Below are 114608 nucleotides of genomic sequence, written 5' to 3'. Positions count from 1 at the left end.
TAATGGAACAAAGATAAGAAATGATCCTGTAGGAGTAGAATGGTATTTCCTCAATAAATAGTTTATTGAACACGTGTTGCATATATGGCATTGTTCTGGACATTAGAAACACATGAAATTTAGAGAAAATGGGTTGCCCACTGTCCTCAATGGACTAATAATCTGAGAAGACAAAGTATTTTACATGCAGAGAGAGAGTCTTGCTGAATGTGCTTAAAACAAGGTGGAAGGTCATGATAGAGTGATATTCCTGATAGATGTAGATTAGGTGGCGTCTTGTGGTTATGCAAGGAAAAGTCCTGAGTGGCAAGTAGTAGCAGAAAGACTGAAGAATCTTGGAAAGGGAATTCACAAAAGTTATCTAGGGTATATTCTCAGCTTGTTCCCAGGCTTTTCCTTGAACCAGAGAGCTGTCCCAGAGACAGGTAGTAAAGAGAGAACTTTTCTGGTAAGGGGCCTGAGGTGACCTCTAAAAATGGTTCACTATTCACTTGACCCAGAAAACCCCACAAAATCATGCAAGTCAAGAGGTTCAAATCTTCATGTTCACTTTAAGAACACTCGTGAAACTGCCCAGGCCATTAAGGGTATGCATATCCGAAAAGTCACCAAGTATCTGAAGGATGCCACTTTAAAGAAGCAATGTGTGCCATTCTGTTGTTACAATGGTGGAGTTGGTAGGTGTGCCCAGGCCAAAGAGTGGGGCTGGACCCAGGGTCGATGGCCCAAAAAGAGTGCTGAATTTTTACTGCACATGCTCAAAAATGCAGAGAGTAATGCTGAACTTAAGGGCTTAGATGTAGATTCTCTGGTCACTGAGCAAATCCAGGCGAACAAAGCCCCAACGATGTGGTGGTGCAGGACTTACAGAGCTCATGGTTGGATCAACCATACATGAGCTCTCCCTGCCACATTGAGATGATCCTTACTGAAAAAGAACAGATTGTTCCTAAACCACAAGAGGAGGTTGCCCAGAAGAAAAATATATCCCAGAAGAAACTGAAGAAACAAAAACTTATGGCCCGGGAATAAATGCTGCAAATAATAAATGCAAATAAAAGTTAAAGAAAAAAAAAAAGAGAGAAAGGTACAGGCCACTCTTCTCCTTCTGTCAATTAGATTTTCAATTTAGTTCATCTTCATTGAAAGGATTCACAAAATTATTTCACAATCTAGTGTCAAAACTGTATTTAAGTCAAACACTTGCAGGTAACTGAAAATGATACAAAAATTAAATAAGACCCTCCCTGCTATCCAGAAGTTTATGGTGTACTAGGGGAGATTAGGCAAGTATGAAAATGACTAAAACAAAGTAGAATGAGAGAAGAATGAAGTCACAGGATGTGCAGTGATGATTATGGCAGATTGCATTTTCCAAAAGGCCAGAGCCGTATTTTGTGTCCCACAAGCTCTTCCAGAATCTTACCACATCCCCACCTGGAGGTGGAGTCTATTTCCCTTCCCTCTTGAAGTTGAGCAAGACTTTGTGGCTGCCTCTATAAATGCAATGCACTGAAAGTGATGCTGGGTCACTTCCAAGGACATGCCTTGGTAACCAGCTGCCATGTTGTGGGGAAGCCCAGGCCACATGGAGAAGCCACGTGGAGATGTTGGAGCTGACAGCTTCTGCTGAGGTCTTAGCTGACAGCCAGCATCAAATGCCAGACTTGTGAGTGAGAGCACCTTCTGATAATTCAAGTCCCCAGCCTTGGACCTGTTGCAGATGACCCCAAGTGGAGCAGAGACTCATGCAAGCCCAGCCTAAATTGCCATATATATATGCCATATATATATATGTATGTGCGTGTATGTGTATGTACATAACTTTGTTTAAAGACAAACACAGCTGGACACTAAAGTGCTAAGGACAGATTTTATTCAGTAATATACTATGTATTGTATTAGGGAAAGAATCCAGTGTGAATTAAACCCAAATTTGATTTGGACAAAAGTGACTGGCCTTTTAAGAGGAGAGTGAGAGGATAGGAAGAGGGCGGTGAGTGGAGGCTCAGTAGAGTCAGGAAAGTGAAAAATTAAGTGAAAAAAGCTGGAAGGTTTGGTCCATGTGAAACCCATCCAGGTTTGTTAACTGGTGCTAATGGAAGTTAAGCTCCTATCCTTCCACAGAGGCTGGGAGCCAGAGATCCTGCCTTCAAGTGTTGGCTGGAAGAAACGGTAAATTCTTTTGGCGGCCTTGAGCTTTCCCAGGCAGATATTTTAAGGGGGCTATGGACAGCCTAGGGTGGAACTGTGTGGTGCTTGTTCCACCTCTTTATAGGCCTAGTGGAGAAAGGCCTATAAAGGTAAGGTAAGGCCTAGTGGAGAAAGGGCTCAGAGGAGCCTGGCTAGAGTGTGGTCAAGGGGAGGCTGTGTGTGTGTGTGTGTGTGTGTGTGTGTGTGTGTGTACTTTGCTTCTTTTTTAGACATACATCTAAGCATTAGAACAGATCATTGGATTTGGTGATTATAAGTCATTAAGTGTCCTTTGAAATAGCTTGTTTCAGCAGTTGTTAGAGCAGAAGCTGTATTGCAGGGGTTTAAAATTTGAGTAAGGAAAATAAATTTGAGGGCCTTCCATGTGTCAATCTCTTCGTTCATTTAGTTTTCACACCTGTAGGCGGTGGCTATCATTATCCTTATTTTACTGATGTAGCTCAGAAAAATTAATTGCCCAAAGCCATTAAGAAGTAGGAGGGACTAAAATGTACGGCCTAATACATTAGGAATTAGGAATCTAAGGTACGGCCATTAGATTCCTAAGACTGCATGCGTTCCCTTACACTACGCCGTCCAAGAGGAGACAAAAGAGACTAGTCCAGAGGGACAAAATCCTGATGTATTTCGGAGAAGCTAAAGGAGCGTGAGTGGTAGACAGTGGAGGGAATTCCCCCGCGGTCCAGTGGTTAGGACTCCCCGCTTTCACTGCCGAGGGCGCGGGTTCAATCCCTGGTGGGGGAACTAAGATGCCGCAAGCTGCTCCGCGAGGCCAAAAAAAAAAAAAGTACTAGATAGTGGAGAGTTCAGAAGCTATTAACTATAGACAAAGAGTCACAAATTTCTGAAAACTTCCTAGTGGTTCCAATAAGATGGAAGCAAAATAAAAAGGTTGTTTGGGTCACGCCGGCTCTGGGGGCGTTCTCAGCGCCAGTCCTGGAGATCGAACCCCGGACCGCGCTCCTGGGGTGGCCGCTCTGGCTGGGTCCTGACCTGCCCCGCGGGGCGCCCGGGAGCCGCGGTCGAGGAGACGGCCCTTGCTGGACACTGAGCTCGGAGAGGTACTCAGAGCGGAAAGGCCCTGGCGGCCCTGGCCTCACAGAGGCTCCCAGCTCCCGGCACCCACGGGAGGACGCCCACGGGAGAGCCGGCGGTGGCCATGGCAACGCGGCGGACGTCAGCTGGGCCGGCGGCCAACGGCCAGGCTGTTGTCGGGGGGCGGGGCCTGGCAGGGCCTGGCGGGGTGGGCGTGCGGGTCACGTGGACGGGGGCGGAGCCTGCGCGGGGCGGGCCGGAGCGCGTCGGGAACGGGCGCTGAGGCCCGATCAGCGGGACCCGAGCGAAGGCCGCGCCGAGGTCGCAGGGCCCCGCTGGGCCGCTCTAGCCGCCGCCATGGGCAGTGAGTAGCGGCGGCGAGGCCCTCGCCGGGGGCGCGGGTGCCGACGGGCCGCGGGCGGTGGGGCAGGCGACCGCCCGGGGTCGCTTAGCCCGCGGGCCGGGGAGGCGCGGGGTGCGCCGGGCCGCTGAGGAGGGCGCGAGCCGGGGGCCTCCGCGGAGGCTTCTCCAGCCGTGCGAGGCCTCGCCCGGGCCGGCTGCGGGGCCGGGACCCGGCGGTCGGGGGTCTGCGCATCTCGGTGGGTGGCGAGGAGCGGCGCACGGCGCGGAGAGGCCATTGGTTTTGGGGGCGGGGAGTTAGGGAACCAGGGGAAACCTGGACCACTTTTAATTTTTCAGGAGCTTAGGAAACTCATATTTTTAGTCCCAAATCACCGTTCCTTAGCATGTTAGTTGTGATGAATGAAGGTCCCTGACTTGTTTCATTTTTTAAAAAGTGATGCATGGCGTGTAGTTTCGGGGAGGAAAGGAGGCGATTGGTGGCATAAAGTTTTCCTTAAAATTTTCATTTCAGTCATTCTGTAGCGTGTACTGAAAACTCAGCGTGTCTCAGGTTGTATAAGCCTTAGGGACAAGGCCTTGCATAATGGGGATCTTTTGAGGGCCCTCTCCCAAACCCTCAACACCAGGAACTTTCACAGATATACTTACATAGCTGTTGGGGTGACTGTTGTATGAATGGGTTCCCGCAAACCCAAGCTGTGCACCCACTGGCCAGCTAGCTAACTAGTGGACATTTGGGGGAAGCTGGAAAGGAAGTAGAGGAGACCCTTGGTCTTGAATTAGCAGTATAATGGGTTAAATTCTGCAGCACAAGAATAGACAAGTGGCAGACAAAAAAGTATTGCTTTTTATATGAATACTCCAACACAGATTATCGTAAGCCAAGAGATCAGGGAGGGTAGCTTGGGTGGAAGTGGGAAGGAGAAGGGGTAAAGGGATTCTAGGAAGTTTCCCGATGTGATTGACATTGGTTTTACATTAGAGATGAACACTTTCATAATTCAGATTTGCTTTCCAGATCGTCTGAAATGGTACTTGGGTAACAAACATCTGCCCATGAGAATTTCTGAATTCTGTCAAACATCAGTGGCTGCCATCATTTTGAGAGGTTTTATAAAAAGATAGTATAGTCAGATCAACTATACTTCAATAAAATAAATTTAAAAAAAAAAGAAAAAAAATACAGTGTGGTCAACTTTTGGCTAACTGCTGAAGTGTAATTACCCATGTCAGTTTAAAAATAATATCCTGATGTTCATATATACAGAATCCAGTGTTCGTAAGGGAAGATGATCATAACTAACACCTAGTTGTGGCTTTTTGTGTTTCTGTACATTATTGACGCTGACAGAGACTGAGAGATTATCATCTTCATCCTTCAATTCTTTGGCAGGACTTTGACTTAAGCCGTGCCAGAAGAGAGTGCCTATCCTTAAAGAACCTTGGTTTATCTTTTCAATATTACGAGTTGTCTGGGAAAACAGTACTTTCTAATGAAATGTAGTTGTCATTCTCTGGGCTGATGATTGTACATACACAAGTACTTTGAGATCCTTTTGTGGGAGAGCGACCAAGCAATGAATAGCGACTTAGTGAAATGAAGTAGAGATTGTATACAGTACTTTGAAAACCTACCTATAGAAGGTTGTTCCGTGATCTTTCTCATTTATTCATTTCAGCATTTTTCAGTCCCAAATTAAGTCAGTTCCTGCAGTTACAGCCCATTTCCTGTTGTACTTTCCTTCTCTGATATGTCCTATTTCCTTCTGTAATGCATGGTCTTGTGAGTAGACTGCATTTGCTCTTTTTGATGTAGTGGTGCTCACTGAATTATTCCTTTTCTGTATATGTAGAAGGGGTGGGATTCAAGCATGAGGGAGCAAAATTGTGGTACAAGGATACTTGTATTACTTTGCTTCTGCTGACCAGCCCTTAAACCTTTTGGGCTCCTTTGTCCCGTGAATTATTTCTCTTCCCTTATGTATTTGAAATGGAGAGCATTATGATTAATTCATTTTGGGGGGGTGTGGGTGGGATGGGTTGCCATTAAAAGAAAACATTTGTATTCGATTCTGTGAAAAGATACACCTCTTTTTAAAAACTTTGTAATAGGGACATTTATTCTTTTTTTATTTTTTAACAGTCAAATTTTTAGAAGTTATCAAACCTTTCTGTGCAGTTCTACCAGAAATTCAGAAACCTGAAAGGAAAGTAAGTATAATATTTTAGTAATATAGAGGGTAGCTAAATGACTTATTCTGTTAAACTATCTAGATTGATTTATTTTCCCCAACCTTTTTCTGGTTGTAATTGGAAAAATATTACCTGTTCCTTCTCCTTGCAAGAGGCACAAAGTGAATAAAACTAGTGTAGACCTTTTAAATCTAGTTTATCTCATGGTTTCAAAAATGACTGTTCTTTAAGTTGTAACGTTTCCAAACCAAGTGTTTCTTTGGTCTGTGTGTTATAAGATATAGTATTCTCCTGTCCATTGTGGTCTACCGCACTAGGAATGACCCAGTCTGTTGGGTCAGTTTTGATGAGTACAACTGTTTCACATAAATGGATTGCAACTGTGCAGGTATATACCTCCCATTTCTTGATTCGTTCAATGCAAAGAAAAAAATCACAGAAACGCATTCGGAAGATATTGACCACATCTAATTGTTCTTCCATCATTGTACGCTTTTGGAACTGAGGCATTTCAATTCCAGAAATATTGTTAATCCCAAACTGGTCAGTTCCCAGACATTCCTCTTTTACTGTATGTTCAATTTCGCATGGAACTAACCAGAATAGGGACTAAAAAGAGCTAAGTAAGACTTCTGTTAAACTCACTGTTTTATTTAGAAGTATATTTCTTTTTTTATTGCTTTGAGGTTATAAAAATAGTTGTTCCAGTTACATGTAAGGCATCCCAAGAAACTTTAGCTTTTCATATTCTATGAAACATTCACAGAATAATATTACAGGCAGTCCTAGCTTTGCACAATATACAGTGTTAACTGAAATGTGTGCATATTAGATCTGTGTCTTTTCGTCCTTTTCAGTCTCAATTAATGTGGTACAGTGCCTTGAGGCCAGCCTGTATTTAAGTTGTACTTAATTCTCGAAAAAGTAAAGAAAGATGTTTGAGAAGTTTAGCTGTTTGCTTTAGCTGCTACTAACTAGGGCGAGAGTATTTTAAGAGTAAATAATAGGAGCATGTCATGATGGGGAATGCTGGTTAAGCTTTAATACGGAGTTTTCTTTATGTTTGCTATTTCTTAGTTTTGACTGATCATTCTTTGTTTTCTTGCACAGATCCAGTTTAGAGAGAAGGTACTATGGACTGCTATAACTCTCTTCATCTTCTTAGTATGTTGTCAGGTATGTAACCAAACATTAAACAAATGTCTGTACTGTTATTCTAAGGTCTTGGTTGGTTAGAATTTGAGAAACTTATTTTAGTTCAAATAGTAAATATACTGAATTATTTTGAGCATCATCATTTTTTAAAAATTATTTTTTATTGAAGTGTAGTTGATTTACAATGTTATCTTAGTTACTGGTGTATGGCAAAGTGATTCATTATACATATACATATTTTTTTTTCATATTTTTTTCCAGTATGGTTTATTACAGGATACTGAATATAGTTCCCTGTGCTCTACAGTAGGACCTTGTTGTTTATCCATTATGTATATAATAGTTTGTATCTGCTAACCCCAACCTCCCAATCCATCCTCTCCCCCCGCCCTTGGCAGCCACAGGTCTGTTCTCTATATCTGTGAGTCTGTTTCTGTTCCATAAATAAGTTCATTTGTGTTATATTTTAGATTCCACATATAAGCGATATCATATGGTATTTGTCTTTCTCTTTCTGACTTACTTCACTTAGTATGATAATCTCTGTGTCCATCCATGTCACTGCAGATGGCATCATTTCATTCTTTTTTATGGCTGGGTAATATTCCATAGTATATATGTGTATGTATATGTTCATATATGTGTGTGTGTGTATATAGTATATACACACACACACACACCACATCTTCTTTATCCATTCATCTGTCAATGGACATTTAGATTGCTTTTGTAAATAGGAGCATCATCATTAATCAACTCATCATTAATCTGAGTTGATAGTGAAAATGGTTATCTTCTTCTACTGTGTATTTCTTTTGGTTTACTAGTGGGTTTGAACATATTTTCTTCTTTCCCCTTACTTTTCAGTTAATGATCTTTACCTATTTTTTTCTTGAGATTTTTTTTTTTTTTGAAATTGATTTATGACAGGTTTTTATATATAAAAGTGTTAAATCTTTGACACGTATAGGGCAAATTTTTTCCACTTTGTTTGCTTTTAATCATGTTGTAAATAGTATGTATTAATTAAAAAATCCCCAAAAGCCAAATTCTAGAATCCTAGGGATATTCTGTGTTTATAAATTAATAAAGTTCAATGATGCTTTTTAGTAAAATTTTACAGAGATTAAGTTCATAAAATGAGGATAAAATGTGACCTGCCCATGTCACAGGGTTATTGTATTGTGAGGATTAAATTAGATAATTTAAGTAAAGTTCTTTGAGGGTTTGAAAAGTACCAATATACATATAAGAAAGTTTAAAAAAATTACATGGGGAAGGAGTAGAACAAATAAAGTCCATAATCTGGGGAAAAGCCAAATATATTTTTTTGAAAAGTGAAACTATTTGATCATTAAAATATTTTACTGTTATACTTTGTTGAAAATTCTTTTGCTTGGTCAGGGAGAGTGAACTTTTGAAAAATACAGACAAGTAGAAAAAAAGAAGAATCATCCATATTCCTACCATCTTGTTTTAACATCTTGGAAATTCCCCTCCCCTCCATCAAAAAAAAAAAATCAACTTTTTAAAGGTATAATTTATGTACAGCAAAATATACTCATTTTTAAGTGTACATTTTAAAGAATTTTGACAAATGTATACATCTACATACCTACTACCTCAGTGGGTATAGAACATTTATTTCTGTTACTCCAGAATGTTTCTTGTACTCTTTCTTAGTCAATTCCCACCTCACCCCATTCTCAGGCAACCACTGATCTGCTATTTCTATAATTTGATTTGTCTTTTCTAGAATTTCATGTAAATGGAGTGATACAGTGTCTAACTTCTTCATCAGCTTTTTGAGATTCATCCATGGTGTTGATTGTATCCATGTTGATTGTATCACAGTTTGTTCATCTTGTCACCTGTTGTTGGACATTCGGGTTGTTTCCAGATTTTGGCTATAACAAAGTTGCTATGAACATTCCCGTACAAGACTTTCTGTGGATATTTGTTTTCATTTCTCTTGGGTGAATACCTATGAGTAGAATTGCTAAGGTTTATGGTAAATGTATGTTCAACTTTGTGAGAAACTAACTCTTTTCCAAGTGGTCCCATCAGCCGTGCCGTATAGGAGTTCTGGTTGCCCTGCATCGTTGTTTATTCTTGGCATTGTTCAGCATTTTAATATTAGCCATTCTAATGGATGAGGGTTTTTTGTTTTTATTTTAATTGAAGTATAGTTGATTTATAATATTGTGTTAGTTTCAGGTGTACAGCAAAGTGATTCAGTTATATATATATATATTTTTTCAGATTATTTTCTATTATAGGTTATTATAAGATATTGAATATAGCTTCCTGTGCTATACAGTAAATCCTTGTTGCTTATCTATTTTATGTATAGCAGTTTGTATCTGTTAACCCCGTACTTCTAATTTATCCCTCCCCCCTCTCTCTTTGGTAACCATGAAGTTTATTTTCTATGTCTGTTAGTCTGTTTCTGTTTTGTTTATAGATTCATTTATGTTATTTTTTAGATTCTACATATAAATGATATTTGTCTTTCTCTGACTGAATTCACTAAGTATAATATTGTCTAGGTCCATTCATGTTGCTGCAAATGCCAGTATTCCATTTTTTATGGCTGAGTAATATTCCATTGTACACACCCACACCCACACCCACACACACACACACACACACACCCACACCCACATCTTAAACCAATCGCCTGCTGATGGACACTTAGGTTGCTTCCATGTCTTGGCTGTTGTAAATCATGCTGCTGTCAACATTGGGGTGCATGTATCTTTTTGAATTAGAGTTTTCTCTGGTCATATACCTAGGAGTGAGATTGCTGGATTTTATGGTAGCTCTATTTTTCGTTTTTTAAGGACCCTCCTGTTTTCCATTTCCATCAAAGTGTAGGAAGGTTCTCTTTTCTCCATGGTGAGGTTTTAACTTGTATTTCCCTGGTAAATGATATTGAGCAGCTTTCTCATATGCTTATTGGGTATTTATCTTTTGTAAAGTGTTTTTTCCCCAAATATTTTGCCCATTAAAAAAAACTGCATTTTTGTCTGATTGGTGAATTATATGCATTTTAAAGTATTTTCTGGATACAAGTCCTTCATGAGATATATGTATTGTGAATATTTTCTCATAGTCTATGGCTTGCCTTTTCATTTTCTTAACAATATCTTTTGAAGAGCAGAAGTTTTTAATTTCGATGAAGTTCATTTTATCTTTCTCTTTGATTGCTCATGGTTTTTGTTTCCTATCTAAGAAATGTTTGCCTATTTTAAGGTTGTGAAGATTTTCTCCTGTATTCTTCTAAATATTTTACAGTTTTAGCTTGTATGTTTTGGTCTATGATCTATTCCAAGTTAATTTTTGTGTATGGCGTGAGGTAAGGTTAGGGTTCATTTTTTTCTATATGCATAACCAGTTGTTGAAAAGGCTCTCGTTTCTCCATTGAATTACTTTGGCATCTTTGTTGAAAATCAGTTAGCCATATAAGCATGGATCTATTTTTGTACTCTCAGTTCTGTTCCATTGATGATATTCCATCGTTATGGTAAACCATAACTCTTTTGATTAATGTAGCTTTAAACTGAGTCCTGTAATTAGGTTGTAAAAGTCATCCAACTTTGTTCTTTTCAAAATGATTTTGTCTATTCTAGGTCACTCATATTTCCATCTGAATTTTAGAATCAGCTTGTCATTTTCTTTAAGAAAGCCTCCTGGCATTATGATTTTTTTTTTTTTAATTTTTATTTATTATTTATTTATTATGTTTATTTTTGGCTGTGTTGGGTCTTCGTTTCTGTGTGAGGGCTTTTCCAGTTGCGGCGAGTGGGGGCCACTCTTCATCGCGGTGCGCGGGCCTGTCACTATCGCGGCCTCTCTTGTTGCAGAGCAGAGGCTCCAGACGCTCAGGCTCAGTAGTTGTGGCTCACGGGCCCAGCTGCTCCGCGGCATGTGGGATCTTCCCAGACCAGGGCTCGAACCCGTGTCCCCTGCATTGGCAGGCAGATTCTCAACCACTGCGCCACCAGGGAAGCCCACATTATGATTTTTATTGCTTTGAATATATAGGTCAATTTAGAGAGCATTACCATCTTAACAATATTGAATCTTCTAATCCAAGGGTCTGCAAACATTTTTTCTGTAAAGGGCCAGATAGTAAATATTTGCAGCTTTGCAGCTGGAACCCAAGAAAACCCAAGAAGAAGAAAACATAACTTGAGTTACATTTCTTAAAGTGTGACATTTCTCATGACTGTTTCATGCCATAAATTAATTTATGCATTTTATGTTACTTCATTATTTTTTTTTTCTGTAATGTGTTTACATGGTTGTCAAGCTGTACCTTTTTGTCTTTCTCACACTTAGGCAGTTTAGCCCAGGGCTGGTGATTTCTTGATTCTCCTTCCACTGAATCTCAAACAGAGAGAGCCACAGTTTTCCCCTCCCAGCCACAGTTGAAGGGTTTGGGGTCTCGTGTTCTCCATAGTGTTTTTTTAGCTTGAGGGAATGGTGGGAGGTGAGACCAGCTGAGAGAAGTGCCATAAATGCCACCTGGGCTCTGCTCTCTTGCTAGACTTTTGTTATGTGTCTTGTGAGGGTCCTCACCACCTGACTGAGGAGAGCTTTATTCCATTGCTGACCTCAGATCGCTCCCCAGTTCCTGATTCAGTGTAGCCCTGTAATTGTCAATTGCACCAGGGAAAGCCCCGTTCCTGGCTTCTCTCATCCATTTCCTCTCAGCTGCCAAAGGAGGCAGGAAAGATTAGGGTATCTGTGCAGCCCGCTCTTCTCCAGATTTGGAGTGTTGTGGGGATTCTGGGGGTTCTGTGGCCTTCCCTTTGTGGTGGTTGGAGCACTTTCATGCTGAGTCCCTATTCCTCAATCGTCTGTTGTTTTCTCCCCGCCCATGACCATCAAGTTTATGATTCTTTTTCTTGTTTGGCTGCTTTATAGATTTTTTTCCTTTAGATTTTTAAATTCTTTTACTATTTTACATGTTTTGAAAAATGTGTTTTCTTATGTATTGGGGAGGGAAATTCTGTAACTTGATCACGGCTTGCCATTTTAGCCCAGAAATATCTTGCTTGGTTTCAGTGCCCACTGCCTTTGGAGATCCCTACTACTAATGTTCTATTTGTCCATCTGATTGGTTCAGGGTTTCCATTCAAGCATGAAATGCTTGTTTCTCTGAAGTGTATACTGTATTTTGTGAAGTTGAAACTGATTATTTTATGTAATATAGGGCAAAGCCTGAACCTCTGCAACTTTGAGAGTCCTAGAAAATAGCTCCTGTTGCTGCGCTTGTTGGACGTGGTCCTGTAACTATGGAATTTACTAAGAGGAGTAAAGTTAGACACTGAGTTTAATCCTGTTGACTATGGGAACAGAGGGAATACCATTACTTAGGGATGGTTGGCTGACTTTCTTGTTTGTTACCCTGCAAAGCATCTAATCATGGAGGTAATGGCTATCTCTACAAGACTCAATTAAGGAAAGTAATTTGATTGATTGGTCTCTCCCCCACTTAGGGAATATTGTGATATGGACTATCCTGTAGTGTTAATTGGTTTTTATTCAATAACTTCCTTTCTCCCCATCTCTCACATTAGCTGAAGAGTGTTTGCATCTATAGGGTGCACACAAAATATTGTGCTTCTTTCTTTTGCTAACCCAGCTAATATATTCAGATGTCCAAAGAGGTTTAGGTTGACCAGATGACCTGTTTAAGATTGCTGGCAGCATCTTTTGGAACTTTTTTTTTTTTTTTTTTAAATCAACTTCATATAGGGAAGGTTTTTGAAATTGGAAGTGTATTTTTCTCCCACATGGTGAGGGAGGGGTTATGGCCAAGTGCTGTGTTCTAAACATGGGTCGTATAATAGGAAGCATTCTGAAGTTAAGGTTGTTTTTTTTTCTGATTAAAAAGTATTATGTGTTCATTATAGAAAATATGATAAATGCTGAAAAGAATAAAGGAGAAAAAAATCAACAATAATCCCATCACCTGTGAATAATCACTGTTCAAGATTTTAAAAAATATTTACACCTAGTTTTTTCTTCTATGCATATTTTTACAATGTTGATCTTTTACTTTATTTATACAATTTCATACCATTCTTTTTATACTAGGTTTTCTCAACAATGGCACTGAAGTTTAGGCTGGATAATTCTTTGCGGTGGGGGACTGTCCCATACATTGTAGGATGTTCAGCATCTCTGACCTCTACCCACTAATGCCAGTAGCACCCCCCTCAAGTTGGGACAACCAAAAGTGTCTTCCTATATTGCCAGATGTCCCCTGGGGGGGCAAAGTTGCCCCAGTTTGAGAACCATTGTTTTATACTTAATATTACAACATAAGCACATCCTCATACTGTTGCAAGCTTCATAGTGTAATTTTTAATGGCTGCATAGTATTCTACTGTATATCTCATCTTCAGTCTTACATTTGGAGTATGGCCGTGGCTGTCACTAGTACCCATAGCTTTCCAAGATTATTCTGTGATGTGGTAGATATATCCTGTACTGATAGGAGCATTTTCTTTCATTGCAAAAACATAAAATTTATCAACTTAACCATTTTTAAGTGTGCAGTTCAGTAGTGTTACATATATTCACATTGTTGTGCAACAAATCTCCATACTGATAGGAATATTTACTAGTGAAATGTTGTAGGTAATGATTCCCATTGTTTTTATTTTCATTAAAGAACTTTACTTTTAAGGTATGCTTGTTTTGTTATTGAACATGAGAAGTAGTGGTTTTTTTTAACTATTGCAAATATTAAGTGAATGCATTATAAATTAAGTTCAAACTTAATTTATATAATACATTTTTATAAAATATTTTATGTAATCTTATAGATACCACTATTTGGAATCATGTCATCAGATTCTGCAGATCCTTTCTACTGGATGAGAGTTATTCTTGCATCCAACAGAGGTATATGCTGCTTTTCTTTTGCCTCCATGTTAGTACTGACATCAAATAGATGTGAAAATGTGGAAACAACTATTTTTTGATGTCTATGGGGAGGGGCAGTATATGGTAAAAGAAACTCATTGCCTAGGAGAAGAGACAAACATGAAGATAATTACAAAACTGTGTATTTATTGTAATAATAGAAGTATGTACAGAGTATAGAGTTACGACAGAATGGAGTGATTAGCATTGTCTAGAGCTTTGGTTCTCCATCCTTTTGTCGGTCATGTTTCCTTTGAGAATCTAATTAAATTTATCTGTACTCTCCCTAGAAAAATGCACGTACATTCACACGTGCAGATTTTTCATAAAATCTCAGGAGATTTCCTGGACTCTCTGAAGTGTATTCTTGAGTTTCTCATGGGACTGAAAGACTGATCTGCAGTGCCAGGGAGGAGATGATGCTGGGAGAGCATTTGGGTTGGAATTCAGCCTGTGGACTGTCGGGAGAGGGAAGCCTGAGTCACAGCACACATGCATGAAGACACGGGGTGCAGGCCGGGGATTCGGGTGGGGGATGCTGGTCAGTGAGGCTGAGAGATAGGGAGGGCCTGGATCAGGAGGGGCTTTTGGGGTGGGTTTTTTCCTACATCAAAAAAGTAACATTTGTTTGTTATAAAAAAATGCACCAACATTTCAGATTTGTATAAAGCTGAAAATGAAGGTCTCGCTTCTCAGGGGTAACTCCTGGGAAGAAAACAGATTGGTGAATAACCATCTAGACCTTTTATCTGAATATATATTCATATATATGAATTTATATACTTTTTTTAAAAACTGAAAAATAAGATCTACTATATAACTATTCTGCTACTTGGTGTGTTTACTTAATATCTTGGATGACCTATTTCATTGAATGGCCATATACTATTCCATTATATGGATGTGCCATGATTTCTTTAATCATTCATTCAGGTATTTATTGAGTTCTTCCTATGAGTGGAGCTTTGTGCTAGGTGCTGAGATTAGAGCAGTGATCAAGACAGTGATGCTGTTGTTGTGGAGTTTATGTTACTCTATTTGGGGAGGTAGACTCTACATGAACTGTATCTTGGGAGGGGGAAGGGACATTTGAGCAGAGACCTGCAGGACAGGAGAGAAGGCCGTGTGAAGATCTGGGGGAGGAACCTTCTAGGGAATAGCAAGTGCAAAGGCCCTGAGGTGCGAGTATGCTTAATGTGTTCCAAGAACAATGAGGAGGATGGTGTGATTGGAAGAAAAAAGGGAAGGGGAAACGTGGTAGGACATGATGCTGCAGATGAATCCAAGAGCCAGATTATGAGGCTTGTAGACAGTAAGGAGTGTGTTTTAGGTATGACCCTAAGGCCTGTAGCATCTGCTGTCATACATGTAGTTTTTTTCCCAATTTTATATCATTATAATCAATGCTACCATGACTACTATCACATTCTTCTGTAAGTTTTTAATAGAATGAATTTCTAGAAGTTTAACTGTTTGTTTACAAGGAATGTACACTTAAATTTTTGATAGATACTGTTAAATTGTCTTCCAAAAGCTTTGAATTATTTTACACACTCTGCTATGGTGTATGAGAATGACCATTTCTCTTTCAACAGTGGATAATATTTGTCCTTTAGTCTTTGTGTTAGACAGGTAAAAATTGGTATCTGTTATTTAATTTGTTTTTCTTTATGTGTTGGTGAGCTTGAACATCATCTTATATTTTTATTGAATATTTGTATTTCTTCTATGAGTGGACTTGTTATAAGTCATAGGAAATTACTGACTGGTTTAAACACAAAAATGGAATTTACTGGAAGGATACTAGTCATTTTTTGGAACCCAAAGAGGAGGTAGAACAACTAAGCCTTGTGGAGAGAGAACCAGCTTTCAGACCTCAGCAGCAGGGACAGGGAACCTTGTCTTTGTGATCTAGCTTCAGCAACTCCTGGGTTCTTCAGTTCTCAGTTCAGAATTACAAATTACCAGGATTTCCACCAGACCCAGCCAGCTTTGGTTACAGTTTCAGGGTTACATAGTACAGATTTGGGTGCTGGGGTTTCCTCCTATGTTGTTGGTATTTTCCTGAGAAAAGAGCATTTTTGGGAGTGGCCATGCCATTTATCTTTTTTATTTTTCTATTTTTTTGGGGGGGGAGGCTATATTCCCTGTGTTGTACAACACACCCTTGAGGCTGTCTTATACCCATTAGTTTTAACCTCCCACTCCCCACCCTGTATTGCCCCCGCCCACCCCCACTGGTAACCTCTAGTTTGTTCTCTGTATCCGTGAGCCCGCTTCTTTTCTTGTTATATTCACTAGTTTGTTGTATTTTTTAGATTGCACTTATAAGTGATATCATATAGTATTTGTCTTTCTCTGACTTATTTCCCTGCTGTTTGTTCATTTTAAAATTCATTTGTAAGAATTCTTTGCCCTTTAGACATACGAGCTCTTTGTTACTTGTGTTCGAACATTTTTCTTTTAACTATTACCCTGTCTTTTGCCACGTGGAGGTTTCATAGTTGTATCTAATCATATCGTCCATCTTTTTGCTTGTGGCCTTTATGCATTTTGTTATAGAAAGGCTTAGAAAGGCTTTTTTTTTTCCAAGATTATAAACATACTCACTTCTGGTACTTTTGTATTTTGTCTTTTATGGTTATATTTTCTAAATCTGTGGCCTTTATTTTAATGTAAGTCATGAGATAAGGAATCTAGGCTTAATTTTCTATAAATGGCCAGTTATTTGCCAAGGTCCATTTATCCTTCTTTTCCCTACTGAGTGGAAGTGCCATATTTCCTAAATGAAAAAATGTTCATTAAAGCTTGACTGGATTAATTTTTGGACTAGATCCATTTGACAGTTTTAAATTTTGGTGATTTGATATAAAAAGAAATCTACCTACCTGCCTACTAGCTTTAACGATAAGACATATTTTTATCTTTTACCATTGAGGAAGTATCTGAGAAAACATGAAGAATCCATTTAAGATGCCATCTTTTTTTAAAATTTATTTTATTCAAGTATAGTTGATTTACAATGTTGTGTTAATTTCCGCTGTACAGCAAAGTGATTCAGTTATACATATATACATTCTTTTTCATATTCGTTTCCATTATGGTTTATCACAGGATATTGAATATAGTTCCCTGTGCTATACAGTAGGACCTTGTTGTTTATCCATTCTCTATATAATAGTTTGCATCTGCTAATCCCAAACTCCCAATCTGTCCCTTTCCCAACCCCCTCCCCCTTGGCAACCACAAGTCTGTTCTCTATGTCTGTGAGTCTGTTTCGTAGATAAGTTCATTAACAATAGAAACATCTTGATAACCAGACTAAAATAACAGGAAATGATTTTCCACTTAAATATTAAATGAAATCAAACTGTACACGCTATTTTTGAATATTTTTCCTATCCACTATGTCATTAACATTTTTCATGCCACTCAATATTCTACAACATTGATTTTGATGACTTTATATATAATTTTATATTTTGAATTAGGAGAGTCACAGATATTCTTAAATATCATCTTTTTATTAACTTGTTATTTAATTTTTGGGCTTTTAAAATCCTGCGTTAAAATGTTTAGTGTAAATTTTAAAAATAGTGATTTGGACAGAAATCTTGGACAATTTCTTTCAAAGGATTTCTTTAACAATTTAAGTTTAGAATTCACAGAAATTTACATTTTGGTAGTATTTATAGTAATTTTGATTCAATGCATTGTTGTGAGGTTGTGTTAATAAATGAGAGGGTTTTTTTAGCAGTTAATGTTTAGGAAATGAAAATTTGCTTGTTAACTTAACATGTATTTTATAGACATAATTAAGGACTGGGACTCTTCTAAATTAATCTGCATTGGATATCGTAAAGATTATTTACTTTTTTCCCCTTCCTTTACAGGAACGTTAATGGAATTGGGTATCTCCCCAATTGTAACATCTGGTTTGATTATGCAGTTGTTAGCTGGAGCCAAAATCATTGAAGTTGGAGATACACCCAAAGATAGAGCCCTATTCAATGGAGCCCAGAAACGTGAGCATCAATACAATTAATAAAGAGCCTTTTCCAAATTTGAGAATTTTGTGGCAAAGATGTTTTTCTAGTCTTTTTTGTCTTTGGTTATAAGCATGTACTCCTTTTCCCCCAATTTTTGTCAGTATTTGGTATGATCATTACCATTGGGCAAGCCATTGTGTATGTCATGACGGGCATGTATGGGGATCCCGCTGAAATGGGTGCTGGAATCTGTCTCCTTATCATCATTCAGGTAAGAAATCCAATTTTTCGTATGGATAACAAAAAAGTTTGTTCCTTTTTTTCTTTTGAAACAATTCTTTAGGTGGTTGACATACTCATTTTCTTACTTTATCGAAGTGACATGTATAAGTTGTGTTGATGTTAAAAATTAAAATTTATTGTAATAGCCCTGTAGATGTCTAATAAAGAATTATGGATCAATCAACTGTATTTCACTGATTCTAAGATGCACATTTTTCACATTTTGATGTCTCTGAAATCAGGATGTTTTCTTAGAGTTGATGCGGTCACAAGTGCGGTCAGCCAGGTGGCGGTCGTGATGGTAGGCATTGCCTGCATGTGTACGTCAACTTGGTCAAAGCTGTTTATATCGTCCTTATATCACTTGGTTATATGCATTGTTGATATAACATGTTGTTGAGTTTAACTGCTGTTTAAAATGTCTTCCAACAGTCTGCTGTGATTTGTTATTGAAATGAAGAGTTATTGTGTATAAACAGAGGCACAGAAAGAGCAAGTTAGATGATAAACATCTATGTCTAAGTCTAAACTTTTTTATAAGCAGAAAATAAAAAATTCTTTGTAATAGGTTATTGTGTCATAGTTTAATTGAATTATTTTTTTCTTTCTTAATGGCACACATAATAGCGTTACAAATAATAGTATCTTACAGTAAGTGAAATACCATATAAACACACATATATATATCCTATGGATTTTTTTTTTTTTTTTTAAATAGGTATTTTTTATAGTGGGTAATGTAGACTTCAGATGAAATAGATTGAGAAACTGATTGGAAATTGAATGCAAACTAAGACCACTTGACTGTTACTGAAATGAATAGCCCAGTTTGCTTTTTTTTTTTTTTTAAAGAAATTCACGTTCTTTTATTTATTTATTTATGACTGTGTTGAGTCTTCGTTTCTGTGTGAGGGCTTTCTCTAGTTGCGGCAAGTGGGGACCACTCTTCATCGTGGTGCGCGGGCCTCTCACCATCGTGGCCTCTCTTGTTGCGGAGCACAGGCTCCAGACGCGCAGGCTCAGCAATTGTGGCTCACGGGCCCAGTTGCTCCGTGGCATGTGGGATCTTCCCAGACCAGGGCTCGAACCCGTGTCCCCTGCATTGGCAGGCAGATTCCCAACCACTGTGCCACCAGGGAAGCCCCTATGGATTTTTTAAATGGATATTTTGGAATGGAATTTTTAAAGGCCAACATGATTTTCCCTCTACTAAGTATCTTAAAATGTGTAAAGTTTGGAAGATATTTCTCTAATGTAGTCCTTAAAAATCCTTTAGAGAAGTTACCCAGGAATGGACTGTACTTAAGTTATATACTAGTTATTTACTGGATTTTGAAAAGAAGCTTGCTTAAGTTAAACACTGAACGTCTAGAGTCCTGGTTATCTTGAGATGCCTCTTGTTCACTCTACGAAATTAGGATTAATTTAGGAAGAAAATTTTTTTAATGGTCAAAAGGATCAAAGTCAGAAAAATAGTTTAAAATAAAACTAAAACACCAGTTTATTAGTATATATATACATTGAGAAATACGACCATTTCGGATTGGCATGCTTGACCATCTTTTTTTTTTTATAGGAAATCTTATATAGGAAACAAATCATAGTAAGAAGATTGTTTAGTGAGTATGATTCAGAACAAGGAGAATGGGATTGTTGAGGTATTTATTGGGCATCACTAACACATATCACATATCACAGGGCTTTTCTAATGAAATGGAAATATTTCATCTTTTAACCAGGGGAGGAATCTTTAATGGACTATTAGGTAGTTTTCTGAGCCCCAGTGAGTTCCCATTTGGTATAAGGTACACTTCTTTAAAGGATAACTTTGTCATTATTTCTCCATTTAAAAAACACCTTGGGACTTCCCTGGCGGTCCAGTGGTTAAGACTCCGTGCTTCCACTGCAGGGTACACGGGTTTGATCCCTGGTCAGGGAAGTTTCACAGGCCGCGTAGTGTGGCCAAAAAGAAAAAGTAAGAAAATTATAAAAAAAATAAAAAACACCTTGACTGGCAAATTTATAACCCCGAGGAATTAGAGGAAGAAGAGTTGCAGTGGATGGGAAAGAAGATCCTCTGAAAACTGGTTTTAGTATCTTTCAGTTCTTTGGCGTGAGGATACTGATACACCAACTTTTGCCTTATTTTGTTTCTTTACAGCATTTGCTTTATGACCCATAGTTAGCATAACCCTGCTTTCTAAAAGACACTCAAAATTGGCATCTAGCTCTTAGAACATTATGCATCAGTAAAATTTTTCTAGTATTTTAGTAAGGGCGTATTTATATTCTTAAGGAACCTCAGCTGACCAGTTCTGGGTTAGTTAGTGAAAGTATTGACTTCTTATGAAGTCGGTTATGGATTTGAATTGATAAAAATTGGAGTTAAGCTATTTTAATTTTTTTTCAGTACCAGAAATCAAGGAATAGTTAAATTCCTGGAACGAAACAAGTGAAGTGGGTATATACTAAGTTGTTTACATAAATTCTGGTGCACAAATATTTGTCTTGTGGTTAATCCTTCTAGCGTTAATGTGTAGAGAAATTTTTCACATTTGATCATAGGTGGGTAGTGACCCATTGCGTCTTTTTAAGGCTTTGCTAACATTGAAAATGTGTAGATTTGCTAAAGAGATGTGATTAGATCAGTGTGTTTCCACCTAGAGATTTTGAAAACTGTTTGCATGCTGTTATGTAAGGTATTTCTCACCTTAATTATTCTTGTTTCATTCACATGGTCAGTGTTTTTTCACTAGTGAGTTTTGGAATCTAAATAGTGGGTCTTGATTAAAATTTTAAAAAAGAGTAGAGTATCAGTGTGCATGGCACATAGTAGAGGTAAGTATTATTTTGTCAAACTGAGTTGTGTGTGTGTGCGTGCACGCATGAGCAAGGTTGAAATGTTAAAGTGTTATTTTTATACATACTTTAGAGAGTCATATGTATTGAACATTCTAGAAGAGCATGCAATTAGTATTCAGTTTTTTTATCAACTGTTCTAGTCAATGAGATGCTGTCAGTTTCTGATTTCTCATTCTCCGCATAGGCATGCATGCTTTTTACCATCTTTTATTCCTTTAGTTATAGAAACCATTTCTCATTTAGGTTTCTCTGTAATTCCTTTGTCCAGTTAGAGAAGCACGAGTTTGATTTTCACCAGATATAAATGAATCACCCTCTAGTCTGATGGACATTGGTGTGAACAGGGGTTTGGAGAATTATCGTTGTTTCAGAGCTGCCTGTGTGACCTTGGACAGGTCATTTAATTAGAAGTCCATGATAACACTGTCTGGTTGGCTGATGGTTTGTGGACAGCTGTCATGCCCTGTAGAGGGTGGGCTTCTGTATTTCTGATGGGGAGTATGTACTTATTACATAACTGTGGTCAAAATAAAATCTCAGTAGCTAAGTCCTAACTTGTCTTTTATCTTGTCAAATTGGTAAACTTGGTTTTCAAACAGTAAAGAATTTGTGAGCTCTCTTAGAAGTTTTGAGAATTTTACCTTTTTTACAGTCCATTGAAATTCAAACTTAAAGATTGTAAACAGACAAGTTAGGCTCTGTACAGCCATTGAAATGACAGTTAAGGAAAAGAAAAAACACTGTAAGGTAAGCATGCTTCAAACGGTGTACTGTAGTTTTCTTTTTCTTAACAGGGATATTGGGTGAAATGAGTAAGGAACGAGGGTGGGAGGCTTCAGAGCTGGGAGGAGTGGAGGGGCATCTCCTCACGTCTGTAGGAGGGTGTCTTTGAAGTGGGGACAGGTGTGAGATTGGGGGCCTAGAAGCACATTTTCTTCCCCCCTTGGTTAGGTTACTGAAGTGTGGGGAAGGAGTCACATGACCAGAGAGGTCACTTGCAAAGCTATGGATTATTTCTAATTGATACATACTTTTACTGATGTGTTCTCCAACAGGAAAATTAAGAATTTTCAATTTCACATAAAGTTAGTATGCTTTCTTTTTTTAAAAAAAGAATCATAAACTTAAGAACCCGGTGAACCCTTAATTGTTTTCAGATTTACATTAAGTTTTTGTCACGTATGTATTGAATGCATTTTTACATTGTTATAATCTGTGTACATATTTGTGCTCTACTTTTTGACTTATTCTGTTGTATATTTTATATTATATATAATACACATATATAAAATCTGTAATACTTAAAAATGTATCAGCATAGTTCACATGCTTCTCCTTTAATGGCCTATAAAATTGCATCTTGTTACTGTATCGTAATTCATTTGGTCTTTTACTTACTTGAAGCTATTTGGAATGCTTTTCAGTTTCTTGCTGTCATAAATGCTACAACTACGAACATTTTTGTTTTAGGGTGCTTTTCAATAGGCCTTATTTAAACATTATAAGAGAAATATAAATATACTTTAAAAGTCAAAATGTCTGCTTTATAATGTAACAACATTTCCAATCCTCTCATTTGCAGAATTGGCTTCTGATGAAACTAAATCGGGTTAGATGCAGGGTGTCATAATAGTGATACTGCATCGACTAGGTTTTAGTGTTGAAAATGCCTGTACTTTGAAAGTAGTCAATGGTGTTCACTGCCCCTTTCTGAGTTTATTCTTGCTTCAGCTTACTTGCATTTCTTTCCCCACAGTTGTTTGTTGCTGGTTTGATTGTGCTGCTGTTAGATGAGCTGCTACAGAAGGGTTACGGCTTGGGGTCTGGGATTTCCCTCTTTATTGCCACCAACATCTGTGAAACCATTGTCTGGAAGGCCTTTAGTCCCACTACCATTAACACTGGCAGAGGTACAACGCACAGGGACGCAACTGCACGGGTTTGGCTGGGTGTGTGCGGAGAGGAGCACGAGGTGGTGGAGCAGGACGTGCCGACAGACGCCCTGGTTTGCTGTCCCAGGCGACAGCGGGTGTCAGGTGTTCCAAAGCTAATAAGCAGAGATTGGTGGAGTATGAACTATTGCTTCAGAACGAATAGTATCTAAAATTTAGCCTCTGCTCATTTAAAATTTCAGTGGTTGCAAACATTTAAAAAAATTTATTTGCCTAAGCCATTGTTGCAGAAGTCATTGATTTTGACTGATTTCAGCATTCCTAGAGGGATAAAAAGGTAGTGGATTTCAGATTAAAAAAAACATTATTTATTGCATCATCAGGGAGTACTAGTACTTTTGCTGCTGTTCTCCTTGGCTTTGTAATAGCACCTAAATTATGAAATATTTCATTGTGTTTCCCCTTACCCATCTCCACTTCTCTCAAATGCCATCCAAGATTTGTAATGGTTAACATCTAACCTGGTCCCAGCCTTAAGAAAATAGCGGTGATGGTTTATTAATATACTTAGTAAAATGAATTAAAGGCAAGCTTGGTAGAGTAATGTCTGTCTTTCAACTCTGACATCTTTATTCTGCTTTGCTGCTTCTTTTCCCCATCTCCCCCCACCCCACCTCCGAATGTTCTTTTCCCTTCCCTAAAGTAAAAGTGAGGCAAATCATTATGAACTAAATATTTGCTTTGGTTTATTCTACTTTATCTGTTTTCATCAAGAATACTCTCTTGAGAAAACTTCAGATTTATGAAAAAAAAAAAAAGACGTATTTGCCTCAATGATGTAAATATTTTTTAGAAGCTCCACACATGGCTGTATCATAAAGTAAACATAGATGAATTATTTTGACTCATATTTTCTGCCTTGTACTGGAGCTTCAAGGTTATTTGTTTTGACTTTGGGGACAACTTTGGGTAATGAAGCTACAGCCGATTTCTATCTTGATTTATCAGGTACCGAGTTTGAGGGTGCAGTCATAGCTCTCTTTCATTTACTGGCCACCAGGACAGACAAAGTTCGAGCTCTAAGGGAGGCTTTCTATCGTCAGAATTTACCCAATCTCATGAACCTCATTGCTACAGTTTTCGTGTTTGCTGTTGTTATATATTTTCAGGTAAGTATACTTTCTTCGCTGAAGTTAAGTGGAGTGTGGATTTTTATTTTGCTCTTAAAGAGGAGAATACCATTTGAAATGTTAGCAGCTAAGTCAGTGTTTCAAAATCTAGTTAGGCAAATAATTCCATCGTTTAGACTCTGAGGTGCAAAATATTAGCGATTATGAAATAGAAAAGAATTTCTATTTCTGTGTGTCTCTGTGGAAGGGAAAGTTTGTTAGCATTGTCTTTGCATAGTCCCTCCTGTGACTGTTTGCCTCGTCTGGAGTCGTGGTACGTGCAGCCCCTCCGCCTTACTCCTAAGCTTCCTTTTTCAGGGATTTCGTGTGGACCTGCCCATTAAGTCGGCCCGGTACCGAGGGCAGTACAGCAGCTACCCCATCAAGCTCTTCTACACCTCCAACATCCCCATCATCCTGCAGTCGGCCCTGGTGTCCAACCTGTATGTTATTTCCCAGATGCTGTCAGTTCGATTTAGTGGCAACTTTTTAGTAAATTTACTAGGACAGTGGGCTGTGAGTATTTCATTATTTATTCTAAGTATTCAAATTTATTGTAATTTGCATTTCATGCTTGTATTTTTAACTGAAAGAGATGAGCCATAATTGAAGCAGTTGCTATATATAACATTTCCAGATTCATTTACCTGTAGCACAGTTTATCATTTATTTGGAAGAGTTGTAAAACTGTAAGCATTGTAAAACTAAGATTGGCCGAGTACTTTGTACTATTTTACGTCTAGGAAGCATTTTCACATCTCGTTTGAGTGATCTTTTAGGTTAAAATCACAGTTGCTCTTATGAAAGTGATTCCCTGTTTTGTAATCTTATTCCACTATTGTCTGGAATAATGTTTTTTGCAAAGAAGCTATTTACTGATTATATAGGATACTGAAATCATCCTCTCCTGCCTCCCCTGCCATTTTTCATGGCCCAAATGGCAGTAAATAAGAAAGGCACGTAATAACTATATTGAAGAGAGAACAGTTGCTAGAAATGGAATCCAGAAAATTCTGCCTTCCTCTTTTAGATTTTCATCATAGCTCCTTCTAAAGCAATCCAGCCACATTGTGATTGAGGTGTGAGTTATTGTAGGATTGAATTTTTTTTTTTTTGGCTGCGTTGGGTCTTTGTTGCTGCGCGCGGGATGGGCTTTCTCTAGTTGTGGTGCGCGGGCTTCTTATTGCAGTGGCTTCTTTTGTTGCGGAGCCCGGGCTCTAGGTCCACCGGCTTCAGTAGTTGCAGCACGCGGCTCAGTAGTTGTGGCACGTGGGCCCTAGAGCGTGCGGGCTTCAGTAGTTGCAGCGCGTGAGCTCTAGAGTGTAGGCTCAGTAGTTGTGGCGCACGGGCTTAGTTGCTCCGCGGCATGTGGGATCTTCCCGGACCAGGGATCAAACTCGTGTCCCATGCATTGGCAGGCAGATTCTTAACCACTGGGCCACCAGGGAAGTCCAGAATTGAATTTTGATTGGTTTAAATTTTCACCTGACCAAGGAGTATTTTTTCCCCCTTAAAACTACAGAATTAGAGAAGAGTAAGAGCCTTTATTGTTTTCAGAATACGTAGTTCTAGAATTTGTATTCCCCCAAAGAATTATTTTTTTTACAGTCATTCCTGAAATACGGTGCTTATTCTATGCATTTGTCTTAACGTGCTACCTTTTGTATTGTAAGTTGTAGTGACGTATCTTTCTGCTTTTATGGAAGGCCATTTTTTAAAATGTAAAGTTTAATAGGATGAGACAGTAATTCTTGAAAGGCAGTTGAAGGAAATATGATTCCCTTTATCTGGAATAGTTGACCCTTGAACATGGGTTTGAGCTGTACGGGTTCATTTAGACGCAGGTTTTTTTCAGTAGTAAACACTTCAGTACTGCACGGTCTGCAGCGGGTTGAATCCTGCGATGCAGAACCGCGGATACGGAGGAGCCGTATACGCAGAAGGGTAACAATAACTTATATGTGGATTTCGACTTCATGGAGGGTCGGTGCCCTAACCCCCTCGTTGTTCAAGGGTCAGCTGGACTCCTTTTCCATTCATTTAACAGAAATTGGATTGCCTGTGGTGAGGGGAGGTACTGTCCCTCCCCTCATGAGCTAATAGTCTGGCAGTCATTATTACTATGATAATTTCACAGTAATAAATGCACTGAGTGGTTGTATAGATTGTGTTGTGATCTTAATGAGTTTTTTTTTTTAACGTGAGAGAGCTATTGGGAAGTTTAATTTGTCAGGGCTTTTGATTTGGAATCAGTGATTCTAGGGGCACAGTAAATGAATCATTTGGAAATTGTAAATTCAGGAACCAGACATTTTAATCATTGCATCCAAAAATTGCTTTCCCACCCTCTATGCCCAGAACTTTTATTTAATATGAGCAAATACATGCTATTCCCATTTCTTTTACTATAAAAATTCTTAAATGTTTGTGTGGATAAAAAAATCCCTTTATACTTATTAAAAGACTACTTTTTACAATATACAAATCATATAAAGTTTAGGCAGTGAGTCGTTAGTCTTCTGTTAATATTTCAGTTGATTGCATTCTTAATAGCATACCTTGAAGTGAAAGAATATGTATGTACTCTTACATAGTTCAGAAAATTTCTGACTATAAATGTTATCAGAGATCGATGTGATCTATTCCTGTCTTCAGGAAGAGAAGGAAGATTCTTCTTATAGAAGTACTATAATTTTTTTTAAAAATTGCTCTTGTTAATATATTCACAATGTCTTTTATGTAATAGACACTCACTATATAAATTTTTTTTTACTCACTATATAATTTTGTAAGAGTGAAGATATCAGACACAAAAGTAAATCCTTTAAGTTACATAGAATCATTAGCTGTAGGTGCTTTGAACTTAAAACATCGTCATAATTTTTGAGGAGTTTGAAAAGTCACAGAAATGTGACCATTTGTGCTTTTTATTCTTGTTCTATAGGACGTCAGTGGGGGAGGACCTGCTCGTTCTTACCCAGTGGGGGGCCTTTGTTACTACCTTTCTCCTCCTGAGTCCATGGGCGCCATATTTGAGGATCCTGTCCATGTGGTTGTTTATATCATCTTCATGTTGGGATCATGTGCATTCTTTTCTAAGACGTGGATAGAGGTGTCTGGTTCCTCAGCCAAAGATGTAAGTATTTGGTTTATTTGAAAATGAAAAAAAAAATTCATAATTTTTAGGTGTCAAATGGTAATTGATACACTTACTTTTGTAATTTAAACTCAAATTCATACATTCTTAATGAGGTAATGTCATCTCCAGGGAGTTAAAAACTACAGGTAGTTCCTGGAAAGTGAAAAATTCTTAGATTTTACAATGGTTTGTGACCATCCAAAGCTCAACCCTACCCGACAAAGTCTTATTCCTTAGTATTTAATTTCTCTTTAGGGAGGTGATAATTAAGGAAAGATTGAGAAACCCTGGCTTAAGGTATGGCTAATGTGGTTGTGCAGCATTGTAGCCTCAGGGAATATTATGATATGACAGTGTCTACTTCAGTCTTCCCGTATTTTACTTGTTAGTGTGTGGAGAGCACTTCACACAGAACCTAGTAGTAAACAGTGAAATAGTTAGAGTTTGATTTTAAAAGTTGTTTTTCTCTTCGCAGGTAGCTAAACAGCTTAAAGAACAGCAAATGGTAATGAGGGGCCACAGGGATACCTCTATGGTTCACGAGCTTAATAGGTAAGGAAGGCCATTAGACTCAGTCTTTGATAGGAGAGAGAATGTGTGTTACATACACACACGTGTTCTTGGTTTTTCAATCTATCATTTGTTCTCAGATGTTATTTAAATTCATATTTGAAGCATTTTTCTTCTACTTAACACAAAAGAACCAAAATTTAACACAAAAGTGAATTGTTCTCCACATCAGAATTGACACCTAAATTATTATTTTAATTGAAATTATGTTCCCTTCACTGCTCAGCCCAGTGTTAAAATGCTGTAGGTCAGAGGTCCTCGTCTGGCTGCACTTAAAATCACCTGGGAGCTTTTAAAAAATACTGATATCCTGCCTCTAGGAATTGTGATTTATTTGGTCTGCGGTGGGTCCCAGGCATCAGTTTTTTGTTTTTTTGATAACAGTTTATTGAGATATAATTCACATATCATGTAATTTACTCATTTGAAATATACAGTTTAGTGGGGTTTTGTTTTTCAGTTTTTTTTTAGTATATTCTGAGTGTGTAATCATTACAATATAATTTTTAAAACATTTTCATCACCTGGAAAGAAGCCTTGTACCTATTAGTTATTCTCCATTCCTACCCACCCTCCCACCTCCCAGCCCCAGGCTTTTTATCTATTGTCTGTAGATTTGCCTGTTCTGGACATTTCATATAAATGGAGTTATATGCGATCCTTTGTGAATATCTTTTTCACGTAGCATAATGTTTTTGGGGTTCATTCATTATTCGTGAATAATATTCCCTTGTATGGATGTACCACGTTTTGTCTGTCCATTCATCAGTTGATGGAAATTTTGGTTGTTTCCACTTTTTGGCTGTCATGAATAATGCTGTTGTGAATGTACCTGTTCAGGTCTTGTGTGGACGTATGTTTTCACTTCTCTCAGAGTGGAACTATTGGGTTGGGTAGTAACTGTTGAACGTGTTGAGGAACTGCCGGCCCTTCTCGGGAGCAGCCGCCCCGTTCTGCATCCAGGCGCGGTGTCTGGAGCTGCTGCATGTCCTCACCAGCACTAGTTCTTGTTTTGATTTTAGCCACCTAGTTGCTATGAAGTGGTATCTCATTGTGGTTTTTCCCTCTTCATTGTGGTTTTGATTTGCTTCTCCCTGATGAGTAATGATGTTAAGCATCTTTTCATGTGTTAATTAGCCATTCGAATATGTTCTTTGGAGAAATGTCTCTTTTGCTCATTTAAAATTTCTAATTGGGTTGTCTTTTTGTTACTGTTTATAAGGTTAAAAAAAATTTTTCGATGTATCTCGTCAGGTAAATGATTTGCAAATATTTTGTCCCATTCTGTGGGTTGTCTTTTCACTTTCTTGATGGTGTCCTTTGATGCACAAGTTTTTAATTTTGATGTTCAGTTTTTCTATTTCTCCTTTGGTTTCTTTGTGCTGCTTTTGGTGGTGTATCTAAGAAGCCAGGGTCACAAAGATTAATCCTCTTATGTTTAGGTCTGTGACCACTCTGAGCTCATTTTTGTTTCATGTGAGATAGGGGTCCAGATTCCTTCTTTTCCATGTGGATAGCCAAGTGTTCCAGAACGATTTGTTGAAAAGGCATTGGTATTTTAAAGTTTTTATTTACAACATGGAATAGATTGCAGAGTGGTATAATGAACCTCTGCGTCCAACTGTATCCAGCTTTAGTCGTTACCCTTCTCCCATTCTTGTTTCATCTACTGTCTTCCCCATCCATGGTCCCTCGCCCCCGTCTTTTTTCCCCCTCCGGAGTATTTTAAATACAATCCCATTATTTTTAACAGTTCTCCAGGTGATACTAACATGTGGCCAAGGTTGAATTACTGTTGAATAAGGTCATCCAAATCTTGTCACATAAATTTGATACTTAGAAAGCATTTTGATATTTACTCTTCATCTACAAGAGGGAGCTAAAGGTTACCCACTTACAAACAATATTAAACATTCCAATACTTAAATCACAGTTGAGGTATCTCCTCTTCTGCTGTAAAAATCATGTATTGCCTTTCTTGGCTATTAACTGGTTTCTTGAAATCAGGGAGTCAGATCACTCCTTTCATCATTTTCATCAACACATACCTGTGCACAGCCCTGGACGAACCGTCAGTACTGCGGACAGTTCCCTGGCACGTTAGTTTAATTTTCTTCCGCCTGTTACTGCTGCCCCCTGCTGCCCCTTCCCGTGGGCCTCCCCTGCCTGACTCGGGGTTTTGTCTTCCAGGTACATCCCCACGGCAGCTGCGTTTGGGGGCTTGTGCATCGGCGCCCTGTCGGTGTTGGCCGACTTCCTCGGGGCCATTGGCTCGGGCACTGGAATTCTGCTTGCAGTCACCATTATTTATCAGTATTTTGAAATATTTGTTAAGGAACAGGCTGAAGTTGGTGGGATGGGTGCTTTGTTTTTCTAAATGTTCCAGTATTTCTTTTTGTGTGTGTGAAAGGGAAAATATTTTGACTCATTGTTTTTGTCAGATAATGCTGGCTCCCCTTTCCTTCTCTCACAGTTTGTTTTCAAGTGTTGACCATCTCATTCCTGAAATGGGCACGGAGCTAAGCCTGTGTGCAGCATTAGTACCAGCTGCCTTAACACTAAAGTTTACATTATTCATTAAAAAACCTACATGCAGTGTTGCCTGTGATGCTGGAAACCAATGTACCCGCCTTGCCATGTTCGGTTGTGACGGTGACGTGGATCAGTCTTGCACACAACATTCAAGACACTCAGTATTCCCCCCACTTGTTTAAAAATAAATGTAGTTCAAATTGCCACTTTCCAGTATTTTTGAGCTTATTTAATGAGTTCTGGATCATTTATATCTAATCTATATTTTAGATATAATTACTTTTTATACTTTTTTATCTCATAGTATCCACATTCCCACCCTCCCCGTTTTATTTGTTCCTCCTCAAAGCAGCCACTTAGCCCAGATAAGCAGAATCAAGCTTTCAGAGTCAAATCTGGCACCAGAAACAACTGCTTATAATTACTCTGCCTGTTTGTTTTCCATTCCCCTTTCCTCCCAGGGACAGCACAGTCGGTGCTGTTTTACTGTATTGGCTATGCCTTCGAATTCCAACACGTCACTTGAGAATACTCTTCAAGATACTATGCCCCAATTTTTTTTTTTTAATCCCTAAAGCAAAGATCTAATTCTCAAGCAATGTCTGTAGTTCAGTGGGGGTGAACAATGAGTAATTCATGCTAGGAATCTGTGTATGTTGTTGTACTTTATAGCAGCAACATGAGTGTAAACAGTAGACAATAAAATTTTATTTAATAAAACTTTTGGTTGTGTTGGAAAAATAAAATCTGGTATTAAATGATTTCTAAGATTATATAGGTTCATTATATTCATACAAAATTCATCCTGAGATACCTATTGCAAATGTATTAGTTTAATCCTAAAAATATTGAGGGACAGTGGCCAACAAAAGGGTACTCAATTTTGTGACTAACATTTGGAAAGACCAGAAAAAAAAAATGGTCACAAACAATATCCCAGCCTCCTTTTGAAATAGCACAGTTCTTTATAAATAATTCTTTTGGGGGGGGGGGTGCTGTGCTGCGTGGCTTATGGGATCTTAGCTCCCCGACCAGGAATCCTCTGTAGTGAAAGCACAGAGTCCTAACCACTGGACCGCCAGGGAATTCCCTAATTCATTTTTCAAAGTATGTGCTTTATTGCCCAAAAAGATCAAACTTAATTTTTCAAAGAAGTCCTTCTCATTCATATGGTTTTCTATCATTGTTTACTTTCTTACTGCAGGAAGTGTATCTTATTTAGCTTAGGATCACAAAGCCAACTAATTTCAGGAGGAAGGCAGAGAGAATACAGGCAGGCAGGAGGGTAGCCATGTCCACTGGAGAGCATCTCCTGAGGGCCTCAGACCACTGTTACCATGGAAATACAACCCAGTGTTACAGCTATTTTTCCCCAAAGAAGGTGGAAATACAGCTTTTAATAATAAACCTTCAAAAAAATACTAATAAACCTTCAACGTTTAAATACTGATGATACACTAATAGGGCCAGCCAGTGAAAACACCCAGACTGCCAGTTCTCAAACTGACAGAATTTCCAAAGCATAGCCTTTGATATTTACAGAGAACATAAACTGCATTAGGGGATGTTCTAGGATTTAGGTGTCACTTCTGAACTGCACTCTTAGGAAAAGAAGAAGGCAGAAAGGACAGGCAGGGGTTACAAACCTCTGTCCTCCATCAGCATTTGAGTAGCTTTATCAGTTGGCATGGGGAGTGGTTTTGCAAGAGTTGGAGGCTGTTTGGAGACCAGTCTGTGTGCTTGAGCCTGTGCATTCTCTGCCTTGGCGTCTCTTGATTTTGATGAAGAGCAGTAACGAGGGCCTTGAGTGCTCAGGGAAGAGGATTACAGTCCCTGGAGAATCATGATGCCCATAACTAAAAATAAGGATTTAAGAGGCACAGGGGAAGGCTACTATTAGAGCAACTAGTTGGGGCTGAATTTTCATAGTATTCACAGGGAGAGTAGACTTCATCTATACAGTTCTCTAGTTGCATGATTCTTTCCATTCTTTTTAGGAAGTACAATATAAAGATCTATTTTTGCTCATAAAAATATCTCTAGGTAAGACAGTGAGCCTGCAGACAAGCAAACTGTACTGCAGCCCTTTTGGCATTAGTCCCCTGATCTTATCTGGATCTGAGGGGCCTGGCGAACCCCTGGTCCAGGGCTGGAAACATGACTTAGGGGTAGCCAATGAGAGCCATCCAGAGACTTCTACACCAAAGAAAGAAGCAGTAATCCTGGAGCCTCTGAGGCTACAGAAGTCCACACAACAGCCAAGCTCAAGAGGTAAGAAAATGGCCAATGACACCAGTGGACCTTGAGGATTGGGGGCAGGGGAGGTTTGGGCATGGCATGAGCCAGAAACAATCCATATTTTCCTTTAAAGAAGCTTGTATTGGGTTTCTGGTACTTGCTAACTGTGCTGGCTACACTCACAGTTTAACACCAAGACAATGCCCCAAACCATGTAAATCTTATTACTATGGGTTTGGTTTTTAGAAACTTCAAGTACTTTTTGAGGTAAGGATAGGAAATGAGATTCTGAAGTATATACACGTGCTTGAGGGAAGGGCCCTGTATTTTCATTAGCCTCTGAACCTTGGTACGTGAATGAATCGACCGTTTTTCATTACATAAGAGCTGGTCACCCTCCAGTAGTTAGATGGCTATAAGGACACTACCTAACTGGAAACATTTGCTTATTACGAATGTTATTCTCTTTTATATCCTCTGCTATGCAGATTAATTCCATATAGCAGATAATTAGGAGAGGCCAAGAAAGTCCCTATATAGGTCTGTCTTTTAAAAAAACTCTAATGCCGTAAACAGTTGTTTGCATACCTCGCCACATATTTTTTAGTGGGGGTTGGGAAGAGTTGACCTAATTGGAATTCAGGGCTATTTTCCTATGAAAATGCCGTATCTCCTGGATTAGAGTAGAAAAGTTAACAGCTGAGCTTTCTTTTTTGAAAGCTGTATTAAACATTATCTGCATTTATGTTGTTCTTCTTTAATATTAGCTGGAGTCTAGCATTTAAATGAAGGCTATAATCTACCTGTAATTACAATTCCATACCACCACATGCATTCTGTGCTTTTATTTTATGAAAAAACTAATTTCAAATTTCCATTGCAACTAAGCTGAATACAAAGTCTTAATGATGGAGGCCTGTGTCCTGGTTACAGAAACACGGCGACTGTCCTTTGGCCTTAAAACTTCAGGAAGGGCACTTCAAACGGCTTCGTGTTTGCATGTTTCAGCGCCAGAGCGTAGGAATAGACTCTGGCGTCCACTGTCAGATGTTCATCAGCTACCAGAGCTAGAGGAGGCGAAGAATACAAGTCAGATAATGAAGTTGATAACGGATAATAATACCCCTTATCAGCCAATCAGTGTTTACTGAGCGGCTACTATGTGCCAGTTCCTGTGCTAGATGCTGGTGGTATAGTGATGAACAAGACATTTCCTGCCTTCAAGGATCTTACTCTAGCAGAAGAATAAAGGATGTAAAAGCAGGACTACGTTTCCAGCATGATATAAGAACAAGAAAAAGTTAAAGACAGAAGAGCACATATACCAGGTGATGATTCTATGTTTTAAACAGCAAAGCTTTAAGTTTATAGATCCAACTGTTACTTCATAGATCGCTCACTACAGGGCTTTGTTGCGCTGAAACTACACAGTAATGATGATTCATGCATCCTCTCCACTGTCAGGGACACACACGTTCCATGTGCAAGTTAAGCTGTGTGCTCGGAGGGACTGGAATGAGGTCTCTGAATCTGACCACAAGGGCCTTTCATGAGAACTTCTGTTTTACTCAGGTGGAAGCCCCCAGATTTCCAATCCGCCTCTTGTTTCCCAGCCACTTGTTAAGGAACAAGCTCAGAGTCGGTTTGACCCTCAAAGGCAGGGTTCTGTCCTGCTCATCTGTGCCAGCAGGTGCTGGGCGAGTGCTGAAAGCTATTCTTCCTAGCAAACTGAACTCCACGTGCCTTCCTACTCACTTCTCAAATGGTACATGTGGAATAAATAATTTGATCACTATATTGTGATGCTAGTAAAGCCAGGAACACTGGTTCTTTGCTCCTCCCTCTTCCTATATATACAGATCCTTCTACCTCCCTCACTATTTTCCCCCTCTTTTAAGGCTGGAAGGGAAGTTACTGGAAAGGAGAAGGAAGGAATTATTTTTAAAAGGACATTTTTCTAATACAAAAAATAAAAACAATAGCACATAACCTTCAAGCATTTGTGTGTCACCATTATCCCATTTAATTTTACTCCTGCCTCCTCAGAGGTAGGGGCTGTCTTACTGTTTCCGTTTAATGAGAAGAGCTAGGAACCTGTTCTGAGCTGTAACTAACACACAGTTGGCTGAGCCTCAATCCAGCCAGGCCTGTCGGCCTCAGAGTTGTGCTGTGACGAGTGGCCACGGCTCTCCCCGAGTAAACACCTCATAAATCACTGCATCTCCTCACAACGAGCACTTCTAACTCTGACTCTGGGATCCTAAGGTGGTTTCTACCTTAGGTCTGGTCTATAAAAAGGTAACGTAGGGATGGAGGCTGTTTGGGAACCTGAAATCCCAGCAGTTTTTGAAAGATCCCCTTGACTTTTCAAACACAGACGTCAGAAATAAAACTGTACGCCACTGGTACTCACGGGAGGAAGGAAGAGACTGCTCCCAAAGCTTCAGGTCAAACAATGCTTCAAGTTAATTTTTGAAATAAAAACTTAACACTATTCAAATTAGGAGATCACCCACTTCTTTGTCGTGAGTGACTGGAGACGAACCCAGCTGGCAGAGGAGCCCCCAAAGGCCCTGCCACGTCTTTTGCAGTATCTCCTCATGTAGGGTTACCGGAGGACATCGGTCCATGGAACCTTACTAATTTTTACAAAGTCCTATGAGACGGGCTGACCAGGAACCACATGTAGCTGCATGACAAGTAGTTTACTAAGGGGCACGCTGCTAGTTAGTTCATTATATCAGCTTATCACACTGCGTATATGTTAGATGCCTAAATGTTTGTTAAAATCTCCTTTAACTTAGACCCCACACAAAGAACCGTCCAACATACTGGCATATTTGAGGATCAGTTAAGAGATTATTTACTATACCTTTGCATGGCAGGGGTTAAACATTTAAGGTATAGAATAGTTTTGACTAATCAGCAGGCCTATATCTTGACTGTTCTGTAGGATTAAAAAAGCCCCTAATGAAAGCTTTCACTTGACATGGAATGTTTTGCTCTTATTTTCAAACTCTATGCCACCTGGAAAGGAAACTTATTATGTAGGTCAACTGCAGTCTTATAACAGTTTCTAGGTATTTGAGTTTAATGAGGAAGAAGAGAAAGAAATAGAATTATATTTAGTACCCCGTTGGTGGGGATGGGGAAAACAGAGAAAGTGGGGTAATCAAGAATGCTTACCATCAAGTCTCTTCAGCAGGTCATTCTTTGGTAAGGAAATCACTTCCACAAATTCTAAACAAACAAAGTGCAAATGAAAATAAAGCCGGACACCAGGCGAGCCCACCTGAGCAATTCACAGTGCCACGGCCGCTCCCGCTGCACCACACGGCACTCAAGGCTAGCCCCCGAGCGGGACACGTACCTCCATCTCCTGAAGACAAACAGAAGGGGGACATCTCAGCAAGGCCCGGAATGGTCAAACACTGCAAGGCTTTTGTGCAAGACGTTATCAAAAAGGCTATAAGAGTTTAACAGAAACCTGGGTCTCTACTAATTTAATTTATACATGTGGTAAAATAATTCCAACAGTACAAAGTTATTGTTCTCCAAATCAAATGTTTTAATGGCCAAGTTTAAAGCATATTCTGTGATACGCATATATGTATTTTTAAACTTTGTTAAAATATACATAACATAAAATTTATCAATTCAACCATTTTTGAAGGTACAAATTCAGTGGCATTAAATACAGTCACATTGTTGTGCAATCATCAGCACTAAGCATCTCCGGAACTTTTTCATCATCCAAAACAGAAAGGTGGTACCCGCTGAACAAGAATTCCCTATCCTCAGTGACCTCTATTCTACCTTCTGTCTCTATGAATGTAGCGATTTTAGGTATCTCACATTTGTGGAATCACACAATATTTGCCCTCCTGTGTCTGGCTTAATTTCACTGAGCAAGATGTTTTCAAGCTTCGTGTATCAGCATGCCTCATTGCTTCATGGCTGAGTAATATTCCATTGTAAGAATAGGCCACATTTTGTTTATCCACCTGTTAATGGACACTTGGGTTGTTCCACCTTTTGGGTATTGTGAATGATGCTGAATGAACACTGGCGTCCAAGTATTTGTTTGAGGCCCTGCTTTCAATTCCGGGTATTTACCTAGGAGTGGAATTGCCGGGTCACCTGCTAATTCCATGTTTAGCTCTCTGAGGAACTGCCAAACTCTTCCTCAGCATGTTATATTCGCTAGTTTGAAAACTGGGCATTTAAAATTAGCTGCAGTGGGAAACTGGAACACTCAGGAACAACTAATAGGGATGGGAAATGGAAGACCTCCACTCTAACACATGATTTACGGTGGTGTCTGTGTCACCACCACCTTCTAGTGGGGCTGCGAGAGCACACGGAACCGACAGAGGCATTAAAGCCTCTGAATCCAAACTTGCTAAGAAATGTGGAGCAAAGAATTTCCCCAAAGCTTCACTAAATATGGAACTCAACAAAAACAGTTAATATGGCACTGTGCTGTAGCACTTCTGCCATTCTTACAATATTGATGGAGACAGAAATCAGAGTGATTTTGAAGATTTTCACTGTTTACGATTTAAGGCCTGTAGCTGATTACTAAGCGGGAATAAACTCCATATAGAAAGTATGGAAATTTGTAATTGCACATTTTTTATAAAGAAAGCATAAAAATCAATGAAGTGCTAAGAGAAAAATGCTGAAATACATAAGATTAGGAAAATAGCCAAGAGTACCAATGAAGCATCTCTGAAAGACCATTATTCTATTAACAAAAATCAAACTAGTAGCAAGTTAAAAGAAATTTAATGCAACGCAACCACTGTAAATGTAGCCAACACATGCTTACCTGGCTTTGGCTTAGGCCTTACGTTTTCAGCATCGTCTCCATTGATAGTTACGGTTACGATATGTGTGGTACAGTTTGACAAGCCTGGATCCATACAGACAGCTGGGGAGAGAAGCAGCAGATCACCTTTCCAGACACTAGTCAGGTGTCATTCGTTTCATCACTTAAATGTCTTTAGAGGAAGAGTGGGCTTGTAACTCATAGTTTATGTAGAAGTTATGCAGGGGAACTGGTTTCTCCTATTCCCTTAGTATATACGCTGTAGGCCTGCAGAGCACGTGTGTGGTTAGTACTCATATTTTCCCCAGAGTTCCTGAGCAAAGTTTGGTAAAATCTGAGGGGTTAGATGCGGTAAAATCCTTTCACCACATCAAGAAAGTCTTCTAGTGAGGAGCACAGCATACAGACGAGATGAGTAAGTAATAAAGCTTAGAATGTGGAAACCCTGAAAGGCACCCTGATTTCATAATTCTTCTCCAACTTCAGTCCTTTATGCTCAGCCGTGCTCTCATGGGGCAGGGAGGTTCATTCTCAGGTGACCAGCCCTCATCGAGGATTTCTCTTCAGTGAATTAGCTAATAAATAAATCCCTGACCATCAAGAACACCCAAAGAATCAGCCCTTTCACATCCAGAACAATCAACTGCTTGGCTAATTTTCAAGAGTTTGTCCCCAAGCACACACATGGGAAGCAGCACGAACCTGGGGAACATTCAGCAACATCGCCCTTGTAGCCAGTTTCTTCCTCGAGCTCCCGAAGAGCAGCTGCTTCTGGGCTTTCGTTCTCATCGATGAGACCTGCAAGTCCCAGTCATGTGAGAGGTGGGACAGGGAGCCCCCTTCTTCTAACACACAAGCTGCCGAGCTACGTGTGAATAATCAAGCAAGAGGTTTGGGAAAAGTGGGCGTGCAGATAAAACTGATTCAGGTTTTGATCTTTTATAGAAAAATTAAAGGCAAAAGAACACCCCTGGGCAGATTTAGTAGGTTGTGTTCCTCGTGTTTAGACCTAGATGTTTTTGTGAGCATCTCAGCATCAAGGTTGTTGTACAGCACGGACCTCCTGGGCGGGTAAGTGGCTTGGTGGTGGCCAACTGGCCCCAGTTTTGGACTAGTCATGTGACTACAGCACAGGAAGCCTGTGCTTTTTTTTGTTTCCTCACATGCGAGTTGGGGACAGTGTTTCCCATCTTGCCTTCCTCCCTCAGGGCCATATGGAGGGCCCTGTAATGCAATGCTAGGATAAATGTCACCTGGGAGGGAGAAGATCGGGAAGGAGGGAAGGAGGGAAGTAGGGGGGAGGGGACTGTGGGTAACACTAGTTCACTGTGAGGAAGGAGTAAACGGGCCGAGTGGGAGGAGGCCAGCAGCATCACAGATCCTTTCTCCTGAAAGGAATTTACAGGATGCAAAGAAAAAGTGAAAAGTGGGCTATTCAATCACTTTTGTTTTTTTGGGCCACACCACGCCGCCTGTGGGATCTTAGTTTCCCGACCAGGGATTGAACCGGCGCCCCCTGCAGTGGAAGCTCAGAGTCTTAACCATTGGACCACCAGGGAAGCCCTCAATTACTTTTAAAGTTATTAATTTCTTCAGTGAAATGGCAAGGAAATGAGAAAGAAAATAAAGCTGTTACTTATGTGTTACTATGGGATGGACTCTGAAAATACAGAACTTAAACCACTAATGATAACTGAGATCTAACCTCTTCAGATGGGAACAAGCCAATTAAGTCCTATAAGGATGCACTGCATTCAATTCTAGATACTTCCTGTACAACTGAAAAAATATTCTAGTTGAAATTAAGATGATTTCCTTGGCCTGTATACATACAGGAGGATCATGGTTCTTTCCCATTCACAGTTTCTGGAGTTAAGAGCCAGGCCTAGTTATTACTGTAAATTCACCAGAGGCAGGTCATTAGTGATGGAAAACGAATTACCTTGACAAATTAGGAAAAAGCAATGACTCACAAGAGGCTAGAAAGAACGCTGCAAAGAGGAGGGCAGGTGGCCTTGAAAGGTGAGCTGTGATACCGCTACGGGTTAGCGGATCACTGGAGTGTGGCCTGGAGTGCCTCACTGCAGAAGTGGTTTTGTTTTACTTAAAACTGCATGGACAGATGAACAGGTGTTCAATGTCTAAGCTCTGCCGTTCTCAGGCTCTGCCCTGGCTCAGTCCAATAGTCCCTGAGGGGCCATTCTACTCCCCAGTGTTCAGTTACTCACCGGCGGGGAATTCTAGGCAGTAGCCCCCCATCGGGGGTCGGAACTGCTTCACCAGAATGATGCATTCATAGTGAAGGGTTCTTTGCAGCAAGGGGATGACCGCCACACCTGCCAGCAGGAAATAAAACCAGGAAACGCCAGTGAAAGGTCAGGAACGCCAGGAATTTGTTTACAGCAATCTAACTATTGATAAAAGCCCACATTTTAAGAAATGCTGCAGCTGAAATCTGTCTTGTATTTGCCATTAGCAATAGGAAGTTAATTTAAGCTACAATACTGGCAGTTAACTTTGGAAGTTATCCTCATTAAAAAAAAGCAAGGAAAAAATAATCACACTTCCATGTTACTTAATTTGTCTTTTTATAAAAAGCTTGTTTTTATTGCCACAATTTCTTTAAAATAAAATTGAAACTAGAAGTAAACATTTAGCCCAGGGTCCAGGACAAATTTTGGTCTACACGAACCTCTACAGGCATCATTTCTTGCCCTGCTGCAGCCAGGCCGCTGCTGAAGCTACACTGATCTCTGTGCTCTTGGATTTCCTTTAAGCAATAAATCAAGTAAGTTCCAATGTTTGTCGTATATGCTAACTAGACTGAACTTCATTGTTTTAGGATAAAAGACCCTTTCTCCCAAGTTTACTTGGCCTTCAAACCAAACCCAAACCAAAAACCACTGGATTCTGGAAAACACAACTGCTCAGGAGGACCACTCGGCTCCTCTCGCTTTCCCGGTAGGAAAACACAGCAGCTGCGGCAGCTGCTCTACTTCCAGGAAAAACAGAACACAGAACAAAATGGAAAAATACAAGGGAAAAACAAGAAAGACCTATTGCCCAACTTCCCCTAGACCAGAGGTGGTTTTCAGGACTGTTTCTGGGATCTTTGCAGTCAAAGCATTCATGCCTGGAAGGGAAAGTGAACTGAATGAACAGTCTTTTCCTAAGTCGTTTCCTCATCAACTTATAAAAGCAAGCGGTCGGAAAGCGCCAAGTCATGCCAAATAAGTTTTCCAAACGAAAGGCTCTCACCCAGATCCTCTGACCAGAACGCAAAAGATTTCTAGAAGTCATAACACATCTAGATACAGTATGTGGCTTCAAATTACACTGACTTATGTTTGGCCTTAAGTATGATGACATCTTCCCCTCAAAAACACTGTTCTGAGCTTAGGTAACAGGAACCGGAAGTTATTTATAAAGAAAGCTTGATTTAGTTACATAGTGTTGCAAAATAGAACACCAGAGTTAAAGATAAAAGATCATACTTGAAGATAACCCTGCTCTGAGGTCTTGGTTACAGTAAAAAACCCTCCTACCCCCAGTCTCCTAGTCCTGTGTGGGACTTCCTTTCGGGAGAGTTCTAACAGGTTTGCACTCATACCATCAGCCGACTGGCCTTTCCTTGTTGTCCGCTTCACAGTTTCCCAAGTTCTGTTCAGGCAGACAAGAAAAAACAAAAGCATTAGTGCTGAAGAGGAGACTTCTTAGGTTTTGTGTGTATAACCAGCACCTTACAGGTGCAAAGCATGCAAATGAGCTAAAGATAGCGGCCAGGAACACCACGCAATAAAGATCTGTATCAAAAAAAGAGCCAACCGTGCTTTCCCACAGCTTCTAAAAATTATCAGAGAAAACCACTGCCTCCTACATCTAACTCTCTACATCTAAATAGAGGGCCTGCTCATCACTGGAGCTGCCTTTCAAATCAGCTTTCAAATCATTTACTCAAAACACTTCAGTTTGGATCATAAATTTGCGAGAGCAGCACAGCTGGCGATCACAGCTTTAAAGGTGATTAATCAGTCAGTGCAAATCCAGCCCCTGTGCAAATTCCAAAGGATATCCTGCATAATGTAAACCATTGAGACGGTTATTTATAGTTTAGATTTTAAAAGCTGTCACCTCAACTACACAATTTATGAAAGTAGGACCTTCCTATTTATTAATTGAGGAATTAATAAATTTAGATAAGTACTCTGCTTTGCATGTGTGAGATCCTGTCTAAAGGGAAAATGGTCCCTAGAAGAACAAGTGGGGTGAGCGGCTCCTGATCCCCCCTTACAGCCTTATTCCTGACTAGCTATTTGTTTCAGGGAACCCAGTACTGACGATCCAGTTACTGGAACACCATGTTGTTTAAAGGGGGAAGGGCGTATGAGGGAATTTCCTCCTCACTCTCTTAGCCCTTCAACAGAAAAAAGCAGCGGTTAGAGATGGGGGTAAAGAAGCAAACAATTTTGATTTAAAAGAAGGAAGACATCTGGGTGGCTCCGGAGAAAGAAAGAAAGGCATCCACATCCGACATCTGTCTCCCTACGGTAAGACTGAGTGTAAGAGGTACTCCTTGGAGGAAACCTCGTACTTTTTATCTGGTTGTCCTTGAGGCTTGGACCTTGCCACATTTCTATTAAAAAGTGTCAGAATTTAATCAAGTTAAAAAAAAAAAAAACTTTCTGTAAACTGTAGGTCTTTTAGTATTGCACCCAAATTCTAAAGGGCAAATATGTCAAAAATGAACCTATGAAAATCAACCAGACTACCAGGACGACTCACAGCTGCCCACATTCCTGTTAGTAGCAAGAAGCCAACCAACAAGCCATTCTGATCAGTCAATAACTCGCAAGTGACAAAACACCTTCTGGCCCAGTTCTCTCTGCTGCCTCCTACGGTTAGAGTCCTAAAGACTGAAGAAGACAGTGCTGGGAAAAGCACTGAAGGTCCCATCCCCAACACACTAGGAATAAAGGAAGCAAAAAGAGGAGCATCATTATAGTGCTTACGATGAAGTAAATAAGCAGTATGGAGCCATAAAATAGGTACATATTTATAAGAAACAGTAGAAGAAGAGCGCCCCCCGAGAGCTCCAGTCATCTCAGAGGGACTCAGAGAGGAGAGACGTCCATCTGATTGTTGTCTTAAAAGCCTCTTGTAGCTTTAGAATTCTGATTCTGGTTGAGTTACTCCATTTTTAGTCTTTGTTATAAGGAAAGCCTGTTTTACTTTCTTCCCTCTCGTCAACCAACTCCAAGAGGCAGGCAGGGCGACAGAGGGTGAGTTCAGCTCTCTCCTGAATGTCGATACAGGGGCACAGAGCCGGCACATCTTCACTCTCCCCAAATCAATTCCATACCCTCTTCCATGAATGAGACAATGGAACAAAGGATTTTCTAGCTGCAATTTAACTCTTCTATACATGCAATAGTTTATATATTTATAAGTCATAGCCTACTGTAAAGTACTGAGATTCATTCTTCGAAGCTTGGCATTCGGGTACGCAATGTTAGTGTTTCACACAGGCGCCCCCCGGAGGCCGCGGGGCAGCCCTACGTGTGGACGGATGCAGAAGACCGTGCTGTAAACAGGCCACACAGTGTGGAGTCTGGGAGACCTGAGGCCACTCCCGACTACTGAGGCAGACTCTCCGGAGGTGAGACCGAATCCTGAGTATTTGGAAACAAATCCCCAAGTGATTCCGAGGCACATCCCTGACGAAGAAGTGCTGGAAGGAAGAGAGGACAGGGGCAGGTGCACAGCCACATGGGCCCCAAACAACACATACTCTTCACACTAACCAGTGTTAAGGGCTCTATTTTGTGTTATAAACTTAACTCGACAGGAAGGAGAACCAAGCTGTATCATGGTAGGCTGGGCTCTAAGCTCTGACTACGTTTTCACAAGTGTTAAGTACGTGTGCACCTGTCGTGTTCCCCAAGTCTCGGGCCTCACCACACCCAGCTCACTGCACGTAACAGGTACCCCTCCCGCTCTGTGGATGGGGCGTAGTGTGCTTAGCTTTCTTACTCTGGGTTTACCAGTGCTATGAATATCTTAGTGTTCCCGATGGCTCTCCAACATTGAACCTTATTACTGTTTTTTGCTACTTTAGTAGATATAGTCAAAAGTTGTTTAAATCACTGGCAAGTTCATATACTTTCACACTGACGATAGATGTATTTATTTCCTTACGAAGAAACTTTATTCTTATTTAATCACTTAGCAAATAGAGTTTTTATGTTAATGAATTTATATCACATAACCTGGATACTAAATTTAGTTATATTTTCCTATTTTCTCATTCTGTTTTGCTCCTTTTTGTATTTCATAAGTAAACGTTTAGCACATTTTTTTCTGTTATTTACAATATACAAAATTACTAAACAGAAAAGTTGGAAAATAGAAGAAAAAGGCTAGTCACATAGCTGCCATTAATATTTTGCTACAGTTTTCCTTCTAGCCTTTTCTTACACATTATTTGGCAGAGTTTAAAAACCATATATCCGGGGGCTTCCCTGGTGGCGCAGTGGTTGAGAATCTGCCTGCCAATGCAGGGGACACGGGTTCGAGCCCTGGTCTGGGAAGATCCCACGTGCCATGGAGCAACTAGGCCCATGAGCCACAACTACTGAGCCTGCGCATCTGGAGCCTGTGCTCCGCAACAAGAGAGGCCACGATAGTGAGAGGCCCGCGCACCCGATAAAGAGTGGCCCCCGCTTGCCGCAACTGGAGAAAGCCCTTGCACAGAAACGAAGACCCAACACAGCCAAAAATAAATAAATAAATAAATAAGAAAGCAACTTAAAAAAAAAAAATCTCTGGTACTGTTTAAAAAAAAAAAAAAAAACAAAAAAACCCCATATATCCAATATCCTATTTTGTTATCAGCTTATTAACTTTTCTGATACCGCTAGGTTGTCTTCATGATCTGCTGTGGAGATGGCTGCGTAGATTTTGCCAAATGAATACACTAACAATTATTTCTCTGTTTTTAAGATGCTTAGGTTAATTTCAATTTATTTGTCTTTTAAATTTATGATGAACATTTTTCATGCATAAATCTGATTCCAAATAGTTTTCTTAGCATAGTCTTAGACACCGCAGGCGCCAGGCCCCAGGAACTCCCTCCTGGCCCTCACCCACATATGTCTTTACGGCGACTGGTACACAGTGTGAAATGCTTTACAAAACTTCTTTCCCCCCAATTTTCATTTCCATGAGCAAGGTGTAAGCCTGTAAGTTTTACCTCAAACCCAGTAGCATTTTCTCTTAAATTCTAATTCAGAGATAAAAACTGGTTTAATAGAAGGAAGTCACCTGTACTGTTAATTATTCTGCTGCTTTATCAGCTTAAATTAGGCTTGGCCCAAAAGTTTTAGGTTCACCCTAATATTCTTGGGAGAATGGTGTTAAAACAGCTTAACTAGATTCTTTACTTAAGACAGAGTTTACAGTGAGGAAAATATCAAAGTTTATGCCAAACACTAAATAGAGACCCTGAGAACCCAAATCCTCAGCATTTTACAAAAAGAAGAAAAAAATACTTTACCTTGTTTTACCAGTAGGATCTCTGTAAGTTGTTTTTTCAAGCTTGACCCATTTTCCTTCTGAAATTAACTAAAAGATCAGATAGTAAGTCGGGAAACTTTCAAGCTGAGCTGTTTTTTATTTAGTTCTTTTTCCTTTCAAACTTTTTGTGGCTCTCAATGATCATGCTTCCCTCCCCAAAATTTGTGTCCAAGTTTTCTTTGTGTCTAACGAATTGAAAGTTGTTTTTCTGATGGTGGGCCTGCTGCTATGTGGAGTTTTGGAGGTAGGACTGAAGAGGTGAAAAGAAATGAGAGTTGGCAAATTCTTGGGAGAGGGGAGGACGGGGGCACCTAGAAGGGAGCACGAGGGAGGGAGGGAGGGGTTTATTGGGATGCTCCTAACCTTCTCTCCTCTGATCTGGGTGCCAGTCACGTGCGTGCGTTTAGGATGTGAAAACTCAGTGGCATCTGACTGTCAATGACTACACAGCAAAGTTGAATATAGGGATACCACGGCCAATGACTACATTTCCCATAATGACACATGGGTTTACCACCCAGTCTGAGGGGCACCCAGCATCGTTTTGCCTGGATGCCGAGGTTAGGTTACCAGGACTAACTTACCTACAGACTATACTGACTGAGCACAAAGGTGCACTGTGTACATAAAGCAGTAAGTGGCCTTTTTCTTACTATTCTATCTGTCACTTGTCGCCAGCAGCAACCTAATAATTATCAGCAGATCTGTTCACAGATAACACAGAAAGATTTTTAAATCAAAAAGAATTCCAGAAAGGTGTCAAGCTCAGAGTTCCAAGGATGAAGGATTTAAAGTTTATCCACTGCAATGGTTCCTGTAGGAAGAGACTTTTTAAAAGGTAAACTGGATAACATACAAGACATACATTAGTTCCGGAATTTAGACCCCAACTAACAACTTAGGTTTTCATTCTTCTTAAACACACATATTGAGACCACAAATAGCTAACCAAGATGTGATACCTAGGGATGAAATGTCTAAGCCCTAAAACTCACATATGATTTATTTTCTTCTAACCAGAGAAACTTTTAATAAAAATTGAAACAATAAGGTCCTACTGTATAGCACAGGGAACTATATTCAATGTCCTGGGATAAACCATACTGGAAGAGAACATAAAAGAGAATGTATATATGTGTATAACTGAGTCACTTTGCTGTACAGCAGAAATTAACACGACACTGTAAATCAACTCTACTTCAATAAAAAATAAATTAAAAAAATAAATAAAAATTGAGAATTTTTAAAATCAACAGTCAAAACTCACTTCAAAAACAGCCTCAATTTCACTAATACATATAATTAAGAATGATACACCACTGCTCCCACACAAGAGCAAAATGCCCGAGTCCTAAAAAGGGAGCGGGAACAGTGTTTAAAACCTGTCTTAAAGAATGAAAAACAATCATTTGAAACAGCAAATAGTCTATACATTTCTTTCAAACTCAGCTTAATATGGCAAAGGAGAAGAGAAGTAAAAACAATGTATACCTCCTCTGAAATAATGGACTGCTTGGTATTTTGAGAAGACTCTGCTGGTTCTTGTTGTGCCATTTTCACTTTAAAGTCCCCAGGCTGTAAGAGAATGAGATGTGTTTAGGCTACATTAATTTTTCTGAATTACACATTTGTCCATAGGTCACTGGTCAAAGTACTTAAATGGCGGAAAAACTTGTATCATCAAAGCTTGAGTTTCTCACGTGAAGATTGGGGAGAGCTGCCTCAGGTGGAACAGGAAATGCAAGGCCTCGGGAACAGCCAGGAAAGAACGGGAAGCGTCCCGGTGAGACCGACCCACGTCCTGACGCGCACAGACCTGGCCCTTAGACACAGCCTGAGATGTTCTGACTCCATCTTTAAAACGCTTTCCAAGGGGAAACAGTACAAAGATTGTACACCATTCCCAACGCCCGCCCCTCAACTGCTGTCCCTTATCAACCCTTTCCAGCGAAACTTTGAGTTGCTGGCTGGCTGCTTCTCCCCCCCATTTATCTTTGTGTGTGTGTGTGTGTGTGGGTTAAATGGATATACCATTCTAATAATTTAAAACTGAACAGTTCAGTGGCCCATTCAAAGTTTTAACATGTGTCAACGTCACAGCTGCACATAATGAGTGAACTAGAAGCAAGATCTGTTAGGAAAGGGCAGGCCCCATCCCGGGGGCCATGGGCTACTACTTTCTCCTGGCATGTTCCCTCAATTCTGTACCCTGAATGTCTGAAAATCTTTCTTCTACCCTCGAAGTTGATTGATAATCTGGCTGTATATACAATTATGAGTTGAAAATCATTTTCTGTCAGCAGTTTGGAGACACTGTTCAGTGTCTTGCTTCTAAGAAGCAAACTGGGGCTTCCCTGGTGGTGCAGTGGTTAAGAATCCGCCTGCCAGTGCATGGGACACGGGTTCGAGCCCTGGTCCAGGAGGATCCCACATGCCGCGGAGCAACTAAGCCCGTGCGCCACAACTACTGAGCCTGCGCTCTAGAGTCCGCGAGCCACAACTACTGAAGCCCGCACACCTAGAGCCCGCGAGCCACAACTACTGAAGCCCGCACACCTAGAGCCCATGCTCTGCAACAAGAGAAGCCACCTCAACGAGAGGCCCACACACCGCAGCGAAGAGTAGCCCCTGTTCACCGCAACTAGAGAAAGCCCGCGCGCAGCAACGAAGACCCAACGCAGCCAAAAATAAATAATAAATAAAATAAATGAATTTATATAAATATATATATAAAAAAAGAAGCAAATTGGCTGCTACTAAGAGATTTGGAGTCACTCTGAGTCTAGATCCTTTCCAAGTGACCGGTGTGCTTTCTCTGGAAACCTGCAGTTATTTACGTCTTCACGGTGATGTTGGTGTTATTTTAGGGGATTCAAGTGGGTCCTTTCAATCTGGAAACTTCATTCTGTGCTTCCTCAACTATTTCACTGATAATTTCCTCCCCTCTGTTTTCTCTCTTCTCTCTTTCAGGAAATAATACTTAGCTGTTGGACTTCCTGAATCGATCCTCTGTCTTGTCTTTTTCATTCCTATTTTCTGTTTCCTTGTTATTTTATCTACATTTCTCAGTGGCTATTCCAACCCTTCACTACCCTGAAGTTCCACAGTTCCTAACCTACCCCACCTCCTAACTTTAGCTCCAGGGAAAATAGAAACCATCAAACATCAACTCTCTTACCAACCATCTTAGAAGGAAAAGTGTCTGCTCTGTTTCTTCTGGGACCTAAAGTGATAATTAAACAGCAAGTTTCCCTAAAACACAACCAACAAAACAAAACTTAAATAAACCTTCTCATAATCCTGTTCTCTGTTCCAACCTTGCGGGACTTCTTGAAAGACCAGATGACACTACTGTGTATCTTTATTCAGGCCATCACTATCTACTCCCACACATCATCCGCAAGCTGGAAATACAAGTATCTCCGATTCCTAAACTCCTTTACCAACCATAACTCATCGATCACAAGTCCTCGAAATTCTACCTCTAACACTTCCTGAAAGTGTCCTACCCCTACTATCCCTGCTCTGGTTAAAAACCTTAATGTCTCCCACTTGGGATGAAATGATGTCCAAAACTATCTCCCAGACACTAGATTTTTCTTTACATTGTCCAACTTTCAACATTGCTCACAGTTATGTTACTATAAAAACTCCCTAAAATCACTGATGAATAAATGAATGAAGGAAAAGAGTGCAACTGGCTGGCTAAGTCTAGAGAGCCAACCTGTTCCTAAGAATCAGGTCGGTGTGGGGCCTGCTTAGGCTTGTTCTGAAGAAGAGTTCCTCGTCTGCTGGTCTTTATCTAATTAAGTTAAACTCAATTTCAAAATTATCTTGGCACAAAGTTAAAAGATTCACACTTTCTGATTTCAAAACTTACTATAAAAGGCACAGTAATCAAGATGGTGTGGGTACTGGCACAAGCATAGGCTATATATAGATGGATAGAATTGAGAGTCCAGAATTAAACCCATAGATACACGGTGAATTGATTTTCAACAAGAGGGCCAAGAGAATTCAATGGAGGAAAAGAACAGTCTTTTTAACAAATTGTTCTGGGACTAGATATCCACATAGATAAGAATAAAAATGAACCTCTACCTAATACCATCTACAAAAATTAACTCAAAATGGATCAAAGCCCTAATTGTAAGAGCGAAAACTATAAAACTCTGAGAAGAAAACATAACTTTAAATCTTCATGATCTTGGATTAGTCTATTGTCTCTTAGATACAACACCTAAAGCTCAAGTAACCAAAGAAAAAACAGATAAACTGTATTTCATCAAAGTGTAAAACTTTTGTGCTTCAAAGGATACCATCAAGATAGTAGAAAGACAACCCACAGAATGGGAAAAAAGTTTGCAAATCTGATAGAAGACTTGTATGTGAAATATGTAAAAAACTCTTACAATAATTAAAAGACAAATAGTCTAATTAAAAATAGGCAAAGGATCTGAACACACATTTCTCCAAAGAAGTGTATACAAATGGCCAATAAGCACGTGAAAATATGCTCAACATCATTAGCCATCAGGGAAATGTAAATCAACACCACAATGAGATACCACTTCACTCCCGCTATGATGATTATAATAAAAGAGATAATAACAAGTGTTGGTGAGGATGTGAAGAAACTAGGACCCTCATACATTGCTGGTAGGAATGTAAAACAGTGTAGCTGCTTTGGAAAACAGTTCCTTAGAAGGTTAACCACAGAGTTCCCATATGACCCAATAATTTCACTCATAGGTATATAACCAAGAGAAGTGACACATAGGCTCACACAAAAACTTGTACACAAATGTTCACAGCAGTATTATTCATAATAGCTCCAAAGTGGAAACAACCTAAATATCTATCAATTGATGAATAAATAAAATGTAGTCTTTCCATACAACAGAATATTATTCAGCCATAAAAAGGAATGAAGTACTGATACATGCTACAACATGGATGAACCTTGGAAACATGCTAAATGAAAGAAGCCAGCCACAAACGGCCAAATATTGTATGATTCCATTTATATGAAATATCCAGAAGACAGAAATCCATAACACAGCAAGCAGATTAGTAGTTGCCAGGTGACTGGGGGAAGGAGGGACTAGGGTATGGGATTCCTTTTGATGAAAATGTTCTGGAACTAAATAGTGATGGTGGCACATCTTGTGAATATACAAAACCTTCTGAATTTTATAATCATGAAGGTGAATTTTATGGTCTGTGAATTACATCTCAATTAACAACCACCACCTTTGCAGTCTTAAAATCCCCAACGGGTAAGTGTGTAGGATAGTTGGGTTGTTGACTGGCACCTTGGGTCCAAAGGCTGACAAAGCCCAGAAGACTAGTTTGCAGAGTTCTGCTCTGGACTCACCAACACTGCACTGCTATACCACGCAAACATTTTACTGTCTGCTGGGTGCACATTTTGTCTGATGCTCAGTACATATTTATGCTATATTATTAAAACTTTATGAAAATTGTTGTTTGCACAGTATTTTGTGGGCCAACCTAGGAATTACTCTGGCAAAGAAGCGAAATTTGAGGCCTTAGGTAAGGAAAGATGACTATATGCTAAAGAAATAAAAATAACCACTTAATGAGGACGAGAGAAAGAAATGCCTATACATCTTCACACTCATTGAAGAAGAGTGAAGGGGGGGAAGGGTGCTAATCTATACAGAGTGATCAGGAAAGGCCTCTTTAATTTGGTGACAGTTGAACAGAGGCATGAAAGTAATAAAGTAGTAAGCTACATGTATGTTTAGATATTTAGAGACAGTCAGCATATGAATTATATGCATACAGCATAAGAAAACAGGCAGCTATTCCTCTGAAAGTACCCCAGATGGTAATTTATTAGGTAAACTTTTAACTGGCATTGGTTTACATCAGACAAACAGTTTACATTATTACAAGCAATTACAGTAGCGTGCTGCCCCAGATGAAAACGAACCATAGGTTAGTTACATCAACGGCTGGCTGCCCGTCTCCACCTGAGTGTTCTACACCCAGAGAAAAGAACTTTATCCACCTAGATTTTTATCTTCTAGATTTCCATTCCCTTCCATTAACAACATATACGTCAGAGAAGGAAAGTTTCCTCCACTTTTAGTTCTGACATTTCAGAGACAGTAACTCTCAGGCAACCAAGCAACCTCATTTAGTGCACAACATAGAATCTTTCTAGAATGGTACAAAACACTTGGATTAAGTAAAAATTTCTACCTCCTTTAAAGTGACGTTCTGACCCAAACTTCTTTTTTTTTTTTTTAAACATCTTTACTGGAGTATAATTGCTCTACAATGGTGTGTTAGCCTCTGCTCTACAACGAAGTGAATCAGCCATACATATACATATATCCCCGTATCCCCTCCCTCTTGCATCTCCCTCCCACTCTCCCTATCCCACCCCTCTAGGTAGACACTAAGCACCGAGCTGATCTCCCTGTCTGACCCAAACTTCTTAAAAGCAGAGAACTGCAGTCCTTAAAAGTACACGTGCCACCAGAAGAGCAGATAGGCGGAGCTACATAACCTTTATTTTCCTCTATGAAAAAATTCATAATCTGGATTCCCAGGAGACAAAATGTCAGTAACACCTAATTTAGAAGAAGAGGTCCTCCCCCGACCCCCACGTGAGTATCTTTAGGGGCAAAGGGGCATCTAGTTCCTTCAGATTTACGTGACACTTTAAGGCATTTATGTTATCTGTTGGGTCCCCTAATGTTTCTCTTTACAGCTGCCCCCAGATTTTCAAAGGGATTGTTGATGGGCTAAAAAAGGTAAAAAAGCCGTATTCTGAAGGATGGTTCCTCATCCACCCCTCTTCATCTAACTAAGTTAGCTAAACTCAAGTACAAAACAGTCCCAGTAATCAAAAATCGACCCTCAGTTGGCAAATGCTAAACTATTTATAAGCAGTTGTTTCAAACAGACTGTATTTTAAAATGTTTAAGCTAAAATGTTAGAGGTCTAGAAAAACAAAAAACAAGCTCCAGACATAAATTACAAAAAAAGAAAGAAAAAAGTGGCTAACAGGGCTGGACCTCTCGAGGGTAATTACTTGGAATGCAATCAGCCCCAAGGGGAACAGTATTCTCTGGCAATCTATTGACTGTGTTAAAAACAAAAATGGGATTAAAGAGTGATTTCAGAAGTCTATTCTTTACCACGCGATTCCCAAAATGTTCAGGATTGTGAAAGCAGGTCAAAGATATTACTGAAACAGAAAAAGAATATTATTCTTAGCGCCATTTCAGAAACAGAAGCTAAATAGTGCGGTGCAGGGCTGGTCACCAGCACAGCTCTTCAGAGACCAGAGCTCTCCATGCCCAGCTGCGTGCTTGCCTCCAACACCACTGTGATAGAGCTTTCCTAAGCCGACCCCATGCTATTTCGAGATTTAAAAGTAAAGTTTAATTTGAATTTTATCCACTTCATTAGCTAGAACTTAAGGTCATCTACATTTTGTTAATAGGTGTATGTTATACGTAAAAAAACCCACAAAAACCCCCATGTACATAACGCTGAGTGTTCTAATTCACATAATCTGTTTTAACCTACTTTGGTTTGAGCAGAGAAGGTCTATGATGTGTCAGATGTGTGATTTTTCCAGGGCACAAAAAACTCCAGTGAAGGAAAATGTCACAGGATTCTTTGAATTCCTGTACAGTGGCAGGCAGCAGTGTCTAACTAGCTTTGTGAGCGTGGGCAGTTCAAAAGTTCAAGTATACAGCAAGTGCAAAGTGACCACTATTCCTGCCCTGGGGACCTTATACGCAAATAACCAGAAGGGCAAATGCCAGCTAGAAAGATAATGCAATACCAAGGTGTTTTAAATGAGGCACAAATCACATCCACTTGGGAGGCAGGGAAAATAGAAAAGACTTTTAAAAAGCTACTATTAAAAGGCAGTTTGATACTAAGATATGATTTAGAGACCAAGAAGGCAGGGCAAATATTCTGAGTAGAAGGAACCCCAAGAACAAAAGCAGAGATACTAACTGGGGGAAGGGTTGAGAAATTACAGGAGAGTTTGGCAAGCCCTGGGGCTCTCAACCTTCCCCTCCCTACGCCCTCCAAAAAAAAAAAAAAAAAAAAAAAAACCCCAAACAAACCCCACAAATAATGGATGATGTTAACAATTAACAAACACATTTCCAAAGGCTTACACAGATTCGGCTGGATGCCCGCGCCTTTCCCCCAAATTTGCTGGCAAACAAAGCACTCAACAACCTTAACCGGCAGGCCACAAACTCCTGCTGCTAGGCACGTTCCTCTGGGTTTAGCACGTACAATTCTCCACTGAAGGGAGGAAGATAAACGATCACCTTTTCACAAACTTGTGTATTTGAGTATTAGGAACAACAGCTGGATTCAAGTTAAGTGGGAGTAAGATTCAAGAAGTTAAACTGAGAATTGCAGAAGTCAGGCTGCAGAGTTTGCGCCCAGGCTCCCATCATTCACTTATTACCATACCCGAGTCCCTGCAGCTTGCTGAGCTTGCAAAGTGAAGCAAAAATCAGAGCAAGAAATCACACACTGGTTAATCTCTCCCAGCTAATAGCTGAGTATTGTAAACACCATCTATACTCAACCAAAGATGTAGGAGCTCAAATCGTAAGCAAAAACTTCTGATTGACAAATGAAGGTCAGGCAGTTGGAACAGTTTAATAACTGAATAGAGAAATCAACAAGGCAACTTGAAAGAAATTAAGTGGGAGATCAATATTTGCAAAAAATAACGATTGTGTTAATAGGCATGTCTAAAATGCTATTCTAAATTCTTTCAGAAAAATTACACAGAAAAGCCACTTGATTTATAATGAACAAAGTATCAATTACTTTTGTTATATTTAATAATCTTGGTTAAAATCATAAAGCTTCAAACATTTTAGTTTTTTTAAAGATAATATTTTGATCAGTCTTCTTTTGTACCATCTATGGTAAAATTTTGGAATCCACATCAAATGGATTCACTTTAAGTGAGCTTTTCTTTGCTGACAATTATCCTCACATAACTTCCTGAAGTTACTTTGTTAATGATTTAAAGCCACTGAAAGCTTTCTTTTTTCTTTTCCTTTCTTGTAGGTGTAGGGGTTGTATGGGCAGGGAGGGACTGACATTTTACTGAAATTATACTTGGTGATTTATGATCATTAACCAAGTGATTTACATTAATTAAATCATTACCTTTAGTTCTGGTTGAGCAAGAGTGAACTGATTGTAATTACCCCTTGGAAAAGTTAATTGGTTACAGCCACAGAGTAATAAGACCAGTAAAGAACCTCTTGTAATTGCCCAGGAAAGAGATAACATAGGTTTGGACGAGGGTGGACCAGGAGCAAGCAGATTTAATTCCTTGCAGATGAGACTTTTTTACTTTTCCTAAAACAGTTTCTGGGGAAGGGGTTTCCAAAGCTAATTCCAAGGAGATGATCTTAAAGGAAACTGGGAGAAAGGGGTGGTGCAGTGTTCAAACTTGGAAACACTGAGTTTGAGATGTTGGTAAGATATCCCAAGTGGAGAAAACCAACAGGCAGTTGGAAACACTAATCTACAATATTAATTATGGATTCAGAGAAGGAAATGTTTTTTCATTATTTAGTTTGGAATTGCTCAATTACCCCCCTATCACTTTGGCTACAGATATTTTTTTCAGCCCTCACGAGAAAAAGCAACTATTTCCACTGTTGTAAAGGTTTCATTGAAGAAACTTGATGAATATAAACAGTTGATGGCTAAATGAAGAAAAGGTAAACATGGTGGCTAATAATGAAAGCGAATTTAGCTGTACCCATTCAAAATACTGGAGTGTCTGTTTGTAATGTCAATTTATTCTATTCTGGTTAAATGTGTAACAAGTTACTTAAAATCAGCTGTGAGTAATACTAAAATGTCAGCACTTCTAAAGTATATAGCCTGAATAAAAGACATCTGCATCAAATCCCTTCCCTGTAGTGTCTATATTTAAGTTCACAAACTTAGCTGCTTCTTTACAAATAACTGCAATTCTCACCTCAACCTCTACACGCAAGTTTCCTGGGCTTCCTCCCAGACTGACTACGTTCCCAGTTTCTACTTTCTCCTATACATCTATTAATTCCTATCTTCAACAGAAAATACCTTACCCAAATTAACCCCATCAGTGCTAACATTGCCTTCAGCTGCAACTTGTTTATTTCTAGGTCACATCAAAAACAAACATTTGAGTGACCACTCCATCCGGTATCAAGTCTCTCTTAGATCTGGCAGCCTGGCACCATTCTCCCAGCATCTATGGAATATTGCTTCTTTTCCCCCTCAAAACAGAAAGGATTGCGTAATCGTGGATCTCAGAAGTGCTACCGACCCACTACCGCCGCCCCTGCCCCAACATACTCTGCAACGGCACACTCCATTTACCTCCGCTTTGAAAATGTATGTTTAAAAGCACTGCTCCCAATTAAACCACTTAGGAACACTTTTGAGCAAAACAAAACAGGAAACAACGCATATTCCCGGTGGGGGGGGGGCGGGGTTCAAACGCCTAATGGGCAGAGAATCCTGTAATTATACGAATGAATACCTTTCTAAAGAGGCTTGTAATCGGTGGGGTTCTCACCTCTTTCTAATTTAAAACGACTTAAGATGAGCCAGTAAGAATGTGCAATTTTAAGGAGCTATCCGAAATGTGCGCCCTTAGGCAAAGGTGCCTGGGACAAGCCCAAGGCACGTAACTGTAAGAAGCAAGGCTAGGTTTAAAAGGCGTTTCTCAGCACCTAGTCATTTCTCTTTTCATTCATTTAAAGAAATAAATAAAAGTGAACTTTTTCGTTACTCTACTTTCTGACCGCCATCTGATAACGCCCTCACGAAAGGAGTAGGGAAAACAGACTATAGGGTGCTAGGGGACGGACGAAGAAGAGGGAAAAAGGATGGTATAACAAATTAGACTAGCATTCCTTACAGTCTTGTGAATCCAGCATGGCATGGGTACGGACACGATCTGGCTGTGTTTTTGCAAGCTGCTACTTTTGAAAGGCTAGAATAAATGAACTTGACGCTCAAAGGCGACACCTCTCCTTTCCTCTGTTCTCCCAAATCTACCTCCTCTACCACCTCCAAAGTCCAACTCCCCAGGACCGTACAGACGTGCTCGTTCCCTCTCTCTCACAACCCTCCCCCACCAGAGAAGCGGGGCCATGCCTCCCTTTGCAGATGCCTCCACCACTGCACTCACGCTAACATTTCACTCTGATGTTTCCTACTTTCTGTAGTACTCCGAGTAGCCCAGCTCTTCCTCCCCAGTTCCTGGTTTGCCCCTGAACCTGCCCTCCTTTCCGCGCCTCGCGGGACGCGAGCTGGGTTCGCAGCCGGGGAGACGCGCTCCGCTGCCGGCATGCTCCAGGTGTGCTCCCTCCCTCCCCCCCCCCCCCGCCAAAGAGACCCTGCACGTGATTGGCCCGCGCCGAGTTACCTACTCCCAGGCGTAGGGCGAAGGGATGGGTACTCCTTTAGGAAGGGGGAGGAAAGGAGAAAGCACGGGTCCAAGGTAGCAGTCTCAGGAGATGCGGGGCTACTGCGGGAGCCGCAGGCACGCCTCGCGGTGATGAGAGAGGGTGCGCGCTCGCCCCCTCGCGGCACCCGTAGCAGCCCCGCTGGTGACCTAGCCGCAGAGGATTACCTTCCGGGGCAGTGCGCGGCTAGGCGAGAAGAGGAGCCCTGCACTTACAATCCTCGTCGCAACAGTTCTGGAATTCCTCTCCCGTGGACAGAACTCTGTGTGTGCGCGCGTGTGTGTGTGTGTGTGAGTGTACACTAAAAAAGCACGCCCCAAGATTCTTTCTCTCCGTTCCTTCTTCGCTCCTTCCTCCTTGCTTAATAGATCGGAAGTGTCCTTTAACCAAACCTGGTCGGCGGGCACTTCCGGGACGGGAGACCAGGGTTCCGGGAGGGTGCTGGGAGGAGAGGGAGAGGCGGCGGCGGCGGCGGCGGCGGCGGCGGGGGTGGCTGGAGGATGAAGAAGGAGCATGTGCTGCACTGTCAGTTCTCCGCGTGGTATCCACTGTTCAGAAGCCTCACCATCAAGAGGTGAGACGAGAGGGGTTACGCCGGGGCAATGGGCAAAAGGGGATTGCGACATTTGGGGCGACTCCCAGGTCCATAAAAAAACTGCAGGCCTGAATGGGAGCGCCAGGGCCGAGATTTCGACTTCCTAGTGGTATTTCGGGTGGGGAGATGAATGAAGTCGATCCATGTTTGCTGTGCCCCGTGTTGTGCGTCAAGGAGGGCGCTGGGGAGGTAGAAGGGCAGTGTCGTGGCTCAGTGAAGGTCAGAGGCGGGCTGAGGAGCAGATGAAGCTAGTTTAGGCTTGGGAGTTCACCTTCACTGCCTTTAGAATTGCCAGTGGGGGTAGGTGATCAGCAGAACTGGGTAGTCTGGGCTTTGCCACTGACTAACCCGCTGGGGGACTTGATAGTTTTTGGTCACTATCAAATGAGAACAATGATACAGACCCAACCTCAAATTCCATTGTGAAGTTCCAACATGATAATGTAGATGGAAAGCGTTAGTAAAGTATACTTATGTGTTGCTAGGAATGGAAGCCATCTGGAAGAGAAGTGGAACAGGATTTGTTCTCTAGTTTTCTGGCCCACAACAAGGAATCTATGACCGGTTTGCAGGGCAAGCAGAGGATTAACTGTTTCATCCTTCACCGGGTCATTCGAGGTAATGTAGGCAAGGCAGCTAGGAGAATATCCCCAAATGTTCAAAAGCAGTCGTGACATCTGGAGCATGATGCAAGGGTAGGCTTTCCCACACTAAGGCGGATAGATCAAAGAGCTGTGTATCCACGGGTAGGATTTTCTGTCTTTTGGCGCTCCCCCTTTAGGCCTAGATTGCCACTTTTTTAGATATGCATCTTCCCTTTTCATTCTCGGTGCAGAGAGTGTGAATACAGAGAGGGAAACTTTTGAGATCCTGAGTGTTTGGACGAGCCCAAGGAGATTATTCAAAAGACAGTTCTTTTCCATCCTGTTATTCATACATAGAATCAGCTCCCAGTTATCCAGGGTGTAATGGAGTTTAGAGCAACTCGAAGGAGGATGAGCTTTGCATTTGAAGATGGTTGAAGTCACACCAAAACAGAAGGAAGAGCTTCAACAGCAGCAGTGGACTTTATCTTCTTATATGATGTGCCAGTCCTTCATTATCTTGCATAATTGAAAGAGGCTTAGGGTCTGAGATGATGCTAGAATTATTTATTTTGTATTGGTGTGATAGAAGGTATATTTGTGAACCTGTCAGACATTTTCACACGGAGTTCACTCGAAACTGCCATGTGCTTTGTGTGCAGGCACCTTTCATCACCTCTGGCGGAGTTTTTCTTTGCCTTCAGCAGTAAAGTATAATGGTTAAGAACTGGACTCCAGAGTCAGGGCCATCTGTCTAGCTTGGAATTTTGGTTCCACCAGCATCTTGTGCAAATCGCTTAATCTCTCTAAGCCCCATCTGGAAAATTGAGAAAATAGTAGGATTGTCATGAGAATGAAATAAGATAAAGCATTAAAAAGGCTTACCACTGTTTCTGGCATATAGCACAAAAAGCTGCTCATTGTTAATGTTTTTGATTTAATCAAAGCTCCATTGAAGCAAAATAATTTTAGTTCACTTAAAATGTGTACCATTCATGTGAAGCTGGGAGTGGAAAATAAACCAAAGGGTGGGATTTTTGTTTTTACCAGTCTACAACTAAGCTGTGTTGCCTGAAAGTATTCTTTCCTCTGTCTTTGAACTATAACTCTAGTTAGTTCTGTGGTGTCATCACTGGAACCCAACATATGGCAGGATGTCCCTCCACGACCCAGGTCATTCTGGTGGAGTTGTGTTAGGTTTGTCATTGTCATTGTCAGCTTTAATGCTGAGAAACCATATTCTGGTTATTGACTCAGCCTTATTATTTGGTGTTTATTAATCAAGGTTATTAATCAAGAGATGATTATGGAGGAAAGAATATAGAATCATTTTTTGACATGTTCTAGAACTTTGACTCAGGCTTATGAATAAGTAGCTAGATGACTTTGGGCCATCCACTCTCCTTTCTAAATGTTTCTTTCTTCAAATATGAAAGTTATAAATAATCTTTTAAAGGCCCCTTCAACCTCCATTCCATTAGATTAGCTTGTCTTTGTGTATAGAATTATATCGACTTGATGGGATAGGTACTTTGTCATTAAATCTTTTACATCTTTCGTTCGGGCCTCATGGAGTCTTGCCTGCATCGTGGATTTCAGTGACTGATTTAAGCTCTTTTCCGACAGCCTCAGTAGCTTTGGGTCAAGTACGCGTGGCCATGACTTGTTTATGGCCTCAGTCTCTCAGGCATGGTTCCCGTTGCTTCAGAATTTTGGTGGCCTTTGGTACATCTGCACTTGGTACAGCACTTATCATATTGTACTGTGATTTTTTTTTTCTTTTGTATTTTTTCCCACTCTTAGGCGTTCAGTTCTTAATGGAGTCATCTAGGATTCCTCCGTGACTTAGGTAACAATGCAAGGTCACGTCATTAGGGCGACTTTAGAACTGTGACAGCAGGACTCAGGGACTCATGAGAATTATGCAGAATCTAATTCGGTGAGGCTCATACATGAGAGAGTTGTAGACCCTCCAAATAGGAAAAATATGCAGAGAATTCACAATGGAATCAAACAGTAAATAGATGTTTCAAATCCAGTCAAGGGATGATGCAACCTGGAGGGAAAGTCAGGATTCACATCAGAGTTGAGAATTAGTGTAACTCAGAAACAAGGGATGTGGACTCGGAAATCATCGATTTGGGGACTCAGAGATGTTACTGACCTAGAAGAGTGCTCTCTCTGCTCTTATTGTGGTCAGGAAAATCACCCTAGACGTATAGGAACCAGCATCCCTGCCGATATTTCTCAGTCTCAGGCCCATGAGAAGGTAAACTTAAAATTCTCTTAGGAAGGTCATGTCTAATTCTCTTGGGATGACATTGTTGGGTAAGTATCTTTAACCCCAGGAAGAGCTAGAATTATATATATAGAGGTGATGAAATAATTCAAACTTGAGGGTCTTTTTCTCCTGTTAAGTTTATTTAATATCCTTAAGAATTTGCCTTTTTGTGAACAATTGGCGTATGTATAACAGGTTAGCCTTGTGTTTCCAATTTAAATTGTGTAATTGGTTTAGAATTCTGATAACGTTAAAAGGTATAAGAAAAATTTTTAAGTTTTTCAATTGGTTTAGAATTGTGATACGTTAAAATATATAAGAAAAATTTGTAAGTTTTTCAGTTTCAATTGGAATGTTTGCAAGAACCTTAGATTCACTGTACTTACAGTTTAATTCACTGGTTTTGTAAGAGTTAAATACTTGGAAAGGCTTACCTGTAATTAGACAATTGACATATTTAAAAAGAAAGTTGAATAGATTATTTTTACAAGAGTTAAAAAATTTAAAGCAACTTTTAAGTTTCAAAGACTCACTTGAAATTTCATTAAAATTTAGCAGATTTCCAAATAGAAGAATAAGATTTGGTAGTTGAACTTAAAAGCCTGAAGAAGAAGTAGACTTTTGAATGTGAAATTGTAATTTTGATAAATCAGATATTAATTTCTAAAACTGAAGTAGCTCATGAATAATCTTTCCTGTGCACAAAATCCATCTGTAATGTGCCAAAAAACTTATTCAATAAATAAATGAAGCATACTATTATAAGTCAATGATGGTCTCTCTGAAAGCAGGCCATAATAGTTTTCAGCTGTTAAAAAATATATGCCTCAAGATCAAAGTAATGGCATTTTAGGTATCTGTGGCAGGATTTTTGATGATTATTACAGAATAAAAAACCAAATTATCCCATACGTTTTTTCAAGTGATATCAAGTATGGCTTTGCCATCCCTTTTTTTTTTCCCCAAAGGAAAAAAAGTATTTAATAAACAGTAACACAAGTGAATGTTTATAACACGATCAGTGATTATTAAATAGACATCAAGATGATGGTAAATAAGGCTTGTATATCAAATATAAAGAGTAAAGGTTATTCATTTATTTATTTAGGCATTTGATGCCTTCCCATGCAGCTTTCTAGTTTTCTCACATAGGCTTTGCCATTCCTTAATTATGATTGTCTGAAACCAATTCAACTGAAGCATGCCCAGGTAAGCAGCTGTGTACTCTGGTGATCAGGTGAATAGAATGCACATCCAAACATACCGTGAATTCTTAGCCTTACACACTCATTGCCAACCAAAGAATGGTTTCCACATCTTAAGCCTGCTTCCTCCCCGTATCTTAGAAGGTGGTCAGATGCTGTTCATCTTCTGATTTGTTTGTTCATTTCCTGTGTTGCTGCAAATACCTGCAGGGCTCTAATTTCTTAAAGGCACATAACCCTTGTACTCAGAATTCTTCTGAGCTTGTTGCTTTCATGCTGTGATTTCAGTCCAGTTCTTTGGATTTGGCTGATTTTTGTCTCTTTATCACCGAGACAGTGGGGGTAATTATATGCACCTAATTTAGTTTACCACAGTATTTATTCATATTATCCTAACTTCCAGTCTACTGCTACCAAATGTCCATCATTAACATTTCCCACTTCATATTAAAATAAAGGGAACAAGTAAATCAGAAATTGAGTTTTGAACTTTTTTTCTTTACTTATGGTTGGTCTTTTAAATTGATGCCCTTTTTTTTTGGTATGTGCATTTTATTTTTTGTTTTTTGTTTTTTAGTGTAATTCTTCCACTTCCTCAGAATGTGAAGGATTATTTACTTGATGATGGAACTCTGGTGGTGTCAGGAAGGTAAGGCATATCAGAAAAAAGTTCTTTAACTTTTAGCATAAAGAAATTTGTAATGATTAAATCTCAGCGATTACCATGTAAAATAAGTACATTAACTTTGGCCCCATTCTCTCCCGTTTTTCCCTAGTTAAAATTATGTGCTGATCTGTGTCCTGTATTCCTTGTAATGCTCAATTGATAAGATTTTCAAAATTGAGTACTTCCTCTACTAATAATTACAAGTTGTGAAATTGAGTAATTCCTTTCATCTCTACTTTTAGAAAATGTGTATGATAACTATTCCTTTTGTTCAAGTAGTTCCTCTGTTTATAAAGGAAAGTACCATACTTCAGTGTTTTTAGGGCAAACTGGAAAAAGTTTAAGAATCATATACTTTAATGTCATTCCTATTTTTTCATTCAGGTCTCTGCTCAGAAGTCATGTTTTCTAAGTGTTCATCCTTCTCTTTCCTTTCTGAAGTAGCTTAATGGTAACCCTTGCTGATACGTCACTCTTTTTTTTTATAGAATTCTAGGTTGGAAATAATTTTCCCTTAGAATTATTAAAAAATATTTTTTTTATTGAGATAAAATACACATAACATAAAATTTACTATATTAACTATTTTTAAGTGTACAGTTTAGTGGTATTAAGTACAGTTATAATGTTGTGCAACCATCACCACCATTCATCTGCAGAACTCTTGCCATCTTGTAAAACTGAAACTCTGTACCAATTACACACTGACTCCCCATCGCCCCCTTCCACCAGCCCCTGGCAACCACCATTCTATTTCCCGTGCCTGTGAATTTGACTTCTCTGAATACCTCATATAAGAGGAATCACACAGCACCTGTCCTCCTGCGGCTGGCTTATTTCCCTCAGCATAATGTCCTAAGGTTCATCCATGTTACAGTATGTGTGAGAATTACCTTCCTTTTCAAGGCTAAATACTGCTCCATTGTATGGATTACCACATTTTGGTGCACCACTTTTTATCTCCTAGCCTCACTTTATTTTTCAGCATAATACTTCTTTCCATCTGACATCATTCCCTTAGTGGTTCTATTAGAATACAGTCTTCATGAGAACAGGGACTTGGACAGTTGTGTTCCCAGCTCTTGGAACAGTGCCTGATACACAAGAGGTGCTTGATGAACGTTTCTTCAGTAAATGAACTCAGAAATATAATTAGAATTGTGTGTGTTTTCAGTAACACTAATTTTACCATAAATATGTATGTGTGTGTGTGTATGTATATGTATATATATGTGTGTGTGTGTATATGTGTGTGTGTGTATATATATATACACATACACACATACATACATATATATTTTTTTGTCTGATGGATCTTCTGTGTAGATTTCTAGATTATAGTTCTGTTTTTGGTATTCTCAACCCCTTAATAACCTGAAAATTATTAATTTAGAGCCTCATTGACTTGGAATAATTGCAGGATAAGGAAACAGAATAGGTAGGTGAGTCTCAACCTTGGGATATTTACAGACATAACTTTATTATTTTTAAATATAGAACACTTAATAAGCTTACATAAATGGGAGTGTAAAGAAAATGCCTCCCGATGTTAGAAAGTCCTGGGTAGATTTCAGTACTCTGAGCTTGTGGAAGAGCTCCTGTGATATTTTTTGTTGGCCAGATGTGTGCGTGAGCTTCTGGCAGAGGCAAGCCTGTTAAACACTTAAACAGCGCGATACAGCACACAGCACTTCACTCTGCTCTCCAGTAACGCACAAATCAGGTAGAGACCCTGCCTTTTTGGAGTTGACAGTTCAGCTTTGTATTTTATGGGAGTCAAATAGCACAGTGCTGGTCTGTTAGTCACATTGCCTAGGGCCAAATCCTATCTTTGCTCATTTCTAGCTCTCTGTGCCTCAGTTTCCTCTTCTGTAAATAAGGTTGTTGCAGGGATAAAAGGAGATAATGCATAAAATGTTTAGCCATAAATATTTAATGTTTATAAATATAATAATGCCTAGTACATTGTATGCTCTTAAGAAATACTAACTGTTCTCACCATCGTCATTAATCTCAGTCCGAACATTAAACAAACACACCAGTAAATATGTAAGTGAAAATTGTGGTAAGGGCTGTGAAGGAAATGGGGTGGTCACTGACGTATTAAATTACTGGGAGTGGGCTGGGGCTGAGGATTTCAGGGAGGGTCAGGGAATACCCTGAAAAGGTAACTTACGAGCCTCTCAGATAGGAAGTTTGGGTGGAAAGCAGTCAGTTGAAGGGCAGAGGGAAGAATCTTCAAGGCTGAGGGAGCAGCATTAAGGAGGGCTTTGAGGCATGGAAGATCTTGACGTGCTTGGTTTGGTTATCACTGCCTGCCGTTGGTGTGGGAAAGGAGGCTGGTAACACGCATTTCTGGTGTAGACAGTGATTCGTTTTCATGGCACGTTATGGGGTGCCTACTGTGAGTTGGGTGCTGAGCATGCTACTGGGATAACAAGATGGGTGTCTGGTGTACTGAGCGAATAAACTTTCCATTTAAAACAAACAAACAAAGATGGGTGGGACATCCTGCCTTGGGGGTCCAGGCTTAGTTAGTCGCCAAGTCAAAGATGTAAATAAATAGGTGTCCGTTTTTGGAATAAAAGCACCCAGTGTTCTGTTAAGCCATGTTTTTGGAGTTGAAATAATCACTGTAAGCTGGGGTGATGCAGGGAGTTTGTACAGAAGAGGTAGTGCCTGACCTGGGCTCACAGGTTGGGTCGGATTCAGGTGGTTTGACTCAGTGCTCCCAAGTAAGTGCCAGTCCTCACTGTCCCCTTTTGGCCCGAGAGTTCTTTCTTTCCTGATGGTCTCCCTTAAGGAGAATGACAATAGATGCCAATTATAAAACACATGTTAGATTCATTGATGTTTCGAATTTTCACAACTCTGCAGAGTAGCTACTGTCATCCTGGTTTTATAGATGGGATTCTGGTGCCACGCTCAAGACTAACAGTGGCAGAACTGACATATTCTGACAATGTGTGTCTGCCTCCAAAGCCAGTGCTCTCGTGTTTCCCACGGCCTTTAGGTACCAGCTCAGTGCTAGCTGTGATATAGAAAACAGAGAATACTTCTAAATATTAACATCAACTCAGTCCTCAGTATTTAGAGGTTTACCTTGGAAAGCAAGTCTGGTGAACTTGCCAGTGTATACACTCCATCATCTTTTCCATTTCAGTGACACATCTCATGGTAGGAATTGCAATAAGTTTTTCTAAAGAACTGTATGAATACACCGATTACAAATATGTTTTTTTTAAATGTATTTTGTTATACTAACAAAAATCAAAAGTGGTGTTTTAGAGTGATAAATGCATATTTAAGTTCATTGAGTACCTTTTGTGTTGTTATTTCATGATAGTCATCTGTATTGCCTAAAGTTAGTGACTTAAAACGTAACCATTTTATGTGTCAATGTTTGCTCAGCTGGGTGTTGAGAGACACTTCTTCTTGGGTCTCTGCATGTCTTTTGAGCAGAGGCACTGACAGCTTTTGTTCCTGATTGTCTTTTCAAAGACGTTTATGCAGCAGATGGCCTTGGAAGATGGAGATAGTGTCTCTCCCTAGCAGAGAGCAGGCTTGTTACTGTCTAGTACAGATAAAGACAGTGTCTCCCCTTGGGTCAAAGACCGGCCAGTTTTACCTGCAGCTCATTGTAAAAGATGAGTTTCTCTAAGTTCAGGGTTCCTCAATTGTAACACAAACCTGGGTCACTCCTTGACCTCCCACAGGGCTTGAGGGGCCAGAGGGAACTGATTCGAAGATGGAAGCTCATGCTTTGTACTGTGAGTGAGAGTCCTTTGTTTCTGACCCAGGAGTCCCCTGTCTTCTGCCAGAGTCCATGAACTCTGGAAGGCTAACTTGTTAGCTTGCAGGTGGGGTAAAATCTCAGAGCCTCTGTAATGCTCAACACTGGGCAAGTCTGTTGGTCTTGCTGAGGTCGCTCTTGCGGCTGTAGTTGTCTGGTGGCTCGAGCTAACTGGATGGTTTTAAGATGCCTCACTCATGTCTGGCAGCGGATGCTGACTGTCACCTGGGCTTCTCTTTCCGTGTGATTTCTCAGCCTCAGACTCAGCTCCTTTACGTGGTGGTGGCAACATTCCAAAAACGGGGGCACGGAAGCTGTAAAGACTTGACACCTAGGCTCAGCATCACATGGTGTCCCTTGTGCTACATTTTGTTGGTCACGATGAGTCTTGAAGCCAGTTTGAATTAAAGGGGCGGGAAAACAGATGCCATTTCTTGATGGGAAGAGTGGCAAAGTCACCCTGCAAAGGGGCATGTCAAGATGGGAAGAATTGTTGTGGCCATCTTTGTAAATACATCATCAGAGTTTCTTGTTTTTGTTTTTCCCATTCATTGTGATGTGTACTTGGTGGGCTCTTTCGTTCTAGAGACTTATGATTTTTAGTTTTGGAACAGTTAAAAATATTATATCTTTGATAATTTCCTCTTATTTTCTTGCTTCTCTTTCTGGAACTCCTATTATTTAGAGGCTGGGTCTACTGGATTAATTCTCTGAATTTTATCATTTCTTCCCTATTGTCTCTTTGTCTTCTTAGTTTTACTTTCTGGAAAATTTCCTTGATTTTGCCATTCATTCTGTTGAATTTTAAAATTTCGGCTACCATGTTTTCAGTTTCAACAAGTTCAACCTTGTCCTCTGGCCTCCTCTCATGAATGCAGTATCTTTTATCTTTGAGGATATTTATGATTTAAAAAATTATTTTTCATCTGGTTCCTGTATTGTGTTTATTTCATCCATGTACCTTTTCTCTCTCTTTTTAAAAACTCTTTTGTCATCTTGGAGCCTTTCTTTAGTTTTCTCATGATTCTAGGCCTTTATTCATATTTAAGAGTGAGGGATGGACACACACACACACACACACACACACACACACACACACACACACACGCAGAAACTTTGTGTACCCGGGCGGGGCTTGTTGACTAAGAGTGCCAGCAATCGGCAGGTATTGATGGAAGATTCCCAGATGACAGTTATTTGTGAGTCTTTCCCCTGGGGTTTTCCAGTGTCTACAGAGACGAATCCTCTAATCTGTCTGTAATGGGGGAGGAAGGGGACTAGAGGCCTCACTGTTAATACAACTTCCACTTATGACTTCGTCGTATTCTAGCATTTCACCCCCATATTCCTCTGGGGCGTTAAGGACCGGGGCCCTTACCCTGTTTGGTCCATGGAGGAGGGTGAGTTGCTGGGGTGTGCCAGCTGAGGACAACTCGGCGTGTCTCCTTGCCCCCTTCATGGACTTTACTCAGGTCACCCCTTTTGAAGTCGGAGCTGTGGTCCCATCGTGTGTGATGGCTCCAGGGTCTGCCTGTTGCCCACTGGGTCCCCCCCCCCCCCACTGGCTTTCTGTTTTCCAGACTTTTGTTGTCTCTTCTCTGCAGTTGTCTCCTCTCTGGTGCTTTTTCCCTTGGGATCTTTTAAATCATTTTAGTAGCATTTCAAGAGGGAGCATAGGGATGGATAAATGCCCATGGTCAACCAGAAACCTCCCTTTTCCTTTTTTCTTGTAGTTTCCTGGTATAGATCCTCTGCCGGTTCTTATTCTGATTAGTATTCGGTTTCAGTGACGTGAGTGAGTTCTTCATAGGCCAGTTGTTTGTCGTTGAGTGTTGAGGAGGGGCCTGGGCAGTGTCGCTCCCTCTGCGGTCTTTCAGCCCTTGCTTCGCCCCAGGCGGTAAGGATTGGCTGTTAATGGCCCTTTTCAACACCCACTTTACCCACTGGCTCCTTCTAAGACAGCGTGTCTGAGTCTTTCTTTCTCTTCCTCCCCCATGGCCTCCAGTGGTGCCAGTCCAGATCCAGGGTGACTCCTGCCACCAGCCCACACGCGCTGTTTTCGCTGTGTAGACAAGAGATTTGGGGCTCTGCCCGCAGGGTGTCCAGCAGTTGCCCGGACGGCTCCTCCAGCAATTCCTTCTGTGGCTCCTTCACCCCGTCTGATCTTCCTTGTCTTGGGCAGCACTTTCTCTTATATCGGGATTGAGACTGGATTCCTAGTGTCCTCACAGGTGGAGTTTGAGTTTTTCTTTTCCTTGTTTCTAGTGATTTCTGAGAAGAGGGCAGGAAGTTTTTATTCCCCCGTCTCTTACAGGGCGTGTACTCTCGTTAATTTCATGTTGGTTTTTATTAGTTTCTGTCTCAAAAAGTGAACTTTTCCTAACATTATCCTCCAATTCTAAGGCTATCTGTTTTTTTAATATATATACTCAGCACACCTGCAATTATGACTGCACAGCACCAAAGCTTTCTCTTGCTCAATTTTCGTTTTATGTTCTTCCAGGGAAGATCCGCCAACATGTTCTCAGCCAGACAGTGATAATGAAGCAGAAGAAATACAGGTTGGTTCAAAATAATATAAACTATTCCGTAGCGTGTTCTAATCGAAATGATCTCTGAAATGGTTCTGGCTTTGAGATCTTAGCATAGATTCAGTCAAGTGAGAAATTACATGAAAATTTCACTTGGACACATACTTTGTGTTCAGGAAAAGCTGTCTCCTGTGTATGGGTGATTTTTAGATGGAGCACTGCTTTTTGGAAGCCCAGTACACTATCCACATTTAACGTCTGTTTCTGTCCTCCTCTCCATGCAGTGGTCGGACGACGAGAACACGGCCACGCTTACGGTAAGAGCCTTGAGGTGTGGGGACCACCTCGTGCTGCCCCCTGGGGTGCTTCCGGGTTTCAACACAGATCACTCTAAATCCCCATTTACTCACCTTTTCAAGCTTTTATTTATTATTTTGAAAAATAACTTAAATCACTGTTTACAGGCAAACATGGCGCATCCTTTTTTCCCTTTTATTTTTACTTTCAGTTTTTTAAAAAATACACCTTTATTTTATTTTTTGGCCATGCCATATGGCATATGGGATCTTGGTTCCCCGACCAGGGATCGAACCCGTGCCCCCTGCATTGGAAGGACGGGGTCTTAACCACCGGACCGCGAGGGAAGCCCCTCCCTTTGATTTTTTTATTTTTAGTTTTTAAAATTTAATTTATTTATATTTGGTTGCATTGGGTCTTCGTTGCTGCACGTGGGCTTTCTCTAGTTGTGGCGAGCGGGGGCTACTCTTCGTTGCGGTGCGCGGGCTTCTCATTGCGGTGGCTTCTCTTGTTGAGGAGCACGGGCTCTAGGCACGTGGGCTTCAGTAACTGTGGCACGTGGGCTCAGTAGTTGTGGCTCGTGGGCTCTAGAGCGCAGGCTCAGTAGCTGTGGTGCACGGGCTTAGTTGCTCCGCAGCATGTGGGATCTTCCCGGACCAGGGCTCTAACCCCTGTCCCCTGCATTGGCAGGTGGATTCTTAACCACTGTGCCACCAGGGAAGTCCCTGTAGAAGTTGACTGAGCATGCTTTAGTCTTTCAGGCTAAGAGTGTTGTCAAATTCAACTTAAAATATGTTTTAACAAAAATTTTTTTAAAGGAATGAGAGTATTTCTAAAAATATGGGAGGCAAATGAAGCTTCTCATACTTTGAGATAAAAGCGAAAGATTTCTGTAAAATTGCTTACAAATAAATGTAAAGGCACAATAAAGGAAACTAGTTTTAGAGGAGGGTATATTCTAATGCAATTCTAAATAAGGAGATATTTCTGTTTATTTTAATGGAAGAGATATGATGTCCAGGGTACAAGGGAAAAAAAGTGCAGGTGCCTAAACATTTCCTTAGGTATAAAAAGTGTGCCCACACATGCAGAAAAGGCAAGTTTACATGTTTTATTTTACTCTGGATATCGCTCAGGTCAGTTCCTCTCCTTTTATGAAAATTCTGTTCAGTTCAGCCTACATCTTAGCTTTTGCCCATATTCAGTGCCCTGTAGTGGGTTCTATGAAGTAAACAAAGATGATTATGATTTGATTCCTGACGTTAGGGAGTATATAAACCAGTGGGGAAAGATACCCCAATTTGGGGGTGATGACAAAGTGCTGTCAAAAAGAGAGGACGGTTATCACCAAGGGCATCTAGAAATAATTCAAGGGAGAAGTGATATTTGGCCTGGACGCTAAGTGTAAGGATGATCAGTATCAACTCATGTTTTTTTAATATAGATAGATAGATACAGAAATTAATAATGTGTGTGTGTGTATTTACCAAACTGCTTAGCTCTAAAAGTGACATAATGACATCATGGTGGCAGTGAGCACACCTAGTGCCCTGATCTTGGTGTCTAAATAGCATTCTCCACTAAAAGGAGTTGAAACTCCTTGGAGAGATTAAAGAATGGGGGTGGCATGGTAAAGATGAGCCTGCAGCAACTTGTGTCAGAAAGTAAGAATGATGGGTCATGACACAAAGGACCCAGAAGTTAGCCTGAATGGGCTCCCACTGGCCACATACGTGAACATCGTAACAAAACCATAATAGTAATGGAGTATAACCATTGACTAAAATTAGAATCCATGGTCCCATACTGACATAAACAAATGATTAAATTAAATAAATGGAGCAGAAGAGAAAGCCCTTCTTTATAGTAGAAAAGACACCAACTAATAATTGTAGAAGGAATGATAGAATTGGAAATCACCATTTGCGACCATTATAGTAATAATTGATGGAATAGATGTTAAAACTCATGGGTGAATATTTGATGAGGATACTTGAGTATTCTCAAAGTTATGTCCACCAAAATTACTTACTAGTTGTAAAGAGAAAAATAGTACCTTCACAGTGGAAAGAGCAGGCACCAGTGTGACCAAAGTTAACCTTCTCAGTGATGGGACAGACCTACATCGCCTGTCTCCTCGTACAAGGCACAGAAGGACACATCACCTGCCAGCAATGCACAACCTGAACCCAGTCATGAGGAAACAGCCAGCAAACTCAACGTTTTGGAAATTACATAGAGTCGCTGCCCTGTACTCTCCAAAACGTCAGGGTCATGAAAGATAGCAACAGAGAGAGGAAGTGTTACAGATGAAAGGAGATTAAGGAGACATGACAAGGAAAGGCAATGCTCGATTCTAGACTGGGTCCTGAGCCAGAAGAAAATGTTCCATTTTTCTTTTGCTATAAAAGACGTTATCAGGACAATGGGCACATTTTGGATAAGATCCGTAGCTGAGATAATGGTATTGTATCCACGTTACCTCCCTGATTTTGATAATTTGGCTGGGTTATGTAAAAAAAAGTTACTGCTTTACACACACACACACACACACACACACACACACACACACACACACACACACACACACACACACACCCTAACCCTGCCTACCTATATATAGAAAGGGAGTTGAGGGGGAGAATGATAAAGCAATGTGGTAAAGTGCCTGAGTGAAGAGTGTGTGGAAATTCTTGTTACTCTTCTTTTAATGCTTCTGAAAGTCTGAAATTATTTCAAAATAAAAAATTAAACAGTGATTGGGTTTCACTGGGGAGAGCTAGATGTTGGGCAGGGGAGCTTTCAGGGCAGAAGAGCATTCTCAGAAGAGGAATGTGAGCCAGGACCCAAGGTGGGAAAATTACCACTGCAAGTAATTAGTAATTAGTGTAGTGACAGAAATGCCGAATTAAAAACGGAACCAAGTAATCAAGATGGGTTAATTCCAAAGGCAGAATGGTGAATTTCAAAGAGCAGATTGCCAAAAGTATACATATCAAGTGACAACAGTTACTTTAAATTTTTTAAATGTTATGTTTTATGGACAGGCACACATAGTATAACATCAGGACTGTAGAAGAATGTGCCCACTCTTGCAATGCTGGTTGCCTGTGGGGAGAGGGAAGCATTAGGGAGGAGAGCAAGGAGATTAGGAACTTCATTAGTATCTGTGATGTTTTTTCCTTAAGAAACTTAAAGGTCTGGATCAGACATGCCAAATTCTTGAATGTATGGATCCAGGTATATATTTTTTGTATATTTAAAACATTTATTTCACGATTAAAACATTTTTTTAAAGAAATAACCTTTCTGATGGGTGTGATACAGGGGGGCTGTGGTGGGTAAAGTTGGAAAGATAGGTGAGTTTGGATCATAGAAAGTCCATGGATATGATTTAAAATGTGGATTTTATCCGACTTAAAACAGGAACCTTTTCTCAGACAACTGAGGTGTTCGCGAATTTAAAATCGACTTGAACTGTGAGCTTAAAAGAACCCTATTATTAGTTAAATCTGTTAAAAGATAATTTTCAGGAAAAGGTAGAATAATGTCTTAGCACACGTTGAAGGCTGTATTTAACTCATGAGGGAACCAGGCAGATGTTATAACTGTCTCAAAAGAGAACCCAAAGGACAGACACATTTATAGATTAGGAGTATTGAGATGAATACGTGGGAGGGAAGATAGCTGATTTCCACCAGACAGGATAGAATTTTCACGTCTGTAAGAAATACTTCACATTGTTTTCACTTACCTATAATTCACCAAGTTGTAAACTAGCTTGCAGACCCAGCTAGAATCAGGTAACCCGGAAAGTGCTGTATGTATAGAATACATAGTCTTTCACTGAAAGCACAGACTTTTCTGTACAGTACATAAACTTTTTATCATTTACATTTGTTTTAGTATCCTTATGGCAAGATTTCTTAAAGTTGAATAATTGGAGGATTTGAGGGAATCGATTGCCTCTTTTAAAATGTATCAATGATACAGAATAGCCAATACTTTACAATAACTATAAATGAAGTATAACCTTTAAAAATTGTGAATCACTGTATTGTACACCTATAACTTATATGGTAAAGAAAAAATGTAATACAGAAATATAAAGCAACCCTTATATGTGAAGTTTTATGGGGTAGGAAAATTAAATTGTTTTGTCTTTGAAGATCGAACCCCTCATATTGTACAATTTGTGTAACTGTGCCATTTATCAAAAATATTGCTAATGCAGATCTTAGATGACTTTTTATGGATAGAGCTCTAGGGGAGCCAAACCAGCAATTTTAGGGGATTCTAAGGAAATTACTGCCTTAACAGAAATGAGGGAGAGACGAATGGAAGATAAAGGACTCAAGGCTGTTACTCGTTTTGTAAACCTCTCTAAATGGCTGCAGTTTAGTTTCACGTATCTAAGCAGAAGAAGAATAACAGAGGATGGAGACGGTGGCAGGCTGTCAGATAACTAACGGAAAGAAGCTGCTGACCAGTGCAGAGGTCACGTACACCTGCAGCACAAAGAAGGGAAGTCCAACCTGCCCTTGATCTCTCCCTGCACTCACTAGCCTGTTGCTTAAAGCTGGTATCTTGTCTGGGGAATATGTTACCTTTTTTTTTTTTTTAACTTTCATTTTTTGGTCTGTGTCTCTGTGACTTGAGTCATAGTTTTTTCTCTGTCATAACTGGATTAGATCTTGGGGATCAGCATAAGCCATTTTTCTTTTTTGGTATTTGATTATTTATTGCTGAATAACAAGTCATCCTAAAACTTTGTGACTTGAAACAATAATAATCATTTCTTTTTTTAATTTAAAAAATTTTTATACAATTTTTAAAGGTTATACTCCATTTACAGATTTACAAAATAATGCATCATTCCCCATGTTGTACAATAATATATCCTTGTAGCCTCTCTTACACCCAGTAGTTTGTACCTCCCACTCCCTTAGCTTATTCTAGAACTATTGTAACTTTTTCTCCCCTTGTGGAAGAACTTGTCATGACTGGACTTTTTCAGTATTTGCAGTTGCCCAGTAGGGGGCAGCAAATATAAAGGGAAAAAGTGACTGCAGAGCATCAGTGTTAGTGTTTTTGTATCCTAGTCTCTCCTGCAGGCCCCACTTCCATCTCTCTTACTCCCCTTTTCTCTACTTTATGTCCATGTGCTCCTGATGGTGACAGAAGGCTCGAGGGAGAGCATAATTGTAATTACGTTTACGTTCTGTCACCACTGTATTTCTGCTTACTTCCTGGTTGAAACAACACTTAGAATGTTTTGGTTACTCACCAATATAAAATACACATTTTAGGGACTTCCCTGGTGGCACAGTGGTTAAGAATCCGCCTGCCAACGAGGGGACACGGGTTCGAGCCCTGGTCTGGGAAGATCCCACATGCCGCGGAGCAACTAAGCCCATGCGCCACAACTACTGAGCCTGCACTCTAGAGCCCGTGAGCCACAACTACTGAGCCCATGTACCACAACTACTGAAGCCCACGTGCCTAGAGCCTGTGCTCTGCAACAAGAGAAGCCACTGCAACGAGAAGCCCACGCACTGCAACGAAGAGTAGCCCCCGCTCTCTGCAACTGGAGAAAGCCCGCGCGCAGTAACGAAGACCCAATGCAGCCAAAAATAAATAAATAAATTTGTAAAAAATAAAAAAAAACACATTTTAAAATCAACCAGAAAGGAAAGAACATTTAACTTCACCAAGGTCCTATTTTTAAATTTTGTTTATATTAAAACTTATCCGGAAATAGCAGCGTTTAAATACAGTTAACCACATAATTTATTTCTTATTCTCATGAAGCCTTTTGGGGAAATGTCCAAGAATCTTTTCCTGCAAATGGAAAGGCTTCTGGCCCTTAAATGCGAGGTATTACTTCTGAGAATTGGAGTATATGCACAGGTGATATTCCATCCGTCTCTTTTCATTTAATAGATACTGGTTTTATGTAGGTGCTAAGAGAACCATTCATTCCTTCCTCACATCCCCAGGTGCCTTGTAACATCTGTCTCTTCAGCTTTCTAGGTCTTGATTGTTTTGGAAAGTGCTATTGGCACTTGTTATTTTTTTTTCCTTTTCAGATAAATGCTATTTGATCATTGATTTTATTTAGTTGAGTTCAGAAATTCTGATAGTAATTTGTATTCTGAATTATTTTTTACATCCTGAAGTGTTGAACTTTGAGATTTTGATCTTGTTTTCTATGTTTGTTGTGATGATACTGACTTGCCCAAATGATTTCTTCTTTCTCTCTGTAGGCACCAGAATTTCCTGAGTTCACCACTAAAGTCCAAGAAGCTATCAATTCCCTGGGGGGCAGTGTATTTCCGAAGCTTAACTGGAGTGCCCCAAGGGTAGGAACACATCAGTAAATCTCTCACTGTGTGAATACTCTTTCTTTTGCTATTCCATTTCGCTTTATATCCTCACAGAGGGTCTGATTATATTCCTAATTCTAGGGAAAATACCGTGGAATTTTTTTTTATTTTCCCCCTGTTATTTTATTTTCCTGATTTTGCAGTACACTTCCCTGGGTCTGTGAAGTACTGTATATTTTGCCAATTGACAGTTTCAACCTCTTGTGTTGCTGATTGCGCTAGAAATCTGAGAAAAGCCTTTCTCTACCCTTTTCAAAACTTCACCTGTTCAGTCTGACAGAGAAATTTTTCTCTATTGAAAGGTAATAAAAATTAAAATGTTGTAGGATCTAGAAACAGAGCGGTTTGACAGATCACCTGACGTTTTCTTAAATTGTGTTTTATCATTTCAACATTTCATTGACAAGATTTTTTTTTAAGTTAAGGTCTGGAGGAAAATTCGTTATTTTTTCTACTCCAGTAGAAAACAGTTTTATGTCTGCAAGGCTCATTTAAGGAATCAAGACTTATCTGCATTTTCAAAAAATCATCTCATGTGCTTATCTTTTCTTATTCTAATATGAATGATAAATTGTACTTAATCTAATTTTTGTTTTTACTTATTAAAATTAGTGACACATATACATAGCTTTTTTTATTAATTTTTATTGGAGTATAGTTGCTTTACAATGTTTTAGCTTCTACTGCACAGCAAAATGAATCAGCCATACATATACATGTATCCCCTCCCTTTTGGATTCCCCTCCCATTCAGATCACCACAGTGCATTAAGTAGAGTTCCCTGTGCTATACAGTATGTTCCCATCAGTTGTCTATTTTAAACATAGTATCAGTAGTGTATATGTGTCAATCCCAATCTCCCAATTCATCCCACGCCACCCGTTTCCCCCTTTCTCTACATCTGTGTCTCTATTTCTGCTTTGCAAATAAGGTCATCTATACCATTTTTCTAGATTCCACATATATGCATTAATATATGATATTTGTTTTTCTCTTTCTGACTTACTTCACTCTGTATGACACTCTCTAGGTCCATCCACGTCTCTACAAATGACCCTATTTCATTCCTTTTTATGGCTGAGTAATATTCCATTGTATTACATATACATAGTTTAAATTTTCAGAAGATCTGGAAGCTTGCTACAGAAATCAGCCAGTTCTGACACCCATTTTGCTTCACTATTTTCCACTGCTCAGAGGCAGCTGTTTTCAAATATTTTAGTGCCTTCTGTTATTTTCCTCTACTTCTCTGTTCTTCTGTCTTAGGTGTTTATTACTGACTTCCTGCTTTAGAACAGAAAGGTTCAGCTCTGTTTCATCTCCTGTCCCCACTACTTTATTTATTTATTTATTTATTTATCTATCTATCTACCTTATCTATCTATTTATTTATTTATTTATTTTTGGCTGCATTGGGTCTTCGTTGCTGCTCGGGCTTTCTATAGTTGCATTGAGCGGGGGCTACTCTCCGTTGTGGTGCACGGGCTTCTTATTTCAGTGGCTTCTCGTTGTGTAGCACAGGCTCTAGGTGCGCAGGCTCAGTAGTTGTGGCTCGCGGGCTCTAGAGCACAGGCTCAGTAGTTGTGGCGCATGGGCTTAGTTGCTCCACGTCATGTGGGATCTTCCCGGACCAGGGCTCGAACCCATGTCCCCTGCATTGGCAGGCGGATTCTTAACCACTGAGCCACCAGGGAAGCCCTGTCCCCACTGCTTTCTGTTCCACTGTCCTCATCATCAGAATGGCATACTTTGATTAGACCAGTATTTAGTGTTTCTCATACTATGTTTATGCAAACACTACATACACATCTGATATATACCATACATTGCTTGTGTTTTCTTATTCAACATTTTGTTTTCCCTGGCGTTAATAACTGTCTTGTTTATTCAGTTGCATGGTTTTCTATGTATATACTGTTGTTTTAGTGAAGTTAAATTTGTGTGTTCAGTATACCATCTTTAACCAGAAGTTCATCATCCTTTTCCATTGGGAGAAATTTTAAAGAAGTTATTATAAAGAAGTTATTGAAACTCATTTTTAGTTTATCTATGAGCAGTAATTTGAGTTGTTCTTGACTACTGATCTGGCTTGAGGCTTTCCAGTTAAAATGGATAGATTATTTGTGATTTTAAGTTATTCCTTTGTTCATTTATTTTTTATTTATTGAGTGCCGACTGTGTTCCAGTGCTTTCTTTCATACAGTGTGGATAACTGGACATTTTGTTTGCAATCATTAGTTTTCTCAATTACTGTCCTGTGTCTGATCTGTCTATGGGAGAAGTACGTTTTTTAAGCTACTTAATTATTCTATCATTTTTAGGCATATTTCACTGAGGTTTGTGCCTCCTGTGTCTGCTCTTCTTACTTTTTTTGGGTGTATATATTTGAGGCTGTCACCATTTAAAATTGTGATGGTTCAGAATATGTCACCTCCTCCCTCCCAGATTTGATAGACATGGGTCTTAACTGTTGCAGTCATCCAACTTCAGGATTCCAGCCGTCTCTCCCCAGAAACAGGAAGAAAGGAAGGTTCTCTATTTTCTTAGTAGCTGGTCAGGCTGTTTTTTTATGCCTGAATCTTCTAGCTGAAGTGTCAGCATTTCTGATATCTCTTTATCCCCTTCTCTCATCATCAGTGAGGAAGACTTAGGGCAGTGCTTGGGCCTGAGCTGAAAGGTGAGAACCTGAACATCTTGGTTCAAAACTGAGTGTCCGACATGCAGTGGTGACGCTGTGCCTTGTTTAGAAGTGTAACTTGACGTTTGACAGTATAGCTAAAATTTCTTACCTGACTTTTTTCTTCAACCCCTTCAGGTTATATGCATTGTTGATTTTGGCTATAGGCTCGAACTTCATTCATAGCAACTAACTTGGAATATATACTAAGTAGCATGTGCTCTATTATTTAGGATGCGTACTGGATAGCAATGAATAGTTCTCTGAAATGTAAAACGCTCAGCGACATCTTCCTACTGTTCAAGAGTTCTGATTTCATCACTCGTGACTTCACCCAACCGTAAGTATGTCTCCTGTTCTCTTATGTCAGTAGTTTCAGTACTTGTGAGTTTTTCTACAGATGAAATTCCATTAGTTCTAGTACTATTGTAAACAACAGATCCACATACCAAGGCTGTTTCATTTTCTCAAACGACCTATTAAAGCAAACCTTTCTTTTCCATTGACAGCTAATGCTATACAATGAATATCCCTAAATATCAAGGGCTTTCTGTGTATCTGCCCAGTAAATATGGTGGTAATTTTTTTCTTATTATAAAGCTAATATATGCTTATCATAGAAAAATAAAAGTGGGGACTATAGCTAAACAAAAACAGGAAATGTAAAAGCATTCATGATCTCGCCACAGTTGGTTTTATATACTTCCAGGATTCTGTCTGTGCATAGGTATAGTATAGATACACCTGTCTCTAACTGTATTCCAGTTTTTTAAAGCAAAAATGGGATCATATAGTTCATATTGCTTATGAGGCTGCTTTTGCACTTAATCAGTATATATCAAACATCTTTGTGTGTCATTAAATATTAAACACATCATTATTTTAAACTTGCTTCATTCAGAGTATTCCACTGGACAGCTATAGCATCATTTATTTCACCAGTTCTCTCTTCTTATTCGTCTCTTTTCTCTTCTTCTTAGTCCTGCAGTGAATATCCTTGAGCTAAATCTTTGCATGCTTTCCTGATTTTTTTCCTTAGGATAAACTCCTAGACGTGGACTTGCTGTTTTCTTCCCTCTGCTAGTTACTCTGTAACTAATCCTTCATCATAGGCAGACAGCCCACCTGCCCTGCTGTGCTGTAGGCGATCTCTTTATGCTTCTTTTGTTCTGTCATCAAACAGCAGTTATTCTTCTAGATTTCTTATCCTACCCCATTTTACATCCGGAATCTCAATTAAACTAACCTTTAATCTGATCTCTAAAATAAAGCATATCAAAACATCTAGAAACTAAGCAGGTACACGGGTGAATACATACATACATCGTGTGTGCGTGCCCCTTCTTCCCCATCCATCTAGTTCAGTCTGCCCTGCTCATTCATCCCCTTGCAGCCTCAGATCCTTTTCTGGAGAGGAGCCTGGCATAGAGAAAACACATTCCCCACAAGTCAGTTGTGCATCATCGCTTTTGCATCTGGTTCTGCAGCTTGGGCATGTGGTTTTAGTATTAAATTAATTTAAGAAAACGAAGTTAAGTAATAATAAATGAGTGTGATTGTATTGCCAGTTTATCATAAAAGGACTTTACCTGTATTGGTTTTTCTGGTTCACTTACAGAAAAAGCTTTATGTTGTTCTGACATTTAGGTGTCAGCCTTTTATGGTTGTGTTGGCACAGGGGTCGTGAGGTGTTTGCTTTAGTAATAATGCAGCAGCAGTTTCGTTCTGGGAGATACCCTCTGATTAGAGGAAGTCGTGGTTCTGTCTTTTTTTTGCCATTGTAGAGCTTTTTGATATTGAATGCTTTTGTAAAGAGGCCTTGGAATATATTACATTAAAATACTCTGTACCTGTTAATTCATTGGATATGGGTTTTTATGCAACTTTGGTATTAGTTGCAGTGAGTATATAAGGACATTTCCTCTCCAAAAATTATAAATCACTTCTAATTCTCTGTGGTTGATGGTTTAAATCATCTTTGCTGCCTAGCGACCTGCTGGCTCCTCTTAGCCCACCTATCCCTCTTTGTCTTACATAAATTTAGCCACGATTCCAGTGAAGGTTAGAAATACCAGTCAGTCATTTTGCATTTTGTATTTTTTGACTTTTGCACGGGGAAGAAGTTAAATCAGCAAGTACATTTGAGGCCTTGGATTAGGAGTGTTTATCCACAGAATACCATCCTTCTCCTCATGTAAATAATTGGGAGTTGGTAGGACAAACGCCAAGCCCTGAGCTTGCAGCCTTTCAGACGGGTGGTACTCACAGTCACCTTTTGTGGAAATCTTTGTCGGTAGTCAGTTGCGTAACAATAAGTCTTGTCACTACAGAAAAATCCCTATTGATTGGGTCTTTAATGAAAGATGAACTTTTGTCACAGAGGCCTTTCTGTACCCCTTAAAGATTAAGAATACAATACTTTAAATTGGACAGGATCTTATCAGTGATTTAATTTGACTCTTCTGTCAGTTAGAAAATTGAGGCCTGAATCTGCTCAGTAGTTTGTTCCCATCAACTAGTTAATAGAACCAAAACCAGAATATAATTTCAGTAACGTCATTCTAAATGTTCTCTGTATTTTCACTTAAAGTTATAAATTCCTTCTTTTCTAAATGCTTCAAAGTAAAATATTATAGAATATAATAAAAGATAGAATATTATAGCATATAATTTGTACGTAAAATTATGTAATATTATGAAAATTATGTTATACTCTTGCAAGAGCTTGCAAACAAAGATGTTATAGTTAGGATTACAGGTTAACAGAGGGCCAACCGAAAGGAGTTCACACACAGGGTTTTTAAAAATCCGTTATTTAACAAGGAGCCTTGTGATGGGCTATTTCCATCTATCATGGTTAAGTGGCAGCTCCTCAGGGTCACCAGGGACCAGGTTCTTTCAGTCTTTCTCTCTGTCATCCCTGGCTTACTGGCTTGGTATTTGGGTTTATCACCTAATGGTTACAAGGTGGCTGGTATTTTGCAGGTATGGCATGAAGATGACTATATCTTAGTCAAAAATAGGAGGGGGTGCATCTAATTCCTCTCATTCTTCTCTGTCTGTGAGCAAGTAAAGCATTCTGGAAGCTTCCCAGGAGACTTCCTGATAGGCTCACGGTCACACAGTTACTCAGCCTCATCCAGTAGTTGGCAGAGGGAACAGAGACGCCATGATTGGTTTAGAGCAGAGGCTGTCCAACTTTAGCTCGGATTAGAGTCACCTGGAGAACTTGGTAAAACACGGCTTGCTGGTCCCCACCCCCAGGGTTTCTCATTCACTAGGCGGGGAGTGGGGCCCAAGAATATAATTTCCAACCTGTTCCCAGGTGACCCTGATGCTGCGGGTGCAGGCCCACGCCTTGAGGGCTGTGCGCTTAGATGTGCGTGTGCATCCCTGGGATTCCACAGGTCCACCGGTCCTCCTCCGAACAGTCACAGTTTTGTTGGCAAGGATGAAGTTTGGGAATAGCTAGAGGGTAGACCACCAGTATTGTCTGCCACAGTTGTAATTTGACACAGACTAGTAAGTACTCTTATTCTTTGTTTGTCAAATGGTTACTGTACACAAGAAGCTTCAAAAAGTGGAAGTTGAAATATTGACACCGTTAGCATAATCTGTCTGCATTATACTTGCTGAGTGAATTATTTGCCCAGATAAACTTTCTATGTAATTAGACTTGTTGAGTCAGAAGGCTGCTTTCATTGATTATTTTATTGATTAGGTGTCACTTCAGTAGGCCAAGGCCAGAAAAAAAAAAATCTGGTATTCGATTGGCATTTAGAAGAAAGGGCTGAGTGAGAGAATTAATCCATTAATTGTTTCTCTGAGAGGCTCATGACTAAGGAAGTTAGAGTTACTAGAGGTCAGGAGAGTTTACTTGTCTTAGTAATTCAACCACAGTTACGATCAGTACAATTTTTATACATTTTGTTCTTAAGATTATCACACAACTGGTTATTAATCCTAAAATTCAGCAGCAAACAGTTTCAGAAGTAAAATGTTCTACCTAAGTTGGACCTAACAGAACCTATTCCTTGTGATTTTTAAGGCCCATTTATTTAGGTGACAGTTTTTCCACTTTAGATTGTTATAATTTTATTGTATTTTTTTAAATTGAAGTGTAGCTGATTTACAATGTTTTGTTAGATTGTTATAATTTTAGATAGCATATTTTCTCTTTTTGAAGAATTCTATGAAAGTTCGAATGAACTCACCCAATCACCCTTAATTCAGTATCATTTTTTATCTTTCCTTTTCCACCACCAGTGAGATCTAAAGAAATGGAATCTGTGTACCTGAACTCTCATTTTGGATCCTAATGAGCAATAAAATCTTCAGAACCAGAACTTTGATGCTTAATATTCCCTGGGTGCCATGTTTTTCTTTTTTATTTCTGCCCTTGACATAATTTTTTTTCCTTATATACTTAAGAGTTGTTTTCTGTGAGGTATAATACCGTAACCTTCCAACGTTTTAGGAAAGCTTACGAATGAGGATGTGCCCTAGTAAATAGCTAGGCAGTAAAGAGTCTGCCACTTTAAAGCATTGTGATTTTGTGTACTGCCACCTTATAAAGGTTTAATGATGATGTTTTTTCTTATAAGAATGATCAAATTGTGATCTTAGTCAGTGGATTTAGGCAGTACCTAAGTTGTCTAGAGTCAGTTCATGTAGTTATTACTCTCCGAGTTTACTAATACTGTGATTTCTCTTTCCCCCATTCCTGCCACGTTGACTGGCCCACACTAGAGAACTCACACCATTTGAGTTGGTAGCATTGTAAGTCTGTTCCTCCAATGCCAGAATCTAACACCTCACCCGTAACAAATAAGATTCATCTTTAACTTCAATGTTCTCCACTAGAGCAGTCTCTTCATTCTACTTCCATGGAGCTCTTTCTAGTTCAGTGTATTTCTTAATTGTAGCACAGCGAATCAGATACACGTATCCTTCATTCCTTGTAACAAAGCATATACTACATCCATAGTTTTCTCATTGTCTGCATTCCCCTAGTTCCACACACGGGCATCCTTACCATTGAACGTATCGCATTTGTTCTCTTTCAACGTGTGAAATAGTTGGAACATCATGATAAAAGCTATGTGTTGATCACAGTTAAGAAGTTCACAGAAAAGAGTACGTCCATCTTAAGACATGTTTAGGGCATCATGAATGTGCCTATTTATAGTAAGACCATTTGGCTGGTAGGACATGCAACCTGAAGTTTAAGTTGAAGGAATGACTTGGAAAGTAGCTTGGGTAGAAATAAAAGAAGGACAAGAAAGATGACATTCCTGTCAGTCGTCAGTGGCAGTTAAGCACAGTTCTTACAGTTTTAGGTTAGGATCTTTTTTTCCCCTTTCTTTCTTTTCTTCTTCTTTCTAAAACTTTGTATCTAACACATCGGTCTCCAAAATTCCTGTTAACTGGTTCACTGCAAAATATATTAAAAATGTACTGGCATAATTTCATAGTAGCTTTCAACAGAGTAGGCCTTTGGTTATTTGTTTTTTGCTTTTTTCAGTCTTTACTGTGATTGTACCTGAGAATACTTTTATTTTGTAATTCACATTGTAGATTATATGACATTAATTATTTAATAACACCTGTGGGTTTTTTGGTTTTTTTGTTTTTGTTTTTTTCCACACCACTTGGCATGTGGGATCTTAGTTCCCCAAGTGCAGAGTCTTACCCAGTGGACCACCAGTGAAGTCCCAATAATACCTGTGTTTATTTTGAAGTTTTTTTTTTTTTCTTCTTATTTTTGGCTGTGTTGAATCTTCTTTGCTGTACGCGGGCTTTCTCTAGTTGCGGCGAGTAGGGGCTACTCTTTGTTGCGGTGCGCGGGCTTCTCATTGCGGTGGCTTGTCTTGTTGCAGAGCATGGGCTCTAGGAGCGTGGGCTTCAGTAGTTGTGGCACACGGGCTCAGTAGTTGTGGCTCGCAGGCTCTAGAGTGCAGGCTCAGTACTTGTGGCGCATGGACTTAGTTGCTCCACGGCATGTGGGATCTTCCCGGACCAGGGCTCGAACGGGTTCGCCTGCATTGGCAGGCGGATTCTCAACCACTGCGCCACCAGGGAAGCCCTATTTTGAAGTTTTAATGGCTAGCTGGAGGAACTGTAATTATCTGCCAAGAATTAGGAGTTTATAATCCAATATATTCTACGTAGACTGTCAGTCAATGACTTTGATTTAATACTGCTTTCTCTTGGTACCTTGTTGAAAATTTCAGTCAAAGAAATCTTCCAAATTAGTATAAAATACTTACTAACCCAGGAGAAAATTTCAGAAGTGGGATTTAAAAGAAAACCGATATGCTTATATGTGTACATGAAAATGGCTCTTAAGTACTAATTACAACTAGACTGTTCAAGGTGTCAGAGATCTTCAAATGAAATTCAAAATGTTCCTATTTGTAATTATAAAAGAACTAGAAGAAACTGATCATTAATATTTGGCTTTAGCTAAGTGGCAGACTAAGAAAATTTGAAAAATCTTTTGTTACAGATATCTAGACACGCTAGGTAAAATATGAACTATAACACAGAAATTTAAATATGTAGTTGAATTCACAAGAAACAAAAGGCAAACCCAATGCAAGAAATGTAAAGAGAATTGAGAACCAGAGGGTTAGGTAGATAAGCCTTTAGGGGTGATTGTCAGAACTGATAAAGAACATAAGTTTTAATGCCTTTATACGGTTAGGAGCCCACGCCTTAAGCCAAAATAAAGTGAGGCTTTAGGAAAGAGACTTTTGCACCTTCAGTAAAAAAGAAAAAAGTCCATCCATTGGCACAGAGATAAGGAAACAGGACTTGAAACTGCTTGGGCTTTGGGTTTTTAATTTTAAAAAGTTAAAACCTCAGGCTGTATCGTGCAATGAACTTGGAGTACAAAATTCAAATCATTTGCATGGTTTGAGAACTCCCAAACTAAGAAATTAACATAAATGTCACTCCTGGACTGGTTTTACCCTGAGGCACCTGAAAGATGCATATACAAAGTACTCTGGAAAGAATTCCACAACCCAGGCCTCATGGGAGCCCCATAGAAAAAATAGGCCCCACCACATAAGCACTCACAAGAAAACTGACAGAACACGCAAGGAAGCAGCACATCTTGCTTGAAGATCAGACAGTGGGCAAGAGGAGTAGAACTGTATGCATTTGAAATAACAGAAGTCTAAAAGATAATGAAATGGAAGACTTTTAATTGATTAAACTCTTGAAAAAGAATTGAAACTTGTAGAACAAGTTACTAGGAAAAAAGAAGCAAACAAAAGTTCTAGAAATGGAAAACGTGCTTATTAAAATTTAAAATGCATTTACCTGTGTAAATAAGGCATAGTTGAAGAAGATAGTTATTTGAATGAGATAAAATTACCCAAAATGCAGCATAGAGAATTAATGAATTACAATTATGGAATTAAGAGACATATTGGATAAAATGAGAATGTTTAACATGTAGAATAGAAGCTCTAGGAGGGAAGAATAGAGAAAATGAGGAGGGAGAGGCATATTTAAAGAAAAAGTAGTTGGGAATATTCAAGAATGAATAAAAAAACACAAATTCATATTCAATAAACACGAGTGTCCCAATAGAAAACATATCATAGTATAACTGCAGAACACCAGAGACAAAAGGAGTTCTTAAAAACAACCAGAGAGCAAAGGCAAATTTTGTGGAAAGAAACAGCAGTAAAACTGTCAGCAGGTTTCTCAACAGGAATATTATTTCATCTAGTCCTACCTCTGCTGGGAAGGGCCTGGGTCCTGGAGGGTGGAGGTGGATATAGAACAGTGCAGATGCCTGTATTGTTTCTCACCTGTATGGGACACTTATCAATCTGGACCTAGACTAATTTCGGGTTATAACTTGAGGAATTCTCTAACAGTTGCCCAAATTCCAAGGTGATCACAAATGATTTCATATTATTTCATAATTCAGGCAAATTTTCCAAGTGTTATTTAAATGTGTTCGTTAACACAGGAGAAGTGTTAGGTATTGTGACATATTTCTTGCTTTGGCTCATAAATTATAACATGTATTATAATTTTATATTATATGCTGCGTTGGGATTTGAGAATTTATACTAGTTCTTACCATGACTTTTTTTTTTTTTTTTAAAACAAACAAGTGAGGTGCAGTAGCGTACCTAATGAATTTTTTTTTTTTTATTCACGTTCTTTTTTATTTATTTATTTATTTTATTTTATGACTGCGTTGGGTCTTCGTTTCTGTGCGAGGGCTTTCTCTAGTTGTGGCAAGTGGGGACCACTCTTCATCGCGGTGCGCGGGCCTCTCACCATCGCGGCCTCTCTTGTTGCGGAGCACAGGCTCCAGACGCGCAGGCTCAGTAATTGTGGCTCACGGGCCCAGTTGCTCCGTGGCATGTGGGATCCTCCCAGACCAGGGCTCGAACCCGTGTCCCCTGCATTGGCAGGCAGATTCTCAACCACTGCGCCACCAGGGAAGCCCTACCATGACTTTTAAATTATGTGTTCATAGAAACAAAAGCTAAAGTAGACTTAACAATTCAGTATTCTTTCTCTGTAAATTGCTTTCCTTGATCAGTGACTTGCTGTTACCTCTCTGAGGTCCTGCTTTCTTTGAGCAATTAAGAAAGTGTTATTTTTGGAAATGAGAGAATCAGCTTTTTTTTCTCCATTGCAGATGCACGTGTTTGGATCATCTGTGTTCTTGGTTCAGTCAGTTAAGGGAATAATACAAACATTTTTATATTTGCTATGACTGAAGATATTTTATAATTTCTGTTAGGATACTCATATTTTCTGCTAGTATTGTTTCTACTAGTATTTTCAATGTGGTAAGAAGTCTTGATTTAAGGATTTCTTTCTTTTTCCTTTTTTGATGTAACCTGGAATTTTTGAACCGTTAATTTATATAAGGATTTGTAAGCATTCAAGTGTTGTTAATACTCTAAATATCTTAACACATTTTTGCTTTTTAAACCTACTTCCTCCAGAATATAAATGGAATTTAAATATTCATACACAGTGTTTTTTGCGGTATTTCAGCTGAGCTCCTAAAAATGTTGTTGACCTTCACATTCAGTCTTAATTAGATGGCTCTGCACTTTCCTCTCCTTTCAGAGGCTGTACTTGGCCATCTGATTAATCATCTTAATAAGAAAAAGCCTTGTACAGTAATCTCATGTAGCACATATGTTCTCACATCTACCTTCTGAAACTAGTCAAGGTTTTTAACTAACGTTAAATGTTAAACCAATCACCACTTAAAAAATAATGTTATGGGATGGTAGAATGCAAATGTGTATTAAAATGTATACCTATTTTAAAGTAGCAAATGAGGATTAACCAAGGGTTGAAATCAATATTTGTAGGAATATAGAAGCATTAAAAAATTTAGATAATGAAGACCTGTGTTTTGGAAGTGTTTGTTTATTCGAATTCCTTTGTCATTTCTCTCTTCCCATCTCCCTTGTATATATATATATATATATTTTAATTTAATTTATTTGTTTGATTTATTTTATTTTTGGCTGTGTTGGGTGTTTGTTGCTGGGCGCGGGCTTTTCTCTGGTTGTGGTGAGCTGGGGCTACTCTTTGTTGCGGTGTGCAGGCTTCTCATTGTGGTGGCTTCTCTTCTTGCGGAGCACGGGCTCTAGGTGTGTGGGCTTCAGTAGTTGTGGCACAGGGGCTCAGTAGTTGTGGCTTGTGGGCTCTAGAGCACAGGCTCTGTAGCTCAGTAGTTGTGGCACACGGACTTACTTGCTCCGCGGCATGTGGGATCTTCCCGGACCGGAGCTCGAACCCGAGTCCCCTGCACTGGCAGGCGGATTCTTAACCACTGCGCCACCAGGGAAGCCCTCCCTTGTATATTTTAGATACATTTAAATTTAAAAAAAAGATAGGCAGTTCAGTTTTATCATGATAAGAATTACTGGTTAGTTGAAAGCTAAAATATTAACTTTTTTGTTTTTAATTTATTTTTTGGCTGCATTGGGTCTTCGTTGCAGGCTTTCTCTCGTTGTGGCGAGTGGGGGCTACTTTTCATTGCGGTGCGTGGGCTTCTCATTGCGGTGGCTTCTCTTGTTGCGGAGCACGGGCTCTAGGCGCGTGGGCTGCAGTAGTTGTGGCTCGCGGGCTCTAAAGCGCAGGCTCAGTAGTTGTGGCGCACAGGCTTAGTTGCTCCGCGTCATGTGGGATCTTCCCGGACCAGGGCTCGAACCTGTGTCCCCTGCCTTGGCAGGTGGATTCTTAACCACTCCGCCACCATGGAAGTCCTAACTTTTTAAAAAATTGTATAATTGGCCTAACAGGATATATTAGTTTCAGGTATACAACATAATTTGATATTTTGTATACATTGCACAATGTAAAATATTAACTTTTAAAGTAAACTTGGTTTCTTATTATAAAAGCACTATATGTACACTTTGTCCTTTTTTTTTTGGCTGCATTGAGTCTTTGTTGCTGCGTGTGGGCTTTCTCTAGTTGTGGCGAGCGGGGGCTACTCCTCGTTGTGGTGCGTGGGCTTCTCATTGGTTGGCTTCTCTTGTTGCAGAGCACGGGCTCTAGGCGCGCGGGCTTCAGTAGTTGTGGCATGCAGGCTCTAGAGTGCAGGCTCAGTAGTTGTGGCGCACAAGCTTAGTTGCTCCGCGGCGTGTGGGATCTTCCCGGACCAGGGCTCGAACCCGTGTCCCCTGCATTGGCAAGTGGATTCTTAACCACTGCGCCACCAGGGAAGTCCCCACTTTGTACTTTTATGTGTTTTTTAATTCCTCAAAATTAAAAGCTAAAGTAATATATATTTAATGTGATAAACATAATGTTAGAAATACTGCAGAAAAGCAGCAGAAGAAATGAACAGTCACTGCTGGGAAAGAGTCATTGTTAACATTCCAATAATTAACATTGTATTATGTTTTCTCATGTATGTTTAAAATATGAGCTTGTACTGTGTAGTTTTGTGACCTTTTTTATTATTTAAAAGTATACTGTATTGTGAACACTTTTCTCGCTTGTGAAAAATTCTTTTACCACACAATTTTTTATTCCTCATAACACTGTCTGGATTTTTGACACACTTTTCATCTTTTCATTTAGAATTTAGAAAGGAGTTGAGGAAAAATGTTTTAAGGATAAAATGAATTTTTATAATAGAATTCATAAATGAATTAGTGTTTTTTGCTACTTAAAATATTTAGGCTGTTAAACCAGAAAAAAAAAGGTGAGGGACTCTTTTACACTAAAGAAGAACAGGACTTCCCTGGTGGCGCAGTGGTTAAGAATCCACCTGCCAATGCAGGGGACAGGGGTTAGAGCCCTGGTCCGGGAAGATCCCACATGCCGCGGAGCAACTAAGCCCATGCGCTACAACTACTGAGCCTGCGCTCTAGAGCCCACGAGCCACAACTACTGAGCCCGCGTGCCACAACTACTGAAGCTCGTGTGCCTAGAGCCCATGCTCCGCAACAAGAGAAGCCCACGCACCACAACAAAGAGTAGCCCCTGCTCACCGCAACTAGAGAAAAGCCCGTGCGCAGCAACGAAGACCCAATGCAGTCAAAAATAAATAAATTAATTAATTGTAAAAATATTGAAAAAAATAAAATAAAGAATATATTATGTAGAACTATTAAAGGAGATGATCCAGGACATATGTATTTCTCTGTATCCATTTGGTATTTGTGGTTTCTCTGAAATCTGAGAGCGATAACAGCTCTAGAACCTCCACCTCTGAGAGGAGCAGTTCCACACGTGGTTTAGTGCCCTCCCACCACTGACTTCATTTCTCACCTTTCGGAGCCTAGGTTTCCTTGTGTGATGAATGTGGATAATAATAATAGCACTTTCTCATAGGATTATTGCAAGGATGAAATGAGATAGCAGATTTACATGCCTCACTTGGTGCCTGTTCACTAATACGGAGAAAGCCCACTGCCTTTTAACAAAGCTCCCTGTGTGTATCTTTCTTTGTCATTCAGATTATATCCATTGGTGCCCAACTGTTAGTGGCAATAAAAGTTCTTATTTTCTGAGGATTTTAGCCAGCCACCTTATTTGTGTTGTTATTGTTTGTAGTATAAATCGTAAATGATTGCAGAGAATTCCAACCTAATTAAACATTCAGGGAAATTTAAAAGCTTTTCAAATTTAATTCTACTTGTAAGTTGCTTAAGACCTCTTTAAAACTATTTTTTGTTTTGCTTGTGTATTTTTTTCATCAAAATGTCTCCACCACCTGTTTTGCTTCTTCTTGAATTGTTGGTATTCCCCAGGATTCTATCTGAATGAGCTGACTGATCGCTTCTGTCTCCATCCTTGACGTTAGCTCTTATACCAATAGGACGATTACTTCCAGATAATTATTTTCACCTCCACCCACTCTTGAGTTTCCTTGTTCCAGTTGCTTACTAGACATGCTCTGTGGTTCTCCCAGGATTTCTCCAACGCTACACACCCAAACATAGTTATCTCCCATGTTTTCCTCACCCACATCTCCTGCTCTTCCTTCTAAGTGAATGGTATTTGCATCACTATCCAGTGAGTCATCAAGCAGCCACCCCAGTCATCTGGCCTCTTTCTCCCTCATCCTGCGCTTTCAATCAGGCACCAAGTAGCCCTGACTTTGTCTCCTACATATCTTTATATAGAGCTTCTCCTCTCCCTCTCCTCTGCCTTCGCATTAGTTGGCCCCTCATCTCCCCCTGGGGCTGTTGCAATGAGCCTTCTAACTGGGCTCTCAGCCTCCCAACCTGCCACCCGTTCCCCCAGGCTCTCCAGCACCATTGCCACCCGTGATATTTCTAAAGCCTAAGTGCAATGATCTCCCTCACATGTTTAGAAACGTTTTTAGCCCCCCATTGTCTGTATAATAAATCACAACCTCTCTGCGTAGGCAGGCAAGACCCTTCATGATCTGGATAGTCCTCCTTTTGCAAAATTTCTCTCCAGCCACATCTTTTGGCAGTTCTTCCCTCCACACCCATCAGCACTGACCTCCAGTAGTCCTGTGCATAGTTGTCACTTCTCTCGCTTTGCCTCAAACGCAGACCCTTCTCTTCATGTCAAATGAAGCCTTCTTGACTATCAGCTCCCCTCCCCCCAAACATGAAGAGCTAATCAGTGTTTCCTTTGTGCCATCACAGTATTTTTATTTTCAGTGTTTTGAAATTCTTTGGGTACTTGTTAGGCTTTCCTCACCAGACTAAAGGACAAGGGACTCTCAGTCATTTTGGCGTTCCAGTGCCTCGCCAGCCCTTGGCATAGGTGGGTGTTTAATAAAGGATGTGAAAAATTGTCCATGAAACTGAGGATTTTTAGAGGAGGAAGCAATATACTTTTGGAGGAATGAATAATTCTTCTATCAGCTATTTTTAAATGGGATGTGGGAGAAGGATTAGATGAACTTTTTGTAGCTTTAGGTGGCAGAGTTAATGTCAGCAGAGAACTAGACTTCTGGTTCAGCCATGAAGAGCACAGTGAGAATTATAAAACAACAGTGCCATCTCACCCTCATTTGGAATCTAGAGTTGGTTTGCGTTATACTCCTGCTTGGTCACTAAATGTGCTCTTTTCTTAGTTTTAGCCCTTTTTTTTTAACAGAAAAATGGAGATTACAGTAGCTCATATGGTTGTTTTGAGGACAAATGAAATAACAAATAACATTTCAGGGTGCCTAGGCTAACGCCTGACACTGAACAGTGCTTTATAAATGTTCATTGAATTTGAATTAGTCTCCTGTTTCTGGATGCTTTTAGTAAAACCTTACTCCCACTTTAAATATAAGTAAATATAAGTAATGTGTATGCATAAACTGACACCATAAAATAAAGATTCAATTGCCTTTCTTTCCCTCAAAGATTTATTCATTGTACTGATGATTCCCCAGATCCGTGTATGGAATATGAGGTAAGAATCTTTTTTTTTTTTTTTTTAAATCTTGAATAAAATTGATAGTTCTAGATGAAGATGTATTGAGAATTTCTATTTATTCTTAAGTGAAATGAATCAAATTTTTGGACTAATTTCTCTGGGAACCTAGAGCCATTGAAGTTTTAAATTTATAAAATATACACATAAAATACATGTATTATGTACATATACATACACATACAGTATATACACAGTATGTACATACTATGGAATATTATACATATTTTGAAATGAAGCAAACACCTTCATACTCACCATCCAGCTTAACCTGTTTAAGCTTTTTAACCTGATTTACAAGGAAAAGTAGTCACCACCATTTTACCATTTTTATTTATTTTTTCTATGGTTCTCTCATTTTACAGATTACATATAGAAGTAAGAACAAAAGGACAGCGGAAAACTTTATTAGAAATAGTAATAAGAGTTTAAACATAGCAACTCCCTCCCCCGCCCCCCAATAGCAAACCCATATTTTCCTGGTTTGAAGGTATACACAACACACACACACACACACACACACACACACACACACACACACACACACACACCCACCCTGAAGTGGGCAGTGTTCTTGGATGTTGTCGTTAGTTTAATTTCTTCATCATCTGTTTGCTTACAGTCACTTGTATATACACATGCTTTCAAAAGTTGTCCACTGACTCACTGTACCAAGTAATTCTTAGTGTGTTGAGTGTATATATTGGCATATCTTCTGTGAACAGGTAATTTACTCTTCACCAAGCCACCAAACAATTCCTCCATCTTTTAGCACTTGTAATTGAGATCTTTACATACCATTTGTGAGGGGTATGTAATATATTAGCATTTTCCCAGGTCATTAAACATTTTTTATAACATTATTCATGTGTATGTAATACATTCATATCTATTGTTTCACTGAACAAACATCTATCAAGCACTTGCTATATCTTATTTGTGCTAGAAACACAAAAATGAAAAAAAGTGTTTTCCTAGTCTTGCCCTGCTGCGTAATGTTTGTTGTAATGTCATCATCTATCCCTGAGATTGATTTCACCGGCAGTTTGCTCTTTTATTGCTTTTTGGGGAATATGCCATCATCATGTTAGTGCATAGGGTTTAAAACCCAGTTTTAAAAGCCCAGGAAAGTGAGAGTAATTAAAATGAAAAAAGTGGCAAGCAAAATCCTATGTATTGTGTGCTTGCGTCTGTGTGTATTTAAAAAGGTACCTACTATATGCTCATGTATTCATAGAATACTTCTGGAAAGATGTATGAGAAATTGTCAGCACTGGTTGCCTGTGAGGAGGAGGACAGAGAGACTGTTCGGGGGGAAGACTCACCTTTTACCTTTTTTAAAAAATCAAGTACAGTGTTTGTATTACCTGTCCAAAATGTTATTTCAATAGATAATGCAAATTTTCCAAAAACTTAATGACAGTTTATAATAATTGAGGATTTATTTGTTGCTTACATAAAAATTACTGTAGCTGTCAGAAAATATATTTGCCAGTATCAGCTTTTAATAGGTAACAACAGTGTAATTTTTTAGTGTGAGATTCTTCTAATAATTAGGTTCTTTTTAAAAAGGTGGCACTTACAGAGCTTGACCAAGAGCTCACAATAATGAAAATTGGAATCAGCGCACTTCAAATTTCTAAGACATATTTTAGCAGTACAGTTTTGTTTTGTTTTTAAGGAAAGCAACCTACTATCAAAAATTTAAAAATACAAGAAAATATGAGGATCCTACCACCCAGATATCCTCAGTATTATTAGCATTTTGACCTTTAACTTCCCTTTCTTGAGATATTTGTGTGTGTGTGTGTGTGCGCGTGTGCACCTGTGCGCATATACACTCTCCATAAGATGCTTTATGTGCCACTTTTTTTTTCACTTATGACATAGTATAAGCATTTTCACAGTTCATTAAATTTTTTTTATATCATGATTTTTAGTGGCTGCTTATCTTAAATATTTGCCGTTCCATGTTTCACTTGACAAACATTTCCTAGGCACCTGCTAGGTATTACATACCTGTGCTGGGAACGCAAAGATGAATAAGACCCAGCTCCTCACCCTTAGAAGAGAGACTTGTGTCAGATTATCCTAGTACAACATGGGGTGTGGGCTTACTCTCGAATGTTATGTACAAGAAACTGGGTGGCATGGGAAGGTACAGAGCCCACTGGGGGGATTCCTGGAATTGGGCCTAGAGTAATTCAAGTCCCATCTCCTAGGTCTTGAGGGGCAAAGAGGTGTATGCCAGGATTCGGGAGGCTGGGGGCTCTAGCCATTGATTATAATTAATACTTCAAAAGGACAGGACTAGTTTTTTCCAAAGAACATTTTAAAACCAGACTCAGAAGCATACATTTGTCAACTGTACTATTTATAAATTACAACAATATGAGAATTTGCACATATTAAATAATAAGTTATAGTAATAAGATCCATTTATGAATTGGGCCATTGGTAGAATTGTATTACTTTAAAATAATGGGAAAATCATGAAAGGGTTTTAGTGAGTCTTTGTGATAAGCTGTAATAGTTTTATCAGAGTATTACAGAATGATGCTTAAGGTAGATAACTTGGAAATTATTTTACTTTTTGATGTTCTTAAAGGAGTGAGGAACATATGAATTCTAGGGAAACTTATGGCCCAACGATGATAAGATGTGACTATATCATCCTTTGAGTTGTATGTTATGTCAGAACTCCCAAAATGGTAAATAAATGACAAAGGCGCGTTTTGTCATAAAGAGTTTTAATACAATTTCCCCTATTCTGTTAGACTAATAGATCACAGCTCTGTTCCCTACATATCATGTCAGGAATGTTTTATGATGCCTTTTTAAAAAAAAAAACACTTGATAATGGCAATTGTTAAGACATAGTCTCAACATAAAATTGTTTATTAGACTAGTAAATATTCTCTTGTTACATAGTTGTGTTCCTTTTTTCCTTTGTCTACAGCTTGTTCTTCGAAAATGGTGTGAATTAATTCCTGGTGCTGAGTTCCGATGTTTTGTCAAGGAAAATAAGCTTATTGGTGAGGTTTTTGTTTTTTTTGTTTTTTTAAACCTTTGAAAGTAATTGTTAAAAGAAGACAAACTTTTGATGGAAATAAATTACTTAGTAATTAAGACAAGAGTAACAATCAGTTTTTATCTCAGATGCTACCTCTAACCAATTGGCACTGACTCTCTGGAATGCTGTATTGACAAGGGTCTTGAGGCCAGATTCTGTTTCCACAGAAAATAGTCTTGTTGATGAATCACGTCAATCTGGATTCCAGAGATGAAAGTGGTGGCCTTTACTGTTCTCAGGATATGTGTAATACTACCTGCTTTCTCTCTGGGGCTTTCCTAGGTATTACTAGCAATACACTGCTTATTTTAAGCAGCGTAAAAAGCCCAGTTTTTGAACATTTATTTCTATTATTGAAGCACTGTTTATTATTCTAGCAAGAGAAAATATGCAAAGAAGTACATTGCTTTAAAAGCCACCCATTTTCTTTCCTCTGAGGTTATTATTTTGTCTGCTATGATTTATTCAAGCTAAATATTGTAGATAATTTGCTCTTATTTTGTCTAAGCACATTTTCCATGAGGTAGAATTGATCTTCAACCAAGAAAAGTGTGATTTGAACAGAATCAGATCAACACTATTTATTTATTGAATGTGTTGTCGACGTTTAACTTACCTGAAATACACCGGGGTTGTTTGAATTTATTGTATAATATTGTTATATATCCCTGAAAGAAACACTGCAGTATTAAGTACAGTTAAAGAAGGGAGTCATATTGGCATGTGATTAAGAAATTGGTTGGAAGCCCTTCTTTCAGAGCAGAGAACTTTTTCTTAGGTCTAGAGCAGATTAAAGGAGTTCTTACAATACTCCCTTTAGTGTTTTTGGAATAATGTCAGCAAGTCACTCTGAAGAAAGGAATGTTTACTTTTCCATGGCTTGAAACATCAGGCTTGTGAAGGCAGGATAGCACGTATGAACAAGGAAAATAGACCGTGAAGTGCAGTATGATTATGGAAGATGTATGGTGAGGGGTATTTTACATTTTCCCAAAGAAAGTGGAAAAGAATGCCAATTTTTAGACAGTTCATTGGAAAAATCAAAGAAGAAGCAGTTGACTATGTGGGTAGGTTTTAAATTGCTTCTTTCATTTTTTACATAAGAAACATTTTTATGACTTTGAATTCTTCCCATTGTACTAAGTAAAAATAACTACTGTTTCTAAAGTAAGAATGCATGGCAATATGGAATTTTAGGGTTCACCTAGCCATTTGAACCTTTACAACTGATAAGCTTTATAACTATATAAAATGCCGACTAATGTGTGATGCCATAGTCATTCGATCTACTTTAATGGTTTCCTCAAAAAGAGGTTTAAATCACATTTTGGTGTTTTTGAAAAGAATATTGTATAATAATGAAATATAAAATATTTTCTTGTCAGGTATTTCTCAAAGGGACTACACACAATATTATGATCATATTTCTAAACAAAAGGAAGAGATTTGCAGATGCATACAAGACTTTTTCAAGAAACACATACAGTATAAATTCTTAGATGAAGACTGTGAGTATTTTTTATTGACCCAGTGAAATGAAATGCGTAATGTTACCGAACCTTATTTCACGGTGGTACATATTTTAAAACTGGATTCAAAATACTGTATTTTAAGCATTTTATTATATGATGGTATTGCTGTTGGGTTTGCATGTTAATTTTACCTTATTTAACCAGAGTCCCTTTTTAGTACCGAGATGGTTCTCTCTCTTGTCATTTGAGATATTTTATTATACATTTCAAAGGGTCTATCTACAGAGAACCACATGCTTCTGTTATTAGAACTAAATTAGCTAGTTGACTGATCTACCTTTCTAGATTTTTATTTGAATGATCAGATAGCACCAGTTACAAAGTAAATATTTGTGAGTTGTTCCCAAGAGTTGAAAGTAAGAATTGAAAGTGCTGTGTATGAGACAGTTTTCATGCATTGTCAAGTTATATCTGCTATGGTTTCTGTTTTTCTGCTTGCCAAGCCTGGGGTCTGTGGCAGGTTTTGACTTTTAAAAAAGGTGAATCATGCCCTAAGCATGGCTAGATAGTGTGCTTTCCTATTGAAGATTTTACCCATTTTATTCCCCATCAAGCAGTTAGTGATTGATGTTCCTTTCTCTGATATAGATAACCTGTCTCTAATTGTGAACTAGTTGAGACAGTGTTGGTGTTTGGTTTGAATTTTTAAACAAAAGGGATTACGCCTGAGGATAGAGAAAAGGAAAACAAAATTATATAAGTAAAACATTGCAGGATACCGTTTTATGTTTGAAGTTTTGAGATGTAGAAGCAGGAAGTCTTTTGAGTAACTAATAATAAAACGCATTTTAAGTTTCAAAAGGAGGCGTAGATCATGAAAATAGAAGTTCGTTACTAACTTCAAGTTTTTTCTCCTTTGCAGTTGTATTCGATATATATAGAGACAGTAGGGTAAGTAAAACTGACATTTGATATGCTTTAAATACATAGGCATTCTCTATGGAAGGGCTCACCGCTCAACAAATATTTTCTCAAATCAGCTAAGGTGCTTGAAATTCACCATGGCCGAGAATCTCCCCTTAAAATATCCTTAACACTAGGAGACATGATATCTTCCGTTATTATGTATCACAAATTCAAAGATTATTAATTTAACAGATGGCTAAGGCCACCCTGTGTCCTCCTTTCCCCTTTTGTCGGGGGGCTGGGTCTACTTAAAATAGTTGAGTTTGTACTCTTCAGTGTGGCCAGGAATTTGTCATTGGATATTTAGACAGTTATTATTTTCAGTCACCTGAAAGGCCCTTAGCATGATTTGAGTCGCTTGCATCTTTAGACTGAAGATGAGGATTCGAGTAGTTTGTATTTATTCTGTAATCTTGAAGTGATGGAAACTTCTGTAGTGAAAAAGAAAACAAAAACCTGACCTAGTAAATCCTGCAGCAGAGATTTCACTATCAAGACATGCAATCTTTTCAGAGAAATTTGGGTCACTAGGTGTCCTGTGACAGTGCTCACTGACTTAGCTGTTCAGAGGACAGCAGTTGTGTTTTCTAAACATGAGACCCCTGTGTTTCTTAAATGTCTCTCACATTTATCTTCTTCCCTCTCCACGCTCCTAATGCCTCGTTGTAGTGATGCTTGTGATACCTTTGAACCATTTTTTGGACAAAAGGAGAGGCCCATATGGTCATATCCCAAAATAACTGTTAACTGTTTACTCATCTCTATCAAGCCAAAGGCATCACTTACTCTGTTTTCATGTATGTCTTTTTTTTTTTTAACATCTTTATTGGAATATAATTGCTTTACAATGGTGTGTTAGTTTCTGCTTTATAACAAAGTGAATCAGTTATACATATACATATGTCCCCATATCTCTTCCCTCTTGCATCTCCCTCCCTCCCACCCACCCTCCCTATCCCACCCCTCTAGGTGGTCACAAAGGACTGAGCTGATCTCCCTGTGCTGTGCGGCTGCTTCCCACTAGCTATTTATTTTACGTTTGGTAGTGTATATATGTCCATGCCACTCTCTCACTTTGTCACAGCTTACCCTTTCCCCTCCCCATTCCTAAAGTCAATTGTCTAGTAGGTCTGCATCTTTATTCCCATCTTGTGCCTAGGTTCTTCACGACCATTTTTTTTTTTTTTTAAGATTCCATATATATGTGTTAGCATACGGTATTTGTTTTTCTCTTTCTGACTTACTTCACTCTGTAAGACAGTCTCTAGGTCCATCCACCTCACTACAAATAACTCAATTTTGTTTCTTTTTATGGCTGAGTAGTATTCCATTGTATATATGTGCCACATCTTCTTTATCCATTCATCTGTCGATGGACACTTAGGTTGCTTCCATGTCCTGGTTCTTGTAAATAGAGCTGCAATGAACATTTTGCTACATGACTCTTCTTTTTTTCCTATAAAATATGTATTATATATTTATATCATATTTGTATTTATTAATATATATTAAATATATATTATATTTAATATATAAAACATGTATTTATATAGTATATAGTATAGTAGTATTACTATTAGGTTTTTTTATTTTTCTTTTTTAAATTTGACACAAATACTTTAATGCACACAAAGAGTAACAATGCACAATTGGCCAATACCTTAAACAAACCATTTGGTCATCATTTAAACTTCATTTTCATGTGGATCTGCTTTCTTTTTTTTTTTTTTACTCACAACTCACACACACGCACACTGTATTTTATTTTTACAAGAGATAAATAAACTGACGCCAAGCATTGTAAATGGATGACCACAACAAAAGCAATAATGATTGCAATTACCAAACACGAAACACACTCATACTATGTCATATTACTGACATTCAGTCCAGTATTCCTCCACTATAACACCTCCTTTACTTTGCAGTGAAAATTGATTTGTATATTTTTTGCCTCTGAGTCCTTGTGGGATTTTTTTTTTTTTTATTCAAACAGAAAGTCACAAAAATTATAATCATCCTCATCTACGTGACTCTTTTTGGATTATGGTTTTCTCAGCATATATGCCCAGTAGTGGGATTGCTGGGTCGTATGGTAGTTCTAGTTTTAGTTTTTTAAGGAACGTCCATACTGTTTTCCTTAGTGGCTGTATCAATTTACATTCCCACCAACAGTGCACGAGGGTTCCCTTTTCTCCACACCCTCCCTAGCACTTATTGTTTGTAGATTTTTTGATGATGGCCATTCTGAATGGTGTGAGATGATATCTCATTGGAGTTTTGATTTGCATTTCTCTAATGATTAATGATGTTGAGCATTCTTTCATGTTTTTGTTGGCAATCTGTATATCTTCTTTGGAGAAATGTCTATATAGGTCTTCTGCCCATTTTTGGATTGGGTTGTTTGTTTTTTTAATGTTGAGCTGCATGAGCTCCTTATAAATTTTGGAGATTAATCCTTTGTCAGGTGCTTCATTTGCAAATATTTTCTCCCATTCTGAGGGTTGTCTTTTGGTCTTGTTTATGGTTTCCTTTGCTGTGCAAAAGCTTTTAAGTTTGATTAGGTCCCATTTATTTATTTTTGTTTTTATTTCCATTTCTCTAGGAGGTGGGTCAAAAAGGATCTTGCTGTGATTTATGTCATAGAGTGTTCTGCCTATGTTTTCCTCTAAGAGTTTGATGGTATCTGGCCTTACTTTTAGGTCTTTAATCCATTTTGAGTTTATTTTTGTGTATTGTGTTAGGGATTGTTCTAATTTCATTCTTTTACATGTATCTGTCCAGTTTTCCCAGCACCACTTATTGAAGAGGCTGTCTTTTCTCCACTGTATGTTCTTGCCTCCTTTATCAAAGATAAGGTGACCATATGTGCGTGGGTTTATCTCTGGGCTTTCTATCCTGTTCCATTGATCTATATCTCTGTGTTTGTGCCACTACCATACTGTCTTGATTACTGTAGCTTTGTAGTATAGTCTGAAGTCAGGGAGCCTAATTCCTCCAGGTCCGTTTTTCTTTCTCAAGATTGCTTTGGCTATTCGGGGTCTTTTGTGTTTCCATACAAATTGTGAAATTTTTTGCTCTAGTTCTGTGAAAAATGCAGTGGTAGTTTGGTAGGGATTGCATTGAACCTGTAGATTCCTTTGGGTAGTAGAGTCATTTTCACAATGTTGATTCTTCCAATCCAAGAACATGGTATATCTCTCCATCTATTTGTATCATCTTTAATTTCTTTCATCAGTGTCTTATAATTTTCTGCATACAGGTCTTTTGTCTCCTTAGGTAAGTTTATTCCTAGATATTTTATTCCTTTTGTTGCAGTGGTAAATGGGAGTGTTTTCTTAATTTCACTTTCAGATTTTTCATCATTAGTGTATACGAATGCAAGAGATTTCTGTGCATTCATTTTGTATCCTGCTACTTTACCAAATTCATTGATTAGCTCTAGGAGTTTTGTGGTAGCATCTTTAGGAATCTCTATGTATAGTATCATGTCATCTGCAAACAGTGACAGTTTTACTTCTACTTTTCCAATTTGTATTCCTTTTATTTCTTTGTCTTCTCTGATTGCTGTGGCTAAAACTTCCAAAACTATGTTGAATAATAGTGGTGAGAGTGGGCAACCTTGTCTTGTTCCTGATCTTAGTGGAAATGGTTTCAGTTTTTCACCATTGAGGACAATGTTGGCTGTGGGTTTGTCATATATGGCCTTTATTATGTTGAGGAACGTTCCCTCTATGCTGACTTTCTGGAGGGTTTTTATCATAAATGGGTGTTGAATTTTGTCGAAAGCTTTCTCTGCATCTATTGAGATGATCATATGGTTTTTCTCCTTCAATTTGTTAATATGGCGTATCACATTGATTGATTTGTGTATATTAAAGAATCCTTGCATTCCTGGGATAAACCCCACTTGATCATAGTGTATGATCCTTTTAATGCGCTGTTGGATTCTGTTTGCTAGTATTTTGTTGAGGATTTTTGCATTTATGTTCCTCAATGATATTGGCCTATAGTTTTCTTTCTGTGTGACATCTTTGTCTGGTTTTGGTATCAGAGTGATGGTGACCTCATAGAATGAGTTTGGGAGTGTTCCTCCCTCTGCTATATTTTGGAAGAGTTTGAGAAGGATAGGTGTTAGCTGTTTTCTAAATGTTTGATAGAATTCGCCTATGAAGCCATCCAGTCTGGGCATTTGTTTGTTGGAAGATTTTTAATCACAGTTTCAATTTCAGTGCTTGTGATTGGTCTGTTCATATTTTCTATTTCTTCCTGGTTCAGTCTCGGAAGGTTGTGCATTTCTAAGAATTTGTCCATTTTATTGGCATACAGTTGCTTGTAGCAATCTCTCATGATCCTTTGTATTTCTTCAGTGTCAGTTGTTACTTCTCCTTTTTCATTTCTAATTCTATTGATTTGAGTCTTCTCCCTTTTTTTCTTGATAAGTCTGCCTAATGGTTTATCAATTTTGTTTATCTTCTCAAAGAACCAGCTTTTAGTTTTATTGATCTTTGCTATCGTTTCCTTCATTTCTTTTTCATTTATTTCTGATCTGATCTTTATGATTTCTTTCCTTCTGCTAACTTTGGGGTTTTTTTGTTCTTCTTTCTCTAATTGCTTTAGGTGTAACGTTAGGTTGTTTATTTGAGATGTTTCTTGTTTCTTAAGGTAGGATTTATTGCTATAAAGTTCCCTGTTAGAACTGCTTAGGTTTTGGGTCGTCGTGTTTTCATTGTCATTTGTTTCTAGGTCTTTTTTGATTTCCTCTTTGATTTCTTCAGTGAGCTCTTGGTTATTAAGTAGTGTGTTGTTTAGCCTCCATGTGTTTGTATTTCTTACAGATTTTTTCCTGTAATTGATATCTAGTCTCATAGCATTGTGGTCGGTAAAGATACTTGATATGATTTCAATTTTCTTAAATTTACCAAGGCTTGATTTGTGACCCAAGATATGATCTATCCTGGAGAATGTTCCATGAGCACTTGAGAAGAAAGTGTATTCTGTTGTTTTTGGATGGAATGTCCTATAAATATCAATTAAGTGCATCTTGTTTAATGTATCATTTAAAGCTTGTGTTTCCTTATTTATTTCCATTTTGGATGATCTGTCCATTGGTGAAAGTGGGGTGTTAAAGTCCCCTACTATGATTGTGTTACTGTCGATTTCCCCTTTTATGGCTGTTAGTATTTGCCTTATGTATTGAGGTGCTCCTATGTTGGGTGCATAAATATTTACAATTGTTATATCTTCTTCTTGGATTGATCCCTTGATCATTATGTAGTGTCCTCCTTTGTCTCTTGTAATAGTTTTTGTTTTAAAGTCTATTTTGTCTGATATGAGAATTGCTACTCCAGCTTTCTTTTGATTTCCATTTGCATGGAATATCTTTTCCCATCCCCTCACTTTCAGTCGGTATGTGTCCCTAGGTCTAAAGTGGGTCTCCTGTAGACAGCATATATACGGGTCTTGTTTTTGTATCCATGCAGCCAATCTGTGTCTTTTGGTTGGAGCATTTAATCCATTTACATTTAAGGTAATTATCGATATGTATGTTCCTATTACCATTTTCTTAATTGTTTTGGGTTTATTTTCGTAGGTCTTTTCCTTCTCTTGTGTTTCCTGCCTAGAGAAGTTCCTTTAGCATTTGTTGTAAAGCTGGTTTGGTGGTGCTGAATTCTCTTAGCTTTTGCTTGTCTGTAAAGGTTTTAATTTCTCTGTCAAATCTGAATGAGATCCTTGCTGGGTAGAGTAATCTTGGTTGTAGGTTTTTCTCCTTCATCACTTTAAATATGTCCTGCCACTCCCTTCTGGCTTGCAGAGTTTTTGCTGAAAGATTAGCTGTTTACCTTATGGGGATTTCCTTATGTGTTATTTGTTGTTTTTCCCTTGCTGCTTTTAATATTTGTTACTTGTATTTAATTTTTGATAGTTTGATTAATATGTGTCTTGGCATGTTTCTCCTTGGATTTATCCTGTATGGGACTCTCTGTGCTTCCTGGACTTGATTAACTCTTTCCTTTCCCATATTAGGAAATTTTTCAACTATAATCTCTTCAAATATTTTCTCAGTCCTTCTTTTTCTCTTCTTCTTCTGGGACCCCTATAATTCGAATGTTGGTGCGTTTAATGTTGTCCCAGAGGTCTCTGAGACTGTCCTCAATTCTTTTCATTCTTTTTTCTTTATTCTGCTCTGCAGTAGTTATTTCCAGTATTTTATCTTCCAGGTCACTTATCCATTCTTCTGCCTCAGTTATTGTGCTATTGATCCCTTCTAGAGAATTTTTAATTTCATTTATTGTGTTGTTCATCACTGTTTGCTCTTTAGTTCCTGTAGGTCCCAGTTAAATGTTTCTTGTATTTTCTGCATTCTATTTCCAGGATTTTGGATCATCTTTACTCTCATTATTCTGAATTCTTTTTCAGGTAGACTGCCTATTTCCTCTTCATTTGTTAGGTCTGGTGGGTTTTTACCTTGCTCCTTCATCTGCTGTGTGTTTCTCTCTCTTCTCATTTTGCTTAACTTACTGTGTTTGGGGTCTACTTTTCACAGGCTGCAGGTCCGTAGTTTCCGTTATTTTTGGTGTCTGTCCCCAGTGGCTAAGTTTGGCTCAGTGGGTTGTGTAAGCTTCCTGGTGCAGGGGACTAGTGCCTGTGTTCTGGTGGATGAGGCTGGATCTTGTCTTTCTGTTGGGCACATCCACGTCTGGTGGTGTGTTTTGGGATGTCTGTGACCTTACTATGATTTTAGGCAGCCTCTCTGCTAATGGGTGGGACTGTGTTCCTGTCTTGCTAGTTGTTTGCCATAGGGTGTCCAGCACTGTAGCTTGCTGGTCGTTGAGTGGAGCTGGGTCTTGGCATTGAGATGGAGATCTCTGGGAGATTTTCGCCGTTTGATATTAGGTGGAGCTGGGAGGTCTCAGTGTCCTGAACTTGACTCTCCCACCTCAGTGGCACAGCCCTGACGCCTGGCTGGAGCACCAAGAGCCTGTCCTCCACACAGATCAGAATAAAAGGGAGGAAAAAAAGAAAGAAAGAAAGAAGAAGATAAAATAAAGTAAAATAAAATAAAATAATTAAAATAATTATTAAGAGAAAAATTTTAAAAAGCAAAAAAAAGAAAAATGGACAGACAGAACCCTAGGACAAATGGTAAAAGCAAAGCTATACAGACAAAATCACACACAGAAGCACACACATACACACTCACAAAAAGAGAAAAAGGGAAAAAATACATATATATCGTTGCTCCCAAAGTCCACCTCCTCAATTTGGGATGGTTCATTGTCTATTCAGGTATTCCGCAGATGCAGGGTACATCAAGTTGATTGTGGGGATTTAATCCGCTGCTTCTGAGGCTGCTGGGAGAAATTTCCCTTTCTCTTTGTTCGCGCAGCTCCTGGGGTTCAGCTTTGGATCTGACCCCGCCTCTGCGTGTAGGTCGCCTGAGGGCGTCTGTTCTTCGCTCACACAGGACGGGGTTAAAGGAGCAGCTGCTTCGGGGGCTCTGGCTCACTCAGGCCGGGGGGAGGGAGGGGTACGGAGGAGGCGGGGCGAGCCTGCAGCAGCAGAGACTGGCGTGACGTTGCACCAGCCTGAGGCGCGCCGTGCGGGGAAGTTGTCCCTGGATCACGGGACCCTGGCAGTGGTGGGCTGCACAGGCTTCCGGGTGGGGAGGTGTGGATAGTGATCTGTGCTCACACACAGGCTTCTTGGTGGCGGCAGCAGCAGCCTTAGCGTCTCATGCCCGTCTCTGGGGTCCGCGCTGATAGCCGCGGCTCGCGCCCGTCTCTGGAGCTCGTTTAGGGGGCGCTCTGAATCCCCTCTCCTCGCGCACCAGGAAACAAAGAGGCAAGAAAAAGTCTCTTGCATCTTCGGCAGCTGCAGACTTTCTCCCGGACTCCCTCCCAGCTAGCTGTGTCGCACTAGCCCCATTCAGGCTGTGTTCACGCCGCCAACCCCAGTCCTCTCCCTGTGATCCAACTGAAGCCCGAGCCTCAGCTCCCAGCCCCGCCCGCCCCGGCGGGTGAGCAGACAAGCCTCTCGGGCTGGTGAGTGCTGCTCGGCACTGATCCTCTGTGCGGGAATCTCTCCGCTTTGCCCTCCGCACCCCTGTGGCTGCGCTCTCCTCCGTGGCTCCGAAGCTTCCCCCCTCTGCCACCCGCAGTCTCCGCCCGTGAAGGGGCTTCCTAGTGCGTGGAAATCTTTCCTCCTTCACAGCTCCCTCCCACTGGTGCAGGTCCCGTCCCTATTCTTTTGTCTCTGTTTTTTCTTTTTCTTTTGCCCTACCCAGGTACATGGGGAGTTTCTTGCCTTTTGGGAAGTCTGAGGTCTTCTGCCAGCGTTCAGTAGGTGTTCTGTAGGAGTTGTTCCACATGTAGATGTATTTCTGATGTATTTGTGGGGAGGAAGGTGATCTCCGCGTCTTACTCTTCCGCCATCTTGAAGGTCTCTCCCACGTGTCTGTCTTCACGGGTGATGGCATCTGTTAAGAGTTAGAAAGAGGAGCCATGAACTGAGATGTGGTACAAAGGAGGGATGTCACCTGGCAGAGTTTCAGCTTAGTGGAAACAAATCTTAGAGAAAGGACGGGGAGCTGGCGCAGTAGAATGGGTAGGAACCTGAGCTGGTGGGCGCCCGTGGCCCTGTTCTAAAGCCGGACCCCGGCCACATCCAGTCAGTCACGCACCACTGTTTATCGAGAGCCTGTCCTGTGTTAGATGCTGGGCTTCTAACAAGCAGCTTCCAACCAGATGATCTCTCGACCGTCAAGGAGCTTATCTTCGAGACTTAAGCGTTCCAGGATTGGCCTGGTAGCGAGCAGGATGGAATCAGTGAGGGAGGGAGGGAACCTGGCCCGTTGCCCTGAATGTGCGGCTCAGAAGCACTTTATTCTCATTTAATTCAGCATCTCCCGTAGTCCATACCACCCTGTGAGTTGTGTGTTATTTGTTCCCATTGTTCAGATATTGATTCTGAAGTAGTTCTGTTCTAATGCAGTTATATTTAATGGCATTCGAAAATTTGGGGTTTGCCAGGGTGTCTCAGTATTTCCCTGGCACATGTCCAGGTCTGCTGTGGTTCAGTAGGGCTGGCAGGTCCGTGCACGTGTGTGACTTGGTGAAACAGCTATATAAATGTCTTAAGTGAAGTTGGACATGGACATCAGTAATTATGACTGTGATCTGACAGAACTGAAAGCAGTTTGCGTGCTTTTAAAGTGGGAAACACGCCAGCGTAAACATCCTGACGGTTTCTGAGAAGAGATGTCAGCCATGATGTAAAACTCATTTGCATTCATTCAGTGGCACTTGTATCACCATTTCTTAGACATTGTCTTGAATATATAATTTTATGGCTACTCTTGTGAGAAAGGTAACTCTTTTTTTTTTTTTTTTTTAATTTATTATTTTTGGCTGTGTTGGGTCTTCGTTGCTGCACGGGAGCTTTCTCTAGTCGCGGCGAGCAGGGGCTACTCTTCGTTGCAGTGTACGGGCTTCTCATGGCGGTGCCTTCTCTTGTTGAGGAGCACGGGCTCTAGGCACGTGGGCTTCAGTAGTTGTGGCACGCGGGCTCAGTAGTTGTGGCTCGCAGGCTCTAGAGTGCAGGCTCAGTAGTTGTGGCACACGGGCTTAGTTGCTCTGCGGCACTGCACGTGGGATCTTCCCGGACCAGGGATCGAACCCGTGTCCCCTGCATTGACAGGCGGATTCTTAACCATAGCGCCACCAGGGAAGCCCTAACTCTTCTTTTATGTTGGTGTCTGATCTGAAGTATAATCAGAGTGTGTCTAGGCTTGGTGACACTCTGATGTGTCCACGTTCTGACAGCGACTGGGCAGGTGGACTCAGTGCTGAGAGCTTCTACCTGCATGGTGTGTCAGAGCTACAGCGCCCCCATCCAGTAGGTCTGGGACGAGGCCTTGGAATGTGTATTTTAAGAAGCTTCTTAAGTGATGATAATGCACGACTAGAATTTAGAATAACTACTTTAGGTACTTGAAAAATGATTCAGGTCCCCCTGTGTATTTTTTTTGCTGTGGTTATTGTCTTGTTATTAATTTCATTGCTTTTGGGGATGAATATCATCTTGTATCTTTGATATTGTTGCGAATGGATCTGCAATCTCGTCACTTTTTTATTTCTGTCTTATGAGTGATTGAGAAAGAAAGTACAATTTCTAATGTGCTAAGTATTCTTTAGATATTTGTTAGATTAAACTTGTTAATGTCATTAGTGTGAAAATATACATAGAAGGTCTGATTCTTAACCTTGCTCCTCTGCACTCCTTTGGTGTTAGTTTCTTATGTATCCTTCCAGTATTTCTTGATGCAAAAACAAGCAAGATACTTATTTTTTCCCATCTTTCTTACGCAAGAGTCAGCATATGATATACACTTGCACCTTGCTTTTTATACTTTTTAAAAACAGTGTATCTTGGAGAGCTTTCCATTTTCTTACAAGGCATAGTATTTCATTATGTGGATCTACTATCTAGTTTGATGAGTCACTTCCCTATGGATGAATGCTTAGCTTGTTTCTAGTCTTTTACACACTGTGCTATGGTGAACAATCCGTATACTGGTGTGTGCACATGTGTGCATGTCCTGGTCTGGACTGAACTCTTTCAAGGAGTAGACTCTGTGTTACTGATTTATGCCCTCATGCCTGGCACAGTGTTTGGTGCATAGAGATTTAGTTGGGTGGATGGGGGGGGGTGGACAGTTGGTTGATATTAGGAAGGTCAGTGTGACCACTCTTGTCTGATGTGTTGCCTAAAAGCAGAATTTCTCAGGATGTCTTGTTCCTGAGGTGTGACATGAAAAACATGTTATAGGTTTGAAATCCTCATCTTGATAGTTTTATGCCTGATTACAGCTGGCTTATTTTTCTTTAAACTAGAGGATGGCTTCTGAACTACAGAACAAATTCTGCCAGCTATCAGCCCTAACAGTGGTGATTTTATTTGTTTTTTACAATGTGGCATATTTTTAGTTTATAGAGCTAAATATTCTGATGCTAACAGGTGTGAAAGGTTTTTTTTTCTTTCTTTTAATAAGGAGATAGTTTTACTGGTTATAAAATCTCAAGTCAAAAGGGTTTGAATTTTAGAAAGTACTCATTTTGTTAAAATAACATACAGTATATCAGAGACATCTGAGTAATCGCTGAAAAAGCAAAGCTGAAATCATACCAAGGAGTTGATTGATGGCTGACATTATTTCACGTAGTCAGAGAAGGTACGAGTGGGCACCAAATTGAAGTGAGGATACAAGTCAAGTGGCAAGAAGGATTTGCAGGATTTCTCCTGGGGATTGTAGAAACCAGGAAACTTAGCCAATGGTATATGGTAGAAACTTCCTGTAGTAGTTCTTTGCCTCTTATTAGAGGTTTCTAGTTTGCAGCCAGTCCTAGGAAGATGTTTCATCTTTCTTAAACTTTTCCTTTAACACAGATGAGAAACAGTGCTAGATATTAGTAATGCTGGCTTAGCAGTCCAGTTCCTTTTTAATTTTACACATGCATGGCTGATCAAGACACGATTGCTACATGTTTACAGAAAAAACTACCAACAACAAAACGGTACAATTAAATAAATGTCTCAGTGAGAAAAATCAAAAGGAGCAAAGATAAAAGTTTCAACGAAACATTTATCTAGTAAAATGTCACATAACGTCTCCGTGATCAAATGTGTTGGCTTTAATCTCCTGGCAGGATTTCACAGATTCTCCAGCTCCTTTATGTCAGTGCTCTGCCACTTTATACCAAGGTGCAGACTCTGTCTGACTGGGTCAGAGGTGTCCTTTCCCTGAGGCTGGAACCTATCACTTTGGCCATCGCTACTCTCAGAGTAGAAGATGGCTGTTTCTTTTAAAGGTTGATTTCTTTTTTTCATCTCCCTTTCATGTGCCTTCCAAGCTCTATCATGCAGAGAAAACAGTTATTACACTGAAATGAAAGACAGCTGAGCATTTTCTTATGTCTTTCGTGTGTTTATAAAAAACAAGCCTTTGCAGAAGCCTCTCAGGGCTCAGGGATGGTGCTGAGAACTGCTGGCCTCTTCATGAAAGATCATTGAAGTCACCCTTGAGAACATTCCAGTCATGCTCCTTCGGTGGAACCATTTTGTGAGATTTTCCTTTCCCTGCTTGGGTTTTTGACATAAAATTCTCATGTGATTGGAGGCGGAAGTCGACATATATGTCTTCGTCGGGCTTTCCTTTCAGGGTCTCTCCTCCGCCTTTACGGGCGGCCTCCCCTTTGGCACTGTGCCTGCACCACTTAGACAGGCGGCCCCTTCTCAGATGGGGCCTGGAGGAAACTGTCTTTTGATAGAAGTGATATGATTTTTACGATAACCTTTTGGGTAGAATAAGATGTTCTTTCTGATAAGGCAGATTACAGACTTTGTTTTATTTTATGCTTATTGATCTTTCTTTCTGTACTGCAGGGGAAGGTGTGGCTGATTGATTTTAATCCATTTGGTGAAGTCACAGATGCACTGCTGTTTACTTGGGACGAACTGTTATCTGGAAGAAACTTAAAGGGTGATTTTAGTGAAGAAGCCCTGGAGCAGGTAAGATGATCAGAAAGATCCCCAGGAAACCCGTCAGTCCACTGAGGAACTGCTCGCTGGTTCTCCAGGCGCTGACACAGATTTACTCATAGATACTTTGCTGAGTTCTTCGTTTCGTACTCTCTCGTGAATGTTTTCTGTCTTTCACAAAATAGTTGTATTAGAGAAAGGGTGTGCGCTTTGATTTCTTCACTTCCCTTTGTCTAAAGTGAAGATGATCATCTGATAGTTTCTCTTCTGGTTATTTTTCTTTTTCTTGGCTCCTCTGTCCTGCCCATCTGAGAATCCGGACCGTGGGTCAGGTCACGCATCTGTTTATTCTGGTCCCGGCCCCGGGCTGCCACGCACGGTTAGAGGGATGTCGCCCAGATGGGCAGACGGGGTGGGGAGGGGGCTCGTCCTGGTCACCACGCCTGGCTTCCCGTGGCTCTGACCGCAGGCTCTGTCGCCCTCGCCAACGTCCCCTCCTGCTGTCCCCAGTGGCCGTTCCACCCACTGCACGCTCCTCAGTGCCTCCGTCCATCACTCCTGTCCTCCTCAGCAGCTGCTTTCGTGTCTTCCCTCTTAGGAAAAGAGAATCCATCGGTGAGAACTCACTCCGTTTAACTGTCGTCAAACCTACAGACTTAACCTGCATCCTTCCTCCCGAGTCTCGTCTCTGCCCCTGCGTCTCTCCAGGTTCCTGGGGCTACCATCTGTCTTCTTTCCTTTTTCCAGTCTCTTCCTTTCTCTGTAAGCAGGTAGCCGTGTTCCGACGCCTCCTGTCTTAGAAAGCAAGACCTCCCTCAGCCCTGTAATGCCTGCTCATTTTTAAAGGAAATTCTGAAGTCACCCATAATCCCACCTCCTCGAGAACCACTGTTAACATTCTGGTGTGTAACCTGCCTGCACACATACACACGAGGCTTTCTAAAGTCAATGAGAGTGCTCTGCGTCTACAGTTCTGTCCACGGAGCTCTTCATTTCGTTCTCTCTCCTGAGTGTTTTCTGTCTTTTACAAAATAGTTTTATTTTCACACAGTTGTTTAAAATCACACAGAATTGGAAAGAGGTGAGACTTGAGATCCTACTACCTAGAAATGGCCATTCTTACCAGCTCTGTTAAGGTTTTCTGGGCAATTTTTGTGTGTATACACATGCGCGCGCACACATTATTTTGGAAGTGGGGTCCTGCAAGTGCCTCTCCTGCTGTCGGGCCACTCGCTTGTCCTGTGGCCACCGCTCCCCACGCCCCTTGCTGCCCGGGCCTCCTCGGCTCATCCCCCCCTCCACCCCCTGCCCCCGGTTCCAAAGAAACTGCTTGTGGTGAGGGCTCCACCAACGTGTCAGGAATTCCAGTGAGCAGTGCACGGCCCCGCTCTTCCTTAACGCTGGGCCGCATCTGAGCTGTCACCTCTTGTTCCGGTCACACCCTTTCCCCTGGTTTCCGTGACGCCTGCTTGCCTCCCGGCTTTCTTCCTGCTTCTCCGGCTGCTGCCTTGCCCTCCGTGTGAACATCTTTCCTTCTGTCTGTCTCTGAAATAGTCCTTTTCATCCTTACTCTGTCCCGGGCCGTCCTGGGCCCTGTTTTTCTAGATCTGACTGTGGTCCCTGTTTTCCGCATCAAGGCGCTTGCCCTGCCGCGTGGGCCTCGCCTGCGGACTTGCCTGCCTCCTGCCTCAGGCTGTAGGTTTCCGAGCCCGTTCATGGGATCTCTGTTCTCCATGTGTCTGTGGGGCTGTGCACAGTGCCAGGCACAGCTAAGGCTGATCGAAGTAGTGAATGAAGGGGTCTTATTCCTGCTGGCATCTTAAGAGTCGTAGGCCATTAAATCTGAGCGTCAAGGAAGAAGATTTGGCACAAGGTTATTTTTAAATATGAGGGACAGAGTTATTGGATAGAAACAGTTTGCACAAGATTCACTGTATGATCCGAATTCATTCATTCTTCCTTCCCTCCCTCCCTCCCTTTCTTTCTTCTTAATGTAAACAGCCTCATATCGGAGGTTGGGGATGCCAGAAGGGCAACAGGAGCCGGCCCCCGCCTTTCCCCAGCATCACCTCCCGTCTGTCCTCCGCCGCACAGAGACCTGCCTTCCTTTCGTTCCTCGAAGCCACAAAGCCCTGCCCGGCCTTCAGGTCTTAGCACTGGTCGTTTCCACTGCCTCCAAAGCCGTGTTCACTCCCAGGCCTCACGAGGCTGCTTTCATCCTGCTTCTCAGTTCTCAGTCCAGACGTCCCCTCCTTAGCAAGGTCCCACCTGGCCCCCCTCTGAAGAGGAGTCTACATGGTTCTCCTCTTACCATAGTGCCCTGCTCTTTTGTTTTTATAACACTTTTTAGTCTCTGGAACAAGCTTGTTAATTTGTTATTTGCTTGCTTGGTGGCTGTCTGCCATCTTGTTTTCCAGTTTTCCTCCCACCCCTAGGACAAGGTCCAGCAGGCAGTTGGTGTTTCATGAGTACTTGTCAGATGGCTGGTCTGTCTGTCATAAGGTATGGGCTGCTTTCTAGGGCTCCACGGTCCTGTTCCATCCAAGTTCCCGGCCTGTCTCCACCTGCTCCACACCATCCGTCCCTCACCTAGGTCTCTGCCACCCATGAAGCCCAAACACAAGGCCTCTGACTCTGAAATCCTTTTCAGCACCAGGCAACATGTGAATATTCTATGCAAGACTCTAAGCATGTACAGTAAAGAATGTGAAGACCTGTTAAATATGATCCTTGAATTTGCAGTTTTACATAGGTGCTGAGAGGAATCTACAAATAAGTATGTAAAATGACGTGGGAAAAGCACAGCAGTGTTAGGGGTTCGGAGCACTCGCTTGCCCTTACTGTTAACTCTGTTCTCTAAGGCGGTATTTCCAGCAGTGCACCTGTGGAAAGCGACTGTGTTTGTAAAGCGTGCTGGCCCGTGTGGGACCACGCGAGGCAGCCTCGGGCCGGGAGAGACCCGCAGCCCTTCGTGGCCATGCTGGCTGCACACCGAGCACTCAGGGGCCACCTCGCCCCCCGCGGGGACTCTGTCTTCACACGCCTTAGATGCGTATTTTCTTGTGAACATGGGGAGGTCTTTTAAAAACCTTGGTGATTTCTTTTACTTCAGAATCTGATTTTCTTCCCTACGTAGTACAGAAGAGGACATGGAGTTGGAATTGCTACTCCAGCATCTTTTTCAGTTTGAAGAATAGACTTAAAACAGGACTTTCTCACCGACTTTCCTTTTTCTTTTCCTCTGTAAAGGATGCTCCGGCCTTCCGTTGCACCAACAGCGAGGTCACAGTTCAGCCGAGTCCCTACCTGAGCTACCGGCTGCCCAAGGACTTTGTGGACCTCTCCACCGGGGAGGATGCTCACAAACTCATCGATTTTCTTAAACTGGTAAAGTTTCTGTGTACTTAGTAGGCTGGCCAGCTCTGCTTTCAGGTTGACTCTTTTAACATTTCATTTTAGTCATATACCATGTAGACTTTTATTTGATGATTGGGAATTAATGGGCCAGGATTACTGAGTGAGGTCATTTTATAATGACATAATGTCAAGTAAGCTGAAAGATTAATTTATTGATTAAAATGACAGAAAATGTTTTTATATGTGTATCCTTTGAGTAATTTTCATAATACTTGTAATCTTGAAGAAAGTATGTATAGTTGACCCTTAAACAACCAGGGGAAAATCCATATATAATTTATAATGAGCCCTTCGTATCCACGGTTCTGCATCCACGGATTCAACCGGCGGTGGGTCCGCAGTACCGTAGTATTTACTACTGAAGAAAATCCACATGTAAGTGGCCTGTGAAGTTCAAACCCATGTTGTTCAATGGTCAACTGTATACTGTTATAGGGCTGAGAGCAGATTAGCTCTCTCCGATGGGTACTCCAGGGGGAAGGTGAGTATTTGTATTTGTGTGTGTTTCTGGGTGGGAATATTTGTACGTAAAGAAGAAAGAGAAGAAAATGTTCAAATATCTTGAGGATAATGTGCCCAGGAGCCAAAGTGATAAACTACTTTAATGAACTACATAAGGCATGTTTTTTTTCCATGATAATTTTCAACCACATCTTTTGCTAGGGGCCTCTAGAAAATTATACTTGCTGACAGAAAAAGCGATCTTGGCTGAACAAATATCCCAATTAGAATGTGCTGTTTTAATGCATCTTGGTTTCCTTTGACAGAAAAGGAATCAGCAAGAGGATGACTGATTAGCATGCTAGAGTTCAAGGCCAAGTCACACAGGAAACCACCGCTGCTTCTGGAGGCCGTACATAGTCCACAACCTCCTATTAACCCAGTCAGCGGGGGAGGGGGAGGGGGGCAGCGTGGAAGTCAGTGGCTTTTTATATTCATGTATAAAACTGGGAGAAATGGAGGGACTTTGCTACTTGTAAAAATAACACAATAAATAGATCTTAAACATAGGAAACCATCCTGTTCTGATGATAAAATACTTTCTATGAAATACCTTGTTCTTTAGGCTTAGTCTATTTATATTTATCTCTGTTCCTTGTGCTATTTTTTTTTATACCTGGCAGGTAGCTGGGCAAGTTTATATTTGTTATACAGAAATGGGTTCTTTCTTTATCATTACTTTTCCCATTGAAAAAATAGAACCTTATATTACTATAGAAAATATTTTTCCTACTTTGAGGATTTTCATGTAATTTTTCTATCAGTTGAGCTTTGGTTTGGGTATAGTTAAAATAATACAGACTTCTCAAACTGTCAACCATGAATTTCAGTATAGTACCTTAATATGTATCCCTAAAACTATCACAGATATAATTCAGCCTTTTAAACGATTATTGGAATTTGGTGGGAGGTAGATTCACTTTTTTTAGGCCACCGTTTTAGTAATTATTCTTCAGTGTCCTGACTGATGATATATCAGTGATACCTGATTTACTCAGCACTTTCTAAATGCTAAGACACTCTGCTAAGTGCTCTTTATGTGGTATTTTACATCACGGAGCAATTTAAGGAAACAGACGTTACAGTTTCCTAGGGTATCTATCTAATGTGGTATCAAAGAATATTTTACTAGTCGGAGGTATGTTTCTCAACATCAGAGAGCATGTGCTCCCATAGAAAGATAACAGAGAGAAGTGGGGCAAAATCTCCCCTTTCTGTGAG

General features: G+C 39.9%; 3 protein-coding genes and 1 pseudogene across 19 annotated transcripts; 3 read left to right on the top strand and 1 right to left on the bottom strand.

The window, feature by feature from the left end:
• Positions 1 to 475: 475 nt before the first annotated feature.
• LOC132360274 (large ribosomal subunit protein uL22-like) lies at positions 476 to 1034 on the top strand (annotated as a pseudogene).
• Positions 1035 to 3488: 2454 nt separating this feature from the next.
• On the top strand, positions 3489 to 30543 carry SEC61A2 (SEC61 translocon subunit alpha 2). 3 transcript variants are annotated; one of them, XM_059912061.1, is made up of 12 exons: positions 3489 to 3613; positions 5756 to 5823; positions 6916 to 6981; positions 13803 to 13881; positions 17796 to 17927; positions 18053 to 18162; positions 22792 to 22945; positions 23936 to 24096; positions 24415 to 24612; positions 27041 to 27232; positions 27711 to 27787; positions 29996 to 30543. In XM_059912061.1, the coding sequence occupies exons 1-12, from the start codon at positions 3607 to 3609 to the stop codon at positions 30180 to 30182; spliced, it is 1431 nt and encodes a 476-aa protein (XP_059768044.1). In that variant the 5' UTR covers positions 3489 to 3606; the 3' UTR covers positions 30183 to 30543. The 3 variants fall into 3 exon arrangements, with proteins under 3 accessions (XP_059768044.1, XP_059768051.1, XP_059768050.1); XM_059912068.1 differs by lacking the exons at positions 22792 to 22945; positions 23936 to 24096; XM_059912067.1 differs by lacking the exons at positions 3489 to 3613; positions 13803 to 13881.
• A 138-nt stretch (positions 30544 to 30681) lies between these two features.
• NUDT5 (nudix hydrolase 5) lies at positions 30682 to 56843 on the bottom strand. Of its 15 annotated transcripts, XM_059912079.1 has the most exons (12): positions 56234 to 56375; positions 46679 to 46842; positions 46470 to 46553; positions 44959 to 45026; positions 42271 to 42369; positions 41017 to 41066; positions 39635 to 39742; positions 38109 to 38204; positions 37407 to 37508; positions 35946 to 36014; positions 35762 to 35815; positions 30682 to 33642 (listed from the first exon to the last, which is right to left on the bottom strand). In XM_059912079.1, exons 3-12 carry the CDS (start codon positions 46530 to 46532, stop codon positions 33533 to 33535), a joined length of 819 nt encoding a protein of 272 aa, XP_059768062.1. In that variant the 5' UTR covers positions 46533 to 46553; positions 46679 to 46842; positions 56234 to 56375; the 3' UTR covers positions 30682 to 33532. The 15 variants fall into 15 exon arrangements, with proteins under 15 accessions (XP_059768062.1, XP_059768060.1, XP_059768064.1 ...); XM_059912077.1 differs by lacking the exons at positions 46679 to 46842; positions 56234 to 56375 and adding an exon at positions 56650 to 56843; XM_059912081.1 differs by lacking the exons at positions 46679 to 46842; positions 56234 to 56375 and adding an exon at positions 56698 to 56843.
• A 104-nt stretch (positions 56844 to 56947) lies between these two features.
• CDC123 (cell division cycle 123) lies at positions 56948 to 113901 on the top strand. Its single transcript, XM_059912069.1, has 13 exons — positions 56948 to 57056; positions 61725 to 61796; positions 68111 to 68168; positions 68423 to 68455; positions 74702 to 74797; positions 77732 to 77838; positions 91349 to 91397; positions 94378 to 94453; positions 95877 to 95999; positions 96886 to 96914; positions 109374 to 109499; positions 112719 to 112856; positions 113654 to 113901. The coding sequence occupies exons 1-13, from the start codon at positions 56983 to 56985 to the stop codon at positions 113678 to 113680; spliced, it is 1008 nt and encodes a 335-aa protein (XP_059768052.1). The 5' UTR covers positions 56948 to 56982; the 3' UTR covers positions 113681 to 113901.
• The last annotated feature ends 707 nt before the right edge of the window (positions 113902 to 114608 follow it).

This window comes from Balaenoptera ricei, chromosome 2, assembly GCF_028023285.1.
Source record: "Balaenoptera ricei isolate mBalRic1 chromosome 2, mBalRic1.hap2, whole genome shotgun sequence".
Lineage (NCBI taxonomy): Eukaryota > Metazoa > Chordata > Mammalia > Artiodactyla > Balaenopteridae > Balaenoptera > Balaenoptera ricei.
The sequence above is the reverse complement of the archived record's forward strand: the minus strand, read 5'-3'. Positions and strand labels throughout refer to the sequence as shown.

Excerpts from the sequence above, each read along its gene's own strand:
- CDC123 (XM_059912069.1), top strand. The coding sequence starts at position 56,983 with ATGAAGAAGGAGCATGTGCTGCACTGTCAGTTCTCCGCGTGGTATCCA. Across the intron at positions 94,454-95,876 it reads CAAGGAAAATAAGCTTATTG|GTATTTCTCAAAGGGACTAC; the intron begins GTGAGGTTTTTG and ends TTTTCTTGTCAG. Across the intron at positions 109,500-112,718 it reads GTGAAGAAGCCCTGGAGCAG|GATGCTCCGGCCTTCCGTTG; the intron begins GTAAGATGATCA and ends TCCTCTGTAAAG.
- SEC61A2 (XM_059912061.1), top strand. Across the intron at positions 5,824-6,915 it reads TTCAGAAACCTGAAAGGAAA|ATCCAGTTTAGAGAGAAGGT; the intron begins GTAAGTATAATA and ends TTTCTTGCACAG. Across the intron at positions 24,613-27,040 it reads ATTTACTAGGACAGTGGGCT|GACGTCAGTGGGGGAGGACC; the intron begins GTGAGTATTTCA and ends CTTGTTCTATAG.
- NUDT5 (XM_059912070.1), bottom strand. The coding sequence starts at position 56,366 with ATGCCGGCAGCGGAGCGCGTCTCCCCGGCTGCGAACCCAGCTCGCGTC. Across the intron at positions 42,370-44,958 it reads GATCCTACTGGTAAAACAAG|TGTGTTGGGGATGGGACCTT; the intron begins GTAAAGTATTTT and ends CTTTATTCCTAG. Across the intron at positions 37,509-38,108 it reads TGTTGCTGAATGTTCCCCAG|CTGTCTGTATGGATCCAGGC; the intron begins GTTCGTGCTGCT and ends TTCTCTCCCCAG.